The following is a 135,475-nucleotide window of genomic DNA, read 5'->3' as shown; positions in this document are numbered from 1 at the left end:
GAGGATTGATCAAGTAGTGATTATGGTAAGCTTAACTGCTGAGATCATTTGTTGTTTAATGCATTGCTCTATCAGTCTATCAATAATTTGTTCCAACCGTATCTAACACGATATTTCTAATTAATTGGGTACTCCATAAATGTAAAGTATTCCTTTAATTAGGTCTCAAGGTTCAGAAGAGATAGATTAAATTAAAAGTTGTTACATTCAAAGCAACAAAGGACAAGTTATCCTGACACTCTGAATCTCCAGTCTGGATCAGGTTCCTAATGAGATTTTGTTCATTACACATCAGCATGTGTGAAAGTTAGCCTTTCAGTCTGTGAAAATCTTCCTCCAGTGCCCAGGAATGGGTCTCTCAACACAGAGATATATCTATGTTTAATATTTTTGAGGTATGGCACATCTTAGGTAGCTACAGCATAACAAAAGGCCACAATTCAGTCACATAACTCATGTTTGTCCCTCCCATCACCCCTATCCAGTCAGATGCCTGCACTTCCTTGAGCCTGGTTCTGCTGAAGGTTTCCTCCCTTCAAAAGGGAGTTTTTCCTTCCCACTGTCACCAAGTGCTCACTCATAGGGAGTCATTTGATTGTTGGGGTTTTCTCTGTATTATTGTGGGGTCTTTATTCTACAGTATAAAGTGCCCTGGGGCGACTGCTGTTGTGATTTGGGCAGTGATAAGTAGATATCTCCCTGGAGTCTTACTGATGGATGTTGAGTTGATGGAGGGGTTGAAACAGCAGGAAGCGATGCAGAGCAGTGTGATGCATTGAAAGCAGTGCACTCAGTCTTGTAGACGTCCAGTATAGTTTTAGTTTTTAATTTTACTTGTTAACTTTAATAACCATGGGTACTCCGGCTTCCTCCCAAAGGTCCAAAGGGTTAGGTCAGTTGGTGATTCCAAACTGCCCATAGGTGTGAATGTGGTGCAAACTGTTGTCTGTCTCTCTGTGTTAGCCCTGCATCCAGCTGGCAACTTCTCCAGGGTGTACCCCACCTCCTGCCCTATGGTAGCTGGGATAGGCTCCAGCCCGCACCCCTGTGACCCTGACAAGGAAAAGCAGAAGAGAACAGATGGATGGATGGATGGATGGATGGATGGATGGATGGATGGATCCCATCCGTGTGAGGGATTCCACTGGAATCCTGAAAGGAAGTAAAGCATTTGTCGGTCTTGTTAGGGAGAAAAAGATGTAGGTAAGTTGTGTTACAATTGCATGATAATACTGCACATTTTAATTCAATTTTTATTTAATGTATATCACAACTGTGGGTGCTGTGGAGTGGGTGATGAAAAGACGCTTGCCATAAAGTTTGTGAGTGATTCTAAAAGTGTGCTGCTCAAGAAACTTGTATTCAGTGGATATCAATATTTCCACGGCTTGTAGCTCAAAAGTCAAAGCTAAAGTGCCTTCACAAGCGAGAAAATCAATGATAGCAAAAGAGGTCAGAACAGAAATCCATGGGCAATGATTACATAAAGTATTGTTGCACTTGTACAACAGCAGCTTGCTGAAGTTCAGGATCTTGTTTGGACCAACAAATTTTCAGTTTGTTGTTTTGAGTCAGAGACTAAGAGGAGCTAAGATGGAGTAATAATCAAGCCTACAGGCAAAACTGACCTAAGCTGCAGGCAGTAGAGTCCACGCTGGCATGTAGAGAGATGGAGCATGGCCCACAGGTGTGAGGCGGCAGCCTTTTTAGTGCTGACCACATCACAACAAACGGACCTTTTCTGTTCCCATACAAGCAGCCTGAAGGAGGATTTTTAAACAAACCATACAATGCAAGAGCTATATCCACATCCTCAGCACAGTCCACTATGTTTTCAGTGGATGGACAAGAGTCTTCATTTCATCTGACCATGACCTTCACCACAAACTGGTGCGGTCTCTACCTGAGTATGAAACCACCTGGACCAGGTTTGAAGCCATGGTTCTTAGCTTGATAACCAAACATGTTGCATGTTAACAACCGAAAGGACAGTGGACCCAAGATCAGGTCTAAGTTACATTTCACCTTTGCATCTAGATCTAGACCAAAAGAACGAAGTCACTTATAGTTCACTCCATAAAGTAGCTGGTCTCATCCTTGAAGAGGCTTCTTTGCACTGAAAGGTGTCAGCTGAGATGATTCAGGCAAACTTGGAGGTCTCAGAGGCATGCCAACTGAGAGGAGAACCGGAAGAGCTGGCTGGACAGCTCATCTTATCTGGCTTCTGAACTTATGATTAAATAAATAGATGCCTTCCAATTAGGAGAAAGCATTGGGCAAATATAGGAAAACAACATTTCTCCACTTCAAAAGGTTAAAGCTACTGTTTGATGTTTTGCTTAATTCAGTTCAATTCTATTTTATTTATATAAAATCGCCTCAAGATGCTTATTATTGTAAGGTAAAGACCCTACAATAATACAGAGAAACCCCAACAATCAGACGACCCCCAATGAGCAAACACTTCAATGACAGTGGGAAGGAAAAACTCCCTTTTAGCAGGAAGAAACCTCAGGGAGGGGCAGCCATGTGCCATAACTGGTTGAGGGTGGGGGGATTAATAAGACAATTCCTGCAAAAGACATGTTGGTTTGACCTCTACGGATATCAACAGCAATTTCTAACTTCGCTAATGGACAGAGGTGTGGGGTTGGAAGGGGTATTAAACAAAGAATTAGATCCTAGATACAAACTGCATAAATGAGCTTCTACTGAAAGATGCCTGCGTGCTGCCTAAAAGCTATAATGAGGAGCTCGATCACTTGGAAGGTGCTCAGGGTAGACATGCCACGCCTCTGCATTGAACAGAGCCAAAAGAGATCATTTGGGTGTTTGACATAGGTGCATGCTCTTAAGTTTTAAGCTGGAAGCTTAATTTTAGTTATGCTTCCCTTTGTATGTAATTCTGTCATCAGCTGGTAATACAAGTAGCTAGAAACATTATTTGAAAATCTTAGAATGCTACTGAGCTCAAAGCATGGATTAATTGTCAATGAATTTTCTTTCTACTGAAAAATAAAAGAAGCTGTTAGTTTACAGGAGCGAAAGATGTGACAGCCCCGTTACTCCATTTTCTCTGTCAACGTCCCAACAGACCTTTGGTCGTCTCACAGCAATGTTCATGGATTTACTTCCAGCCTCCAACTCACTTGGCTCACATCTCCAGTTCGCTGTGAACACTGCAGGCTGCATATCTGCTGACAGATTTCCGTCCGTTCTGGTCACCGGTGTCCTTTAACGGTGGCTTGTTTTTATCCAGTAGCCCCCTGGAGGTTTGTGCTCCGTCCTCACTGATGACCGCCGCAGCCAATATTGCAATAGACATTTTATCAAGTTTACGGATGAGGTGTCATATGGCTTTCTTTGCTCGAGGGAGGAAATGGACGCAGTGATGTAGTGGATGGCTACGTCCCGGGCTATGATGAATTTATTTATTTATTTGGATGAAGAATTTTGTAAGAAAACAGGGCAAACCATTTTTAGAAGTTTATGTTTGTGTGTGTTAATGCTAACAGCTGTTAAAGACGCTGAGGTCGGACTCTGCAGATTACTCTATTTTCTGGACTTTAGAGTACTTTAGGAAGTTTCTCCAGTAAACTGTTTTATTGTGCTTTCCAGTAATTGTGTCAGGTTTTTGTGTAGCATCCAGCTTGAGTTGAACTGATATGATTTAATCTGCTAAGAGCGCTGATGTGACAGATAAAACTTAGCCAGGCTAGTGGTACTTGCACTAGTACTAAAAGACCTTTTGAAAAATGCTCATTTTGACAGTGCTAACCTGGCTGTAGTGTGTAAAATTGTAATCACTTTTAATTAATATTAAAAGTAAAGTGACCTGACTAATGAGTTAGATTGCAATAGAGTGTTTCTTCTTCACCAATCTGGATTTAATCATTAATTATAATTAAACCTGGCTCTCTAAAAGAGCATCTTTGGTGCTGTCTACCTCCCCTCCCCCCCAACCACGTGCAGCAGATTGCCGCACCTCCCTGAGCCTGGTTCTGCTGAAGGTTTTTTCCTGTTAAAATTGTGTTTTTCCTTCCCACTGTTGCCAAGTGCTTGCTCATAGAGGTAATCTGACTGTAGAAATTTCTCTGTACCATTGTAGCATCATTACCTTATAAAATAAAGCACCTTGAGGCGACTGTTGTTGTAATTTGGTGTTATATAAGTACAACTAAATTGAGTTGAAGTGGTTGGAACTGATCACAGCACCAGATGAAAGGGGGTCGGGATTACTGATTACAACTGCAGTGCATACATGGGTGTGTTTGTGTTTCTAACAAATACTGTGCCAATCTACCACACACTTGACAAGATTCAAGTCTGAATCCATGTAATGAACCAGCCAACAGACATTGCCATCACTAGATCCACACTGCTGTAAGGCAAAAACAACAGCAGCAAAACATGACTTGACAGCATATATTACGAGCGGAAAATATTCATTCTCAAGAGCTCATTAAACAGGAAACTTGTTCTAAATGAAAAGGAAACTGCTTCTTTAACAAAGTGCTCTGATATCGATTCCAACATCAAACATAACGACACCGGCAGCGATGACGAGAGAGCATACAGGTGTCCTTTGAAGACCCATACCTGTATCTGGAGCGTCCTCAGTGTTCTGAGTCGCTGCATAACAAACTGTACTGCATGGGGAAAATAGTTCAACTTGAATTTAAATCAGACAACAAAGCTTCACGGGCTGTGATGAACGATGTTTGCATCAACTGTCTATTCTCATGTTTTTATAAATATTAATAAGATTCATTCACACGTACACCTTTAACAGCATTATAAATAAAGACAGTGGTGCTGGTAAATAAAGAAGGGCAGCATGCCTCCATTTCATAACACAGCCTGCAGTGAGATGACTGCACCCTCCTCTCCAAAAAATATGTACAGTAAAAAAAAGGACTTGCATTTTATTAGCATGCCCTTTAAAAAGTAAAATATCCACCGTTGCAGTTCTTTAAAGTTCATAGTTTTCAGCCTTTGCTGCCATTGCTCAATCTGTGGTAATAAGAAGAGGGTATGGAGGCGAAGCTACCCTGGGCTGCATGACTCTTGACCTACAGCTGAGCTCAAGGACAGCGGGATGTGTACAAATGAGACATTACTGTCTGAGGAGTTCTGCAATTCTCTTGCCAGCCGGCACGATGAACTGCTGTGTCATGCTGTTGTCTATGGCCTTAGGTCAGTACGAAGAAGGGAGTGAAAAGACTGCTGCTGAAGTGTGTCCAGTCTGTGATAATCAGGCAAAAAGATCATTGTGGAACTTAGCATGAATCACATTTTCAAGGGTAATCATTTACTAGCTGGATAACTGATAAAACGTGTACTTAAAAACGAACGATTTGTCGTTAAACAGCCTTTAAGCTAATGCAAAAGTGCTCTCTGTAATATAAATAATTAAGACTCTGTGTCAAAAAGGTGGGAATACATGTAGGAAGGATTAGTTCCCATTTCAGCGCCGCCTTTGAATGAGTGCGGATCAGATATACAATGAGAGCAAAGTCCTGACATTCAAACCTCTGAGAAATTATCTGTCAGTCTAACTCACGGGGATGAGGAGCTCCGCTCATGAATTTCATTTGTCATCACACTATTCTGTGATTTTAAAAGAGGTCACTGGCTTTATTTACTTTGTTATTAATGCTTTTCATCTATTTTCATGTTTCTGTCGATAAATGTCTTAACAGCTTGTCAAACATAAAGCAGTCTGGTATCAAAACGATGAAAGGATGATAGAAGTGATACTGTCGAGTATGAAGCCCACTGAATTGTGTTGGAAATGTTTTATTTAAATATACCTCAGACATATGCTATGAAAAATGGCTGAACCTTTTTGTGTTGACTGTCACATCTATTTTATTTGTAGCCTACCTATAGCACATTTAAACAACAGACAGTGACTTAGAGACAGGCACATTTACATTCCAGGTCTCCAAAAAACAGTTTCAAAATACACGAAAAGCTGAAATGTGTATTCTTTCATTTTAACTAAATATTGTGGGACGTAATGATTCATCTCATTAATCACGACCCGCTGCTCTCCCCTACATACGCTGCTTTTATAGGTTAAAAATATCAGTATCTGTATCAGCAATACTGGCTGTGTATTCACTTGATATTGGATTTATACCCAAATTTGTAGTATTGTATTGCATAAGCACTGCGTTGAACCTCAACAGGTCATTTTTGCAGTCTTTAATAATGCATTAAGTTGCTGCAATGTGATCGTATATATACACCCACAGAGCTACATTCAGCAGACCTCTTGTGATAAGGGTAGTTCAGCAGTTTTTAATACCAGTAGCCCTCCCTGACACAACCCAAAAGGAGAGTTGTGTTCTGGAATTGAACCAGCGACCATTTATTTGTTAGGTCACTATGTAATCCTCTACACTGCACACTTCCAGAGGCTGACATTTTTAATGTTTTTCTGTACTCATCCCGCACAAATAAAATAAATCCACACCACTAAATTAAAAAAAAGAATTAAGGGAACAATTATAGGGAACAGTATAACTCAAAGTCAATTAAAATTCAGGGACATCGATTCGTCCACTTAAGAATCATAAACCAGTTTTCATTTCCCCTGCTTTGGTGACAGTGAAATGTTTAAATGAAATGTTGTGTGCCCGACAGGTATTAAGACAAGACGCCCTGGGCGATGACTGGGTGTTCCCTTTTTTTTTTTTTATTATTATTATTATTTAGGCAGTGTTTTAATATATAATAAATTGGTCACCTTAACTTTATGATTAACTTTAAAACCCTGTTAGTGTTTGGATGATACTATGTCACCATCCCATTCCCTGATGAATATGTTACTGACTTCATGCTCCAATCATCTATACAAACTATACAATGTATACATTACACTCCATATGTTTTCCCCATTTACAAACCAAACTGCTGATAATACTACAGAAAAGTCCTTTTTAAAAATAACATGCTACACTATATCAACAGCACAGACATTAAATATTGAGAAAAAAAATCTTTATTTAAAGAAGAGAGAAAAAAAAAAAAGAGTTTTCTTCTCCTGTTAGGTTTGTAAAACTTGATAAATATTGTGGATTATTTCTTAAAGAGTGCATCATAGTCTTGAATGGTCCATCAGCCTGATTTGGATATGAAATCAGAGAGAAAGAAAAGCATATCTGAAAACTAAATGGCGAACTTGTTCCGGATGATTTCGCCACCTTCCACTTCCATCTGCTCGTAAAGCCACTTCCTGTCACAGCGGCACTCAATGCCACACCTGCGAGATCCACATTCAGGGCACGGGTAGAAGCAGCCCATGCAGTCCACATCCAAACAGTCACACAAGTCCTTGCCATTGGAGAGCAGTCGCCCTTTGTTGTCGTACACTTTGTTTTTGGCTCCAACATTCTGCCTGCGTGATTCAAACAGACAATGTCTTATAGAACAGTTGCATCTGGTTTTCTTTAAAGCTTTTCTCTTCTGATAGTTTTGATCATTTTTTTTAAATTTCATTCTGAAACTGTCACGTAAGAAGGTCATAACTGAATGTAAACCACCTCTTTATGAACCCAATTTAATGCTTATGTCTGACAATGTTAATAATACTTAAAAATAGGGCTGTTCGATATAACGATATATATCAGATGACGATATAAAAACGTCTATCGTTTCATTTTACGCTATCGTTTGTTTTGTGCTGTCGCAAAATAAACTGTTTATGGCAATATTTTTTCATCGTTCTGATGGTCACTGTAGTGGCTCATCAATACACACTCTGGCAAATGAGAACGGAAATCTGAGGAATGTCACCAGCAGATGGTCTTAATTTAAGTTTTTGTTGGGGTTTTTTTTTGTTAATGTGTTTCTTCTCCAACAGTCTGCATAAGGGCACAATCACTTAAGCCAGAAAAGGAGAATGTTATCCACGCAGGCATAATTTATGTTCACATCTAATTAGCAAACTAAGTGCAAGACAGTAAAAAAAGGATTCATGACAAAAAGAACTTAGTGTTAAGCACAAACAAATGCTTCTACCAACAAAGTCAGTGGAGATACTGTATGCCTGCATCCACACAGGGAACATTTTTATTTTAAAACTAAAACTGATCCCTGTCCAGGCTTGACTTTTAGCCCAATTTTAATAATATTATTCACCAAGAGAAGCCACAACAATGGGAAGAAGAACCATGACAAAAAACAAACAAAGAAAACAGGATGTGAGCCTAGCTGTGATGTTTCGCCTTGCAAACATGCAAACACACAAGAGCATTAGCAGCAACACCAAACTGGATCAGCAAGCATTTCCAAAACGTGTGTGGTAGTGGTAGGTGTAAGCACAATAAAGGTTTCATGCTTTAGAATGCATTTTTGTGGATGTACAGCAAGCATCTCTCACCTGTCTGACAGCTGTTTCGCTCCACGGCCACCTCGTCCACCCTGCAACAATAACAATAACAAAGAAATATAGCTCATGCAGAGATAAATTAGGCCTAAAATAAATAATACACTTTATATTACACATAGAGACAACTGGGGAAAGAGATTCGTGGTTTAATGACAACAAAGAAACTGCTTTATTTCAAATGATCCAGTCAATGGCTTCTGGTTAATATTCTAATACCTCTGATGTTATATCAAAACATCATGGCTTTGTTGCATTTATGCAACAGTCATGACACTTTATTATTATTTTTGCATTTTAGACTTTTAAAAATAATTCTTGAGGGGTAAAAAAGTGAGCACACATTACCCTCCCACAGTATACACAATAGTAAAAGAGACACTCACCCTCATTCCTCCTCTTTTGTCTCTGCGAAGAGCAGCTTCTTTTGCTCTGTCTCTGTCCGCTTGTGTCGTCATCTGATTTGCGACATTTGTCTCCTTCAGGATTACTCCTCTTTTACGCAGTTCAATCTGTGGAATTTACAGCGTTATCACCTCAAACAAAGAAAGCAGAGTCACCTGTTTAGAATAAGCATGATCCTGGTGTGAGACCGCACCTTTGAGGAATCCTGTCCTTGGGTGAATATGGTGGGCACCGCATCCTCTCGGAGAAACTGTTTGCCATTGTAGTCTCTGAAGCAGTCTGGCCTAAAGTGCTCCGAACAGAGGCAAGTGTTGGCAGTTGGGATGAAGTTCTTCATCCCAAGGCTGTGCACCCATTTGCTGGCGAGTTGAGGCTTGCTAAGAGGAAACCTGACACACAAGAAAGAGAAGAGATGCTCCAAACCCTGGATGCTCCAGTCTGCATGCCCTAGTATTCCTAAGCAAGATACTGAACCCTGAGTTGCTCTCAAAGTGTGAATGTTAATCCAACACATCCTGGCTTAAAATGAATATTTGGTGATTAACCAAAGATGTAAAGAAATTATGGTTCAGCAAAGGTAATTTGGTAGTCTGGGGATGCCAGACAAGCACATTTGTCTAAGTGCTTTTTTTAACTAACATTCACACACATTCATACTCCGATGGATGCATCGGAGAGCAATTTGGGGTTAGTATCTTGCCCAAGGATATTTGGCATGCAGACTATGGGAAGCCAGGAATCGAACCACCAACCTTCCGATCAGTAGGTAACCTGCTCTACCACCTGAGTTACAGCCACCCAACAGCACAAACAAACTCTTGTTTGTGCCATTGTTGGTCTGTCAGCCACGGAGAGGAGTGGAAGTTCTAACATACAAAGAGCTGAACTGAAAACGAATGTTAGAAACAATGAGCCCTAAGTCTCCACTGCAGTCACTGGCTGAGCTTTTCATGCTGTATATTTTGGATCTTTCAAGTTTTGTGGGGGTACTTTTGCTAATCTTTCCAGCCCGCCTGTCAACCAATCGTTCATTTCCAGCTACGTGCAGTTACAATCTAGGAGGACTGCAAGAAACGTGCACGCAGAGGGACGCATTTGCAGGACCATGAATTACACTTAAGCATGTACCAGTCCTACTTAACAGAACCTCCTACAGTTTCCTCTCATCTTTTGCCAACTGAATAAATTAAATGATAAGATAACTTTCCTTTGGTGAACGGCCAAAACCTCAAAACTCTGGTCTACATGGACTTGTTTTACATGCAAGGAAATTCCAGATTATGTTTTACAAATCTGTAAACTATATCTTTGCTTAAAAGCAGATACTGACCGAGGCGTCAACGAGTGACTACATTTATTACAGTAACATTTTATCAAGCTACCAAATTATTGTCAACTTACCTTCTATTCACTTCTGAAAGCCTTATGTGCAACCGGAATTTGTTAAATAGGTTTATTGGTGGGCTGCATTAACATATCAACACCGTGTACATGTACATAAGCCGTAACCATAAGCAACTAGCTTTAAGTAGATACTCTTCCTTCAAGAAAACGAAGCTTGAAAAATCAGGAAAGCGGTGAAGTAACTTGCCCAGAAAAAGCCATTACGTTGTACCTGTGTGGCGTCGTGGTGCGGTGTATAATGTCAGCACCCTCACGTTTAACGTTAGCTAGCTCTGTGGAGCTAATGCTAAGCTAAATCACGGCAGCTTTTCTTGAAGCTAATGTCCAAACCTTTTAATGTTGCATTCAATCTTGAGGCCATCTTAAAGCGACTGAAAACACACACCAACGCTGTGCAACAATACCGTTGCAAGCTAAAGAGAAACTTTAGCTCCTCCGCTGCACAGAAAGCTTACCTGTAAAATCTTATTTCCGACCCTTTGACAAACTTATTGTTGCATCCTGTTGCCGCACATATAACGGGCATAGTGACTCTCTTTTTTCTTCTTTTTGTCTAAACTATATGACAATACGAATGAAAAAACAAAACAACAGCAGTTTACAAACTTCCTTTCGCCGTCTTCTTCGGCCAAACTACTGTATTTCTGCTTAAGCTTCCTGTTTCCCATTGGAAGAGTCTGCCCTCTGGCGGCGGTTCGTGATATTCACATACATGTAAAACACTGGAAAACAGTCATGAACATTATTGATTTATGCACAATATGAATGAAATGGGAAACAAACTTTGACAGGCAGTCATTCGGCTCAAGTTACGTTGATATTCTAAATAAAATAAAATACAATAAAAATAGAAAACACACATGCATATATCACTGAGAAAAATATAGTCACAGCTTGAAAAGTGCAAAATTATCTGTCTTAGATTGCAGACACAACGCAGGAGACTAACGGGACAAACATCAAAAACATTTTCTGTAGGTGCAGAAGTGAATCAATGAATTCACCACACACACTAGAACTGTTGACAGCGAGTGCAGAATATCCTTAACAACACATTTCCATTTGTTTTGCAATTTTTAATAACAGCCGTGCTTACAGACTAGCGGAACAAGCTGATGAATGACCTCTTATTCCAAAAGTCTGACCCATCCACTATGTGTCCTCCTCAGCCATGTTGGTTACCATGTTAACCAAAAAATTGAAATGACTTTGCCCTGCAATGACTTACGAGTTATATGGGTGTTTTTGATTACCAAATTGAACAAATAAGTGTTACTTATAAGTCAAAGTATAACAGTGGAATTGAGCTGAGCAGGCGCAGTGACTTTATTGGGCATGTTGTAACTCTGAACACTGTCTACATACGCTGTATACACTGTGCATACAGAAGGGCGACAATAAAGGGAAACTAGAATACAGGGCTATTTAAGTAGGGTTACAAAGCAAAAATCCCCCAAAGATGGGTGCTCATTTAAAAGTTCAGTGGACCAGAAATAAAGCCTGGTGTACTGAGATGGATGCTGAATACTTGATCACTTCAGCTAGGGGACTTGTGGGTTATTTTACTGGTGTGATATGACCTTCACAGTCCCAGCAGGTGGGGCCCATAGGCAATCACAAATAAAATGAGTATAGAAAACTGGTATAGAAAACATCGGGCATGGCTTTCACGCTCGTGTTCAGCCTTGTGTCCTATTACAGATTTATTATGGGAAAAATGGAGGGTCATGAGACTTTGTGTTGGATTATGGAAAAGAAAGTGTAATAAGAAAGGGAAAATAGAAGTATGTATAAAGTCTGTGATCCATTCAATTTCTGTAAAATGTACAGGAATAGACCCCATATTTTCTCAGAGTCTTACACATGTATAAGCAGGTACATACGGTATAAAGATGGACTATAAATTACAGCAGCAACCAATACAAACACCAGGTTCCCTCTACAAATTCATCTTCTTCTCTACCCTTCAGCTGCTCCCTTTAGAGGTCATCTGCCTCCATCTCACCCTCTATCTATCCTCCTCTGTCACACCAACTTTCTGATGTCCTCTTTCACTAAATCCATGAATCTTCATTGTGGTTTCTTCTTTCAATTCTGCCCGGTAGCTTCATATTCAGCATCCTTTGTCCAACATTTCCACCATACCTCCTCTGATATATCAAAACCATCTCAGCCTTGCCTCTCTAACTTTCTCTCCAAACTGCTCAACCTGAGCTGTCCCTCTCATTTCTAATCTCATCCATTCTGGTCACTCCCAGTGAAAATCTGAACACCTTCAGCTCGGCCTCCTGTCTTTTTGTGAGCACTACCATCTCCAAACCATACGTCATATCAGAGCTTATTACCATGTTATAAACCTCCCCGTTCACACTTGCTGCAGTCCTTCTGTTATTAGGTTCCCTGTAAATTTCTCACAGTTTGCAGCATCATCAACCAAGGCGCATCTTACATTATTACAATAATTTATCGGTGTCATATAGAGGGTCCAAATTCAACAATTTCATTTCATTTTAGTTGATTATGAAATCATGAATAAATTCCTAAAGCACAAAAAAAATGAAAAAGGAAAAAGGGGAGACTGAATATTATTTAAGTATAATTTAAACGACTTTTTTTTCTGTATGTAAATAAATAAATAGGGCCTCAATTAAATGTATATATATTTTAAAAAGTCTGTGTTCTAAAAGGCTATAATTCTAAACAAGTGGGCCCTGTGGCCGATAAATGTGCTGCGGCTTTCCGCTCCTGCAAGACCAAATCCGGAATAGAGAAGCCCCCGGCCCCGGCCCCCTCTGCCTGATGAAACCTGCTTCCTGCTGCGACAGCCGCAGCCGGAGCTCCCCGGGGCCGCTGGATCACATGATAGAACGACGCTGGCTAGCGAGCTAACATGTTAGCGTATGTTGTTAAAGCCCTTGCCAGGAATCGCACACGGACGCAGTAGCCCAACTAACAAGCAGCCCCAAAGTCCTTAAGTCCTCGGTGAGTCTAAAAACGCAGCTCTGTGTCATTTCTGAACGTTTTTATTGACCCAGAGACGTTAACTTAGCCAAGCTAGCTAAGTTAAACTTGTTTATAGGAAGTTCGTTTGGTGTGCGGGGCTTCTCGGCTAACGTTAACGATACTGGCCTTGTGCGGCTCGACCAAGAAGCTAATCTCACCTAAACACCTGGTTGTTTTGCTTGAATAGCAGTGTTGATGGCATGTTTACCGTTTAACGTATGTCGATGTAAGCTGGCTGATGTTTACAAGCCAAACTTGAGGCTAGCTGTGTGCGTTTGTTTGTTACTACTTAAGTGGCATTAAGCTTAGTTAACTAACTAACTAACTAAGCTAATGTTAGCAGCAAATCTGCGGTCAAAACGGCCACATCACAGTATACCGGTACTGTCAAAACAATACTTGTCATACGTGTTAAGAGTTTTCACTTGCGCTTTCAAGTGCTCCTACTATGGTTGCAAAGGGCGAAAAAACAAAAAACTAATGGTACTACTACTAAAGCTACTTTAGCTTGACAAGCCAGGCAGGCTGTTTACTCCCTCATATGTGCTTGTTTTCAGTGTGAAAACCCTTTGATGCACCTGCCCCACCCGTAGAGGTGGTTTCACTTGTTTTTCCTGACAAGTGCTGTGTGCAGAGGTGACATCTGTTGCACCTGCTATCTCAGCGGGGTGGATCATATCTTTATCATATCTTTATCATATCTTTATCATATCTTTATCATATCTTTATCATATCTTTATCATATCTTTATCATATCTTTTAGTTCGGTGACCTGACTTAATTCCCAACACGGCTCCACCAAAGATTACTCAGAAGAGAAGTATGGAGGCTAAAGAAGTGAAAACATCTGGGTGGATCTGCAAGTGAATACACTTCTTCTATTCTCCTTCCACCACATTGTGTGCGTGTGTTTGTCTGGGAACATTGATTGGTTGTGGAATCTGTGATCCCTGAAAGCACTGACTCTTTCCTTTCACACCAAGATGTTGCTGAGTGCAGTAATCCATTTCTGCTTCACCGTAGAGAGTTGCATCCGTTGTTACTCTGAGAAAGCGATGTTTCCCAGTTGTAGTCATGCTGTCTTCGGACACTGGATTCGCACCTTCTCACGCCGTGTTTTCTCACATTCAGTCTTCCCCGCCACTCTGGCTGCTGACACGCGCAGTAATTTGAATCTTTCTCAGCAGCTTTGTTTGCATATTACTTACCAGTTCACAATCACTGAAGACTCAGAAAGCCCATAATGAACACGGACATTTTTATTAGGGGTTTTAAACTTAAATATGACCAAATGAACAATTTATTTTCTAAATTTCTACTATTTAGTTATCTGACTGGCACATGCAAAAATACTAGTTGCTAAATAATCTCACAAGTTTTTTATAAAAGCCTAATTTTGACGCCCATCGATTTTATTTGGCCTCAAATTGTTTATTAAAGAGCAGACTGATGTTTGACTTGCTGGAGTGTAAATGTAGAACAGGTCCTTTCTCTTTTTTTTTCTCTGTATTTTATAATACTGACTCTAGATTGATCATCAACTATAAAAGATTATGATGACCAAACCAGGTACAAATCATTATAAGAACTGCATTTAAGTTATTATTGATGGGCGATTTTAGATTTGCATCAATTCTTTCTTTCTTTTGTGTTTGTTTGTTGGTGCTCTCATTTAATTTCCAACAGTCTGTGAAAACATGGTCAAAGGTGACTGACTGATAAGTTGCAGGGGACATTGGACTTTATCTGCGAGACGAGAGCAGGGATGACTTAAGGTCACATGCAGATAGGAATTGTTACAGCAAAAGACTGTTAATTCATGCAGGAGACCACGATGCCCTCGATCATCGTACATTTTAACTAGTAAATCAACTAAGCTTAGACTTGTATGACCAGAATAACACATCATAATCAACATATTCTGAATATCATTCGTTTCAAACCTCAAACCCCCAGGTTAGGCTTTTTTGTCCTTAATGAAATGATCCTGAATTGGATAAGTGGAAGAAAATATATGGATGAGTGATAATTCACTGTTATATGTTAGAAAAAAATTTTTTCTAATAAGCTGTGTGGCATTTTTGTGAGGAAGGTTTAGAGTGGTGACAGAGAGGACAAGTAGATGCTATGTTTTGACAGAACTGGAGAAAAATGGAGTAAGAACCTTGTAAAGATTGAAAATGGGTGGCTCTAATACTTGGAGAAAAAGAATCGAACACCACAACCCTGTGTGGATTTAAGAGCTGTGCAAATGACCAATAGTAACCTATGGTGTTCCCTCTTTCACCTCCCTCCCTCCTCCCCGTCTCTCTGTGTGTTTTCCCTCCTGTCTCCCATAGGGCATTGTAGAAAGGGACTTGTCTTCTTTCGTACTTGCCCTCTTCGAGATATCAAGTCATTAAACTTCTGCCCAACAAGTCACAGGGGTTTTGGCATCCTTTTAAGGATCATCAGGCGAGCTAGTCCTTAGCATCACCGCAGAGATATCAGCAGGCTGAGGTTGTGGACTCTAATGGGAAAGATGGATAGGCGATAAATAAGACACCAGATTCTGAGGTAAGGTCATTCCACCGCTGTGCCTGTCACAGTCGGTCTCGCAGTTCAATTCTAGCTGATAAGAGCTTTGAGTCAAAGTGTCGTTGACCTTGTTTTTCTTTATCATCAAACCAAAGCTGCATTTTCAGTGAGGAAACTGTTAAGTTCCAAAAAGTAAATGTTAGAAATTGCCAGCATGCTTTGAAAGGCAAACTTGATATTATTCATACATAGCCTCAGTTTAGTGCCATTAGCCAACATGGTGTAACAATCACAAATGCTATCATGGAAATGTTACCAAAGCCTCTTTATGCCAACAGAAGTTTTGTGTTCATTATCGTTTAGCTTAACTGTTAGGAACAATAAGATTTTACTGGTTTCATTGGGTATGTAAAAGCTTATCAGTGAGACTAGGAACATTACTGCCATAGTAGCTGTGTTCTTTGTTTCATTTTATTACCGGCTTTCCCTTTAATTTTTGAACTGGCATAACCCCAGCAGAGTTATGTAATTTCAGTCACATATATTCACAGTTTCATTCTCTTTTCTCTGTCTTTCTTTATCTTGTTGGAAACATGGGGAACTTTAAAATGCACAGAAAGGCTTTATGATACTTGTGTGGAAAAGTACTACTGTTACACTGATAAGTACGGATGTTACTACATAGTTATACCAACTAGAACACCTACCTGTATGTGGGTTTTTTTTATGTTATGAAATCTTGCAGGAGTGGTTGCCGAGTCCTTATCACCATTTATGAAGCAGGTGCTTTGCAGAGTAACCAGTTTTTGAGGTTGCAATGCCACAGAAAGGACCTGCACCAATTGGCATACCATGAGTTTCCATAAATTTGATGCCTATGTCTTTTATGCTCATCACTTTCTGGCTATAGTAGACCTTTACAGTCTTTATTCCAGTCACTGAGCATATTACATCAAATAAAGTAGTTTAAGTTGTCGAGTAATTCATTGTTTACTAATTGGTTAGTTTATGCACTACATTTGTGTTGGGGGGGTAGACTAAATATCAGAAGCATCCCTAAATGTAAGGCAGTAAAGTTCAAATTGTCATCAGCTACAGCCTCTGAAGTGAACCAAGAGTGACCGTAGTTGCTTTAAAAACATTTCCAAAAAAGGATTATAATAATTTTTTTAATTGTAGGTTTGAATAATGAACTGCATTAGATGTGCAGACAGAATACAGTTCTCTATCATGCCGTGTGACAAAGATGTCAGAAAGTTTGAACATTATCGTTTTTATTTGTCACAAAAATAACTCGGCCCTCATTTCCAAACTTGCTTGTTTCTTGTAGGCTGGTTAAGAACGGCCAAATAGCCTCCTGCTGATTCAGTTTCCTGAAATGTATCCATATGTGGCACATGACATGCTTTCATTTCTGCTTTTACATCCAGTTGGCTTTGCTGTATGCACATCTTTATAGCCAGGCTCCGAGTGGCCAGAACTACAAGCCTTGATCTATTTTAATTCTTTCTAAGAACTGTGTTATGCTGCGTAACAGCATAATAATCCACTTGTCATCGATATCTTCAAACCACATCCTTATTTTCTTAATTACACACCCAACCAAGAGGTTTCAAGAGAACTAAGTGTGTTTCTCACACTTGACTGTTTTGTAACTCTGTGGCATAGCTCTACCAGAGTCACCCACACTTGAGTATGTCTCAGGTGGTGGCTAACATGTTGTCTGTGAAACTCTCTTTTTAGAAATGCTTTGTAGCCACAACAGCTGACTACATGGGTTGTGCAGACTGTATATTTAAAGAAGACAATACATTTCCTGAAATTAAAGTCTGTCATCAGAACAGACTAAACTGTCTTTTTTTTGCTTTTAACCTGCATTGAGACCCTTAAGCTGTCTTTGTCAGTCCAAGGGGGATCTTACCCATATTTACGGGTAGGATCCAAGGAAAAACTTTGCTTCAGAGGATTTTGTAGTGATAGTAACTTTTAGCATAATGTCCTGTTGTTTTCATTTCGCAGGTACGTGTTGATTTCGTAATGACAAGCTGCTGTGCAGAAGATGTCCACGCTGTCTGTGACTGATATCCCAGATGTTGGTCATGGTAAGAGGAACGATCTCTGTCAGTCCAGAGTGAGAGGTTTACCTGAGCAGGAGCCAATTCTTCCAATACGTGTCATTGTTAGATTATGCCATGAAGTATATGAAGTACTTGCTCTACATTCCAAGAGTGGGTATAAAAGATGTTTTTTATATTGTATTATCTTTTTATTTTAGTGGGGAGAGAGCCCTAAAAGAAATATCCTACTTTATAATAAATGCAGTTTGTGCATTTCTCAACAAATAATACTAAAATAATTTAGTGAAATAATAAGTAATTTATCTATTTATGTGGCTTATCTTTTATTTTAACTACCGGTAGTCTTATTTAAGCTTACTATGGAAGTTTTTGCTGCATACCTCAACCATTTACAGTTGTAATAGTCTCTCCTTTCCCTGCTCTCACCTCATACACATGTGTGTCACATATGGAGATGAGCTGCCAAAAGACAGGTGATGTGTAATTAAGTTATTTTAATTGCAATAAAAACGTCCAAGCTAGTGTTAGATCAAAAATAACTTGAGTGACAGCGAGAAAGGGGCAGAGACACATTGATTTCAGAACTTTTTAGTTGTGACATCTCAGACACACCCAGAGTTTGCAGTTCAAGTGAAAAGCTTTTGGCTTAGGAAGTGCTGTTAGCTTCCTTTATCCTCTCCCGTAGCAAATGGTCCAACATGCCCTTTTAAACCCAGCACAGAATACATTGGCCCTTTCTCACCAGCTCATAATTTACCGTTGAATCTGTGATTGCTGCATCATGTTGTATATGTTTTTGTGAACATGGCTGTTTATGTCAGACAACTGTCAAAATAAAGATAAAGACGAGTGGAACGGCCTTGGACGATGATTATTGTTTTCGCTGTGTTTGTCTCGTCTCTCTCAGATGAGAGTAAGGTGTTTGATGGGGCCTCTGAGCTGCAGCTGGACTGCATGGTTGAGGAAAGCAGTGGAAGTACCACAATGAAGCATGATGGCCTGCTGTCACTGACTGACCTCTCCCACCCAGACGATTTCCCCGTCCCCCCTCATAATGGCCCCTCGCTGGCTGAGATGAGCAGCCCTCTGCCAGTAGAACCAAATGACATTAAGCTGGATCCAGCTGCAGGTGACACATCTGCAAGCACAGGTGCATGTTTTAAAAGTCTGTTTCAGCAAACCTGCATTAAATACATTGTTTTTAAATGAAAACAATGCTCTTCTGTGAGTTGGTTACTAAGAATTGGAGGGTAGGAAAACAGTGTCTTTGTATTTGTCACTATTGTAAATAGTTGAGTGGAAAACAGGACCTAGTTGTTAAATACAAAAATTAGAAAAAGGCATGACTAAACTTGCCCATCTCAGTTATGGCTGTTTGTACTGCAAGTGGAGTGACAACTTCCACAGACCAGTATAACCAGTATTATTTCCTTCTGATCTCTTGATGTTAGACATGCTTATTCTATAGTTTGACCTTTATGATGAGTCAGTAACGTTGAGTGTGTTTATTCTGTTCTATTTTGGTTTAGATACAAGACCTAGAAGTAACCATTGTTTCTTGAAAGGAGCATATATAACAGACTGCTTCTGAGAAACTATCTTAACTAAACCCAGATCATTTTCTTGAGTTCACATTGGTGTCATATCTCTTTCATTTGTGTGTAGATGGTCAGCCAGTGAAAAGAAAGAAGGGGCCTGCTCCAAAGATGCTGGGCAACGAGGTGTGCAGTGTCTGTGGCGACAAGGCCTCTGGTTTCCACTACAACGTGTTGAGCTGTGAGGGCTGCAAGGGCTTCTTTCGGCGCAGCGTCATTAAAAGTGCCCAGTACTCCTGCAAAAACAATGGTCGTTGCGAAATGGACATGTATATGCGCCGCAAGTGCCAGCAGTGCCGCCTGCGCAAGTGTCGGGAGGCGGGGATGCTGGAGCAGTGTGAGTGTCTGTACGCCAAATGAATCAGAGATGAAGAAAACTTGCAAACCCACATGCAATGTTGGCATGTGGGTTTCTAGCCAGAGTGCGAGTCGTGACAATGAAAAGAAACTCTTTAATTAGCTTGAGCTTTAGGATGTGCATCCTCTTTTGACCTGTAGGTGTGCTTTCTGAGGAGCAAATTAGACTGAAAAAGCTGAAGAAGCAGCAGGAGGAGGAAACGGCCCGCACGTCCACGGTGGTCACACCCACCCCTCCTCAGGAAGCAGCCACACTGGATCCACAGCAGCAGGAGATGATTCAGAAGCTGGTGGCTATGCAGAAGCAATGCAACAAGAGGTCTTTCCTTGACCGACCAAAAGTGACGGTAAGTGCTTCAGAGGGGAGTTGGAGCTGAAATGGCAGCAGCTATAGAGACAGTGTCTCAAATGCTGAGGCGGGTTTGTCTCAGAGTCAGATTTATCTCACTACTGTATATTTACTGTTAATGTATTCCAGCCTTGGCCACAGAGTCAGGATTTGCAGAATCGAGAAGTGCGGCAGCAGCGGTTCGCTCACTTCACTGAGCTGGCAATCATGTCAGTCCAAGAGATTGTGGATTTTGCTAAGCAGCTTCCTGGTTTCCTTGAGCTCACAAGAGAAGACCAGATTGCTCTACTGAAGACATCTACTATTGAGGTCTGTTGCTAGAAATGTGACTTTTGTTAAATTGTACCCATTACACTAACTAGAGGGGGGGGGAATGGTTTCTATCTTTTACTGGCCCTTTTATGAAAAGATTTAAGATGCCTCATTATGAGCCCATTTTCTTTGGATTGGCTGTCCATTGCTTGATTTTTAACTCGGCCCCTCTAAGAATAGCTACCTTGTTGTCTTGCCTCTGTGAATAATCCACAACCAAACTCTAAACATACTAAAAATACTTTAGCATTTTCATTTCATTTTGGCAAGTACTCTGTGATTCAGAGGTGGGAGTAAACACAAGTGCAAGTCTCAAATCTTAACTGTTAAGTATCAAGCAAGCAAACTCCAAGTTACTCCAGTGAGAATCAAACACGTCAGAAAAAAAATTCTGCTGATCTTTCGGTTCAGCTGTTTTCAGTGTTATTAGAAATTGTTGCAGCCGACAGTCTTATAAGCCTTCTGATCTAGTATTTGTTTTTCTGTGGCAGTAACAAACCCTCAACAGAGCCCAGTGCTCGGAAATAGTAATATGATCAGTATATTTCTGAAAGGAAAGCTCTGTAGTGAAAACAATTAATAGTATCCAAGGATGACTACAGTATACTTTAACATTGCTTATGATGAGAAAACCCAAAATACTTAACAAAGGAAATTTAGTTTAAAAAGAAGAGCAAATAATGACTCATAAGATACATATTCTGAGCAAATTTGCTTCTGCTTTTGATTAATAACTGTGAATCTGTAGTGTACAAACTGACTATTACATTTTCATTGTAACAAATAGTTTGTGTTCCCTTTTGAGTAAGTACAAAAGTTAAAGGCTGGTGTAGTTGAAAGACAAAAAAATATGGGTTTTTTTGTCTTTCTCAGATTATGCTGCTTGAGACGTCTCGGCGATACAATCCTGCCATTGACAGCATTACATTTCTGAAGGACTTCAGTTACAATAAGGAGGATTTCGCCAAAGCAGGTTCATTTGTTCATTTCTACCTACCAAATAATTGTTTTTATTACTTAACCACAGTGTGTGCATTTCATCTGTCAGAATGAAAATGTTTTTATGATGACAAAAATTTAAGTGCAGTACTTATAGTGTTAAAAAGGAGAAATAATATATACAAAATTCAGCACATGTACGCCAGTCCCTGCATTCACCTTATTGCACCAGTCCCATCAGTAATGATTAAAAACTCTGCTTTAATTGCATCTAATGCTTTAATGGTTGTATCGTGTGCCTTCTAGCAGAAAGTCAAAGATTACAGAGATGTATAGAAAATATGTTTTCATATGTTCCCTTACTGTGAAAATGCTCAAATCCACAGCGTGCAGCTGCAGTGCGTTTCTATTTGTAACATGACATTTCATTTCCTCCCTCCTCTCTCCACTCTTACCTCCTCAGGGCTTCAGTTTGAGTTCATCAACCCCATCTTTGAGTTTTCAAAAGGAATGAATGACCTGCACCTGGACGAGGCCGAATATGCTCTGCTCATTGCTATCAACATCTTTTCTGCGGGTCAGAATTTATAAGCTACACACCCTTCTCATAGTGAAAATGCTTTGAGAACTAATCCTTCCCTTTTTAGTTCTTTGGGAGAAATGAACTGGTTGCATTTGCAGATTGAGCATTTTTCCCCTCAGAAGGCTTTCTTTGCATTTTACCAAAATAGATCTTCTTTTTTTTCCTCCATAAACAAACAGGAGAGATTAATGTGTGTGTGTGTGTGTGTATATTTGCTTTCAGATCGGCCAAATGTGCAAGATCATGATCTGGTGGAGCGGCTGCAACAGCCCTATGTGGATGCACTGCGCTCTTATATCATGATTAAGAGACCAAATGTAAGCACCAGATATATCTGTAGCTTTTTCTTTTGTTACAGACTGAACATCAGTATAATCAGGCTGTCATCATCACAACAAGCACATTAGGTCATGACTAAGGTCATATTGTATTGTTGAGACTTGTAGGGGGTTTGAACTGTTAGAAGAGCAGTTGTGTGCTAGATAAAGCTGAGTGGTGAAAGGAATCAAATGTAGACCACATATTGTTATCTAAAAACAGCAACAATTATACATTATCAGCTGAGTTGATAATAGGTATTTGTGTGTTTTCACACACATATTGTGAAGTGATTGTGTTTGAAAGGCGCTTTGGAAACTATTCATTTATTTTTAAATGAACTTCCTTAGGATCACTTGATGTTCCCCCGCATGCTGATGAAGCTGGTGAGCCTTCGTACACTAAGCAGCGTCCACTCGGAGCAGGTTTTTGCCCTTCGCCTCCAGGACAAGAAGCTTCCCCCACTACTATCTGAAATCTGGGACGTCAATGAGTGACTGCAAACCTGATGTCACACTCCGTGGCTTTGTTAAGCCTGAGACAGACATTGCATCCAGCAAGATCACTGACTCCTTTCTGACGATCTTGTCAAGGACTGGTTGTTTTCTTTTTCATGGGGAAGGGAGAGCAACGCTGCCCTTTGCTCTCAGACTGCTATATGGCTTTGTGTTCCTAAGAGGAACATGAACGCCTACTTTTCTTTGAACCTTGCTTCTTCTTTTTTTTTTTTTTTCTTTTCTTCCATGTAGATACTGACGTGATTGTGGTTAAATACCAGCATTCGGCTCTTTAGCCAGTTATCTCTGATTTAATATTTGTTGAACGTTTTGTCAATCTCTAGTGCGGTTTTTATCCTTTTCCTCTAACAATAATAATCAACAGGAACTGAGCAGGTCTTGGCTGTGGCTGTTTCAAACGTCAGGATTACAGTCACACATTCAGTTAAAATGGTGATATTTGCATTTGTGCAATAGAACGGGGAAAAGATGGGCATAATCAGACCCACGACAGCTTTTCACTTTATTGACATTAAGGTTAAAATATAGGCCATTTGGTTGATACGTAATATGCATTTTAATATGGCAGCAAATAGATTTTTGTTCCCTTTGGAGTAAGTACAAAAGTTAAAGGCTGGTGTAGTTGCTCAGGTAATGTGAAGTAGACCTCTGAGAACTGGAGGCTTCTTTAATATCTATTAGTTTAATAGATTTACTTTAGTTTTTCCAGATGAATAAGGGACCTTTTTGGTCGTTTGTAGAAGCCCATTACAGTTAGTGTAAATTGTATATTTGTTTACATTAAAAATAAAAAATGCAAAGCTTATCCTCAAGATTGTACAATCACATGCTAACGCACAAGAAAGTACAACTCTGCAGGTGAGTAGTAGGCTGGGCCCTTCACAGGAAATGGTGTGTTTTGTTTTGTTTTATCACTCAGTGCAATGGTACCCTGAAATACAGGCGGTATTGTCTTTAAGATGTAAGGAAAGATGAAATTTCAGTTTGGCAAAGTCAATCTACCATGTCTCTGAGCCTTTTTTTGTTTTCCCCAGTGAGAAAGCCCCTTTTCTGTCAAAGTTGCATTCACAAATAAATGAAAAGTATTGGCTTGATTAACACCATCTTTGTAACTGTGTAAGTGAAATGTACTTTTGTGATTTCGCTCTAGCATTTAAAAGTGTGTCAAATGTTTGAGCAGAAAAGGAGACGTTTTGTGACATTTTATTTTTGATAACCTACTATGTAACTAATACGGAGGACAATAAATGTCAAGCTGAATTTCTAGTTAGAAAGCTAACTTGATCTAAAGGTCTGTAATAGTGTGAGTATCTTCCTTGAATGGGTACTCAACATCAACAGCTTTAACCGGTCAGATTTTGGGAAACCTCACTAAAAACATGTACCAAAATCTTTATTAACAGGGAGCAGGAATCAACAGGAAAGAACTACTTTACTAGAGATATATATATGTTTTTCTTATTGCTGTGTTTTCCATGCCTTGTCCTGTGCGGTGTAACACTGAAATGCTGCATAATGGATGATAAAGGACTGCCAATAATTGTGAAGTCTGTTTTCTCTTCCTATGTTGAGTGAAGACGGCTGAAAATTGGGACAGTTTAATGGCTTTGCAGTCTGTTTTACAGTAATTTAATTACCTCTGTAGCCATTACAAGATGTCAAGGTTGGATTTCTCAATAACTGTAGATGTAAAATGCAGTTTGCTCTGCCCTAACAAACAACTTCTATTATTTCAGCTGGGAGGTCGTCCAGAATCATGTTTTTGGGGACCTTTTAGCTAATAAATTCCATCAGACGGCTAACGTGCTGGTTAAATGGGACATTATCTACACCTGCTACACAAATGTCACACAGGCACAAGTAGACTCTTCAAAATTCACTTTATTGCACATTAGATTTTTGTCCAAAAGCACTTGCTGGTGGACTTGATGTTTAATTATTTGAATTTTTGGTTGTTAAGCTTGGATTGTGTAACCAAACTGACCCCTTTTTTTTTTTTTTTTTTTTTAACTTTATCGCCATATTGACCAACATGTCTGTATTGTATAATATTAGCTTAAACTGATTATCTCTCCCATGTTCAGCTCATGCTTTTAATAAAATTGGCTTTGTTTATTAAAGTGTTCCTGTGAACCACCATGCACAGCATCGGGAACCCCGAAACTGACAATATTATTTTCCACTTTATTTTTAATTTAATTTTTTTTTGCTTTCCTGCCTGTGACATGTAAGGATGTCTTGTGTGAAAATGATATATTGATATACTAAATTAATGACAACTCTAGTGGTTTAAAAAAAAATTAGTGATGACAATAATTAATTGGTGAATTAACTCCCTAGTTTGTATTTGCCTTTGACATCGTCTATGACGTGTCCTCTATGACAACTTGACTTTTATGTTTCACCATGCGGATTAAATGATCTAATGATACAATCCTTTAGCCTGGTTCATGCATCTTTGACCAAGCTGGATGAAAACTGATTTTAAAATGTCTCACACAGCCTAACATTAAGAAAATGTGTAAAATGATAAAAACAGTAAACGTTACTTAATGGTTGGCTGAATAAATGCAAATGCTTGTCCAGCCACATTCCTTACAGTGGGGTGCTCTTAAGATGTTAGAATAGCTGTGGAAAACCTAGTGACCGGATTTTCTTACTTAGTAGTTGCTTGTGGGAAACGTCTAACAAAAGACCATCCATAAGGGTTTGTTCCTGCCAGAAGAAGAATGGAACAGCAGCTAACATCAGGAAACAAACTTTAGCTATGACAATTTTTTTTTCATTCTGTAGGCACAGAAAAGATGGTGGTGTCCTGGCATTTTTGACCATGTACTATGTCAATCCTTAAAATTTGGTTATAGATTTGGATTTTGTTGATATCCATATAATCAATCTCTGATATAGTGTTTTATTTATTAAAAAAATAATGAGCAGGTTAAGACAAGAACGGATGCAGGAGCGTGTAACCAAACCGGTGAAATGCTTATGCAAAACTTTCCTTTAGGTCCCTTTTTAACAAAATGTGAATTTTTGTATTTTGGGTTTTGGTTTGATGCTTGCAGGACCTAAAAATAGCTTCTGTAATATTACTATTAATATCCCTTGGTTGTATACCATTTCGGTTCACAGAGGGAATATGATTACCTTTATTATTATTTTCTAGTGTGCGTACTGTAATCAAAGAGCAATAGTTATTTTTGTGTATATGTATATTGTGGTAATGCTGCCGATATCTCAGGTTCTTAGCTCATCCACACATTTGCTGTTTTACAAGGAATAAATTGTAATGGATTGAGAGGTTGATGAGACTCGTTCAGTGCAGTTCTGGTTTGTCTTCAGCAGATCTTCAAGCCTTTTTATGTTGCTGACCTCATAGCTTTTTTCTCTCTGAATGTACCCAGCCATTAATTTGGTTAATGCTATCTTTGATAGAGATGTTCAACATGTACCGTTTCATTTTCATTCTCAGCAACACATGCTGAGTGTTCAAAGCGAGAGCTTTGAAATGCAAATTCCACTTTTTGAATGATCTGGAGACATTTTAATTGCCCCGGGTTACTGACAGATTATTCAACACTACTGCTCTAGAGTCAGCATGAAGTACTCTGTCATCAGGTTGGCTGATTGAAGAAACTTTTGGGGATATGTGGCACATATTTCACTTAAAAAAACTAAATTTCTTTATCATTGCGTTAAACCAAGTAGCCTACTAAAATTCATACAGTTAAAATTTATTTGGATTATTTTTAGTCACTTTTTGTTAGCTTTTTGGTCCTTTTAACTTTAGTTAATTATAAATAATGTAAGGGTGGTAGGCTTATCAAAAATAAATACGGGGACCCAAATGGCTCCCGGCGTTCCTGCTGCGCGATAAAACGCAGGAAAATGGTACAAATAGATTTTTAGAGTGAACCAATGGTGACGATCCCCAGTTGGGAGCATTAGGTGGGTTTTGTCGCTTCCGTTAGGTCGGCCTCTCAGTATGCGGAACTCCCTGCAGGCTTCTAGTGCTGCTGCTGATGATGATGGGGAGGAGGAGGAGGATGTTGTGAAGGCAGGTTGTAACTGACCGAGCCACACGTTTCACTGAGCAGGCAGGCGGACACATATTTCGCATAATTTATTATGTTCCGGGACACTCAAACGGAGTGGCTAACCTTTTCAGCGGTTGTCCGCGCTCGATGTTTTCAATGATAAAAGAAGGACTGAATTCTGACAAACATCGCTGCCTCTCCGCCGTGACCGAGGAGAGCGCCCACCATCCAGGCCGTCATCGGCAGCTGGCTGGCTTGGCAGCGAGCATTAGCGGCTAACCGGCTAACGTAGGTAAGGTTATTCCCATTAACGCCTGTCCTCTGTGAACGCATTCAGCGCATATGTGTCGTGTGTTCTCAACTGTGTCATTGCGTTTGTTACGTTTGACAGGTGTAATGTGTATGAGACTAACGTACTGGTGGTAGCTAGGCAGCTCGCTAGCTAGCTTGCTAGCTAATCCACTCGTGACGTAGGAAAGCATACGGCTAGCAGAGGAGGGGTGAGAAGATGCTTCCTTGGCGTTAATGTTTAGGACGAATCAAAGCCAGACAGCCTGTTTGAAATATTTATCCATATATATAATATAAAAAAATGACAGCACTACCACCGTGCACCAAGGACGGTTGTATCTGAGCTGGGAGGCGCTGACATTGCCTTATCACATTTCTTCTAAGTGCTGTTTGTTAATGTTACCTTCCTCTTGGCATACGTCCTCACCATGGCTAATCTCAACTTGTTCCAGTAAAATTTAGACTACACACCCAGACAGGCTAGTCATGCGGGATTTGTGCTCTGCAATCGCAACCCGTGACGGTTTTCTGTTGAAATAGTGTGCCATTGTGAAGTCCGTCATCACGCCAGAAGCATTGCTTAACAGTTGGATAATTTGACACAATGTTCACATTAGCTTGCGACATAAACGTTGGGCACTAACGTTAACGTGTGAAAACATTAGCACGGTTTCGTCATCGAAGAAAGAGAAAGTATTTTTTTTTTCATGTGGATACTTAGTATGTTAATATGTACAGAAATTTAAGATATACGTCAACATATTTTAATAAAGATGATTTGAGGGTGACTGGAACATAATGTTCAATGGATAACTATACACGGTCTTTTTTATTTGCTGTCATGCATGTCTTTATTGATATGACGACATTTAGGTGAATGAGATAATAAACCCAGGCTTTATGTAGATTTCACCGTTAAAATAGCTATCATATTAAACCAAAATTTTAAGGACACGTGATTATTTTGTGCTTTTGCAATACAGTCAGTGAACGTGTGTTAATATGATGTTTCTGGTTATGTCAACATTTCAGCGTTTGGGCGAATGACTGTGGTAAAAGGCATTGCAAATGAAGGACATTGATTGATTGTGGTCCCACAGGCAGGCCAGTATTTCTTGCTGGTGACAGGTATGGATTGGCTCAGGGAATCAGGCACCTTCCGTCTGTCTTTGAGGTGCTGAGGTGAACAGCAAAAAGATCCCCGAAGTCTCCTGTCAGCATTGGGCATATTTGTTTTGGGTGGATTTCTAAACCTTCAGGAATAAACTTTTAACATAACTGAATAGCTAGCCTTCATTCTTAATAATGACTAGATTATTTGCATGTGAAATTGTGTTAAAGTGTGAGTTAAACAGTGCAATCAATGTCCATACACTAGATCCAATCAATAAGTGGTTGTCTTTTCCATTTACCAGAACTTTATCAGAGAAAGGAGTGTGTCCCAGTCACATGTAATTCACCCAATGCATTACAGACTAGCTACAGATCTTTGACTATATCCTCTTGATTGATGATGGGGTAAAATTTGATTTGAATCTCAAAGCCTCTGGGGAGAAATGTAAAAATAGGCCAATCACAAATGGTTTCTGAGGACAAATATAATTTATTATACACTGGAGCTTTTAGGCTGGGGGGTTATCTGGGTGATAACGAAATTAAGCTTTATAAGATATTGTGAAACAAACATATTGGTATGTAACTTGTTGTTAAATCAAAACAAGGCATGAGTGTCCTTGTTTTTTTGTTTTTTTTTTTGATTTAATCAGAATCAGAATCAGAATACTTTATTGATCCCTGGGGGAAATTATTTTTTGTTACAGTGCTCCATTTTAAACCATGCACATTGAACTCAGCTTTGCCATTTTATCAAAAAAAAAAAGGTACCTGGAACCTGATTCAAATGAAGCCAGTCTTCGTCACACCTTGCAATGCAAATTATTAGCACATAGTTAGTTTTCTACAGTCAAACAGATAACTGAACACCATAAACGTGTTGGTTATTTCATTTTGTGACCACAATTTCAAGATGTAGAAACATGGCCAGTCACCAAGCATATATTACGAACTTCTATAAATCATTTTAAAGTTGCAGCACTCGTTCCTTGTAGGTTATGAGCGGCAGGGGACCAAAATATATCAATACTGGTCCAGTTGTTAAACACTGTACCATTGGTTCAATAAAATGATAATTTAAAAGTGATAACTCATTGAATAATAATAATAATGGATTGGATTTATATAGCGTTTTTCAAGGCACCCAAAGCGCTTTACAATGCCACTATTGTACTCTCGCATTCACACACTGGTGGAAGCAGCTATGGTTGTAGCCACAGCTGCCCTGGGGCAGACTGACAGAAGCGAGGCTGCCATATCGCGCCATCGGCCCCTCTGGCCAACACCAGTAGGCGGTAGGGTAAAGTGCCTTGCCCAAGGACACAACGACCAGGACAGAGAGCCCAGGGATCGAACCGGCGACCTTCCGGTTACAGATGCGCCTCCTAAGAATAATACTTTCTTAATCTACACATTATCCCTTACTTGTTTATGCGGCCTTGCTGACCTGATCGATTTCAGTAGCATTCTCTGTTTGTACTTACTGCTGTTTACTGTGACTGGCAGTAAATGTTAACCATGTTGGAGGCCCATGAATCATATCTGTCTCCTCTCCATGCTTACATAACAAGTGACTGCTTGCCTGCAGACCACTCTGAAGAGATTCATCTGTTGTGTTAATGTACATCATTATTTAGCCTTTGAAGATTGTTGTAATGTTGTGACAATTCTTTATTCCCGGTTTTTAGAGATAGGAAAAGGGGATCAGTACCACACTCGGTAATTAAAGACAATCAGTGAAGTGGCACAGTCCTGCCATCCTTATCTAAAAATAATGTTGTGAGCCAGTATCTCTGTGCTGGATGAGTCTGCCTGCAGCGCTACTGCTTCATAAAACAGCCATTTTGGCTTGGTACCAGGAAGCTTTCAGGCTGCCAGACCTGTGTATAGGTTCATTTTCCTGATGGTTTCATGAGATAATTGTTACATTGTATTCTCTATAGGCCTGTTGAATTGTCCATTTTGTAGTTTTTCTTTGCTGTGACAAGGTTTATGCTGTTGCCGCTATCCAACCTTGTAGAAGTTGTTCCATGTATTTTATTTATCTTTTAAAGCTTGAGCTGAAAAGATTATTTTTTTTTATTTTAAACCGCCGTTTCAGAGCTCATTTACCCATTAATGTTAAGTGACAGTTTACTTTTCCTTCTTGTACATCAGTGTGCAAAAGTCAGTAAAAAGCTGCCAGGCTTTTAGGGTATTTGAATAACTTTACCAAGTGTGATGAGTGTGAACATTAAGCTGACTTCCTAAGATGTGTCATCCCACTTGGCAGGCCTGTTTGAACTGCATCTTTGTGTGGCTCCTCACATCAGATACTCTTGGATTTAACAGTGTGGTGAAAGTTCACATTAAACACTGTCAAGCTTCCCAAAACCATAAGAAGGTATTATGTATCTGTGGTAGCTTAAGAATCAGTGTTTTAATACTGCAGTTTCAGTGAAATGTGTTAAACATTCACTCAATTCCAAATTGACGTAAAATAAAAATAAAAACATTAGAACATTTTAGCATGCATCAAGAATACTTTAATTCTAATGGTTCATGTCCCTCTGTGAGCAGCTTCTCTGCTCAGAAGTGGAGCTATTAGACATAATTACACCTATAATGTGTTTGAAGCCTTCTGTAATAATGTCCGCTGGACACAGCTGTGTCACGCACTGGTAGTTCTGTGGCTGAGGGGGTTAATGACCACCTTTGTCAGAATGTGTGACTATCGTGTCCCACTCATGATTTACATGCAGTCCATTTGTCTGCCCTGTTATCGTTGTGTGTCTGTTCTGTTTCTACCACACAAGCGCACATATCGAAACACGATATTCATATCAGGATTTATTTATATTTGGTGCAGATTCATTTTAAGCATTCTGTGTGGTGTCACTTCACTGAAGGTCGCTGCAATTTTAATGTTCATAGAGCGAAACCTTTTTTTCTAGTGTAATAGATGTAGTTTCTGACAGCTCTTTCTAATATTGTGTTGAGCATGAAAACAGAACTGGAAGTGTAAATGAGTCTTTAGGGGGACTGCGGGCTTCCTGTTTGAAGAAAGAGTCAAATTAGGTCAGAAGTGTTTTCTACAGTTAAAGCTACTGAGTCTATAACATAGGGCTGCTCGATTATGGCAAAAATGATAATCACGATTATTTTCACTGAAATTGAGATCACGATTATTTGACGATATTTATTTAACCCTTTAAGACCTACTATAGAACCAAGTCCACCAGAGCTTATATTATTTTTTTTACATGCTGTAGTGCCATTTGTGGGAGCATTTCAAGTTGCTATACATCAATACAACTGTTATAGCCCATATTTTAATAATATGTATGCATTAAGTCCATAGTAATTACATAAATTGCAAAAAAGTGCAATAAACTACAAAAAAAAATTGAAAATCGCTTTTGTTTTGTTTACATATATTTCTACTTGGAGAAATTTAAGAGGTTTATCCCTCAAAACTTTAAATACAATAAAGTTGCAAAAAAATAGTTTCCCACCACAGGAAATTTATTTTGAGTGTCTTCATAGTTTTATTTTGGAGATACAGCAATTTTTATATATTGCAGGAAAAACAAAAAACAATCCTATGATGCAAATTTGCAAAGAAAACAGCATGTGCATCATTTCACTGTGGGAAGTGTTACGAACAGCTGATAGGAACGGCAAAGCCTGTTTCTGGAATATTATGTTTTTGTTCCTGCAAGCGCTTTTTATGCAATTTTTGCAAAGCTATATGTGGAACGAAACCATGACCGAGGACAAGCTGATGGCATCAGATGTAAGTACAACTCCTCCGGTTTCATATGCAAAACAAATTATTGCGCTAGCTTACACGGTTCAGGTTCTACAGGGATTGAAAAATAGTTACGCAAAACGGAGCGTGCTGCTCTGACCGGCTTTAAAGGGTTAACAATGACTTTAAAAAATAATATAAAATAGTGTGCAACACCACTGAAGTTTTTTTTTTAAAACTCTCTTTTCAACCAACGGCAGTCACTCTCCAAATAACTTCTGCTTAGCTTTCCGAGCTTCCCTCGGGTCCTCTTAATCAGCGGTCTCCAACCTTTTTTGCGCCACGGACCGGTTTATGCCCGACAATATTTTCACGGACCGGCCTTTAAGGTGTCGCGGATAAATTAGGGAGGGGCTAATAATCGGCTCAGTCATTTTTAATGATCGTTGAAAGCCCAGATCGTAATCGTGATTAAAATTCGATTAATTGAGCAGCCCTACTATAACATGTAACTAGTCCAAACGACATGGGAAAAGAACAAAGCAACACGGGTTCTGTCAGACATAGGATATACTGCTTCTCATATGTCTGTGTGATGGAGTAGATGCGGTCATGTTGTTTAATTCAAAAGCAACTCCTGGAACTGCAATGAAATTGGCATATTTTCATAGATGTGCACAAGTTTTGCTGTTTGTTAGACTTCAGTAATTCATCCTTCAGTCCTTATGAATCAGGTCTTTTTTTTTTTTTTTATTAATGTGAAGTTTGAATCTTTTTTGCAGTAATTGCACTGATAGAGGTGTGGTCATTGTAAGATTATCTTAAGCTTTTAGAAAAGAATCCTGGTCTTAGCTTTTCAGTGGGAATGCATCAATGATGCAGTATGAACCACTGACTAAATTAAAGCTCCTTCAGCTGGATAACAGCCTTTAAGTGACAGTGAGAAACTGCTCTGGGTCCTGAGTGTTTGTGTTTCAGGGTGGGGTTTCAGTAGCATGGCCTCCTGTAGTATTTGTTAGTTTTAGAGTAAACGCTGTTTGGCATCGCATGATAGCTCAAGTAGATCACGTTACTGTGGTTTTGTTTTGTGCAATTAGCTGATGTGAACATTAGCAGTTATGGTGTTTTCCTCTGAGGTGTTTTAAGCTTCAGATTTTGCTGCTTATTCCAGAAAAACAAAAAGCAGAGCAGTAATTCTGTAATGTTTGATGGTTTTGGGAGGAAAGAGAGATACTTCAGACTGTAGTTTTACTGCAGCCACATTATAGTCTTTGAATTGAATGTCAGCATGTTGGTTTTGCTCTGATTATATTCACACTGAAAAGTTACAAGTCGAAAAGTTGAGCATGGGACTGAAATTGTCAATTTGTGTCTTGTGGTTTTAAGGGGATCTCACTGCTGTTCTTTTCTTTCTTGTGGGCTTCCAGTTCATTGGTTACACCTGCAAGTGCTTCCCATGAGGGTTGTCCTGATTGTGTCATAACTACTAACATGTTTGGCAGTGCTGTTATTTGTTTAACTAGTACATGCCCATGCTACAGTATAGTTTGACCAGTTTGTGGTGTTGGTTGTAAAATTCAAATGATTGTAAAATGATGGTTATAACAAGTTAGACAAATATGTGTTCATTGCTTGGTGGTTGCAAGGCAACATGATGGCGTTATACTGTATGATGCATAAGCGAAGTGAATATAAATTAATGTTACTGTTGTGAAACACAAATGATTCAGTGCTTTTGCAAGGCATTTTAAAAAAGGTTATCTGAGCTTGTCGTTAGGTGATTGCAAGGCGATGTGATGACATCATCATGATAACTATTGATAAGAGCTGTCAGGGGCCTGAGATGTAGCTGTGTGCCAAGGCTGGTTGCTGAACTCCTGATCCTAATGTAGGAGGATTTGTGAGACAAAGAAATAAATACACAGATTTTGTAAGTTATAGAACATGAGTGAGTTCCTCTAAAAAGCAGATCATATAGCTGCATAAATTATTGCTGAAAATAGCATGAAATGCCATGGCTGTGGGGATGTTAAATTGTTTTTCAGAAAAGTCTTAAGAGTTGAGCTTAACATAATCCTGGCCCAGACTTGTTTTTTTTTTGTATTTAGTGGCAAGTGCTTTGTCATTACTTTACAAGAGGAGATCCAGAGCTTGTGCACCTGTTTGTAAAGCTGCTCATGTTAAATTTATTCTCACAAAAGCAACTCAACTAATATTTTGAGATGGTGTTGTTATTGTGTCAGGGAATGCCCGCTAAACTGTAGTCATGCACTGTATGTTGCCTTAATATGAATGTTAAGTTGTCTGTTGTTACGATAAGGGAACTAGACTGGAGCTACAAGTGGCTTCCTGGTGTTTAATAGCCATCTGTAGAGGTGCTGGTTTAGTTTGCTGGACAAAGTCCAAGCTGTGAAGTGTGCTCATTCCACCAAGGCCCCTAAGCTGCTTACTTACCTCTCCTTACCCTCCAACAAAAACAACCAGGCAACGCATTATTGTCAACTCTAAAGTGCAGCAAGTAATATTTTGTAATATGTTTAGAGTGATTCTTTAGTTATGTCTATGTAAATGTAACCCAAAATTATAAGTTTTAATCTCCAACAATTCTGTTTATAGGTTTTTGTGGTTCTTCTTCCTATGTCGTCTTAATGTCCAACATATACCCTATAAACACATCCACACACCTTTTTTTGCATTTTGTTTCTTTGTTTATAGTAGTATGATGTCTTGTGAAATTTGGTAATATCAGAAAGCATTTCTGATATTATAAGTTTAATTTTATAACAAATTATAATTTGTTATTTGTTCGAATACCACAAGGACAGAACAATACAGTTCTTTGTCTGCTCTTTAGCTGAAAAGGCTCCAAATGCTTTATTCCATCTTAAAACCACCTCCATGTGAAACTTCTGCTGTTGTGTGGGGTTAAAAGCCTTGTGAAGAGTTGGTGTTGTGGACAAAGGTAGTATATATATTGTACATAGAGGAAAAGTGGAGAATGCTGCAGAGCTGAGTGGATTTATACTTTATTATAGTTTGACATTTACTGAAAAGTCACAACTATACATCATAAAACCCAATCTGACCCCATTTTGTTACTCTGAAAAATTACGCTGCTGTTTGGTGATATCCAGTGTGTGCACCAGGTGCTTTCATTGTGCAGACACAAGCTTATTATATTGTGGTCATAAAAACATACAATAATATATATTTTCTTCTTCTTTGTGTGTTACAGATTGGACCCAGTCTTCTTCTTCTTTTATGGGTTTTTTTTTTTTTTTTTTTGGAATCATCATAATGATAGTAAAGGAGCTGCATTTCAAGTATACACCTGAGCTTTCTCACTTGTGATGGAGAGGTACCCTTAACTCAAGAGGCGACGTATATCCTGGATGCTGTGACATACAGGACATGGTCAGTCCAACATGGAGAAAAAGAAAATGTGCCCCCGCCTTCTCGACTACTTGGTAGTGGTTGGAGCAAGGTAAGCCCTTAGGCAGACATGGCACCCACTACCCTTTAACCTTAATACTTTTTTCTTTAGTGTCTTGACATATAATAGGCATACAAAGTAGACCTCTTGGTTTTTATATCATCTTCTATTTTTACTCTGTTGAAAATTCTCAGCACTTTTGAATGCATCCTTGCAAGTGTTTGAAGGTTTTTGGAAAACTGCAACCTTGAAATCTGATGATTTCACAGCTTATGTTTTTGCTTTGGTGTTTATACAACAGCTCAACCCTTATGAAAAATGAAGAAAAGTAGTATATTGTTTCAAACATAGTGACTGAGCCAAAAAAAAAGTATTGACATAATACAGTGAAATCAGAGGGGACTCTCAGTCACTGTGTCTGTTTATTTGAGCGGTTGGTGATTTAAGTGTTTAAGAACAATTTCAGATTTGTTATTGGATGGAATGGTTGTTGCCTCATACTTCCTCTGCACAGATTTCCAAACAGTTCAAACACTTCAGTTTGAAATGCTAAATTGGTTACACATTTGCTTCTGTAACCACAGAAATACTATCGAGGCTTTGTTCAATGTTTTTGTTTGAACTCTGTGGTTTCCATTTCTTCCTTTATGAAATTTGTCTTTCCTTTTATGTCTTTCATATTAAAGGGAACCTGTTACACCTCAGATACTCTGCTAGATTAGCTTTGGTTATTTCACAATTTAAAAATAATCTTAATGTATCTTGTAGTGGGCGTTGGTGCAGCCCCTCAGTTCCTCCACTGTCTGAAACAAGCTGTTTTAGCATATTTCCCTCTTCCCCTTAAGCCAGCTTTATTCAAATTGGCTGTCGTTTAAAAAAAGAAAAAAAGAAAAAAGAAAAGAAACAGGGTCTGAACAGAAAGCAGGTAACAGTGAGAGCACAGAAGTCTGTCTTTTACATTCTTTTCTCATATTTGCTGTCGCTCACATTTGACACATAAATACACTAATGTCTTGATTTGATATTTTGATGTTTCATGTAAGGGATTTGAAGCTCCCCTCTTAACATGTGATAGGAACTCAGTTGCAGTTGCATCAGGAATTAGTTGTAATGTGCTCAAAGAACACATTAAGAAATAATTCTGGGCACTGCTGACAAATGTTTGCCATTTAACCTCCAGGCAACCTACTAGTGACAGTGTGGCCCAGACCCCTCAGCTTCTCCGACGCTACCCACTAGAGGACCACCAAGACTTTCCACTCCCACCAGACGTGGTTTTCTTCTGCCAACCGGAGGGCTGCCTGAGTATACGCCAGCGCAGGGTCAGCCTTCGCGATGACTCCTCTTTTGTTTTCACCCTGACTGACAAGGACTCAGGAATTACTCGCTACGGAATCTGTGTCAACTTCTACCGCTCCTTTCAGCGAGGACATCATCGTACTCGAGGAGAGAAGAGCAGTCACGCTGAGACAGCAGAACGGGCAACAGAGACCACAAGCGAAGGGTCTGATAGTGGTGGAGGTGGAGTTCCACACCGTGTGGTTTCTCCACCCAAGAATGCAGAGTCAGTACCTCCACCTGCTTCTGGAGAAGAGGGTGGACAGCAAAGTGCTGAGCAAAATGCCGGCAAGTCCCCACAGCACAAACGGAGTGCTGCTAAGGTGGCGGCCAGGAACCGCAACAGCACACTGACCTCTCTGTGCATACTCAGCCATTACCCCTTCTTCTCCACCTTTAGGGAATGCCTATATATTCTCAAGAGGTTAGTGGACTGCTGCAGTCAAAGGCTAACACAACGGGCGGGGCTTCCTCGTGCCACCCAGAGGTGAGGTTTCAGATTTCATGCACTAATGCTTCTTCACTCACAAACAGGTTTTATAGTCTTAATCTTTCTTTAAAAGCTTTGTTAGCCAAATAAATAACACACAGATTATTTTGAAGTAGGTCTTTGCCAAGAACCCATCCTGTCAAAATAAGTTGTGTAGTATAGAAACACCAGAATCCACTTGTTGATTGCTGTGTAATTGCTAAGCACATGAAACCATTAAACACCCACTAAACACTTATTTTTGTATGAGCATTCTCGTTGTGCCAGCCTTAGGGGCAAATACCAAGTTAGATGACAAGATCTCATAAGCAGAGACCAGATTGGATTCATTTTAAAGGATTTTAGCATCCATATTAATCAGTACATTGTTTATTCCCTTCAAAGTTTTCTTTTGTTGACTGTAACATACTTCAGTCTCCAGAGACAGCAGTTGGCAGATGATACATCTGTTCATACCCACCTGTAGTTTATGTAAAAAGAGCAATTAGCGCTCTTTTAAAGCACAGTTTCAGTTGAATTCAACTCACTTGAATTTCTTGTGCAAGCTTTTAAATAATGTCTGTGCATTTGATGCACATTAATAACCATTCACACAGCTTATTATTTCACATTCAATTCTAAAGGCTAGAAAAGTTGGAGAAAACTTGTTTTGTCAGTGTTCCTGCTGATGTTTTCTGCAGTGCCCACTCCTTTGTTTCTACTCCCGTCTGCTTCTTCCGTTGTCCACCTGTTAGCTGTATGTTTGTGTTTCACAATTATACAGGAGCCTTTGTCTGTGATGCCGCACAGTTTTGCAGGCCATCTGTGGCGTGTGTCTTGTTCTCACAGTATGCTTTATGCTTTCAAGCTCCACCTCAATGACAAATAATGCCAAAGAAAATGTCCACAGTGCATTTAAATCAACTTTGTTTTGAGTGGTTTGTTTTACATTAAATATTATTTCAGGAAGAATAACAATTGTTACATAATTCTAATGAATCATTTTGTGTGTACACCCAAGCTTGACAGATAGTGGGTTTTTGGGAAAATGAAGGGTCGCTGTTTTCACAAACTACTAAGCAATTTATTGTTAGGACACCACTTCATCACCATCTGCTCCAGTGTGACATGCACTCTTCCTCATGTCCTGCAGACAATGCTGAGAGGAAGGTAAACAATTGAGTTTGAGTGCACTATACTGAACAAATAATATGACACTGCCCACTTGGCTAAATTACTATAATAAACTGTATAAAAAAAGTTTTCAGAGCAGCAAATATTTCACAAAGTCTATCTGTTGTATAAAAGGAGAAAATAGGGCTGTACAGACTTCATGGTCTTTTGCTTCCCACAGTTAAATGAACATAATCAGGCAATATTAAACACCAAGTGAAAGCAAATGAAGTGACCCCTTAATCAGCTCTTGACCCCCTGGCTGCATGTGCCAACCACAGCTCTTCCCTACACTGTGTAGCTTGAAGTTTCCTGGACTAGTCAGGACAAGTAACACTGCATATTAAGACAGATATGCAATAAAAATCAAGAACAAGAAGGTGAAGACCTTTTTCCCTTTAGGCAGATCATCAGCTGTTGTTTGGAAATACATGTCAACCAAAAATACATATGCAAAGAGTGCTCTATAGTTGGGTCTGCACTACACCTTGATCAGTATATTGGCCGGCCAGTATTATTGGCCATTGTTAAGCCAATAAATGAAAATTTCAAAATGTAGCTTGTGTTTTTTTTTCCTGCATTATCAAGTTATGTTAGTAAGGACTCTATACATAAGAAATGCTAGGGAAATCTGTTTATTTCCTGTGCCTGAAGGACAAGAGGTATTGACTCATGTATTGGAATTTTACACCAAATATTGTTATTGGTACCTGTTCTGTCCTAAATCCTGTTCTAGTCTAGATAGCAAAGAAACAACTAACTCATTCAGCTGCCTGAAAACACACCTCTAAATGCAGTATAATTAATGAATGGACGGCAAGAAAAACAATGCAGTGGTTGTTAACATGAACTGTCCATGATCAACTCAGCAATCACATTCCATGTGGCCAAAAAAACACAAGTGAGTAACAAAAACTCCAGCAGAAGGGTGAACATAGTGGAAACACAATTATTCTTCCAAAGTAGTGATATCAGGGGAATGTAGGGGGATCTCACAGCTCACAAGATATTTTAATTATTAATAATACAGCACAGAGTAAAAGGGAAAACAGTACTTTATTCATTTAATTTGTGTTAAGTTTTGGTACAGGTTTTTTATTTATATTTGTTGATTTTTCTTCAGAGGCGCTGAATTTAGGCAGATATGGAAGACCAGTTTCATTTTGATGCAGACTTTAGTAGAATAGCATGAATGTTGCACATAGATGTGGAAGGAGTGTAATGTAATTGTCATCTCAATAATGATCAAAATAATTATGGGAATCATTTTGGCCACAATCATCCATGCCAAGGTGAAAATATAACCCAGAGAGTGAAAAGAAAAAAAGGTCTCAATTGGATACCCCCAATATATCCAATAATATGATAAAAGGGGATTTATCGTTCTGTTCTGCCTATTAGACTTAACACAAATTGCTGATCATGTTTCGATTTTCTTAATTAAGCTTGAAGGCTAATTAATTCATTTTTAATTTAAGCTGCAGAGTACTCACAGCTGTACCCTGTATTTGATGCGGTGGCGTGATGTGGCAGTATTTTTCGGTGCTCTTTGGGTTTTTCTGTTGCCATGGGTGAGTTAATAGATTGCAAATTTTGATTGACAAAGTGCTAATTAGGCTGTCACTTCACAAGAGCTTATTCATCGAATGATTGTTATTTATAGCTGTTAAACTAGCGCAGCTTTTCCCGTCTTCTTTAAAAGGCACTGTTGGAACGTCTAGCACCCAGTTAAGCTCATACCTTGGCCTTTTTTTCTTTGATAAAATGTCGCTCTGACTCCACTTATCAGTAATATAGAACTATGGCTTCTCTGACAAGCTTAAAAAGCCGAAGGCTGAACAGACCTGAGAATCTCTCTTTTCCCCCTTTGACATGGTTGATTGAAATGTGGTGTTGCAGTGACAAAGAAGTAGAGTCATCACATAATGACTGCGAGCATTTTCTGCTATGGCGGCTCTGACAGATTGAGGTCTCTGCCTGCCCGTGGGTAACAGCTGCAGTTGGTGGGAGAGATCCAAACGGCTAATGATTTACCTCCCTCACTCTTTACCACACACACACACACACATATAAGTATGCACTTTAGAAAGGGTAGTAGCACTGCGTGCATAGAGTAGTGGGTTTTCACATTACTATAGCGCCAACTACTTAAGAGCCTCTTGTGCATTTGTCTCATTTGCTCATCACATTAGGGATTTCACTGGTTATTTGTTCAGGTTTCTTTGTGGCTGTCTGCAGTAATAAAATGACCTGATGATTTCATCAACTGTTTTTTTATTTTTATTTTTTTTTATTTATTTATTTATTTTTGGATCAAGGTCTTTTTATTGAACAAAGAATTGCTTCCAACAACAATTACGGCAATATTAACAAACAGTCGTGCCCCACCCACCCATCCAGAACAGTGTAACTAAAACCCAGCCAGAGGGAAGAAGAGATAAAAGAAAAGAAAATTACAGATACAAAGTAAATAATAAAATAAATGAACAACAAAAATAAAAAACCCATCAACTCTGTTTTTAACTTTAAAATTGCCCTGGACATCTATCAATATATGTATTAGCTAGGGGTGCAACGATACACAAAATTCACGGTTCGGTTCGGTACTTTGGTGTCACGGTTCGAAATTTTTTCGATACAAAAAAAAATGTTCATGCCTTTTTAATTTGTCATTTATTAAAATTATAAATATATATATTTTAACTCAAAAGTACAGTTTTTAAATTTAATGTTGCTGAAACAAAAGTAATTAAAAAAATAAATATATCTCAGGGCTCTCAAAATTTCAAAATCCCTGGTAGCCCTTCGGGCAGGGACTCTTCAGTTTTTGGTAGCCCAAAATAAATGTAAGTAGCCCGAATAAAAAAGAGAGCAATTTTTTGATTGATGTTTTGTTTCCTGTTTTGTTTCCTTTACAATATCATACATTAAAGTATAATATTGTAAAGGAAACAAAACATTAATCAAAAAATTGTTGAAAAACAAATTACAACATTGTATAAAAATTACAATCATCAACTCAAATACTTGGTTCTAATTGAGCAGAAATTTCTATGAACTTGTAAGAACTGTGTATAAAAAGCACTGTTTTTGTCCGCTAGAGTGGGATTTTCACGGCACATTCCGCACCACATCTCTGTGCGTTCATCATTTGTTTGAAGCCAGCTCACCTGACATTTCTTTGGAGGTAGAGCAACACCAAAGTAATTGCTTAAAGGAGCTTCTTCGACATCTTTAAGAGTTTTAAACAAATGTCTGTCCTCCTCCAGAAAATCTTATGTTTGCAAACACGCGTTGCAACTTCATATCTTGTGCGCGTTTTTTTTTTTTTTTTTTTTTTTTTTTTTTTTTTGACAGCGAATGCGCACCTGCGGACCACTTATGTGCAGCCCCGGTCCATGAAACCATAAAGCTGCACTTTCTTTTTGCCTTATAGTCTGATTTGTCCTAACTTTTCCGTTTTGTGGTAAGCTTTTCTTTGGCTGTCACATCTTCACCCTGACCTGTCTTATTTGGCTCAGCAGAACTAAAATATATATCCTGCTGCTTTTACACACACACACACACACACACACACAACGGTCAGCGATTCTCTGCGCGATCAACCTCTCATATGTTTAAGCTTGCTGCGGGAGATTTCACTTGTCATATTTGCATAGTAAGCTAACGATTGATAAGTCGATGTCAGGGGAATTGGTGCACAAATTATCATCACTCACCAATCAGTACTGTCGCTCTCTATACACAGTTCGCGCGATTGCAAAGTGAAAGCAAAAAACAAGCGCAAATTCAAACGCGATTTCAATATGTCACATATTGACAGTGGCTCACCGATGCCAATGACATAATTACCCAGCGACATTTCCGAAAGAATGCAAAAGCATTGACATATATTTTTCCTTCCTACAATAGCCCGATGGGCAGGGCAGAGATAGATTTTGGTAGCCCGACCGCTAGCCCCGGGACGTCGGGCTAGCGATTTTGCAAGCCCTGTGTTACAGGCATGGCCCTTTAAGGATGAAGCCTGATGGGAAATGTATTCTGTGTGTGTGTGTGTGTGTGTGTGTGTGTGTGTGTGTGTGTGTGTGTGTGTGTGTGTGTGTGTGTGTGTGTGTGTGTGTGTGAAGAGAGAGAGCGGAGAAGGGGAAAAAGTAACGGTTAGCTACAGAAGAGACGAAAATAAAATAAAAGGAATATAATAACTCCCTCGACAGCCAGAGTTGTGTCGGCGATGCTCGCTGTGAGTAAACTGTTTCAGCCCACTGTACGCGGTGTTCGTGCCTTAGAGAAGAAATAAAGTTCGGTGAAGCAGTTTCCTACGCCTCCTTCGATCTTTTTGCTAGCGGAGTTGACCTGTATAGTAAGCTGTTGCCGGCTACGAGTCAGTTACGGAACCTTCAAATAACTGCCAGAGGTTTCCTTACTACGGTTCGGGGCTGCGGATCTGGCGCGGTAACACCTGTATCTGATTGAGGAATCACTCATCTTTGGAAAAGAGTTTATTACAGAGAAATGGCTCTTTCCAAAATAAAAGCTATACTATACGCTTCTTCTGGGCTATATTCTCAACAGCATATTGTAGCGGGTCAGGGCTGTTCGGGGTTCTGGTTGTACAGTTATGTTTTGTTTATGTTGCCATAGTGACGGGTGACACCCTCTCGCTGCGACGGTGTGTCCTTCCGGGGTCAGAGGGCGCCCTGTGTGTTGTTGTTGTTGCTGTGCGGTTGCCACGCTGAGCAGTTAGCTAGCGGCAGTGTTCTTCTGCAGATGTCAATAAACGGCTGTGCTCCCTGGCTAGCTCACGGGAAGCAAGACCAAACGACACCTCCGTCTCCTCGTTGTCTGAGGTCGCCACATTGGTGTCAGAAGTGGGATGATGGTGGCACCCCATGTTCTGACCCGAGTGACTTTTCCCCCGCCGGACTTGACCGGCCGGTGCGCCAAAAGAAGGCACCTAGACATTTGCAGGACTTTGTGTGGGGCAATGGGGTCGTCGGGGACGATTGACCCCTTAAGTAGGGGGCTATGTAGCGGGTCAGGGCTGTTCGGAGTTCTGTTTGTACAGTTCTGTTTTGTTTATGTTGCCATAGTGACGGGTGACGCCCTCTCGCTGCGACGGTGTGTCCTTCCGGGGTCAGAGGGCGCTCTGTGTGTTGTTGTTGTTGTTGCTGTGCGGTTGCCGCGCTGAGCAGTTAGCTAGCTGCAGTGTTCTTCTGCAGATGTCAATAAACGGCTGTGCTCCCTGGCTAGCTCACGGGAAGCAAGACCAAACGACACCTCCGTCTCCTCCTTGTCTGAGCTCGCCACAATATTAAACATATCAGGTCCCCATAAGGAGAATCATGTGCTAACGGCTGTCTAAATGACTCGGGTAAAGTTTGTAGCATGCATGCTTGTTGTTTTTGTCTGCTTCCACTTGTCTTTGCACTAGGATGATGTCGGCGTAAATGTGCAGTCATATTCGTTGTGTTCCCACTAGTGCTGTCAGCGTTAATCTCGTTGAAATGACGTTAACGCCACAACACGGCAAATCTCCGTTAACGAGCTAACTGCGCTAACACACTAGTTCCTACCCATGTAATTGAGCATTGCGTGGCACATCCAACATACTGTTTTACTTTAGTCCATGACCCGCTTACCTTCAGGGTCATACGTCACATGAAAACCAAAATAGTTCCAAATGCCAGATCTGAATGAGGGTGGGGGAGGTTCAATTTGCCATGTTGCAAGGAGAGCTTAACTTCCATCTTGCTAGCTTGCCCTGCGCTCTTCCTTCTGATGATGCTGTCTGTGTTGAACGCTCAGTGGATCAGTGCAGCCTAGTCGGAGTAGTCGAACGCAGATTCACTGAGCGCTCAACACCGACAGCATCGTCAGAAGGAAAGTTGATAAAATAAATTACAAATTTTGTATTGTTCGATACGTATGCGTACCGAACCGAAAGCACTGCATCGAACGGTTCAATATCGATACGAGTAACGTTGCACCCCTAGTATTAGCGTTATCTGCTTGTCACAGAAATTTGTTAAGCTTTTCAGTAAGTATACACACTGTCACGTAATATGTCGTTTTGAACAAAACTATATTATTATTTTTCCTTACTGCCCAAACAGATTGTTTTTCCTCCCCTGAAAAGTGAAATACCATCAGTTCATGCATTTTAATGTTTGTCTCAGTCTTTTTCTTGAATGTTGTGTCACAACGCACACTTCATTGAAAAATCTAAAAACCTTTAAATGTACATTAATGTCCTTCCCAGGGACACCATGTGGCGTGTGTTTACCGGTGCGTTGTCGGTGGAAGAGAAAGGCAGCCAGCTGCTGGCCGACCTGCGGGAGATCGAATCCTGGGTGTACCGGTTGCTGCGTTCACCAGTGCCAGTGGCGGGTCAGAGACGTGTGGATGTGGAAGTGCTGCCCCATGAGCTCAAAAGGCCACTCACCTTTGCCCTACCTGATAGCTCTCGCTTCTCCATGGTCGATTTCCCGCTGCACCTGCCCCTAGAGCTGTTGGGTGTGGATGCCTGTCTTCAGGTCCTCAGCTGTGTCCTGCTGGAGCACAAAGTAAGGACAGGCACAGGTGTTCTTCCTCTTGGTCCAGTCTCTTTATATTCTTTTGTGTTTTGTGCATATATACTAAAAGACAAGAAGAAGGATGTGGATTTTTCTTTTCCGTATTTTTCTTTTCTTTTTTCTTTCTTTTTTTTTTTTTTTTTTTTTTAAGCTGCGGTCAAATTACCCTTGGGATTTTATTAAAGATCATGCCGATTTTAGAAGTGAAAGGTACAAGCAAGGCTATATTTAGTCTGATTGTTCAGTGGTTTCCTCTGGAGTGCAGCTGCATGTCTACGAGTTTTGTCTTTTTTGTTTTTTCTTTCCCAATGACATTTCAGGACATTGTTAGAAATGTCCTGAAATGTCCACATTTTCTGCTGTTAGCTCACTGAAGCCGTGTGGACAGAGCACAGTGGGTAAAAAGAAGAGTGTTAATAGTTTATGATAGAGAGGAAAGACTCTGTCATCTTGTATTTTTAACACTAGAGTCATTAGTGTAGATGTAATAGGATTCTTTGTTTAATTGATTTTGATGTAGTGTTACTCTGTGCATACGTTGACACTGATACATGGGCTCATTTGCAACCAAATCAAACATACGCTTCTCAGATTGAGTCATACTGTTTAAAGACCATTATGTTGGACTTTTTTCTCTACTTTTCTGTCACCCTGTGTCTAGCAGATATGGGGTTCTTAAGGTATTCTATTTTGATATGTATTCTGCCACAAAGAGATTTCTTGCCGCTCTTGCTGAGATTTTATTGCTGTTAAATATCCATATGTATATAACGAAAATGATTTTTTATGGCTTTAAATTATGAACAAAGAATGGAACATGGCTTCAAAATCAGAGTCAAATCATACATCAAAAACCGTCAAGTGGTGGAAACGTATCAGGGTGGTGAGAACCAACTAAATACAAAATTTGTTGCATTGTAACGCTCACTTTATTAATCTTCTGCATGTTGTATGTTTTTGTTTTGTTTTTGTGTTTTTCCCAGGTCATTCTTCAGTCCCGAGATTATAATGCTTTGTCTATGAGCGTCATGGCCTTTGTGGCCATGATTTACCCACTGGAGTACATGTTCCCAGTCATTCCCTTACTGCCAACATGTATGGCCTCTGCTGAACAGGTGAAACTTAGTGTTTGTAACAGATACACGTTAAATAAATAAGTCATTTCTCTGTGTATGTGTACATTAAAAAAAAAAAAAGGTGTCTTTTCATTTAATAACAGCTTTGCTTAAATGAACATTTTTCTTCCTTTGGCAGCTCCTTCTTGCTCCTACTCCCTACATTATAGGTGTACCAGCCAGCTTCTTCCTCTACAAATCAGACTTCAAAATGCCAGACGATATTTGGCTTGTTGACCTTGACAGCAGCAAGGTCTGTATAACAAGAGCTCCTTCTCATCTTGGATTTTCTATTTTATTATATTGTGGTTCATTTACCTAATGTTTATTGACTTGCACAAAAAATTTGTTTTTAAAAAGCTCAAATACATTGCAAAAATTAAGACTGCTATGTTTGCCTTCAGGTTATAGCACCTACCAATGCAGAGCTTCTACCACCTCTTCCAGAGCCTGAAGCAGGCGAGCTTAAGAAACATCTAAAACAGGTAATGTATGCGATTTGTTTTGATTCCTCTTAAATTGTTATGACTATAAATTTGTCTGATTCTGCTCAACTGTGGCAGCCATATATTTGCCCCAAATACAGTGAGACTAGCATACACATGAGCATTTCACAGAGAAATTTCTGGAACCCGGGTACTTCTCTGGACCGTTAAAGTTTAATCCCATGATTGCTAGTTAATCCCATTGAATGTAAAACTTGTCTTTCAGCAATGTGAAGAGTAGGGGCTTCCTTCTTCATCAAAGTTGTATGTACTGTAGATGAATGTGGGGGCATTTGAAACTGGTTTTGTAGTGCACTAACATAAACAAATTTTTCTTTTTCCCTCTGTTTTCTGTGCATGCTCTAGCTTTTGGAGGTAAAATCAGATGCTAGGTCGCTGCTACCCAAAATAAATACTTAGTATTACTGGTAGCAACTAACTTGGCCTCTAACCTGATTATCTAACATCAGAATCTGGTTCTGATTCATGGAAATACAGCACATGTCACAAAATCCGCTCACGTCTTTAATGTAATTAAATATATTTATTTAAAATAATTAAAAATATTTAAGCTACCAATATGTGTTTACTTAGTGTGCTCATTAGCCAGGAAATGTTTGCTATGGCTAATTCTTAGATGGCATTAGCTGCTGATATTCAGAATACCATGCATCCTTATTTTCTAATTTATGTTATTACATTTTGACTTTACTTTTTTATCTCTCCTAGTTGAACAGCTACACTATTAATATTCCAAAAGATATTTATTTACAAAAGATACTGACTACCTATTATTCACTTTGTAATCATATGTTTAATATGAGGTATGAACAGCAATAGTTGTTTTGTAGGAAATATCAGATCATAATCAGTAAAGTCATTGAAAATGTAACCAAAACTAATCATAATAATGATAATAATCATAATATTTTTGCAAAAATAACCTTTTTTAAAATTTAAATTAATAAATTTGAGTCTGTAGGCAATCTGCAGTCTGTAATCTGATGTTGATATTTCATTTTAAATATGATGGTGTTCATCAGAACTGTTGTGCCACCCTTGCATTCATGAAGCAAACACAGACCACAGCTTTTTCAAAGATCCAGTTAAAGTCTTTGCACATTCATTTAGTTCATTCTACCTTGAATCAGAGCCAGTCTGTTAGCTGTGTGTGGTTAGCATCCCTTTCCCTGTGTGCGGGCGTGTGACCGAGCTGCTTGTGTGTACTTGTAGGAGTGTGCAAGGCTCAGTATAGCTGTTGTATATCCGGAAACAAGTTCACAGTGTTAATATGAGCAGTGGAGAAAATGTCACTGAATATGGTTGGAGTGATTATCTGAAGACTTTGATGCCATAGCAGAGTGCTACTGATGCTACAGTCTCTGAAAATACTTGCACTTGACCGTTGAGTTACTGAGATAAACTGGTTATAACAGCCAATAATTTTTTGTGTACTTTTGCAAGGCTGGTTGTATTATTACAACTTACCTGACTTTTCTTAAGGACTAGAAGTTTATATACTGCTTACATTTTGCTACAGGTGCTTTATTGTGCAAGTATTTTATTTATTTGTGAAAAGATCTGCAGTTTTCTGTGTGTCATTACCACTCCATTGTAACCACTGGTTTGTCCCAGCTGGTCACCATGGATGTCCTTCATGTATCTTGTAGTGGCTGGATTTTGTAGGTGAACTCTATTATTTGGTCATGTTATTGTTTTTCCTCTGTTTTTGTTTTTCTGTTTGTCTTTCACATCAAACATAAAAGCATTTCCATTTTTCATCTTTCTCTGTCTCTCTTGCTCTGACTTTGTCACATGTCACTGTCACTCAGTCTTACTCTCCAGGCTGTTCATCACTTTTTCAAAGCGTGCACAAATGTATATTTTCTTATCTCCTTTCTTCAGTAAAAAGTAGAATTGAAAATGGAAATGATAAAAAAGCAAAGCCTGTCTGATGTTGCACAAAAAAAATCAAGAGGAACCTTTTCCCTCGTGATTTTTAGATCTGTTTAAATTACAAATATTTTTATTTCCTGTCAGCAAAAAAAATCTAATAAATAGGGAACTGCTGTTGAAAGGAGACAAAGAAAAGAAAAGGGCTACGGTGGTGACCCTTCCGTCATGTGCTGTTCCAGTGTCAGTCACAAAGTTGTCATCCCAGGCCTTCATGTGATTCTCCTCGCATCTCTCTTATCCCCTTCCTAGTGTCTGGTTAGGTTGACCGTGATCACCCAAAAGCAGATCTTCTCCTCTGAGAATAAGGTTACTTATTTCTCCTCCTGTGGAATGTGCCATGCCCCCTGCACGGATATCTTCTCTGTCTCACATTATTTTGCTTGTCACTTCTACTTGTTTCCTATTTTCAAGACCAAAAATGCATAACAGCGTCACAGAATGTTGCAAACCAGTGTTTTGATACACTGCTTAGCTCTGGCTTGAGCATGACTGAATGTGCGTGCATCTAATCTTGGCATCAGTGAGTATTCTCGTAATGAAAACACGATCCTGTATGATGAAGCTGATCACTTTGACAAAGTTAACATTCATCCAGACGCAGCAACTAAATGTTCCATTATGCTAAGCTAAACATTGACTCTTGAGTCTGCAGCAGTCCCCTCAAAGCAAACTTACTCCCTCCTCTGCTCCTCCTACTCCAAAGTGACACACCCACTGCAGGCATCAACATATGGAAACCTCATCCTTTAGCTACTTGAAGTAATGTAATGGCGTGGGACTCTGGTAAATAATCTAATATTAGCACAATGCTAAGCAGCAGAATTGCTACCTATAAGAGCCATTGGCTCAACAATCAAATCCCCTTTTATTTCAATTCTGCCTGCCAGTCTGTCCAATTTAAGTAAAGAAATTTATATTCCAACTAAATGTTGATGCCAAATGTGGGTGTGGTCTATCACAATGCAGTGTTTTTGTATTCAGAGCCACTGCTGTGTTTGTAATTAATGTCACCGGTACCTGTTCTAGGCTTTGACCAGCATGAGTTTGAACACCCAACCAATTCTCAACCTGGAGAAGTTTCAGGAAGGTCAGGAGATGCCCCTGCTCCCACCTGGACGAGATAAAGCTTCGCCGTCATCCACCGAATTCAACCCTCTAATTTATGGCAATGATGTCGATTCTGTGGATGTAGCTACCAGGCAAGAATTGAACTGTCAGGGTTTATCAGCATCTGTCTGAGCTTCCGTTAACACGGAAGTCACACTGATCTTAATAAATAAAATTAAATAAAAAAAATTAATTAAAACTTCTTTGTCTTGCAGGGTGGCCATGGTACGGTTTTTCAACTCTCCAAATGTTCTTCAGGGGTTCCAGATGCACACTCGCACTCTGCGCCTCTTCCCGCGGCCAGTGGTTGCTTTTCAGTCGACGTCTTTTCTTGCATCTCGGCCAAGACGCTCTACCTTTGCAGACAAGCTTTCTCACACCCAGGCCGTAGAGTTCTATGGAGAGTGGGCTCTCAATCCCACAAACCTTGCCTTTCAGAGAATCCATAACAGTAAGACTCATTAAAGATCATAATAGGTTGTCTTTTATGTGAGTATGCATTACAGAATTTGTGTTGAACTCGTTTGAATATCTCTCTTTAGATGTGTTTGACCCCTCCTTAATTGGAGACAAGCCCAAGTGGTATGCACATCAGCTGCAGCCAGTGGTCTACAGAGTATATGATGGAAGCTCCCAACTGGTTGAGGCTATGGCTGGCCCGCTGGAGGATGAAGGCAATGAGTCTGACCCCACAGACAGGTAGGATTAAACCAAGGTCTTTCTGTTTAATCCAGTTCAGTCTACTATCTGGGTTTTTGTTTAATTCTGCCATATACTAGCATATTTTCACTTTGATTGCTGTCGGTTGTGATAAATTCAATATGTTGCAGCGGCAGTGACAGTGAGGCTTACGACGACTCCAGCTCATCCTATTCCTCACTTGGAGACCTAGTGAGTGAGATGATTCAAGGTGACATCCAGGGAGACACACCAAGTATGTGGTTATTTTGCCCAATGATCCACTTTGACCACATTCATAGCATTTCCTCTGTTGTAAAATTTAACTTTATTGTCTCAGGCTTGGACCCGCCTACCCATGCAGCACTGGGAGATGCTAGTGAGGTTGAGTTTCAAGACTACCATGACTTCAGGGAAGGGCATGGCCCTGAAGGCCCACCCAGTGGGGACGGACCTGCTGAGCCTTCTGATGGACAGCCTCTTCGCTCAAGCTCTAGCACAACTGCAAGCTCAAGCCCCAGCACAATCATCCAGGGGGTCAACCATGTATGTGATCTTTCTAATTCATTTCAAGATTAAATAGACTTGTGTAGATTGGTCCTCTTTAACCTTCTCTTCTTTTCTTTATTTTTTGATGAACTAAATCTCCTTTTGTTTATGATAAGTGTGTACAAACTGTCTTTATCTGTTGAGTGTGCATCTTTTTCAGCATGATAGTTGTGCACATTGAGGAACATTTACAAAATTCCCTTCTTATGTGTTTTCATGTGTTTTTTAGGAGCAAGGGGAAGTACCTGAAATTGAGGCATCAGCAAGCGCTGCTTTACAGAACCCCGTGCCGGGATTGGCCAATCAGCCGTTCCTCAGACCTGCAGCTGATGCTGGTCTGGTGGAGCAAGCCAACAAAAAGCAAGAGTATGACAACCCATACTTTGAGCCTCAGTATGGCTTCCCCTCAGAGGATGACCCTGATGCAGAAGAGCAAGTGGAATCATACACCCCTCGATTCAACCAGAACCTCAATGGCAACAAGTGTGTTAAGCTTGTTCATCGCTTGAATGAATGCATTATCTTCATTCAAATGGGCTCTCTGACCATGCAATGATCTCTTTCCAAACCTAGCATGTCAGAATACTCTCTTCATTCATGGTCTTGAATCTTTGGTGGTGTTATGTTATACAGTGTGAATGCTGGAGGGTTACCAGTGGTGTATGTATATTTTCCCGTGTCGACGATGCACTGTAATGTCTTTTCACCATTTTATTTCCGTAGGGCACAGCGTCCTTTACGCCCCAGTAGCCTTAGGCTCCCAGGAGAGTCCGATGGGGAGGGAGACTCACGTAACAGTTCACCAAACTCCACCATTTCCAACAACAGCAACGATGGATTTGGAGGACTCATGTCCTTCGCCAGTAAGAACATTTAAATATTATTGTATTGTCGGCTAACCTGAGGCAATATAATGTGATTGATCTGAATATGGAGAAAAAGCAACTGTATGCTAAGATGAAGAACATGTTGCCAGCAGTGCCAGAAAGACCAGATAAGGTTGATGAGATGAGTTAAATTAGGAGATTTTGTTTCTATATGAAATCTGTTATTATGTGACATACTTTATTTACATATTTGCTTTTGGTTTTACTTTTTAAGTTCAAGTTTCCTCGTTTTACCAAAGGCTTGTTTTGAGAGTAAACATGTTTTACCAAACTTAATGATAAGAGTCAGCGATGTTAAACAGAGTTTTTGCAATATAGTCTCAAAATTAAATCATTACATTTCAAGGACATTTTTGATGTTTATGTCAATAAACGGGAAAAAACCTTCTATTAGCAGCAGCATTATAGTGCAATAATAGTGACAGCATTATATACAGCAGAAGTCAAATGTAAGCACAAAAGTAGCGTTTGCACCATTTTCCCTGGACCGAAAAATAAAACCGCTTGTCCATCACAACCAACACACTGCTTGTGTTGTTGTTGTGCTCAGTAGGGAATGTAAACATATGGTGTCGCTATAGTATTGATATTGAGATATGGCATTTATATATGTCATAAAAAGTTATACCAACATTTTGAAGAAGGCAGGGTATGTCACAGCCTTTGGTGATGAAATGCTATGGAGGCTTAAAAACAAGATGAAATGATGATGTAATAGCAAAGACAGTATATTTAATGTGTGTACTGTATATGCATATGATATGGGTCTGCATAAACACAGATATAAACATTAGGGGTGCAACGATACTCGTACAGTGCTTTCGGTTCGGTACGCATATGTATCGAACAATTCAAAATTTTTAATTTATTTTATCAACTTTCCTTCTGATGATGCTGTCTGTGTTGAGCACTCAGTGGATCTGCGCTCAACAGTGCAGCCTAGGCGGAGTAGTCGAACGCAGATTCACTGAGCGCAGGGCAAGCTAGCGAGACAGAAGTTAAGCTCTCCTTGCAACATGGCAAATTGAACCTCCCCCACCCTCATTTAGATCTGGCGTTTGGAACTATTTTGGTTTTCATGTGACGTATGACCCTGAAGGTAAGCGCGTCGTGGACTAAAGTAAAACAGTATGTTGGATGTGCCATGCAATGCTCAATTACATTGGTGGGAACTAGTGTGCTAGCGCAGTTAGCTCGTTAACGTGTTGGCCGTCCAGCCCTATGCACGGGGCGATCCGCGGTAGCTCGTTAACGGAGATTTGCCGTGTTGTGGCTTTAATGTCATTTCAACGAGATTAACGCTGACAGCACTAGTGGGAACACAACGAATATGACTGCACATTTACTCCGACATCATCCTAGTGCAAGTGGAAGTAGACAAAAACAACAAGCACGCATGCTACAAACTTTACCCGAGTCATTTAGACAGCCGTTATATCAGGTCCCCATAAGGAGGATCATGTGCTGTTTAATATGCTGCCGAGAGTATAGCCCAGAAGAAGCGTATAGTATAGCTTTTATTTTGGAAAGAGCCATTCCTCTGTAATAAACTCTTTTCCAAAGATGAGTGATTTCTCAATCAGATTTATTTATTTTTATTACTTTGTTGTTTCAGCAACATTAAATTTAAAAACTGTACTTTTGAGTTAAAATATATATTTATAATTTTAATAAATGACAAATTAAAAAGGCATGAACATTTTTTTTGTATCGAAAAAATATCGAACCGTGACACCAAAGTATCGAACCGAACCGTGAATTTTGTGTATCGTTGCACCCCTAATAAACATGTTGGAGGAGGAATTCAAACACAAAGCAGTATTTGATTTTTCTCATCACTCCTTTTACAGGCAATCTCTACAAGAACCACGGCACAAGTTTCAGCTTGTCCAATCTTGCCCTTCCTAATAAGGCAGCAAGGGAGAAATCAACACCGTTCCCCAGTCTAAAGGGTAGGTGGCTTATGTGAACACTTAGTTGTTCAGTATACTTATCTGTTCAGCGTGGTTTCAGCGGTGATTAAAAAAAATTGTAATATATTTTGTGGGGATATGAAAAGACCTAAAAATAGGAATCGTGGGGGGAAAAAAATGATTTTGATACATTTTTTTGTTCATCACTGGCTTCATTTACTCAATTATACAATTTTGGATGCTTTAAATTACATGCTATTCTAATTCAATTTAAGTTTTTTATTTTTTTTATTTTTTTATTTTTATTTTTTATGTTATTGACTGATTAATTTACTTTCCTTCTCTGCCTTTCTTTTCTTTTTCTAATTCGTTTTGGGGTAAAAAGAATATTTTAATTTTGATATTGAGGAGGAAGTGGAGCAAGCAGGTTTGTAGAATTTGCTTTTTTTTTGTAGCCTGACTTTCCTCCTTTTGGATTGGCAAACATATATGGCACTATTTAAAGGAGAATATTGAGGATGTATGAAATAAATAAATTTCTCTCGAGTCAGAAAATCCACTCAGAAAAAGAGTTCACATTATTTTCATGGTCTTGTGCAGGTTGTTTTTGCAGAGATGAGCAAATTGAAATTCTATAATGAATTCTGTTTAGGCTGGATTTTCACTTTAGCTGAGAGAAAAACAAAATAATATAAAAAAAACCCAAAAAAGGTAAAGCATGATAAACTAACTCAATAGCTCCACACCATGTGGAATAGCTGCCATAGAAAATGTTCTGTTCCTTTGATTTTGATGTGTTTTGTCTTTGTCCAGATTCCCCTGAAAGCCCGGGTATGTTATGTCTGGTGTGATAGTTTGTAACCTCTTGAATAGGCATTTCTTTAACCTTGAAGTGACCTCTGCTTATCTTTATACCTCTTTTTCTTAGACTAAGACACACTTATAACACCACAGATCTAAACCCCTACCTTCCCCTTTGTTTCTTTGCCATCCCTCTTTGTGTGCCTGTTGGGAGTCTTCTTGATGCACTGTGACGCACACATTTACAGTCAAAAGATTTTTGACTATAATCTGTAATTGGTGTGGCATCTGCTCATCATTACCGCTAGAGGGAAAAATGTCAAGTCCTTATATATATATATAATGGAGTAACATTTAAGTCTTTGAATGATCTGTTTATCTCCCACTGGCCGCTTGTCTCTTAAACTTTTGTGTTGTTTGCTTGTTTGGTGGCGTTTTCTTTTTGATTTAATGAACTATTTAACAAATATGATTTTAGATTTGAGTATTTTACTGCTTTCTATTTTGGTTTGTTTTTAATTCTTGAAACAAGATAATCACTTAGTGATAAATTCCTTCATGCACATGTTCAAAAAGAAGGGACTCAGTCCATTGCACTAGATTTACACTGTCTATGTTGAACTGTTCAGCATTATTCATGTGGTTCAGGCTACTGATGTGTGCACAACAAAGTATGAGCTATACTCTGCTCTTACTTGGGTTGTAAATGTTGAACATCTTGCTGGCATTGTTCATTTTATCCAACATTTTCAGGGTCAACACCATCATCAGTACATACTGTGTATTTCTCTTTTCTGTCTACCCTTTTTTTTTTTTTTTCCTTCAATATTTTTTTTTCTATTGTTTGACGCCATGTTGAGTGTGCATGTGTGTTGTAGTATGGGTTGATGTTCAGACTGGTTGTGTCTGGGCCGGTGTCCCTCTCTCTGTCCACCTTTTCGCGGCACTAATTCTGGGTTTTGTGTGCAGTATTTGGGCTAAATTCTCTAATGGAGATAATTACAGAGGCCGGCCCGGGGAGCGGAGAAGGTGGGTTCTGCCCTTTTATCGCGTGAGCTGCATGCTTCTCCAAGCCAGTCAATTACATCTCCCAGCATTCCTCGTGTCTCTCTCCATTTCAGTCACTGTGTTTGTCATTAAAGGTCCAGTGTTGTCTTATCGCACTGCCATTCATAGTGACTGTTCTTTCTCAGACTAACTGTTCATGCCACAGTATGTTTAACCTCATCTATTTCACTAGCAATATCACAAAATGTTAAAACAAATGAGGATATTTTCAGCAATCGCAGGGAAATGAGAGCAATATGTTATAAAACTATTAAGCCCAGAGAAGCAAATGAAACACAAGACGGATAAAAGGATGTAAGAAATACATCACATGTGTAGGTTGTTTTACACCTCAGCTGCAGCACGCTTCCTGAATAGAGCTACTGGAACTTTGACCATAGCTCTGGGAACACCAGTAGTATTATACAAGAGCACATTACAGGACTTGAGACTGTTGCATGCAAATGTCCATAGTCACATTAGTCTCCTACCTCATATTTGGGTCAGTTTTAGGGGCCACGTTCTCAAATAGCTCTGCTTTGAAAGCAGCGGCCTGGAGGAAACATTGTTTTTGCCATGCTGGTGGCCTGGGACAATTTCTTAATTTTTTAAAATTGATCTGGTGGTTTCTGTTACTACATTGGGCCAAGGTATAGTCGGCCCGGATGGAACTCCATCATCTGTTGGCATGCTGGCTGTGGGCAGGTAAAGTGGAATTTATTGTCCAGCAGGGTTAGCATGTTTGCAGTCTGCTGGCTCTCAAAGGATGGCCCGTCTGCCTACAGAGATCTCATCAGAGGGAGGCCACTTTTGCCTCCCTCTGATGAGTGCAGGCAAAGTGCAGAGCATATGGTACAAATGGTCTGTGGCCACTCTGTCAGACAGACCAACAACAGAACAAATCAAAGTACAGTACTGACAAAAAGGACAGCATGTGTTAGCTGGCATACTAAACTGTACAAAGAAACTACCTTACTGCATAGCTAAATGGTGGGATGTCCCAGCCTATGGTGAAGACTCATGTTCAGGGTGAGGTGAAGCAAAAAGGCAGTTAGTGCCTGGTGATGGAGAAGTTGGCTAAGCACACCTGCCTATGGATGGATGAGCTGGCTACCCTATAAAACATATCGAAACAAGAAGAGGTGTTTGAATAATGACTGTGCAGTAGAGCTATATGCAGGCTGTACTTTGCAGTCACCAGCCAATCAGAATATGTGTAATGAGAAAAGCTTCCCAGGAATAGACAGGGAGGTGCATCGCAGGGGGAGACATTGAAACTAATGCTAGGAATGAGAACCCACTGATTCCTTTGATAATGGTGGGGCAACCAACTCTGTCACCTGATCCACAAATAATATCTTAACTATAAATCATATCTTAAAATTATGCCTGTTATATTTTTACAGATTTATTTCATTTGTATCATGATGAATCAGTGTTTCTGATTTATTGACAGAATTTGTTATTCCACCTGGCTCAGTCAGTGCAAAAATCTGACCAATCATTGTACCCTGACCTGCTTTTACAGTTGTATATTATTTCCAGGCTTCAGACTGGTATGCAGATTGATCTCACTTCCAGTTTATTTTTCAACTCAGGTCTTCCGAGCATTTTACCCCTGTTTTCTAGCTTCTTTAAGAAGCCACAAACAAAAAATTATGAAAGTTGAGTCTCCGGATAGAGAAGCTGAGTTTCCAACAAGCTTCTTTTCATTTGGCCTCAGACTTATCTGTTCATATTCATAGTGGACAGAGTCCATACAGTCTCCACCCTCTTCCTGCTGCAACATTCATCATACTTGAAAATTCCCCGTGTTTCAAGTGCTGCTTCAGTTGCCATCCCTTCCACAATAAATCATAAGGAAAACCGAAAGAACAGCTATGAGTTATTGGTTTTCAGACTAAAGCATGCTGAAAAATTCTTCTTGTGCAGTCGCAGCATTGATCTCCAATAAAACTTCGACAACAGAAATAAACAATAGATCTCCACTGCCATATAAAAGTGGAAGTAAACAAGCTTGTGATGAAAGGAAAAAGAAAGATTTCCATCCCCTTCTTTTTGGGGGATGCTCCTCACCCAGCCCAGTCTTAAAAACTGCTGAAGCTTGATGCGCTCCCGCGTGTTATGTTTGTATGTGTGGTTATAATGGACAGCATCCTTTCATATTGTTGGTTATTGCTGCTACAGCATGACTGGCCATTTTAGTTGCAGATGAGTCAAAGCAGAGTTTCTGTGTCGGAACCAGCATGCTCTGTCAGCAAATGAAAGGAACCTTTGACCAATTTTAGAACTGGGCCACCAGACTGAACACAATGTCAGGCTTCCTCCACTTATGCCTATTTCTTGTTATTTCTATGTTACATTTATAGTGAAAAAGCTCCATTTAATGCTTTTTTTTTTTTTTTTTTTTGGTCAGTGTTGTGTTTGAATAATTTTTACTGGAAAATTTTTACTGGAATTGTTAACTGACATAACCGAACAGGTGTGCCGCACATTAGTATTTAGCATGAACGCCGGCACATACAGGGTGAGTCGTAGAAGGAGCGGGTTCTATTAGGAAAGGCTCTTTGAAATGTGTAGTTTGAGTCAACACGGTGTAGCTGGAATAGAAAAACAATAATAAAATATCAGATCAGTGGAAGTTATTTTGTCTGAAATGGCTGAATGTGTAACAGCGTTTAGGTTTCTTACACACAGTTAGGTAAAGGTTTAAAATGGATGGAAATTGCAATACTTGGACTTGAATCATTTTTTGATCATTTTATACTACAATGATGAAATGATTTCCACAGTCCTAACATCTACTGCATTGTGGTATCCATCCACTCACGTCTTTATTTTCCTTCATGCATGTTATCACTGATGTAGTTTTGCTACACACTGTCCTCCCACTGACCTCAAATCACTATTCTGCTAATGTGTGATGCCACCACCAAGAGCACCATTAGGACTCCTGTGTGTGTTTGTGTGTAGAGAGCAAGAGAAGAAGAGTGTCTGCACCATGTCCCTGTTTGATTTGTCCTTCACTTCTCCTGTTGTAATAATAGACTCTAGCAACGCCAGTAATTTGTGTGTTCAGCAGTAGATAACCTTCAGTGTTTGTCCTCTTCACAAAGTGATGTAAACTGCTTTCTTTCCTATCTGATGTTGAATCTTATAAAAATCTGATTTGAAAGCCCCCCCCGGATTACAATTCCTGGTTAGCAAGTGCCTCTGTGTGAGTCTAATCCAGTGCTCCTCTGTGTAGCGAGCTAGTAGTTTGTAGTTTATGTGTGTTATTATTTTGTGATGTATTAGAAACATAATTATCGTGGTTGTTCTTCCAGGCGCACGCGCACCTCGAGCACTTGTTGACCAGAAGTCTTCAGTGATCAAACACAGTCCGACTGTGAAAAGAGAATCGCCCTCTCCTCAGGGCCGGGTAAACAACACAAGGTAGTAAACGATTTTAGATTAAAAGTATTTCTTAATTCTTTTGTATTTGTTAAGCTAAAGGCTTTAGATTGGATGCATTTTAATTGTTGTGTAATTGCTGTTTAGTGTGACTGAACCTGTGTTATGTCCATTCAGTGAGAACCAGCAGTTCCTTAAGGAAGTAGTGCAGAGTGTTCTGGATGGTCAGGGAGTGGGCTGGCTCAATATGAAAAAGGTGCGCCGCCTGTTGGAGAACGAGCAGCTTCGTGTGTTTGTGCTGAGTAAGCTGAACAGAGCCGTCCAGTCGGAGGAAGACGCCAGGCAGGAGATCATTCGGGATGTGGTGAGATCTTTGTTCTTATTCATTATTCCATGACAGCGCTTGCCTGTACCAGGAGTATTTTTAAACCTGGGCTATATTTTCTCATTTTGTTTAGTCTAAATGATTAATCTGGACAAAAACATTTGGAATTGGTCCAGTATTGAGCCAGAACAATATAGAAGGAAGTTCTGAAACAGTATTCTAAGGCTCTGCTGTGTTTGATATCAACCTGCCAGGCTTTTGCATATACAGATGCAACAAAATAAAGCTAACCACAGTTCCACCACTCTGCAGCATGTTAAAGCACTTATCTGTTAAAAGTGCTTGGCTGTAGGTTTTCTTCTCCTTTTTCACTAGCGGTCGTTATTTCGTTTGAAACATAATCACTGCAAAAAGTGACAAAAGAACAGCTTTTCAATAAGAGTCCTAGCCCCCCATAATGTATACACACATTAATGTATAACATTATGGTATCCTTTCTGCCCTCTCCACCCATCCCTGGTTGGTACTCTTTGAGTTTGAGTGATGGTCCCACCGTTGGCTTCCTGCAGCTGCTTCCATCACACAAGATTTTCGAGAGCAACTTATCCTGCATGTTTTTCTGGTGTATAAACACTTAGAAGAACAGTGAACTTCGAGGATTTTTTTAATTTTCAGAATATAACTATTGGAATAATAATTCCATGAGATTATATATTATATATGAAGTGTTTCAATCTGGGACTTGTTCAAAGTATTGTTTGCCTTTAATAACTGAGACTTGTTTAAGGTTTTGAAATGATAGTCTTTGACGATGGAAGCTTGTAGTGTTATTTGTATTTTTCTATTCAGTTTTTCAGTAGAAACCATGTTACTGTGTTTTGTTTCCAGGAGGTGAACAGGAAGGTGTACAAAGGCATGTTGGACATCTTGAAGTGCACCGTTTCCAGTCTGGAGCACTCCTACACTAATGCAGGCCTCGGGGGAATGGCCAGTGTATTCAGCCTGCTGGAAATAGCACGTACACATTATCAAACCAAAGGTATGCCTCATGCTTTTAACACGGAGGAGTGGAAATGAGTGAGTTAGAGGATTTATTTATTTACTTTTACTTTTCTCAGCTTGTTTAAGATTCTTTGTGCTGAGGAGTGTAACGGCAGCGAGCCTGTGCTACTAACACTTGTCCGTCTTTGCACTGTTTATATTAAGCTTTGTGTTGCATGTTAGACTTCGAAGCACTAAAAGTGTGATTTTTCTTACTTTTAATTGATTCCCAGTTTAACCCACCGCCTCTTTTGTTTTTGTGTATTTTTGATGACCTCTGTTTTTGGCCCCTTAATTTCCGTAACTCGGTAGACCCAGAAAAGCGCAAGCGAAGCCCCACAGACAGTGCTGGCAGCCCAGGGAGTAAAGAGAGTCCTTCTGGTCGTATGGAGACTGCCAGACCTCAGGGCCTTCTGAATATTCCCCACCTGCAGCTGCCACACCACACAACGGGCAAAGGAGCCCGCCATTTTGATACCCGGAGTCTGAATGAGGAGAACTTTATTGCCTCGATTGGTGTGTACACCACTCCAGCCCGGTTGCATGTGCACTGTAAAAATCCCCTCCCCCTACAAGCTCATCACCCTTAATACCAGTCTCCCTCCCCTCCTCCAGCCGTCTCAAAGAAAGATCCCCTCACTTGTTCCAGACTCAGATTCTTGCAGGGTAATAATATTCCACACATTTTGACTAAAAATAATCGCAAGAGTGGGCAGCCAAACTAAAAAACCAAAACAACAATAATAACAATAATGTTCTGCTTAGATGATTTTCGAAATTCAAATTCAGAATGAGGCCTTGGTTGCAGACATGATGAAAGCCTTGCAAAGTGTCTGGAATATATCCCTGTCTTTCAGCCTGGACTGCGTGTGCTTGTCTCCCTTCCCTTAAACATCTGTGCCCCTGTTTGCCTCCTTCCCAGAGTTCTGTCGTTAGCCTCTCGGCACCTTGAATGCATGTCATTGTTTTGGTCTTCCAATACGTAAATCTGCAGTAGTGGATGAGGGAAACCAGAGGTATGCGCATCAGTAGTCGAGACTACCCTCACTGCAGGTTTTCTGCAAGGCGTGCTGTAGAAAATAGCAGCTCCCTTTGCTCTCAGCATGGTGGGTGGAAGAATCACTCCCCAGTAAACAGTCCCAGTAAGAATGCAAATGTCACCTAAGAAGCTTTTCTATTGGTCCAGATGGAAGTAAGTGGAAAAATCTTTAATAATCTCTTCAGGATTTCAATTTCCAAAAGTTATTCTGGGTCTGTATACAGGGGACTTTCTCAGCTAAACCACCCTGACGCCTCTCCTACCCATACCCCCTTCTTTTCTTGTTAGAAGCTGCACCTTCAATTCTACAGAAAGCTGTGAGACTTGCATCCTGGCTTCTGCAACTGCTCCATTTCACATGCTGGCTAATCGGCCTCTCAACCTCATCCCATGCTCTTTTCCAAATCATCCATCTCTCTCCCTCTCTCGCTCTCTTTCTATCTCCTGATCTCTCTCTCTTGCTGTCTTACTTGTGCTCTGGAGAGCCAGACAAATGCAATAAATGCAAATCAGTGGCCTGTAATTAGAGCAAAAGCTCATTCTGACGTCACTGTGTGGCTCTCCAGGACTTTGTGCCAGGAACTACGGGTGTGTTGTAATGTTCCCTTAGTAGCTGTTACACATGATGGATTCAATGTAAAAAAAAAAAAAAAGTTCTTTTTCTATTTTTTAAAATGTTCCAGATTAAAGCAGAGCTACATGCAAACATTACAAAATACCTTCCGTCAATATTGACAGATTCTCAATGCTTACTTTGTTTTGCTTTTGATTTTGATGCTCATCCACCATACATGCCTTTTCAACCAGCTCTCTGACTCTCTCTCTGTCTTTCTCTCCTTGCTTGCAATGCATCTTGGGTAGAATTGTGGAGCAAGCACCAGGATAAGCAAAAAGCTATGGAAAAACAACAGAGTAAGAGACTTTTCACACACCCAAAAAAACCCAACAAAAAAGGATTAGGGTGTTCAGCTGCTGACCTTTTTTTCCTGCTGCCTTCTGTCTACCTTTTCAAACTTACCAGGATCTTTTATACATGAATAAATAAAAAAGAAATGAAGGAGAATAACCCAAGAAATATAGTTACACAGGTCTTGATTTTACTCTTACAAATAAAATGTGTATCAGGCTGTTTTTTCTATAAAATAATTAAGGCTAAAGCATTTTACACAAATACAATACTTTTAGGGAAAAGAAAGCATTTTATTTTCAAAAATGCCATGCTGTGTTTAATAGAGACTGTTTCCAAAATCTTGTGGAACTTAATTGACATTTTTTTTTAAAAAAAAGGGGGAATTTCAATATGTCATTTTGTTTTACCAGTGTGTTTCTTTTTCCTTGCAAACATGCATTATGATGAACAGAGATGAATACCTGCTGCCCTGTCCTCCTCTTTTAACTGTATTCTTTCCAGTTTCAAGTGGCTTGCTGTAAACTGTGTGTTTGCAGCCAATATTTCACAGGTACACTTAAAAGCCTTATGAAATGTTAGAAAAGTTAAACGTCACAAAATCACGGGGGGGGGGGGGAATGAAAAAGGAACAAGGAAGGGTCAGGATGTACTCGTCACCATCTGCACCTGCGGAGGTGATGGAACAAATTGCAAATCACACTTGAAACAGAAAATGTCTCCTTTACCGTCCATCAGTTTGTCTGCATGCCTAACTGCCTGTGTCTGTTTTTGGTGTAACTTGGGCCACATTTGCAGCATTGACTGAGACTTAATGTCACACGCTCTGGCAGTTTTGTTTTCATTTGTAACTTTTTCCCAATTTTACTGCACTCTGCTTGCCCCTTCTGTCTTTTCTCTGTCTGGTCTTGAACAACTTAAGCTGTTTTTTTGTTTGTTTTTTTTTCATTATAACACCAGTATTTTATATGGAAAGATAAAAATAAAATAATTAGAACTTTTTTTTTTTTTTTAAAGATGCAGGAATTATTAATTTTTCTTCTTACAGTATTTTTCAGCTAGAATGAGGTTAAGGCACCAAGTCTTTGATACCAAACTTTGATAAGCTAGTGTTATACTGTATGCTTTGCTGTGCACAAGTGCAATGCAATGTTTAAATTGAGGCTTTGGCACTTCAGATGGATGTAGCGTCAGTGTCGCTGTGCTGTGCTGGTTTTGAGTGAGGCGGCTCTGAATAAGGTAAGAAGGCAGCGTAGTTGTCTTCATGAAAATGTGCTTATAATCATGCCTATTTTGCAGGGTCAGAAGGAGCAAAGCAGCAGCGCCCCCAGGTGACAGATGCAGAGGAGAAGAAGTCCCAAATCAGTGCTGATAGTGGCCTGAGTGTAACATCTGGATCTCAGGTTTGTATATGCAGCACTGTGCGAAAACATGTGTGAAGCATAGAGAAGATTAAACTAGGTTTAAAATATAAAAGCTTAATAGTTCAATCTAATTCCCCAGTCTTTGTATATGTTTTTGCCAGAGCCTGTAATTCTTGTAGTATTCAAGTTTTGATGTTGTTTCCCTTGAAAATACCATTACATATAAAAATACCAATGTATTGTTTTTTGTTTTTTTTTCTTTTGGGTTACAGAAGAGTGACACTGAATCTGTAGCAAGCTCAGAGCCACCAATCCTGACAAGGAGCACCAGCCAGGACTCAGAGGCCAGCACAGTGGTAGGGCATGGCCAACTCAGATATTAGTCACTAAATTTCGGTTTATTCCACCTACAAAGTAATTAAAAAAAAAAAAAAGAAGCAAGAAATGTGGGTGGTATGTGTTAGCATATTGTTAGCTGTAATAAAACAAACCAGTCCTCTGAGAGCTATGACGTTGCTGTTGCTAGGTTATAGATTTAGTGAAGACTGAAAATGCCAAATGTCCTTAGATGATGAGTTTTCAGCCTCTCCATGAACAAAAGTAATTATATAAAAATGATGCAGATGTCATTCTCAAAGAGTGCAACCATTTAAAAACATGTAGTCATCATACAGTGATGTTAAGAAGAATGAAAATGGGCACCTCACAGTCACTGAATATCATGGAGTCAAATCTGAGGCTATTGGTTCTCCAGCTAAAGCTTGTAGGGCAGTAGGACAATGATCCCAAGCACAGCAGTGAATCTACAGCAGAGCAGCTGAAAAAGAAAAGAATTAAGATGTTGCAATGGACCAGTTGAAGCCCAGACCTCACTATGATTGAAATGATGTGGTTGGTCTTTATCAGAGCTGTGCATAGAAGAAATGCACATAAACCTCAATGAACAGAAACAGCAGTATCAGAGTAAAGAAGTGTGTTGTGGCCAAACTTCTTCCACAATGTGAGAGGTTGATAAAAGTACACAGGAAAAAAAAACATAATTTCAAGGTATATCTGATTAAGGTGGTTTTTTAAAACTGGTGTAGTGCTGGGTTAAGATGAGGAATATGTTGCATAACTGTTTAAGTTATTTTGCGTGATTGTGCTTTTTTCTTTTTTTTCTTTTTTTAATGTTTTTTAGTAACTAAATACTCCCAAGAATAAACCTTCCCCACTTCTGTATTGTTCTTACACCTTGGTTCTTACTTTGTAGATAAGCAATAGCTCTGGAGAAACTCTCGGAGCTGACAGTGATCTGAGCAGCACAGCAGGCGATGGCCTTGGCGGGAGAACCGCCCCTCATTTAACTCAGTCCAGGGGGACTCTTTCTGACAGCGAGATTGAAACCAACCCAGCCACCAGCTCAGTGTTTGTAAGTAAAGGACTCACTGCTTTGTTTATGACTTCACAAGTTAAAATAAGTGAAAGCTTCACAAAAGGTACTGGGCCTTGGTGGGATTTCAAGGTTCAGTTGAAGTTCAGTCACAACCAGTAGAGGTTAAAACTTGAAAAAGTTGAAGTGGAAAATAGTTTTTGTTTCTTTAACTAAGATTAAACTAAGGAAACCTACATCTTCCAGCAATTCAGTGTTCGTGTTGCGTTAAAACCCAAGTGGTGTCAACGTATTTAAATGAATTTAAGCTAGTTTTCTATATTTGCACATTTGCGAACATATTTGGGGTTATTGTAATAACTTCTGATTCACTTTGTCTTTTTTCCAAAGGGGAAGACCCATACTCTGAAACCTGGTGTAAAAGATCATTTACCTGCCTTGGCAAAGGGGCTGCCTGCACAGCCCATCGAGGACACCAGTATGAGGATTTACCTTTTCGAAGGCCTGCTGGGTAGGCTCCTGCTCTCTTGTTCTAAGGCTTTCTCTTACAGTTTGCTCCAACAGCTGATGCTTGGTAAAAACTTGCTTTCTGTTCTTTGTTGCTGTACTAACAACTTAAAATTGGTCCTTCCACTAAAGTAAAGACTGAAGCACTTTCAGTTACCCCTTACTTACTTTAACTTACGCAACTTCCTAATTTGGTTTGCCAGTTAATGTAATCACAGTGAACTTTCACTAATTTGGGAGTTGCTTATAATAGAGCAAAGCAGAAGTCAGACATGTGATGATTTAGGATTATGTAATGTTAAATGCTACAAACCAGTAAACTACAGCTAAAGGTTAAAAGCTGTTTTGTTTTGTCTAAAAAAATAAAATAAACTGTAAAGATAATTGTAATAATAGTAGTAGCCCACTACATGCCAGTATAACAGTTTCAGTGTTCTCCATTGATTCTTCAAGTGTCTGGAACGCCACTGAAGGCTCAGACATCACTCCTCCAAAAAACATTCCCTCATTTGATGCTTTCATCATGGTGGTTCAGAGTGCTGTTGACTTTGGACTCAATGGAGTCCAACATCTCCATAGATATACATTTGGTTAAAATTTTTGGTGACTTTATATAAAAGCGTATACAGATATTTCTAATTGTGAAGCCCCTCCCACAAAGCCTTATAGCTGGAACAATTGTCATCTTTGATCACTCCCATTATTAAGATAGAAATGCTTTATTCTCTGCCAGGTTTTTCCTTTAATTTGTCACTCCTTCCTAACCTGTGCAAATGACTAATTTTCTTTGCTGAAGGTGGCACTTGTCTGTGACTTTTTCTGAATGACTGTAATTTAGAACACCAGAAAAAATGGTATCTAACTGTGACTCTGTGTAACAAAACAGAATGTCAAACTAAAGTAAGAACGTAAGATAGTGGCTCATCTCCTTGAGTGCTGTTATAAAATAACAAGCCAGCCAAGTTCTAGATCTGTGAATATCTGGGCTTGCTTTGTCCATTTCTCCTTGTTTTTGTTCGTCTCGTGTGGGTTTCGACCCGCTCCGCTTTTGTTGTTGCCATTAAACCTACTCACCTCTTCGCCTAACCCCCTCCTGCTTTTGCTGCTTTTTTTCCCTCCTGCTGCTCCTCATGGGGAATTCTTCCAGGCCGTGATAAGAGCTCCGTTTGGGATCAACTAGAGGATGCTGCCATGGAAACCTTTTCACTAAGTAGGGCTGATCTCTTGCCTTTGCCCTTTAATTCCTTTGTGTTTGTGGAGCGTATCCACGGTTCACCCCAGCTAGCTCTGTGTTTAATCTCTGTGGGGTTTTCTTTTTTCCTTGCACATCTGTGTTAAACATACAGAGGGGTAGAGCATGTAAGCAATAGGAAGATGTCTCACAGGAAGATCACAGTTAAACTAGGAGCTTTTAGTTAATGTTTCTTTGATTTTTCTGTTCACAAACATTTTCCCTCTAACTTTTATTTTAACCTAACAGCCTAACATTTCATGGGTTTGCACACTGAATGAGTGTTACCTTTAAGTGCTGGTAGAGATGTAATTACCAGCTGAACACACTCAAGCAACCAGCTGATGAGTGATACTGTTAAATGTCAAGATTCCTAGTGACCAATTACCACATTGTAATAGGGGTGAGAAAAAATGATGTAATGGAAAGTGAAAGCAACTAATTTGAGGCTAAAGGGGGAAAAAAGCTCCACTAACTTGTTATTTTGGAAAGGTTACAAAAACCGCACTCAAAAGCTGCAGCAGACAACACTGTACCTGCTGTGTGTGTGTGTGTGTGTGTGTGTGTGTGTGTGTGTGCGCGTGTGTGTGCGCGTGTGTGCGTGCGCGTGTGTGTGCGCGTGCGCGTGTGTGTGCGTGTGCGTGTGTGTGTGTGTGTGCGTGCCAAACCATTTTGGTTTAGTTTTCATTTGACCTGTTTTGATGTGCGCTTAATTATGCTCATCCAAATGTTCCAGTAAACCTTATTGTGTGTAAGATGTGTTAACGACCAGCATGTATCAGACCCCGATACACGCATATTTTCTCCTGTTATAGAAATGTATGCAAATCTTTGAAAGAGCTTGGTGGCTGCATGTGGTGTAGTTTGTGTTAATATGTTACCAGCCAAGGTGCAGACAGAAGCTTTTCAAATTTTGGGGAGCTTCATCTGTCTTCTTGATGTTTCTAGGTAAGGAGCGCTCCACACTTTGGGACCAGGTGCAGTTCTGGGAGGATGCCTTCTTAGATGCTGTTATGTTGGAGCGTGAGGGCATGGGCATGGACCAAGGACCTCAGGAGATGATTGAAAGGTTCCACTTGGCCATTGTTTTAGTTCAGCCAGTGTGATTTATGTTAATTTTCATATGCTTTTTTTTTTTTCTCTTGGTCTTGGTTTTTTCACTATGTTGCATCACCGTTTTCATATCTACTCCATGGAACTCATTGTGGACTGTGAATAAGTTCTTCTGTGTTGCATGTCGACACAGATACCTGTCACTGGGAGAACATGACCGCAAGCGCCTGGAGGATGATGAAGACAGACTTTTGGCCACCCTGCTGCACAACATGATTGCATACATGCTAATGATGAAAGTATGGAGTGCTTTTTGTCAGTTCATTCAAAGCACAGTAAAACTGTTTGTTAATATACACAAATTTTTGTTTCCCTGTGAATATGTCAGCCTTTGAGGTTTGTGTTTGTTTGTTTTCATGTAGGTGAGCAAAAATGACATCAGGAAGAAAGTGAGGCGCCTGATGGGCAAGTCCCACATCGGCCTCACGTATAGCCAAGAGATCAACGAGATACTTGACAAACTGGCTCAAATGGTAAAAATTTGTATTCGTTTTATTTCACCCAGTTAAACTTCAGTTCATTGTTTTGATGAAATATGTGCTGAACTACATTTGCAGAACGGCCGAGAGCTGTCCATCAGGCCCAGCGGAAGCCGTCACATCAAGAAACAAACATTTGTTGTTCATGCTGGCACTGATACTACAGGAGACATCTTTTTCATGGAGGTATGCAAAGTCTGCATTTTATGTGTACTGTCTCCCTAATGACTTGGTCACATTAGAGTAAAAATAAGAGGGCATTCTGCTTGTGACTAGGAAGAATTTGTGGTTTGTCAGATTGATTACTAGTTACAACTTTTTGCTCACAGGTTGAGCACGTAACCGCCGTCAACCTCCGGATAATTGCACAGGTTGCCTGTTGGGAACAACCGATCTCCAAACAATCATTTTCTGACTTGGTCTGATTGTAACAAACTCAAACAGATTGTGTATCTCGTTGCAGCAGGGGACTCAACTGTTACTGGTCCTAGATAAAAGCAAGTTTGCAGAGTGCTTATATTATTTTGCAGTTAAATTGGTGTAATGCAGCAACTGTGTCACTATTTGTGAAGTAATTTCAGATGGTTGAGGTTCTGGCTAGACTCTAAATGTAAGTAGATGATGTGCATTTCTGTGTATGCAAATGGCAACAGATTTGTAAATTTCACATTATCATAAATGGAGTTTGTTTAACTGCCGACTTGACCTCCAACCAATAGCAGATTGAGACCATTTCACTGCCAAATTGGCGCACTAAAGTTGCAACCATTGTTGGTTGCAGACTTAGTCCCTGTCTTTGACGTAACCATTTCATAGATGTGATTGGAAGCTCCGCAGTAATGCGGACGCTGCACCGGTCCGTTGTGGTGAAGAGGGAGCTGAGTGTAAAAGCGAAGCTCTCAATTTACCGGTCGATCTACGTCCCTACCCTCACCTATGGCCACGAGCTGTGGGTAGTGACCGAAAGAACGAGATCGCGGATACAAGCGGCAGAAATGAGCTTCCTCCGAAGGGTGGCTGGCCTCTCCCTTAGAGATAGGGTGAGAAGTTCGGCCATCCGGGAGGGGCTCAGAGTAGAGCAGTTGCTGCTCCACATCGAAAGGAGCCAGCTGAGGTGGTTCGGGCATCTGACAAGGATGCCCCCTGGGCGCCTCCTGGGTGAGGTGTTCCAGGCATGTCCCACCGGGAGGAGGCCCCGGGGCAGACCCAGGACACGCTGGAGAGATTATATCTCTCGGCTGGCCTGTGAACGCCTTGGTATTCCCCCGGATAAGCTGGAGGAGGTGGCTGGGGAGAGGGAGGTCTGGGCCTCTTTGCTTAGGCTGCTGCCCCTGCGACCCGGCCCCGGACAAAGCGGATGAGGATGGATGGATGGAGATTGGAAGCTCATTACACAGTCGCAGTAATTTTAGGTCATGTTGTGGTCTTAAACCACTGTTTTCACCAGTGTGCCTGTAGCATAACGCAAAGGTTGTAGCAAAGGATATTTTTCTAAAATATCAAATGGTCTCAGAGTGTCTGAAACTTTCCTGAACATAGAAATAGTGTGCTTATTTTACTTGTGCTTTATTGTTCCAGGTTTGCGATGATTGCATAGTCCTGCGCAGCAACATCGGTACCGTTTATGAACGCTGGTGGTACGAGAAACTCATCAACATGACCTACTGCCCCAAGACCAAGGTGCTGTGTCTCTGGAGACGCAACGGCCAAGAGACGCAGCTGAATAAGTTCTATACCAAAAAGGTCAGAGGCTTCTTGTGTCTGCATCTCTTGTGTTAAATGATGCAGACACATCATCTTCTTAAGAGATGTGTCTGCATCTCTTAAGAAGATTCTAAAATCGAATAACTTTCTGATTGCTTTCCAGTGTCGTGAACTCTACTACTGTGTTAAAGACAGTATGGAAAGGGCTGCAGCAAGACAGCAAAGCATTAAACCAGGTATGGAGTGAGTTAGAGCAACCACAGGCTCCTTTTTGCATCTTATTTCATTCATTATTCTCTTTAACATGGACATTGTTTCTTTTGACAGTTTGATTGTTGAGTAGTACAAAATAGTATTTTATTTTGATTAATTAAATATTTTAGAGCAGTCAGTATTGCATAGATATAGATATGTTGATAATAACACAAAACATGGACAGACCTAAAGTTTAATAAAGCACTGCTGCAGTTTTGAAATTTCCAAGTACTTCCAGGTTGTTTAAGGTAAGAAGAACATGTGACAAGCTTTCAGACATTCCTGTTCCTGTGTCCATCCTTCAGGTCCCGAACTGGGCGGCGAGTTCCCCGTCCAGGACATGAAGACTGGTGAAGGTGGACTACTGCAGGTCACACTGGAGGGAATCAACCTTAAATTCATGCACAGCCAGGTAAGAGACCAGTTCTACTGCAAAGAAACTGCGTCTCATCTCACAGAAGGGCATGACAATGTAGAATCACTCATGATGGTTCAGACTTCATCGTCCTTCTGTCCACCCTCTCCGCTCGTCTCTCGTGTTTGCCTCTGAATCATTTCCTTTCATCGTGTGACGTCTTCCTCTATCACTAAGAAAATCCTTACAACACATTTGATTGGCATCTACTCATACCTGTTTTTCCCATAGAGGAAGAATTCCTGTTTGTGCTTTTGCTTTTTTTGGATTTGGCCCCCCCCCCCCCCCCCCCCCCCCCCCCCCCGTTTCTGTGTGTGTGTGTGAGAGAGAGAGAGAGATTGTGTGCATGTCTTTGCCAAAAAATGAACCCATCCTTCCACACAAGTTTCTTTCGACATCTGTGGTGCTCGGATTTCATGTTGAGTTACTGTGTGGGAGGAGATGTTAATCTGTTCGTGTGTGTGTAAGAGTGACGTTCCACAGTGGTAAGACGGATGACCTTGAGAAAAGACTTTTCATTAATAATTGGCTATTTTATAGCAACCTTTGATTTTAAGTTTGGACCCCTTGAACATCTTCATGTGTTGTCTTCATGTCTGAGCAGTAGTGATAGTTGGGTGCTTTGTTTCCACAGGTTCATTTAAAATGTGTAGCTCTGATTGAACTATGCTGAATAATACAAATTAGGGGTAGAAGTGTTCATTGTTAGATACCCACTATCTTTAAACTGGCATCAGTTCACCCGAGGTCCTACGTTTTTTTGTTTTTGTTTTTGTTTTTTCCTTTTAGAAAATTCTGCAGCAGTGGTGTTCTGGGTAATTTGGACGGTCCATCACACTGCAGAGACGTGTCATTGGACCCACTTTCCACCCCCCAAAAACTGAAATATAATTTTTCTGTTACCGCATAAATTTCTCCCATTTTAATTACATGCACTGCAGTATTATGCAAAAGACTTAATTGTACCTTGTTATATTTTGGATGTTGTGATTAATTAGAAGCAAAATGCCCAAACCCAAGTTTTTGGGATAGTACTGTATCCGGTTGTTCAGTGATGACGCGACGAATCCTACTTCCGGGTCTAAAGTAGCCTGCGTTTAATATGGCTTTTGTGTTGTTAACATGTTTAATGTTATGTATTTTCTTCTATTTGATCTCAAAAAGCTCCTAAAACAGTCAGTGATCCCTGTTGACCTCCCTCGGCTTTTATTACCGCTAATCATTTATTTAAGCTCAGTTTTTAAAACCTTAGGATGTAACTACAGCCCAGCCCATGCAGCAGTATATGAATGACTAACCTCGTATTGTGGATGGATTGTTCTCCTGGCTGAAGTTTGGTCCTTTTACAGCATCCTGCCATGCGATTACATTTGTTCCTGACCACCGAGAACACTCACGTTAACTTTTATAGAGTGGAAAAAAAGTTAGCTTGTTTATATTATGCTAACATAGCTGTGTCGCTAGTGGTCACGTAGCACATCATTATATACCAGCTAGCCAAACTTCAGTAACCCTACAAACGTCACTGCTGTTTAGTTTTCTGTCTTCATTTATGCTGGAAGTGATAGCAGAGCTGTACGTTTTAATTTGTTTCCAAAACCCCACAGTCAGGACATGCTATATTGTATTTAGATAGAAGCTAGCGAGCTAACTCCCTGCTAACTTCTAACTCCGTTAAATGTCATAAATTCCGTTTTCATGGATGCCTGGATGTTAAACTCAATTGTTACACCTGGTAGAGCAGAACGCTGATCATTTTATTAAAGATGAAAGACTTTAGACAGTTTTTCAACTCTCAGTAATGCCATAGTGATCGTTTGATATATGGACCTGCAGCGGAGTTTAGACCCAGACACGGCTAGTGATGTCAGACTTAACGACCGGATATCAGTACTCAAAATGAGGAACTTTGTTCTATTTAGTTTTAATTCATGATGGTGCCCAATACAATACCAGTCAAAATTTTGGGCATAGTGAGGGCATGCATATTTCTCATGAACTGAATTTAATAAAAATCTGATGCAAAATTACACAAAATTAAACTCTTTGAAACTCCCAAGTGTTTTGGAAAATGTAAATGTCTTAAAATTCAGTCTAAACAAGAAAAAATATTATAATTTAGTTTTTCTCTCAGTGAGCTACTATTGATTTATCTTAAACAATTATGTAGTAGAAAAGTAAGGTATACCCAAGATACACATATTTGGTGGACAGCGCAGTACTACAGCAAAACGAGCTCAACTTACTGTTGGTCAGTGAATAACTCTACAGTAACTATTCACAAATCACAGTAGAGATAAAATGTGGATAATAACCAAAAATAAAGAAACAACCTAGTGTATGCAAACTATTGACTGTAGATATATACATGTGTGTAAATGTTTGGCTGGTCAGCAATCATAGACTGTATATTAAAGACGGATATAGCCACGGTGATATTGTAGACCCTGTTTATGAAGTGTCGACTTGAACATTTTGGCCCTTGTCATCTTGATTTCTTTGAAACCAGACATGACAAGTAGATCCAACCAAGGAACTGACAGGCACCTTAAATAATAGCCTGCTTTAATACTTTATGGGACACTAATTGGCAAAATGCTTTTAATTTTGTGTTAAATAAGAACTGAAACGAACAATTGAGACAATAAAGTAATCAGAAAATATATAAGATCATAGATCAAGTGAGAAATGGGACTGTTTTCCACTTAACTTTTACATATTCAGTTGGTTTTGCAGCCAGAGGAAACAACCCCTGGTGGCCATTAGAAAGACTGCAGGTTTAAAACTAGAACCTAGTTAACCACCTCCATCGTCCACACTGCTCCACATCGGTCTGCCACCCTTCACCCCCCCAACTCTCCTTCTCAGGCCTGAAACCCTTTCAATAACCTGTTCTCCACACTCTGCACAGTCGTACACTACCCCGCTCTGACTTGCAGCACCTCTGCTCAACATCCCATCAACGACCCGTTCAGTCCTGCAGTAATTATTCATCTTCTTCAGTGTGTATGTGTTTAGAAGGATTTTTATCTATCAATCACATCTAGCTAGCTTTGGCTCATGGTGTAGCAGCTTTCACATCAAAATGTGTGTAAACTTTGTTTTGCTACACAGCCAGGTGTGCTAATATTGAGCTGTGGGGTTCAAAATTACTCAGATTCTAGGTATAAGTGGTAGTTTTTAATATATATATACTGCCCTCATATGATTCAGTACATTGTGGAAAAAAAATTCCCTATATGCTGAGTAACTCCATTTTTGGAAAACTTGTGGAATATCAGATGATAGTTTTGAAGTTTTTTTTGTTTTTGTTTTTAGACAGAGCCACATGATTTTTGAAATGCCAGGAAATCAAAATGACCATCTTGGTATTTTAAAGCCTAAAGGCTTCTTCCATCTTTTAAATACAGTCCATTGTCAAAACTAACAATCATGTCTACTTTCATAGTTTGTTTTTTTCCCCACCTAATGTGACAAATAATATCAAACTAGTAATATATAATTCCAGTAGCTCTGTCATATTTCAACAGACCACTATTACTAATCCCAAATACAACATGATGAATTAAAAATTTCCATGCACAGTATTTGCATCAGCTCAATAAACGTCCTCATAGATCATGTTGGGGTCAAGAAGACTAACTGAAAACTAAGCAGTGTAGTGAGCGTCCGCCTTGTTGGGTCCCTCTGCAGTGAGATGTATCAGAGGAGGCATCCTGCACATAGTGGGATTTATTGTCCATCAGTAACTACCCTCATTTATTTGTTCTGCTGTGTGAGCAAGTGGCGTTGGTGCCAGCCCTTGTTGCTGGAGGAGGAGGCATGGAGGGCTCTGGGGGGGAACTGAGATGTTTAAAGTCCAGGAAAACAGAGGTGAATCCAGTTCTTAATACCCTAGTCAAACCTCTAGTCTTCTCTTTTTTTTTCTTTTCTTTTTTTTTGTTGTCTTCTTTTTTTTCTTTCCTATTTCCTAGTAGTTTTTTGTGGGCTGAGTCCTCTGGTGATGGATTTTTTTTTTCCTTCAAATCATATTGGCTCTTGTAACCACTTAGCTGGATTTTTGATTTGAATCTGTACGAGGCTCCTGTGGACAGTGCCCTCTCAGAGTGTCGTCGAGTGTTTGTGCTCTTCTGTCCGATAATAATCCAAACCATTTCTCTCCCATGCTCTCTCCCCCTGCAAGGAGCGGAAGGTACACAACCTCTGCTGTGTTTGCTTATTAGCAGTTACATCTTATTCGGTTCCTTTTGTTTTCTCTACCTCTTTTCTTTCCTGTTGTAGCTGTATGGCAACTCTAATTTTGTGTCCTTGTCTACATTTTATATGGAACTTCCATGTATGCATCATATGGGCCATATTGCATCTTTGAGCATAAAGAAAAGATTTTTTTTTTAAAAGTATCTATGCTGTTTACACCAAACATGACAAAACTGTCCCAGTTCTGATTCATTTCATTGATGAGCCACGTTGAATCAGCGTTGAGCTTCTCCTCATTGCCCATGTATGCGTTTGATCATGGAAAATTTCTCATAGTGTGCTTTTTCTTTTCCTTTCTTAGCCGTTCAAAGCTTGCATTCCATGTGTAGCCTTTTATTTTGACCTTTCACACTGAATAAAACAAGTTTAAACATGGCTAATTCTTTAAATATGACGTGTTCACCATCCAGTGTTGTTGAGTTAATAATGTTCTGTCTTGTTTTGTTTTGTTTTTTGTTTGTTTTTAGGTTTTCATAGAGCTGAGTCACATTAAAAAGTGCAATACAGTGAAGGGAGTCTTTGTCCTGGAGGAATTTGGTAATTACACCATCTATTGATTCTAGGCCTGTACTCGGCACGGCAGTAACTCAGCTTCACGGCAAATGTATTGATGAAAGCTAATAAGGGTTCACTAAATTGGATAGCCGCCCTCCTCTGGAGCATTGAGACACTGACGTCTGCAGGCGATTAAGTGCGTCATGCATTATTTCGAGGGTGTGGTTTGCGCTTAGTCATATACAAGTGTTGAGGTTTAGAGCAAGGTAATAAAAAGCCAAAGTTTGTGAGAAATGGTGTGCGCAGTGTAGAGAAGGAAGGCTGAAACGTGTATCATAAATAGCTATGCCAGTTTGTGTAGATGTGTGAATTAAAGGGGACCTGTTCTGCTTGTTTCCAATTCAATTTTTATGTTGGAGTAATTAGTAATCCTCATTGATCTTATACTAGATTATGGTGCAAGCAGTTTAGTCTCATTTTTGCACTCTTCCTATTTAACTTTAAGCCAGCTTTCTGTGATTCGCTGCTACCCACCAACAGCAGCTTTGGACAGCGTGGCAGTAGAGTGGCTCTGCTCACAGTATAAAGATATTTGCTCTCAAACTAGTCTGAATGCTCTGATTTTGGTTCTATATATTTAAAATATTGCACATTTTTCAAATGAGAATCCACCACTGTAGTATTAACATGTAGACACACACAAACTCAGCAGAAAATAAGGACAGGGTCCCCTTTAAAGGTGCCATACAAATATTAGAAATAAAAGCATCATATTAACTGATTTTCCAGAAACGACATAATCAAAGCTTATAATGCTTGGAAATATGTAAGCATTAAGGGCATTTTGCTCATATTATGGTTTTCATTTGTTGACAAAAGCCATAAATAGATCTAAATCTCTCAAGTAACACTAGTCCCCTCGTAGCTAAATGGCAGCCTGTCCTCCATGACAGCAGTGATGTGTTCTAGCCCTGAGTTAGATAAGTTACTAGAATTTGAGCTGCCACCTTTTCAATAAGACTGTAACCTTTTTTAGATCTTAAACCATGTATTTTTTTGGCCTGGTTTAAACTGTTCCATGTTGAGTCAGCCTGAGGGAAGAGAGCAGCAGAGTCTGAATGTCTTTAAAAGCGGTCGATACTGCATCGTGCCTGATACATGAAGAGGAAGACATTTAGTCTCATTAGTAGGATGGTGTAGTGGCTAACACATTTGCCTACGGAGGAGACACAGACCCAGCCTCAGGGGGTCACAAGCTAGGTACTCGTAGTGCCAGATGAATGGGAGGGTTGCGTCACGAAGGGCATCTGGTCTAAAATCTGTGCCAAATCAGTCACACTGATCCATCCGCTGTGCGACCCCCTACTTCAGGGAGCAGCTGAAAGTACAGCTCAAGTATGAGGATTCTGTCCGACCTGAGATGCGTCACACAGTTAGTGGGTTCCTGTTAAGTTTCATGGAAAATGCAAATGTCTGACTGAATGGTGAGCAGTAGCTGTAACTCTTAAACTTGCTCAGACGTCGAGCGCCTGGCTGGGTTACTGTTGTGTCTCTGTGCTGCTTTTGTAATGTTGCCCTCATCTTTGCCACTATGAAAACCTTCATTCTCCAGCAGGTAAAGTGTCGTCACCTTTCTCCTTTCTTATTGAAACTAAACCTGTGCAGAATATTTCCTCACTCCGTCCTTTTCATAGATTTTTTTTTTTTTCTTCCCCCCTTCCTCTTTCCCCTTTTCTGTACTGCTAATTTTTCCTCTGCTTCTTCCATCACTTGCTTCGGATTCATTTCGGAGATCACCCCAGACTCCATCACTCACGTGGTCATCACTCTCTGACCATCTGTATCTCAGCAAGCGGAGATCTTAGGTGGGACAGTTAGTTTGTGGGGGTTGAGGATTTCTCAGCCCTTTCACCTGTCCAGATCTCAGCCTTTCCATCTCTGCTATGGGTTCAGTTACTAATGAAAAGTCAGCCTGACCCGTGGACAGCGACGTGGTCCCGGGTCGAAGGATTTTGGCCTCTTGTATCGACTCTTCTGTGATGTTTAACTTTGAGTTCACTGGCTGGAATGGCTTGGGGAGGTCGTCCTTTTTATTGTTTGTTTTTTCATATATTAACTTTGCGGCCTTCTTGGTCGCAAACTCTCTTGTTATGACATTTGTGCTCGTATTTGTTCATCATGTGGGCCATGAACGTCTCACCAACCAATCCAAGCTGAAATTTAACATTTTGCTTTCTTATTTGAAGACAAAGAGAACATTTGATCAGTTCATTAGTCACAATAAGGAAACGCAACATGAGCAGGATTTCACAATTGAATTTTATCTAAGCTAAAAGTAGACAGCCCCTTCTGCCCCTCAATCTGATCTTTAATTGACCTTTATGGTGAACTTTTCTTGGCCCACATCTCATTTTACACCTTGTTGAAAGTCCAACCCTATAACCACACCCCCGCCCCCTCCCAAAAGCTCTCAAATATGAACTCATTGAGGTTTCTGCTGCCTTTGAATTCTCTGTTTTGTCTCTTGCACCGGCGTAGTTCCTGAAACTAAAGAAGTGGTGATCCACAAGTACAAGACCCCGATGGTGAGTCCTCTCTTCCTTTGTCTGAAATCATGAATACATACAGCTATGTGACTGCTGAATGCCAGTGACAAGATGGACACAGCAGAAATGTTCCTTAAATAAAAGCGCTTAACTTAAGGTGCTTTCAGACCAGAGTTCATTTCATAGTTCTTTGAACTCTTGGAGTCAAAGAACTGACTTTTTTCTGTGCGTCTGCACCACATGAAGCAGGAACTCTCAAAGTTTATAGAAGATTTTTTGTGGGCTGGAGAATATCCGTGTGCGCTCTGGTGGTGCAAATGCAAACAGGAAAAAGCCCCGAAGGTAAACGTAGTTCTCGGGGCGAGCTCCCCAGTGGGCACTGGGCGTCTGTAGAGCTCTGGTCTGAAAATGCCTTTGGTTTTCATTTCATTTCGACAGTATGCTGACACAAGTGAAAGACCTGACCTGACCTCTGTGTTGATTGGATTTTTTCTTAATTTTATAGTATTAGACAGGTTCTTTTAACACAAGAAAATTGCATTTTAACCACTGTTCAAGAGGTAAACAGCAGAGTGACATCACCTGAGGTTATATAACGTTTAAAGATGCCCGCTTCCATGTATCTGTGGCTCAACGCTGCTTCTTGCCAAACCACCACACTGCAGTGCTGTAGCTTCTTTTTTGCTCAGAAAATGAGGACATTTTAGCAGTTGTAAAACCCCACGATGACATTTCTCAATAATGTGTCAAAAAGTGACACATTTCCCAACTCAAGTAAGACCATAGGATGATGAGCCTTCAGGTTAAAGGTCAAATAGTGCTTCCTATTAAAGAAGTGCAGGGACATTTAAAGATTTGTGATTTTGTACTTCTCTTTTTTTAAACTGCTCATTAAGTTGCTACGCTGATTAGTGGTTTCCAGCCAGTGGCAGGAACGTGTGTCATGATGCCAGCTCCCGTAGCGCAAATAAAACTGAAGCATTTGTAAAAAGCGCATCATACCATCATTAGTGGCAAATGATTGACAGAGTGCCTTGAAATACCCCACAGTATATAGACCGAGAGGAGCCTCTTATCCAGCTTTGTTCATTGTATTATTAATAACTGCACGCAGGTGGTTCCCTCTCACTTCCTCGTGTTTGTTCCTCCTCTGCAGGCACATCAGATCTGTTACTCGGTCCTCTGCCTTTTCTCGTACGTGGCGGCAGTCAAGGGGAAGGAGGCGGAAGGAAAACCCAAGATGCTGTCACCGAGACCCCTTCCTAGCTAGTCTACACCCCACACTCTCCTCCCCTTCCCTCTCTCCCTCATCCCTGGCGTGCCTCTCTCTACTTGAAAATGGCATCTCGGCTCCTAAAACCAGACTCGACAATCCCCAACTTCACTCTAAGCACACAACTCCCGCGCTCCCCTCCTGTGTATATACAAACCCGAGACCCTTTTTAGATCCAATTGTGTAGACATGTTTGGTCTGTGATGTCATGTAAATACTTCCAGCTCTTCACCGCTGTTGCCCAGATGTTCTTCCCAAACTAGCTAAATGTTTGCCCGCTTCATTACTCTGGAAAAGTTGCTCCCCCCAGAGCTCCTCTGCTCCCGGTGAATGTTTTGCTCCTTGTTCCTGCTAGCAGGACCCAACAGTTTTTACTCGTATGTGATGTGAGGGCTCCACTACCCCATCACCCCCCAAACCCCGAGGCACTGAGTGCTTGCAGGTCCCGCGCACAGCCTCGACGTACAGCGTAGCTTCCTGCCCTCTCCTGCCCGTCTCCATATGACTGTATGACGTATTCTGTGATATGTGGTTACTGTAAAGGTCCAGTCTGTCCCAGTTGGTCCAACAACCAGAGACTGTCGTGTAGTGCGGGATGTTCCATGCTGAAAATGCTACTGTATACTGCACCAGAGCACCGCATGTAAATGCTTCGTTATGGTGTTTGAACCCTAAAATACTGTGAGTGTTCTCAGATGTGTACTCTAGCCCGGCCCACCCGGCTCAATTACTGTTCTAGTTCTACTGTAAAATTTCTCGTCTGTGGTCTGCTGTTATCAATTGCATGTTACTATAAGGATGACAAATAAATATTATATATATATTTCTATATATAGTATTTATTTAATATATACATATATTGACTGTACATTTCTGGAAAACAAAATGTTACAACTGTTAATTTGCTAGATGTGCAATACTTAAAAAGTAGTTAGCCATTGCCAGAGCCAGGTTTTCTCGAGTGAACTGGCTTTCACAGGGTGACGAATGTAAGAACGAGTTTGTTTTCTATAGTACACATCGATCGATTGAATATTACGACTTCAGTGTGACACGAGCATTTAGTTTTAAAAGGTGATCACAGGTCAATTGGTGCAAAGGACTGCTGCTGTGTCGCTCTCTGTGGGTGCTAACAAACCCCACCCCAATCAGCGATGTCACAGCAGGCGGCGGGGATGCCGGGGTAAATGTCACCGTCTTCTTACAGCTTTTAATTGTAGGCAAAGGCTGCATGGATAATGAGCTACTAAAGGCAGTGCAAAATGTCTTTGATGGTACACATGTGAGCTGTTTGTGTGCCCACTTTGAACAACGGATGTTTCAAAACTTTTTTCTTTCACTTGACCATAAATACAAGTATGTAAGTCATTAAAACATTCAGTGGTGGGTGATAATCTAGAGACATAATTGTAGATATTTCCATATCTGTGGTACAAACACTGGAGTTACACGCTGGTACTTAATGAAACCCCAATAAAAAGTAGTGGGGAAAAGAAGGCATTTTTAGTAACAGTGTAACATCCGTGCTGGAATTATTCCTGCGCAACTGAAAACACAAATATTCACTAGAGAAGCCGAAACCAGTGTAGGAGCTGCATAATCGACTGATGGGGTGTGGAGAAATGAGAAATAAGCCACCAAACCCACAGCAGCAGTTCTTCCTCCTGTGACTGACCCTTCAGACGCGCTGAAGATGCCATCTGTGGTCACCTGATCTCCAAGGAGACGATTGAGTCTTTGTCGTGTCTGGTCCCATCGCTGGCTCGTTTACTTTCACAGTGAGAGTGCGTGGGGTTTTTTTGGGGTTTTTTGTGGTTCGCGTGTGTGAATGTGGTGAACACTTTTCTCTAGATCAGCAATATATCAGTACAGCTGTAAGGCTGGAAGATGTTATTTTGATCCTGACATGCTTGTATTTTTAAGGAATTTAACTGTGCAAAAGGAAATCTGAATGTGGAGAAGATGCTGTTAATAAATGACAGAACTTGATCTGAAGCATCTGCAAAACTGATCTGAGAATTTTCTGCTTGAGTTAACTTTTTTTTTTTTAACTGGATTATTACAACTCATCTCTGTTGCTGTGAAATCTGATAGCTGTAAAGAGAAGGAAAAATGACATGAGATGGATGGTGTAAGTATTCCAGTATTCAAAAAGTATTTATAAAATATGTACAGCTTTGGCAATATAATAAAGATGTCCCAAACGAAGCTCTGTGTGCTCGTCATCCTGCAAACAAGGGAAGTGGCAACAGGTGGTGCTAGTTGCTGAAAAGTTTTCTTAAAAAAATAAGTTCACACTGTTTTACGGAAGCAAATGAAGACCTTAGGCTTTCATCAAAAGAAGTGTTTCCATCCATATCTTGATCATGATTGATTTTTCTTCTACGTTGTGCGTGTGATGGGTCCACCATAGCTGCAAACAGTGGCTGAGTAACAAAGATGCAAACGCCACATAAATGCCAGCATGAAGTCTGCAGGAGAATGCAAAACATTTTAAGCACCCATCTTTGCTGCCAGAGAACGAGCCATCACCTGTACGCATGTCTCATCACAGTACAGATCTGTTTCCACTAACAGCAGTGGGTGAGCGGGGCAGCTACTGAATAAAGCTCAAACTGCTTATGGGGACTCGATCGGTTTATAGCCATCACAAAAAGAACTAAAGAGCTGCTGCTCAAAGTAACCTAATCAGAGTGGTGGTTGCCATGACAGCTGTGGCTCAGGAGGTAAAGTGGGTCCACCAATTTGGAGGGTTAGTGGTTTGACCTTCAGCTCCTAAAGGCTGTATCAAAAGGTGCTTAGTCAAGACACTGAACCCCATAGTGCTCCTGATACATCCACTGGAGCGTGTGGGATAGAAGGTGCTCAAAGACAGGAACCAAAGCTCTGTGTTTGTGAATAAAGGAGAAAAGCAAGAGTATACTCACTGGACAATTTGCTAGGTACAGCTTACTACTACAGGGCTGAACCCCCCCTTATGTCTTCAGAGCTGCTTTCATTCTTCACAGAATCAACAAGGTGCTGGAAACGCTCATTAGAGATTCTGGTTCATGTTGACCTGATGGCATCACTCAGTTGCTGCAGATTTGTCAGCTTCTCATCAATGTTGAATATTGCAACTCTTTCCCAGTCTTCAAGTGGTGCCAGTTTCCTGTCAGCTGACAGAATTGGTACCTGGTGTGGTCTTCAGTGCTGTTTTATGCATTCTTTGGTTATAAAGTGTGCTTGAACAAGCACACTTTTCTTCTGTCATCAACAAGACATTTTCATCCAGAGAACTGCTGCTTACTGGATATTTTCTGTTTTTACAACCATCCTCTGTAAACCCTAGAAATGGCTGCTCTGACCAACAACAACCATGCCACATTCAAAGTCACTTAAATCACCTTTTTCCTATCATTCTCATGCTCAGTTTGAACTGCAACAGGTCATCTTGACCATGTCTGCACACCTACATGCACTGAGTATGTGACTGGCTGATTAGCTATTTGCACTAACAAGTAGCTGAATAGGTGTACCTGATGAAGTCTGGTTAATGTAAGTGACATTCCATTTACTGATGCTGGGCATCTCAATGATGTCTCGCTGAAATTTCACACAGTCAACAGAAAAAAAAAAGCAACATGATTTTCGATGAGTTTTAAAGTTTATTTACCATCAGAAGCAGAAAAATTAATTTTCAAGTCACCAGATGTAGAAATAACCCTGGACAGCGGCAGAAGTATAACTGAGCTGCTGCTGGTATTTCATAAGGCCACAGCTAGCACAGCCGCTGTGCTGTAGCATAAGGCAATTCAGAAACTGCAACTCTACAGAAATGAAAGCAAAGTGAAGGACAGCACATCCTTCACACCGGCACAGGATCAAACAGTAGAGGTAGAAAGATACTGTTGCAGGTAGTGAAAAACTGAAAAGGGGAAGAAAAGAAACTTGGATTCAAACAGGTTCCACCTGAAACTACTCCCTGTTCCTTGTACACAATAATATAATGAACAATAAGTTTGATTTCAGACTCGTGAATCGTCGTCTTCAGACAGAACAAGTGAGAGATTTCAGAAACGGGGCTTGCTGAGCCAAATATTTCCACCAGAGAATGGGCAATGGTAAATTAGTGTAGAAAATGTATAAATTAAGAAGTACCAGGACAGAAAATAAAATCTCATAGTTAAGCATGTAAAAACTCATTTATAAAAACCTTTGTCAGCTTTAAAGCACCTTTAAATTTAGGAGTAAGGTGTTTCTCTTAATTCTTGCATTGTTGCGTTGCACAGTGCGACACATCTGCAGCTCCAGTCATCCTGTAACCTTTGCAGATTTTTGTAAATCACTAATACATATATATATATATATATATATATATATATATATATGTATGTATATATATATATATATATATATATGTATGTATATATATATATATATATATGTATGTATATATATATATATATATATATGTATATATATATATATATATATATATGTATGTATATATATATATATATATATATATATGTATGTATATATATATATATATATGTATGTATATATATATATATATATATATATATATATATATATATATATATATATATATATATGTATGTATATATATATATATATATATATATATATATGTATGTGTATATATATATATATATATATATATATATGTATGTATATATATATATATATATATATATATATATATGTATGTATATATATATATATATATATATATATATATATATATATGTATGTATATATATATATATATATATATATATATATATATATGTATATATATATATATATATATATATATATGTGTATATATATATATATATATATATATATATATACATGTATGTATATATATATATATATATATATATATGTATATATATGTATATATATATATATACATACATATGTATGTATAACATAAACATTTATAGTTTAACAGTTTGATTACAGAGGCAGCAATTCAGCTCTTGACCTGTTGCCTGGTAGGTCAACACGTTTGCACTCTGCCCTCTCAGCATTTTTAAAACATACGTTCAGCTTGACTTCTTCTCCAAAGGATCTAAAGCTACTTATTTCAACATGGCCGTACGTCTGGAGCTCACAAGTCCTCGTGGACCGCCTTGCGGAGAATCCGGAGACGGGACATGACTTCGTCCCAGTCCAGGTAACAACCCTCGAGGTGCCGGAGCCTCTCCAGCCTGCTGATGTAGCTCTTTCGGCCGTGAAGCAGACGCCAGTTATCAAAGGTTACGATGTCACCTGAAATAGAACCACCACCAGAGATCAGATGTGAAGCTGTGGGGCACGTCATTGATCCTAGATTTACTTCAGCACAGACTTTCATTTTCTTATTTGCCCCACCTCGTTCAGAGAGGTCAGAGTTGGCTGCAGAACAGCTTATAATAGCTCACAGGCGTCATTATGCTTCAAATAAAATCTGAAACCTCTGACATCGCAGTCTCGGAAACCGCTGGACGACAGTCCTAACTTCCCAAAGCTGGCACTACCACATCAAACAGCATGAGCCAAAGTCTCATTGTGCTGTGGGCAAAATTCAGCACAAGACAAAAGCAGCTTTAAAGTCAGGTCATCAGGATGGAAGCCTGAGGAATGCTGTCAAAAAACTGCCTCTCTGCTAACACCACTGTGCCTTCGAGCCCCACTCTGAAGTCCTTTAAATAAGTTCATCTCCGCTACCTGATGCTGCAGACTCTTAGCACACTGTTTTTTCAGAGGGTGTTGCATTACACTCTGGTCGTTTGCTTTTCTCTGCAGCAGCGGCACTGACACGTCACATGTCATCGCGACCCTGACGAGGACAAAGCTGTTGTTGCCCATCGCCGTCACAGTTCGTTTTCTGTTTAACACAAGCATTATCCTGCAGACTGCGCCCACCTCCCTCTCTGCATCCATTTTATTTGCACTCTCTTTCCTCGCACCTCTCACTTATTTTCATTTCGTTCTTCCACTAACACACACTGTTTGGTATACAGGAGCATGGATGGGGGCCTTTTACACACACATTTTCCTATTCTTCTCATTTTTAATGGAAAGAGGTGCACGCTGACCTGGCTCCATCCTATAGGTGACCACGTTCTCCGGTCGGTTCATGATGTCCACGTAGGCCTTCAGTGCTCTGTAGAAGGGTTGGACCTGATGTACGGGCAGGTCCAGCACCGAGTCTCGGGTGGCGTTATTGTAGTTGATCTTCACGACTTGCCCGTCTGCGTCGACGCTGCACCGAGAGGACAAAGCTCAAAGTCAAACTAAAGTGAATCGGGACTTTTAGAGATGAGACAACCAGTCCATTAGATGCTCCACAAGAATGAATTAGAAAGCATTTCATGATTAGGCATTTTAGTCATGTATTAAGGAAGCATGCAACTCACTACCAATTCACTGAGTCTAACAGCACAACTAAATTGAATTAGTCAGTTTAATATCTTAGATGTAACTCCAGCAACTGATTATGAAATTCACTGCAGATCATTTTTCTACTCATTCATCTTTGCTCTCTACTCCCACCTTATCATTGTGACAGTAGTTACCGCACATTGACTAATTTGACATAAATCCAGCTTTTTTCAGTTACACTTGAACAGACACATGTGACTGAACATCTAATTAGCATACAATTAATACGAAGCTACGCTCTTATGATCTGCACAGCTCATGTGTGAACATAATCACTGTGAACAGCAGATGGCAGTGTCCCATTTCAAATGACAAAAATACACACCTAAGCGTATATAAGTGTACAGAAATGTCACTGTGTAGTTTCTCTAAAAGTCTGAATCTCTGCTTTATATAAAATGAGTAAATGTGTGTGTGTGCCGGGGAAAAAACCTCAAAGAAAGCACAAACTGATGATCTGCCTGATCATCTCCACTTACTCAATGATGCAGTTCTTGGACTGCAGCATGAAGTCGCAGTAATCTGTCCCGGTGTCGGTGAAGTCCACGCGCAGCGAGGTGAGCGTCTGGAAGGCCTCTGGGTCTTCTCTCTGCAGCTGCTCAGCCATGTGGAAGCCGTCCACCACTTCGCTCTCCCCTCCTTCCTTAGCCTGGTTGATGCAATGTAGAAACTGCACCTACGCCAGCCCGACACAGACACACACACATGCTCCACAAATGCTCGTTTTACAACTCTGACAACGTAAAAGCCGAACGCAGCCATAACTCAGGAGCGATACCATATCTGTCTGCTGTTATTTCATCTTCCAAACAGAGCGTACAAGTAAGATTTTACTCACTCCAGGTGCAAAGTGTAACGCCGGGTAGTCTGTATGCAGACTGAGCTTTCCTGAAGTGTAGGCTACATTGTTTGCCATGGGTTTGTCCTGGACCTGCCATGTGTGCCTGAGGACAAAGATAACATTCATTAATATACTCCACTTTAATTATTTAACTTTAGCTTTAGAAGATCAGCGGCGACAATTAGGCCGCGTGGAGGAAAAAGGACGAGATCAGATGAAGTTCGGAGGGTTCCCTGAGGGGGGAAAGCAGGCAGCTTCACAGGAATGCTCAGCCTGTAGCCTCTTAAGCAGGCACTTCATTGAGATGCAGCAAGAGTCGAGCACTAATGAGGTAAAGTTATCTTCCATGTTCTGTTTGCATGTCTCGTTCGGATGATGCGGGGGTCGTAAAACTGTCTCGTTTCTGTGATGGCAGGCCTTCAGCTTTAGTCTGCAGACTCTTTTACTTCCAGTGGCATGAGCTCATCCGCTGGCAGAGGCAAAGCTTTACGCTCCAAACCTCTGTTCTGACTGAGTGCACCAGGTAATTCCTCTGGCTTTAAAAAAAAAAAAAAAAAAGCTGGAATGCTTTTAGGTTGTTTTCCCCGTCTCTGTCCTCAAGTAATCAGCACAGCAATAAGTCAAAATGATGAACTCTGGTGTGGTGAAAGGGGCCCCGACGGCCGTTCGCTAAGCTCCTCCATGAAACCGAAATGAATCAAAGCTATGGATTATTCACTATTGGACATATTTCGTTTTTTTGCCTGTCCCATTTGGTTCTTTAGCCATCAGAATTGTTGTCTGAAGACCAACAAGGATACCCAATGGATTTACTTTGCCAAATGGATCATCGTGGCATTGCTGTATTGGTCCATTTGATCGACCTTTGTTTTTATTATTTATTTTATTTTATTTTCAGATGTTACAGACGGGACAGACATGAGTGAGGGATAGGAAAGGGAGAAAGAAAGAGGAAGGAAAAGAAAAACAGAAGGGGAGAGGGACAGTGAGAAAGGGAAAAAAATCTCCTGGATCACCTGTTGAGAGAGAAAGATAGAAAACAAGCAAAAAAAAAACCAAAGCAACATACTAAACACAACACCATCGCATTAATCTAGCTAAGTGTAAACAGCAGTAAATACTAAATATTCAATGTTGTTGTGCAGCACGCAGGACAGACAGCGCACAATGTGCTTTGAAGTAGCAGCAAAGAAAGGTGTAATTTAAGTCTACGAACAGTGAACACACCCGTGTGTGCACACCTGTGTGGATCAGCACGCTTGTATTCAAATGGTTTCCACATGTAATGGTCTGCAAGAGGATGTAGAGAGCCATAACCCCGTCCCCCAGGGCATGAAGCAGGCATGGAGGAGATCCAGGCCCCAGACATATTTCGTTAATGTACCAAAGTCAGAATCTGAGCCCTTCTTTCAGCACAATATCGAGCTCTTTCTGATTCACTGGAAAAAGACATGCATTTTTTTAAGGGTCTTTTGTATTTAAATTCTTACTAATAACACTCCGGGGCTCTGCTCCAGCTAATATATGATCGGTGGAAAATTCAACAGCTCGGGATTTAGAGGGGAGTCAGATTATTAAACAATGGCTTGGCTGAGGATCACTGGAGCAAAAATGGAGGAAGATCACAGAGTCTTACCCGTAAAATGTCAGCCTGAGATAGCCAATCCTCTCAGCCAGTCTGGCCACTTGGCCCTGCTCTGCAGGAGCCCCCTTCAGGTAGACCATGCCAACACGACGCAGGGCCAGGAGCCAAGTGAGCGCGGCCTTATCGTCACGGAGGACTTCGTCAAAGTCTGCTGAGGGAATGCGCAGTGTCGAGTCCCAATAATAACGCCCTGAAACGAGGAAGCGGACACGGCAGAAAGTTCACTTCTTATGTACGTGTTTATTTCTGGTTTCTGTCTGTCAAGAATTAAAGCTGGTTGTGCGACACAGGAACACAAAGCATTCTAAAGCAACAGCCTCTGTGCCATAACAGCTCCGTTACACAAACAAATGCTGTACAGCGAGGGCAGGAGTGCTCTGCAGCAAAGCATTTTATCAGATGTTACACTCTTGTTTTGTCCTTCTTTGTCAGCGTGCTGGTATAAACCCGAGTTGGCTTCTAGCTGACTGAGAGACTGCAGGTTGCACAGACAGTTTTATATAACCTGTAGATATTTGGAGATCTTTGCACTCTCTGAAGGAGGTCAAGCCAATAAACTGGGTGGCAAGGGCCCACACCACAAAACGTTCCGAGCTGCGTGCCCCCCAAGGTGGATCCTCAGGTGGTTGAACCAGTCCCTGCAAGTCATCTCACTTCTTTCCTCCGAGCTCTTCTCCTCCGCCGCCGCCCTCCTCCAATAAAAGGCGTAAAAATTCAAAGAATTAATCTGAGCCTGTTGACTTCAGCTGCAATCAGATATAGGGCACGTCTGCTCTCTCAGACTTTCCATCAGCACACATTTGACCTTCCAACCCCCCCCCCCCATCCTCTTCTCATCCTGGTATGCTGCAGGTGAATGAAATCAAGTCAACATGGAAATATGACCACAAACACTTTTTATTATCAAATGAAACACAATGAGTAGTTGGATTTCCTTTGTTTAAAAAACAACAACAATATTACGTAGCAGCTAACAGTATGACTGATGTGATGTTTGTTTTATTGCAAAAAAGGAAACAATTCATTTAAAGTCCATTACTGCCCCCTGCTTATTAGTTCCAATTAAATCTAGAAACGCTGCAGATCTCCACTGCATGCCATCGTGTGTGCGCTTGAAGAAGAATAGCTTGCTGAGAAAAATCAGCACGTCTCCATCAGACAGACAGAAGTGTGGAGAAAACCCCCCCAAAATCCTCCCACTGCTCTCCACCCAACTGGCTCGACTTCTTTTTCCGTGGAGCCTCCCTCCAGTGACTTCCAACGAAACAGCTGCTAAGTGCATTTGTGGGGGGAGGAGGAAGAGGAAGGTTTAAACTGAGGAGATTTTGTACCTGTCTGATGTTTGTGGCTCCTTTTCGTGTCTTTTTTTCCTTTGTCCACCGACTTCCAAACAACTTTCCAAATGGCTGCATCATAAGCAGATTACAAGGCTAAGGCTTGCAGGAGATGGACACACAGGGCGAGCGCGCTGAACCTAATGCATAATTTATCATCATCTAAAGTGTTTCAAACCGCAAAACAAAATGCGACTGTTTGCTCTGAAGGCCACAAAGATTTAGAGGTATGACAAAAAGACTTTAACTGGTGATGCGGAGTTTCAGAGCCGCTGAGGCAGAGATGCAGCATCAGTCAGAAACACAGCGATCGTGACTTGCAGACCTCCCTCCAGGCTGTTGTCACAAACAATCAGTTTCTGGCTGCACAATTCAAAGGGTCAGGAACCTGCTGCTTGTTAAAACTTGTCAAGAGGGCGGTGGGCAACAGAGATGGGGAACGAGAAACTGGGGCAAAGGTTACAATTACTCTTGTGAAACTGGAACTGTCTTGTACAGGCATTGCGGCGTTTCAGCTCTGCAGTTTAGGGTGTCACTCGTGACAAAGGGGCTACAGCGTTAGCTGCAGTGTGCGTATACATCAGCTGAGCAGTCCTGGCTCTAGTTCAGCTCCGATCTCATTGTGGAAACGCATCACGTTCGCCGCTATCAGGGGAATTCACAGCGTGGCTGCTGGGTTGAACAAAAGACGAGAACTTTGCAGAGTATCTGCTTTCTAATCAAGTAATCAGCACCTAACATTAGCTTGTTTTTAACCGGCAAGGCTAATCACAAATCTTGCATGGGAGGAATCATAAAGGAGGATCTTCCCCCGTCACACTGATCACACATTATGAAACAAAATAAGTTTTTTTTTCACCCGAACAGCTTTTGCTAACCTGTTTCTCTGCAGCTGCTGTTACACTCACAGTGCAGTTCTATTCAAAAGATATTCTTTGATTTAAAGCTGCTTCTCTGCATCAACAATGGATTAAAAGCAGCATGTGAATATGAACGATGTCAGACAATTTTCAGTCGTCAGCTTGCCTCAGCTTATTGGAGCCTCTCCTTTTCACTGCTCTCGTAGCTTGTTTTCCCAAGCAGCTGGAAGTGGGTTTTTGGCAATAAAGCACCAAGTTTTTTTCTACCTGCTCTGCACTTAACAGTTAAAAAACACAGCTGCCAAGATGCTGGTGAACACTGAGGAGTGCTGGTAGCTAAAGAGACAGATTTGTAGGAGGTGGGGGTGACCAAAATCAAATCTTAGTGAAGTCAATGCTGTAGTTCTATTAATGAAGTGAACACAAGCTCAGTGTCCTGCAGCAGTAAACCTGGGCAGATCAAGTCCAGTACACAATATTCTTGTCCTGTAAGTACAAACCACTCAAAGCTCTTAATCACCAATTTTTTTTTGGAGTATTCTTTTGGAAAAGCATCCACACAGGCAATAAGAACCATCACTCTCTTTTGCATAGTTTCCAGCTGTGGTTACCGGTGGTCCGGTGTCAGAATTAGCATGTGTGTGTTTTTTTAAATATCAGTATGCAAAAGAAAAAAATAATAAAACAGAGCAGAGCAGTGTCAAACTGAGGCAGCCTCGAGTCTGCACTGTGTTCATTTGTGTAAAATCACTGTGGGTTTCACACACAGGACTGTGCTGCCATGTGCTTGAAGGGACACCCTCCGACAGCCTGACAAGATATGTGCATAATCCCCTCCAGTGTGCCCCCACCCCCCCAGTCCTGGTCTGCTACAGTGGCTTTTCCAGATGAGGAAACCTGAAGCCGTGGTTCCCGTGGTTGTCAGGCAGCTCATGGCAGTTTGGCTCTGCTCTCACTGGGCTGTGTGATTTAAGCTCGCAGGCCCAGGGTCGCTCTCCTCTGCAACTGGGAGCGCCTTCAAAGCTCTACTTGAATCACTGCAGTTATCCAGAGCTTTTGTTTTGACTTGGTTAAGTTTTATCACAGAGCTCAGATCAGCTCACTTCAATGGTCCGTCTGTGGAATGCACAGTGGAGGGTGCACGGCCAGATGGGCATACACAATCTATTTTTTTTAAGGAAGAGCAGTCTTTAGGAAATTCAATTCAAACTGCTGTTTATACTGAAAGCAGATTTTAGAAGTTTTACTGAATATATGCAATCTCCTTTGTTTTTGTTTTTTTTTAAAGTGGAAAAATGACCCCGCTATCTGTACTTTTTATTTGATTTTAGTGGTGCATCAATATAAACTATGGTGGGATCCTTTGTACTCTTATTGGTTAAAGATCTACAATCAGTCAAATCAGTTTTGTTTTAGTTTTTTTGTCCCAATAGATTTTGCTTTGTCTCTCTACGAAGGACTAAAAGAAGCTTTTCATGTAAAGAAGAAAGAGCAGAAACGGTCACTACTGGCTTTTATCAATGTTTTAAACTATTTAATGTTCCAATATAATCCTTTTCTAAGAAGACACCTGGAAAGAAATGTGCAGTCATATTCTACTCAACAATTACCAAGCACATTTGCATTTTCCTAGCATATGTACCGGAGTGTGCGTTTATCAATGGCACTGCAAGACCATCACGCCACCTTTCCACTAGTGCAACAAACACACCTTTATTAATGAAACAGACGCGGATTACGGAGCAGCCAACTTGTGCATTACCACTTTGGAAGACACAGTGTGAGCAGTGTTTTCTCACCGAGGAGCAGCAGTCCCCTCCGCACGCTAATCCAAACTTTCTCCATCTGCAAATTTAGTTTCCCGAAACTCAACTGAACACTGTGCTAGTTTGTCAAAATCATGTCTTTTTTTGGAAACTTATACGCAACTCTTTCAGCATTATTTCAAGTGCCAAGCGGGACGTCCGCCTTGCCAAAGAAATGAAAAATCCAATCATTATAGTCATTAAGCTTCCCGTGGAGTCTGATGCAAAGGTGTTGAAATTTCAAATGAGATGACAAAGAAAAGGGATTTAACCCAAATATAACTGATCCGTGAGGAATTATAGGAATACACCGTGAGAAATAAACTGTGTTGCGGGTGAAAAATGGTGAAATCTGTTGAAAGGGGGCCAATTTTGAGGTCGCTTGAAAGAGACACCTGATATATGAAAGGCTTGGTGAACCAATCGTATTTCTGACAAGTCTGAAGTGCTAAACCCCTCAAGACTCCATTATTGCAGAGTACACAGTAAATAAATAAAAGCCATTTATGACAAATTAAAGTATACACCAGTTTCTCATGTGAGGTTGGTAATACAGCCTGTGAGAGCGCATGTGTTTGGAAAGTTGGTTGTGCTGAAACTGTAAACGGCGCGTGAAGTGATGATCCAGTTTGGAAGAACGTACGTGTTTTTCCGCTGTTGGACTTCCACGGCTGTTTCCAGGGAAGCCGCTCGGTCGACTGATGATTGGTGACACAGAAGGCTAAACTCAGACCAGATGGCAAAGGGGAAAAACATCATTGAAACTGGGAACTGACAAATCAGCTGCTATGAAATCCATCAGCAGACTTAATGAAGAAAAATCCACCAGTCAGTCAGTACGTTTACGATATATGTCCAATTCAAATGGAATGCTAATTGATTTATAATGTAAGTATTAAAAGCAGGAAATTAGGGCAAAAAATACATTTTTAATGCTACGGAGAGCAAAGAAAACTGACACATTTTCTCTTTAGAAGGGAAAAGGATAACTGAAAAAGGCAACCAGGTTGATCGAAACAACAAAACAAAACATGTATCTGTGTACAGGACATGGGTGCCAACACATGTGCAAACTGCATATATTTAGACATTTTTATCAATGTATCTCCCAGAAAGAGAAACTGAACCTGAACTTCTGGACTTTATGGCTGCACTGATGCGAAAATGATCATTTCCCTGATACCTTTGGACAGTTTCATTTTAGCCTGGAATTCTCTAGTTAGTGGAATCGGTACAAAATTGAGCAGCAACGGATTTCAATTTGACAAGACGACATTACAGGTTTTCAAGTCTGTTAGGGAGTATCTCTGTGGATGTTTTTAAAATGTATTAGCAAGTACTATGAAAGAGTCAGTCTGGTGCAGTACGTACTGTAGGGAAATATTTCCCCCTTTTTCTGTTTAGGTCAGCTTTTGTCAGACTTTTGACAGCAGAAATACTTTTTTGGCTGTGATAAGTTACTAGGACGTTTTTTTGGCAGGCCAGAGAAAGGACAGCTGTAAAAGCGAAAAGAAACCTTTTTCAAAATTAAAAAAAAGTCCAGTATACTACTTCATGTATTGCTTCAGATTTTAAACACACTTTGTGTTTCATTTTTATCTAAACTGATCAACAGCAGGAGTATTGAGTGATGCATGTGTTGAAGGAGCTATGACTATGGAAAGAAAACGCTGTGCAACTGAAGAAAAATTGCAAAATGATTGTAAAATAAACCCTGCTCTTTTATGAAATATGATTAACAATAAACCAGGGGACCAACGATTACTGTAAACACAGGCATAAATCTTTTGTTGTGACTTTGCCATCTATCAGTGAAGCACTGTTTTGATATTCAAAATCACTCTGAATGTGAATGGATGTGCTTCAAAGAAGAAAGTGCGCTTTTACTAATAAAACCTGATCCTGATATTCTGCGAAATCGCATTTAAAGACTCAACTTGTTACAAGAGTAATGACATGCCATTATGCCCCAGTTGAGGATGAACAGTTGGCTAAATTAGAGAATACTCATAACTGCAATTTAGAAAAAGAAGAGACTACATATGTGAAGTGGTGGATAAGTGTGAGGAAAAAAGCTCAAAGCCACGTATTCAGGCTTATTTTTACTTTTTTAAAAACCCCACTTAACCTGTTTCATTTCTGCCTTTTAAATACCAGTGACATAAAATTAGTCATGAAATCAACCCCGGCTAAATAAACATGACAAGCTCCAAGTGGGAGGCCCGAGATGATTACATGGCTCAAATACTGAAAGCATCTGGCAGGCTTTAAGTAAATCACTGACAGATTTATTATGAAAGGAAGACTCATTGCAGATAAGGATGTGAGTGACATATGCTTTTAGTGTTCCCGAGAGCACTGCGACATCGTCACTCTCCTTTAAACGATGTAAAGGGTTCATAGTGCCAGCAAGATAATGGCATGAGTGTATTCCAAAGGTCCCGAACATATCTACAAAGGAGATGTAAATACTCGATCCACACAGAATAGCTAAGTCTATTAAATGCGTCATTCCGTGCCGACTGTGCGTTGAGCTCAGTGTCTGCGCATGCCAACACATCTGCTGTAATATTTTCTAATATGTATGAGCAGGAATGATTTCACAGCTATGTTTATTTACAGCAGCATTTCTAACGCAACAGACTTGAACTAACAACACTCATTTAAACTTGTAATGCTGCAATAAAGCATAAAATCTCAAATCCAGTTGGTACTTCCTGTCCAGGCTTTGCTCGAGGAATAATCCTGATTGGGAAAGCAGTGGATCGAACAACAAGAAAGCACTGACGTTCATAGATCCACGTCACACATCAAAGCTTTTTTAACTCGCGGTGGACCCTTGGTCATTATATCAGATCTCAATTTTAGATAAGTTCTTTTTAAATATCAAGTAATCAAACAATTTCTGCACAAATGCAGTAAAACATGAAAGCATATAAGGCAGTAAGAACCACAACAGTTTAAAATAAAAAGGTACAGTGGAGTTTATAAGAAATCCCCACTCGCAGAAACCGAGCAGCGTGAGTTTAAATCTGTGGTCGCACGTTATCTGCAGGCTCAGGGATTCGTTTGTTCTGAAAGGAAGGAAATACAACGGTGAGCTTGTATTTGCTAAGAACATGCTGCTGTGTTCTTGACCCTCAGTCTGAATTCATTTTCCATATGGTACAGACAGACAGGGGTCTGCGTGAGACTCGGTTACACTGACGTCAGCTTTTTTTTTTCCTCTTAAACACCACACATTTTTGGAACTGACACAATCTTTGTTATTTTATTTTTTCCAGGTAAAGTTATGAAGAATACGGGCTTAACGTGCAGACTCACCTGGACTTCCACAACAAAAACAGCACTGGTAGATGATCACAGAGTCATTTCCATCGTAAAGATAAAATTTTATCGAAATCAGCCAAGGAATTCTGTTTAAAACCAAAAGTCAGCCCAGCTCTGGAACAGCATTCTTTGGACAGATGAGACAGATCAGTCTGTACCAGAACAAGGAGAAGGGAAAAGTACGGAGGAGGCTTGGAAAGGCTCACGATCCGATGCATACAACATTCCCTGTGAAATATGGCGGATGCAGTGCGGCACATGGTTAAGCACTTTGTCCCTGCTGTAGACAAAACAAAAGGCAAAAAAGGCATTTATCAGTGATACTCATCTGTATCACTGAATAACTGTCCCCGATTGATGTCTAATAGCATTTCACCAATAGCTTTCTGGTGAGCTACACACTTGTGATTTGAAAGGCACAAATAGTAAAAGAAAGCAAGAAAAAAGCCCTACTTTAGACAAAAAGTGAAGTTTTAAAACATGATGAATAAAAACCCCAAAGCTCAAATTATCACATTGACCTCACTGCGTCTCAAGTGTGCTACACTTTCGCTTTCACAAGCCCACTTGGGCCTGTAAAATCGAGGAGCGCTGCATGAAAAAGCACACAGAAATTCAAACGGTGGGCTTCACTTTAGCCACAAACAAGTAAGTGAGTGAGAATACGAGAAAAAACCTCAGAGGTGAACGCTGTGCATCATCCATCTTTTGAGAATGTAGACCTTTCCGGTATTTTTCAGTTCGAGGAATTTCATGCTGGCGCTCAGGAGGAAATAATTAAACCCAGTGAGTGCGTGTGTGTGTGTGTGTGTGTGTGTACGTCATCTTTTATTGTGTTTTGATGCATGATCTTAGCAGCGCCTTCCAGGAGCGCTCCTGGCTCTGAGCTGAGCGCTTCTGAAAAAAAACAAAACCCTAAACAACAAAATGACTGTCTGTAAATTGCTATGAGGGCGATCTACTTACACCTCCACATGAATAGAGGAGTTCTGCAACACAAGACACACACGTACAGACCCTTAATCAGTCTGGAACAGAGCAGGAGCCGCTCAGCCCTGTGGATCCTTCAGGACCACGTGTGTGTACACAAACCAACTACAGTCCATCCCCCGCTCCACTGAAGTGCTGCTACCTTGTTCCACAGCTGAACTTTCTCCTCTGCTTGTCTGGCAGACTGTAAAGCGTCCTGGGCCATTGTAAATGTACTGTAAAATGAGTTTTCTTCTAGTCTTTAAAAAAAAAGTATTGTAATGTTACAAAGCGAAAAAAAAAAAAACCAATGTTTGCAAAGACGAGTTTAAATCGGGGGCATCTTTTTGTTCCCTGGGAAAAGCTCGGAATTTACACGAATTTTCATTTTAGCAGCTACACAGTCAAGCGGCGCTCACAGTGACTGTATTCACGTCGCATGCCAAGTGCTATTACATTTTCTACTACACATTCATTCATATATTTCCCTGCAGATAAACCCGTCTAGTTCAGACACACTATTGTCAGATACAACTGATTGGAAAACACTTTAAACTAAAAAGCGACGATGGAACAAAAACAACAACTACATGAAGTATGAAATACCAGTCTGCAATTGTTCTAACTCTACAGTAATCCCAGCAAGAAATTTATTTCAACTGAGCAACCTTGACAGTCTCATTAACAGACTACAGGGATACGCACAAACAGCTTCCGAATATAATTGTGACACAGTGGAATAGGCCTACAGAAATTACTCCGTTTATGTCCAACAGCGCTAAAGCAGAAAATGTTTCATTTACACCGTCCACACAGGAGGATACATAATTACCCACTTCCAACGTGCCTGCGTTGAAAGACGAAAATTAAATCATCTTGTATTTTGCAGTAAATTACTGTGAATGCATTACTCAGAGTTTGATACGAACTCATCGCTGACTGAACTTTTCTGTGTTGGACAAAAAAAAGAAAAAAAAGAAGTCAAATGAATCACCGTGTGCTGAAATAAAACCGGCTGCACTTAACTTCTATTCTTCCCGTTCGGACTGTGAGTCGCATCTAATGTGAAATATGAGGTTCTGTGGTCACGGTATGGAAAATGTGATCCGTGACGAGCTTCGTTGGACTTGCTGCTTTACCGTTTACGTGCAAGCTGGTAACACCTGCTGCTCGGCAAGCTGATAAATTGCCGTTTTCAGATACTGCTTTGAAAATGCAGTTATTCATGACAGTGTTTGTTCATCCTGTTAATTTTGAGACAGCTGCGGCGTGATTTATGGCCCCCTTTAAAGATAATCTATTTTACCATTACATCAACAATAATTAGAAAGTAATCACTGGTTTAAGACTACAGCAGCCCCAATAACGGCAGCCCTTTTTGTCACCAATTTAATGGTTTCATTTTGTGGCCTTCTCAGTTAAACTCCACATAAGTAAATACAATACAGTAGAAGATCAAAAATAAGAGTAAATTCTACTTTACAAGAACATCACAAACTAAAGCAGAGATATTAAATGAAACTCCCCAAATGTACATAAAACATTCTCTTGGTGGAAAGATTTTTGGCACACACTGTTGCAATCTGATAATACCTTCTACCTTCTTTCAGGTGACAAAGCTTAGCCCATGATGAAACGCATGCAATTCAAAAGATCACAGCACAGCTCGGCACAGGAAATCCTGGATAGAGGGCGAGGCCGCTGCTCCTATCAAGTACATGACATCCTAAAAGTACAGACTTTAAATTGAGTGAAAATTATGAAAGCTGGACTCACTATTGAGGAAAAGCTCTTCCTGCATTGCCTGTCGGGCAGCAGGAGAGAAGCAGCGTTTCTTCAGCCACTCTGCATCAAAGACACTGATGTGCTGGTCGGGCCATACGATGGAGACCTGTGGAGAGATGAAAGCTTATTGAACTGGTTTGTCAAAGTGCTCTTTTTCTTTTTAAGTGTTCACCTAATATTTTGTAGTGATTGCTAATCAACTGAAGTAAAGTTTGTGTCAAATGAACAATCCATGTTTATTTAGAGGGTATTGTCTTGTTAGTAACACATGACTAGGATAAAAAAAAAGATGGGTTTGAACACTGATCTTTGAAGGCGTTGGTTTTTTTTTTTTTGCTTCATAAGGTTAAAAAAACAAAAAAACAAAACTTACTCCCTTCTTTCCAAATACCTGTGGAGGCTTTTAGCCAATCCAACCACGTCCTCAAACCTTTTGGTATTTTTAAAGACGCGTGTTTGCTATAATGCATAATGGCTATCCAGTATATCTTGGCACAGGAAACAGGATGCACACGGTAGCTTGGCAGTGCTGTCACGTCAAAGGAATCTGTTTATAGCCGTGTCCTACTTCAGGGCCTGGATCCTCTGAAGGACACAGTTCACTGGGGAGATTTCTTTGGAGGACTTAAAGGTCAGGCTGAATGCGCCAAAATTAGACTGTCTGACCTCATCGACCTCCTCAGTTCATCACCAGGCAGTTTCTCAGTAACAATAAGCAAAGTGTAAATGTCATTCCCGAACTGGAACAAGTTTCATGACAACCAAGTATAATGAGATGCATTTAAAATTTTAAACACGACAACGACACAAGCGCACCCAAACAAACTGCTTAAAGCAGAGCAACGAGAATAGAGTTGTGGAGATGTCATGTTTGAATCTTTGTAAAACATTTGAAATATCAGTTCTTCTGCTGAATTCATGTTTACTTATTTGTTTGGCCTGAAAACATCAGATAAAAGCAAGTAATCACTATATATTTTCCAGGGCCTAAGGTGACACCACTTTTTCCCCTAAAGAACAGTCAAAATTAGAATCCCTGCCTAGTGCCTGTACGCCCAGCAAACTAGCCAAGGTGCAGCTTTCATGCACATCTGTGCTGACTCATGATGTATGCAGTAAAGGCTAAAGGAACTTAACATTTTAAGTATCACACCAACCTGAAATCTAATCACATCTCCTCCTTCTGTTTCCGAGTTAATGTTCTGAATAATGGGCAAGAACGTGCAGAACATTATAATATCAGTTAAGTTGACCTTTTATCCTGTTTGATATTTGGTGAAAAGATCTTACGCTATGGCCAAAAAATAAAGAAAGAAAGAAATTGTGAGATAACACCAGTGACCTTTGACCACCAAAATCTAATCAGTTCATCCTTGAGTTTAAGTGAGCTTTTGGATATTATTTTGGATACTGATTAACTTAAAAGAGGACCAACTCATCTGCTGTTGATCTTACAGGTGAAAGTTATAAGGAGCGCAAAAGAAGTGGTATTTCAAAATAATGTGCAAGTACAACTACATGACTGGAGAGAAATTACTGTTGAACCAGAGAGTAGCTCTGGAAATCCACTCGCAGCCAACTTGAGTCATAATTTTAACTTTCATCCTTTTCTCTAAACATAAAACATCCATCTTGTGTGTCTGTGTGGAACTCTGAAAACCACAAGCCAAGTTTGGCAGCAGCCCACCTTGTTGTCATTGGTGACCTCCACAACATCTACTCCTGTGTGAATATCGAGATCGGCCAGCAAGAGCGTTCGGGCTTGAGCAGATTGCAGGGTACACAGTGGACACTGGCAGTTGTCTCTCAGCCAGGTGAATGGGTACAGACTGTGGCCTCCATCCTCCCACTCCACCTCCATCTGCCTGTCATCGTCCAGAGCTCGGACATGCCTCACTAGGTGGCGAGAGGAAGGAAGGGAGGCTGACTCCAGTGTGTGCCGCCCACGAAGATGTAATGAAATCAGGCAAGGAGGTAGAGGAGCAGCGGTTGGCCCCAGCCTACGACAAGCCCTCAGAGCCTGGCGGGTCAGAGAGGTGCTCCTCTGCAGAGCAGGCAGGGCCGAACGTGCAACAGTGCTCATCCACATTTCTGAAGGGTTTTGCCCCCGGCAGCTTTATCGCCAGATTGGAAAGGGCTAACACTCTGCAGAGAAAAAGTTAGTGACTTTAGACAATATTAAAAAGCAAGATTTTTTTTTCTCGTTTCCATGCAGCTTTTGGAAATGTGGTTTGTTGCTATGCTACACTCTGCTGACTGTGTTGATAAGACAAAGCTGCAGTTTAGAAACCACACAATTTTTCTTTTGACCGAAATGCTGAACAGTTTGCATGCACAAGACACATTAGCAATCTGAAATTGAATATGATGATGATATTCACATATTAACCTTCACCGTTTCATCGGTGGTGTGCCGATACAATACAGATACCGTTAAGCTATAAAGCCAGTTTATGTAGGGGAGAGCAGCTCGTTATGATTTATGAGATAAACAATCATTAATTTTGAAATTCTTTTAAGATTTCATTGACCAGTAAATAACTGTTATTTGTATTTTCCACAGTAATGAGTTAATACAACAAAACACAGCTTTCAGCTTTTCATGTATTTTAAATTTGGGTTTAGACTGTCTTTAAAGCACTCTGGGTCAGCTTCTGTTGTTTAAACGTGTTATAGGCTATAAACAAAACAGACAACATGGTTTAGACATTTTTCATTTAAAAAATGATTTAGACAATGACAATTCAGTGGGTTACATGCTGAACTTGGATGGAAACAAAGTATCAATCCTATTGTGTTAGTATCAATCTGATACCAATACCAGCTTTGGTATCGATACAATCGATATTTGGCCTGATCCGCCCACCTCTAATGTCTGACCACCAACCACAAAAAACCGACTGGAGACAGCAAACTCACAGTTAGGAACTTATAAGTGTGAAATGTTCGGAATGCGCTTTAAAAAATAAAAGACAGCTGGGTAATTTTGCCACCCAACTAACTAATGCATCATTCCACTTTCACAGATTCAAACAATAGCTGTAAAACATTTCGGGGGTGTAATTGTCTGTGCTGAACAGGGTTAGGTTTAGCCCTTTGATTCGTACCCCCCTCATTTGACAGCTGTGGGTGCTTGTTTTGTTACAGTTTATTTATATATAACTCAGTGCGAGATTAGCTTCTATTTCTTTAATACTGCTGACTTCAAGCTTCCCGATTCTACTGTTGTTGATCAGGGCTGTGGCACTGACAGCTGGTTTTGACAAGCATACAACATACATTGACTGAATCAGAAATGAGTTGGTGAACAGCTACTGACAGAGTGACTTATCCTCGGTCTAACTCCGTAAGGTCTAAAATGACAGCATTTAGCCGGTAGCCGCTGTGTTTGAAGAACGAGCTAACCCTCGACTGTTAGCAGGCTAGTTTCTGTCAACGCACTCGTTCATCCGGTACAACGACATCCTGAATTCAGCTTCAAAGCTAATAGCGAGACTAAACAGTGGAGCCGCTTACCCAGCAGGACTCCTGTGTCAAGTTTGTGTATTAAAGTGGCAGGAAGAAGAAAAAAAAGTCCGCCTTTTCGCCATCAACAGAATTTACCTGGATCAATTAGATGACGGTCGGTGTGTTGTTCCCACGAGCACTGCGGACGTCACAACACAACCGCCGGGTGTCAGCGTGCCAGAGAAAGTAGGTGAAAGGTTGATCGGCGGCAGTATTGAACAGGAAGACACAATCACTACACGCGCGTCAACTTTGCTCTACTTTCTTATCCCAGCCATAATACAGCCACGATACAATCTGATAAGGACAGGGTGGATGTGTTTTTAGAAACAGTAGTGGGAAAGTACAGCAGACACACGCTACACAGCTACCAGTTAATCTAACACCGTTATTTTAATTCTAATAGTAGGTGGGTCACAGTTTCAGTGTGATAAGCGCCTTTGGGTGGTTAGGGGCAAACATGTGCGCGTTTTGGAGGTCCACTAGGTTATCGTTGCACGTTATCCGCAGGTGTAATTACGAAAATGAATTACAGTCCTATTTGTTTTGTGTACCGCATTCAATCCAGTTAGCTAACATACAAAGAGCCGTAATAAAAGTTATTAATTATATCTGTGTTTACCCTGCAGTCAAATATTAAAAGATAAAGACCCTATAATAACACAGAAAAAACTCCAACAGTCAGGCAACTCCGTATGAACGAACACTTTGGCAACATTGGGAAGGAAAAACTCCCTTTTAATAGGAAGAAACCTCCACAGAACCAGGCTCAGGGAGGGGAAGACATCTGGTATGACCGACTGAGGGTGAGGGAAGAAAGACAGGACAAAAGACATGCCGTGGAAGAGATGCCTGGGTATAATAACAACTGATGATTAAATGTAGAGTGGTGTATAAACACACAGTCAATGAAAAAGGTGAGTAAAGAAGAAACACTCAGTGCACTTCAAGCTCTGCCTCCCATTCTGCTATTATGTATCCTAGGTACCCACAAGTAAACCAGAACTCTGGAAGCGAAGTGCTCTATTGAGGTGATATGATAAAACGGGGCCTTGTATGTGATAAGAGTTCAAATTTGATTCTGGATTTAATAGGAAGCCAATATGTGCGAAATATGCCCTCTCTGCCTAAAGCTCATTGGTTTGAGACAAATGCTGGGAACAGCGTTGTTTGTTTAACTTGGGAACGAAACTTAAAGGAGCACTTGAAGAAAAATGGCCAGTGCCACAATCCCCCATTTTAAAGTAAATGAGGCAGATCTGCACCAGCATTTAGACCTTTCACTTTCAGCTTTTCATGTATTTTAAAACGGGTTTTTTTTGGAGACCTGGAATGAGAATGTGCCTGTCTTTAAAGCACTGTGGGTCAGCTTCTGCTATTTAAATGTGGTATTGGTTATAATTGAAATAGACGTGACAGTCAACACAATAAGGTTCAGACATTTTTCATGGTGCCTCACTGAGGTATATTTTTTCATTTCCCAAAAAAATTAAATAAAATAAATAACACAATTCAGTGGGCTTCATACAGAACCTTAACGGTTATAAACAAAGTGTTGATTATATTGCGCTACTATTAGGCAGATACCAGGCCTGCACTTTACAGTATGAAGGACCCTAAAAATGACTGCTGTAAATCAAATTCTGCTGAAAAATTACAACACATTTCCTTTCAGAAATCTCATCTGCTTCTACTGCTTGTCAACAAATTTCAGTCTGAACCATGTTAGCTTGATGGCAGCACATAAGAAAAAAGTCCTGTAATCCCCAAAGTCTCCTGAGGAGTAAAAAAATGAGTACAAAAGTTGATGGGAAGCCATCCAATATCTGTTATGTATTTATACTTCAGTCTAGAGAAAAGTGAATGGATGACAGCCAATCCCCAGAGCCTATAAATGTCCATAGAAATTACATAAATTCTAAGTTTATATGTCTCTGTGCTTTTGAGGATGCCAGTGGAGGCACTAGATCAAATATTTATCATTCTGATATCAATAAATCTTTTACATTTATCTGGAATGAAGGTCCGAATATAAACTGTTTCTTTCAGCTTTGAAAGTGTGTCCACTTGCTACTTTTTTCTTTTAGACCAATGGTGGGGAAGTAATCAAAAAAACAAACAAACAAAAACGCATATTGAAAACTGTAAAAGTGATAAAGACATGAGTGGATAACGCACAGAACTTTTGTGTCCATTCATACCTTTTCCCCTCAGTTTTGATGCCTTCTTTGTAGGTTTCAGATGAGGATGACCAGCACACAGCAGAGGAGGAGTGTAAGTTTTAATCCAAGTGGCACCTGCTAATGCCAGAGTTTTATTTTGAAAAGCATCATTTTGAAATGATTAACCCAGGAAGAGACACATTGTCAGACACATGGTCACCTAGTTTACAGTTTAATAGATGTGCGTTTCAAAGGGTAAGAGATAATTTCTACTCAGTCACCCAAAGGCACTGGACTTTGTGCAACTGGTTCAAGTATACTCTCTGTGTTACATATGCTGTTAAATCTGTCTCACAATGTTTCTGAAATGATTGAACCAAATGGACAAAGTGCCCAGCCACAGCTGAACACTGTTCATTATGTAACACTGCAATTCATATAAAACCAAAGGTGAAATGATGACTTACCAGTAAGAATGGTAGTTAAAGCAGCTCTGCTATCACTCACTAGCCACTTTGTTAGGTACACCTGTTCATTTACTCATTAAAGGAACATGTAGTCAGCCAATTACGTGGCATCAACACTACATGCTAAAGTTCAAACCGAGCCTCAGCATGCGAAAGAAAGGTGATTTAAATTACTTTGAATGTGATGTGGTTGATAGTGCCAGACTGGCTAGTCTAAATATTTCAGAAACTGCTGATCTGCTGGGATTTTGCTGTGCAACCATTTCTATGGTTTACAGAAAATGGCCTGGAACAGAAAAAATATCCAGAATGCACCAATTGCTGGTGAAGAAATGCCTTGTTAGTACCAGAGATCAGAGGAGAATGACCAGCTTGCTTTGAGCTAATAGGGAGGGAGCAGTAACTCAAATAACCACTTGTTAAAAACAGAACAGAAGCAGAAGAGCATCTTTAATACAAAACCCTGAAGCAAATGGGTTACAGCACCAGAAGACCACACTGCGTGCCACTCCTTTAGACGACTGGAAAAGCATTACTTGGTCTGATGAGGCTTGATTTCTGTTGTGATTTGGATGAGGGGTCAGGATTTGCTGTAAAACACCATGAAAGCCTGGATCTATTCTAACTTGTATTATGGTTCAGGATGCTGCTGCTGCTGTAATGGCGTAGGGGATATTTCTTGGCACACAGCATTTGCTGACCATGTTCATTCCTTTATGGGCTCGGTGTATCGATCTTCTGATGGCTGCTTCCAGCAGGATAATGCACCATGTCACAAAGCCCAGATCAAACTGGTTTCTTGAACATGACAGTGAGTTCAGTGTGCTCAAATGGCCTCTACAGTCACAAGATCTTGGTCTAATAAAGCACCTTTTGGATGTGGTGCAACAGGACATTTGTATTGTTGATGTAAGCTGTAACTGTGTGAGGGTGTCATTTGAATAAGAACCAGAATCTCAGAGGAACGATTACAGCACATTTGTGAATCTGTTACACGAAGAATTTAAACAGTTCTGAAGGCAAAAGGGGTCCAATCTGGTACTAACAAAGTGTACCTACTAACTTGGCCACTGAGTGATTCCTAGCCTTTTTGGTGTGCATACTCACACATGCCTGTCAGATGAGCTTCACTTCCCTGTTTATTGATAAAACTCTTCGTGGTTTAGTGTGTTAATTTGATTGAACTACTACAATAGAGAAGATTCATGGATGTAGTGCAGGAGGACTTGCAGATGGTTGCTGTGACAGAAGAAGATGCTAGCGACAAGGTGAGATGGAGGCAGATGATTCACTGTGGCAACCCCTAAAAGTGCAACTGAAAGAAGAAAATCCTTTCCATACATTTGAGCAGCCTGTGTTTGGCTCATTTGAGTAAACCTGGTATTCATATATAACATTTGGAAACAGAACACTGGTTAGACATAACTTAATGTCCTTATTAATTTTGCATCAACAATGTGGATTCTTAATTCATTGATATTTAAAGTTAACTATTTGGTTAAAATAAATTTGGCTAGAAATGTTTTATTATTTTCCTAACTAACAATTTATCTGATATTCAGCAGCATATTTTCCATCATTTATCCATTAATTTTAGCTATCGATTTGGTACTTTTAGATAGTGATTTAATTCACAACATTCAGCTGAGCTATCTTTTTAGCTACCTAATTTTAAGCTAACAAATACTTCTGGTAGCTTGCTTCCCAGGTTTCATGAATCACTGCAGATATTTACTTTTATAATTGGAATTTAAAAGTTTGGCTTTTTCAATCTATTTTGCATGTACACATTGGGGAAAGCAGGAAAACCTGCTGGAAACCCTGACGTAGCCTGTCAATGGTTGGGGTCAGTGGCTTTAGAGAACAAGGATTCAGTGTCAGTGTCTTTTTTTGCTCTGCATGCTGCTAATAATCATTTTACTTTAGCTAAAAAAACCCAAAGTTTTTACCCTCTTGTGGAAACACAGTGTAAGCTATAGTGTTCCCAGCTTTTATGTTTGCTGCTGGGCCTATACTGTGTCTTCTTTTTAATGTTGGCTTCATCCTAATCGGTCGACTCAAAGTATCTGCAAGTAAAGCTGTACTTTCCAGTGTTACATAATGCGCACAAGCTGGCACTTTTAAATATGGTTTTGAATCAATATTATTGACTCATGATTTCTCAGTTTCTCCAACTCAAAGCCTCACCCTCTTTATTCAACCTTATGTGTGGTCTTAAAGGGCCAAAGGGAAAAAAAGATTTTCAGCTTACTGAAATAGAACTCAGGAACAAACAAAGTTGTCTGTAAGGTCCACCACACTGCTTAAAACACCAGCTACACAACATCCTTACATGTCTGTTTCTTGTAAATGCCAGCAAGCAGCTTCTTCCTTCAAAGCATCCATAATTAGGGGGCATTGCCTGTGTGTATAATTCACAGCAGACTTCAAAACCTTGTAAAGCAAACATGGAAGGCGACTTTGTTTTGAAGCACGTGGCAATATATTGTGCATTCCCCCATTGTTATACTGCTACAGCAACATTGTGGGGTGTGCTAAACACCACAAACTCTCAGGACCTCCTGGATGGGGATCCATGGGGATCCCCTGCGACATAATGAATGGTGTAAGCTCACTTTCATGTCAGTAACTACTAGAAGAAAACAACAACAATGGGAGGGACCCAGTGCTCAAAGGACCAGCTGTTGCAGCAACACTGTACTTCAAACACAACTTCTTTATTTAAGAAGACTCGACGCAATCCATTAAGTATGTTGTTTTACAGATTAGTATTTGACACAGAAGTCTACTAGTGCTGCCTGCAGTCTTATCCATCAAAGTATTACATCTGGCCACATATCTTAAAGATATACAAGAATAGATTTTTTTTTGCTGCTCTATTTATATAAACAATGAATACATAATAGATGTTCAGTAATAAAGATATTGGCACTCACAGTATTTACTTACCTCTAAAAACACTGTACATTTTCAAAGACTACAGGAGGCTTTGCATTTTTAACCATGTCACAACCTTTAGCATCGCGACAGCAAAGAATTGTGCAAAGTCTGCTAGCCTATAAACAAAAACATACATCAGATACATATGTAAACATTATTTTTGGTTTTGCCAGAAACACTCGTCTGAAGCACAAACTAAGAGCGACATAAACACATAACCTTGTAATGTTGCTGCTAATCTATTTAAATTTTGGTGTCAAAGTCAAACCAAATAGATGGCATTGAGCGCAGGGTAAGGATTCTGCTCCAAAACTCACTCTGAGAGAGAACCGAACGAGTGTTGGAAAACTCAAACTAAGACCTGTGTTTTGAAAAAGGATTTTTCCTTTTGTCACTCTTGTGATTGGCTGACTCCTATACAAAGCCATTGTTTCACACGCATAACCCCACACATACACACATGCAGAAAGCCGTGACAGGTAAACGCAGATCACTAACCAATAAAAAGACAAAAAGAGACATTTCTGGTACACTCACTTGCAGAGAGACAGTATTGGAGTAACATTAAGGCGATGTATTATCTACTGTAAAACATTACTTCATATTGAATCATTTTAGATATTCTACTAACATTTTGTATTGTAAGGATAGAGTATACAAAGTTATCAAAGTACAACAGTGCACACAGAATTGTCACCATGCTGTTTATCCTATTAATATCTGGATGCTTTAACTAAACCTGGATTGTGTTACTGGAATTTTTTTACATCATGTTTTTACATCAGTTGGATGAAACACTTTGATTTGTTTGGTATTTGGATGATTCTGAGAGAAATAGACCAAATTTAGGAATGTCTTAACTGTCCCCCCGCCCCCAGAAATGGTATCACAGTATTGTTGGATTATGTTGCATAAGATGAAAAAGATTGTTCCTTTTTTCATAAGAATATTTAAAGATTGTTTCCTACTCATATTTCTTGTTTATTTTAACAAAAGCTTTACTATGCCAGAGACAGTCCAAAAGACTTTTTCTAAAATAATAATAATAAGAAGAACAGATTAACTCTATCTGTACCTTACAAATGGAGATAGCTACATTTTAGGTTAGGGTAGGTTCTTTTTTTTATATTCCTTCAAAAAGAAATTCTACCATTACTGCAGTGTATGCAGTGCCAAGTTAATGTCCCCCATACTGCGTTTTTAGTTTCGAACCGACTTAATTGGAATATGAAGCCAACATTTTAAAAAAAACAGAAAAAGAAAAAAAAAAAAAGAGTCAAAGTTCCCCCCTAAAACACATTTGTTTCCTCCCTGAGATTTTGCAATGCCAATTATGATATTGCACTTTTTAAATTTTTTTTATTTATTAATTTTTTGGCTTGAAATCTTTAGAGATATGTTAAAAATACAAATACAAATAAACGGGGCACACGCACCCAAAATTATCTTCATCTACAGAACATTTTAGTGAGGAAAATATTTGTTAGTTCAGGAGAACTGATCCTTTATGCTCTGGCTTTATGCCCCTGGTATGTAATTTTCTCTCTGCCTCTGTCTCTTGGTCAAGCGCAACTATTATAATAATAATAACAACAATAATAATAATAAAAGAAAAATGTGGTGCTGCATTCATGAGATGATTAGGGACTATTTTCACTCAGAACTTGAGGTACTCGTTCTTCAGTCTGCTCAGTCTCGTGCCGTGGCTGCGGATGATCAAAGACAGGAGCTCGTGCTTGTCCTTCAGGCCCAGAGAAATGTCCAACGTCTCCTTCAGGACGTCCCGCGTGTGCACTATCATGTTAAGAAAGTCGTCATTGAGCCGGTGCTCCTCCTTCAGCTCACTCTCCTGGCTCTGTTTGAATTTCACCTCGAGCTCCAGCAGAGATTTCTCCGAGTTTGTAAACGCCTCGTTTATCTGGGTTGTCTCCCTCCGCAAATACTTCCCGTAGCTGTCCTCTCCGTCCAGGTCGTACGAGATGCTTTTCCCGATCCCCTCCAGCACCCTGGCAGAGTCCTCGATCTGCCTCTTGATGATAGTGAAATCGTCCCGTATGACGGCGTCCTGGTCCTCGCCGAGGCTGCACTTTCGCTCGTCTTTCATTTTAAAAAGCATCTGGCACTTCTCCGGGTCGTCGTTGTCCTCGTAGTCGCCGTCCGGCACGAAATAATGATGGAAAGTACCATTAGACATCTCCGGATGTAAAGGTCCCTGGTAAAAGCCTCCATACACCGACAGTGATAACCCGGCAAAGAGGAGCAAGTGAAAAACAGCCATGATGCCCACTTGTCCCAAATATACTCACAAATAGGAAATAAATAAGTTTAAAAATGATGTATTCGAAAAAATATGAGCCCGGTTGTCTATTAAATCCCAAACCGGCAGAAAACCACAAACATTTCAGTTAGTTTTAAAGTCCAAAGTGCGCAGTTGGTTGAAACTTTCTCGCAACCCTCTCTGATATTCTTCTGGGTCCGAGCAGATGAAGTGGCGTAAGTTGTTTTCAACCTCTCGTCCTTTAACGGAGCCTGCCAACTCCCATCACTGTCGGCGAGCACGAAGGCGATGTATGAAAGTTTGTTTCAGCAGTTGTACTCCCGGCTTTAGTCTGGTGCCTCAAACGCAACATCTGGAAGTCTCAAGTGCCGCGCTTCGGTTTTTGGCTAATAATACCTCTGTGCTACTCTCAAATTACAGCCCCTCCGTCACTTAAAAGGCTGCATTCAGTCTGCACCAGGCTGCTACCAGCAAGGCCAAAGCTGTTAAAGCCCCATCGAAACCAAGAAAGACCAAGTTTGTGTGAATTCACATAACCGTGACCAGCTGGCAGAAAAGGTTCAACAAGTTATTACCCTACCGAGAAATATAGGCTACACAAGACCACATGTAAACATGAAATGCAATCGGCCCTATAATTATAGTGAATATAACCAGGTAGTGGCCTGGTTTTATAAAATCTGTTTTTTAATACCTGACGTGAAGTGTGGCAGACATATAATTTCTGTGGTAGTATTGCATAATATAAAGATGACGTGGACACAAACAGCATTACGTATGTATGTAGAACAGGAAAAACGTATCTGATTTCATTACAGTTTGCAGGATTGTTTTCTTACACCTTACATCCAAGTCACTGCATTTCATGGCAGAATAGTGCATTGGCTCAAGTCTATGTGGAGACGCTGGTATAGCTTTTTTCAGTTTTTAATCTCGTTTTTTGTGTTGTCTGATGTTTTATTTCTCTGGACTGTGAGACTGGAATAAATAGAGACTGATATGCTGCCTATGAACAGTCATAGTAATTCGTGTAGCTTAATTTTTAAAGTTACTGTACATACAGTAATCGATACATTTGCCTTTAAGCCATGGTTACTAGTTACTTTTTTATATGCAAAACATTAAATATTCTCATAAATTATGTCATAAACTGTTATAGACCCAATGCTATCCAAGGTTCCTGCAATTTGTTCCCCATAAATACGCTACATTAAAACGGTCCTTAAGGGTTTAGGCATCATTATTGATTTGCTAGGGTTAATGGTGAGATAATGGTCTGCTGCTGTGGACTTTTACTCAAGTTCTGCAGTTTGCAAACAATAGTGGAAATGCCATTTTAAAGTTAGAAGTTAAGAAAATTGATAGATGACTTAAGTTTTTTTTCTTTTTATAGTATGCTATTTCCATTTCCCAAACAACAGCATTTCAGAAAATCTGGGATGGTATGTAAAATGTAAGTCAAACACTTCCATAAGTCTTTGTCTTTGTTCGTCCTACTATCCACTAAAGCAAATTAAGCTAAATGTAAATATGTTGCTGTCTTCTCTGGGCCAAAGCTCATTTAAAAAGGACTGACATTGTCCTGGTGTCAGACAAATTTGAAAGTGTTTTTGGGAAAACAGATACTGTAGCTCCTGAACTAAAGAGGAGAGGGACCAACTAGCTTGCTATCAGCACTCAGTTCAAAAACCTGCATGTGTTCATATCTTCTTCTTGCACATCTGGAAATGCACCATCAGTGAAAGACCAGTTTTAGATTTAGAATTTTACATATGCTCCCATCCAGATGTCTTTTTCAGAGAAAGCACATTTCAGCAAGACAGTGATACATCTACTACAACACCATGACTTTGTCTGAGGAGTGTCCAGGTGCTGAAATGGGTTGCCTATTGTCCACACCTTTCACCGATTGAAAAAAACAAACAAACAATGCCACATCATAAAACACAAAATACAATAATGAAGGCCTTTGACTTCCTCCCAAACTGTTGTTAAAAGTAGATGGGATGCTACCGAGTGGTAAGCACTGCCCTGTCCCAACCTTTTTGAGATGTGCTCCTGCCATCAAATTCAAATATTAGTTCATTATTTTCTTAAAATGGCACATTTTCTCAGTTCAAACATTTGATGTGTTTTCTGTGTTCTACAATGAATAAAACACAGTTTTATAAGATTTGCAATCAGTTTGTATTTACATTTTGCACGGCGTGAACTTTTTTGGACTTGGGTTGTGCTTCTTCCACCAACCTGATAATGTAGAATCTTCATTTTAAAAGAAAACCATTTTAACCTTCACTTTGCTTCTGCCAAATATTGCATTATTTGTTTAATATAGTAGGGTGGTTTGATCCTTGACTCTTTGAACCAAAATGTGGCCTCGGGTAAGATACTGAACCCCCACAATATGCCGCTGATCCATCAGCCAGTGTGTGTGATAGGATTGCTGCTCTATAAAAAGAGACTTGTGTGACCGGGTTAAATGTGGCTTGTAGTTTAAAGCCCTCTAAGAGGATGATAAGACTAGAAATGTACTGTATTTGGCTAATGCAGTCCACATTAATGTAAAAAACTCAGATCTGTAGCGCTGGCGGGACATAGAGAAGTCGAATCCAAGGAGTGTAAAAACATGTTTGCTAAGCAGGCTTTAACACAGTAGCCACCTGTCTTTGGGTCACTTACTGGTGTCAAATGACAGGCCGAGTCTAGTTCAAGCTAAGGGAGTGAAAATGCACGAGATAGTGAATGAGGAAAGAAAACTTTGTTTAGCTTTGACATGTAATTTGTTTTGATTTTTACAATTCTCATGCTCGTAACTACTGATTGTGAATTAAACCACAGCTGTGAAATATGTTCCCGTATTAAAACACTCTGCCAGGGCTGGAAATCCAAGAGTTGCTATTAAATTGAAAATGTAGTGATTTGTAAGCGGCTTTAGTCACAAAAGCAACGCACCAAGGGAAGGATAATTTTGTTTTTATATGTAATTCTATATCTCAAAGAGCAACATCTCAAGAGTGATCTAATTTGTCAAACCCACAATTCCGCTCAGCATGTGGATATCTTTCCTGTTGAAACAGTGAACGTTACACCGTCACCAACCTCAGAGGAATTTTGTTCTTCGCCACATGAGTGATTATTCGGGGTTGGGACCTGCATGAATTTAGCTCGAGAATGACACGTTTTGTTCGGTAAACACAATGTTAAAATGTTTATTTCTTTTTCGGTTGGTTGAATAAAAACATTGTGAGAAATATATTTATAAAAAAGGAAAGTCAATGGCTTTGTTACATAAGCCTTACATAAACCAAGGTCTGCAATGTGAATCAGTCAGATTTATGATGTGGACAAATACCTCACTCCTCATCCTGTCTGGATCTACCCTCGCTGACACGAGGAACTGAGAAAAGAGAGAATTTGATGTTTTCTCCCACCCAGTTCTTGCTTCCAGGTTTTCCATTATAAATTGTATCCCCCCACACCAGCATGAATAAGACACTGTGACAGCTTCTGACTGTCAATGCTCCCACTAACGTCCTGTATTTTTATTTTTTTTTAGCTAACAGTGGGCTCAGCTGTTTATGGGTGTTTGGGCATTCTGTGTTACTCTCCAGCAATCATCATTTAGCCTCCACCCTACTCAGAATACCCTATTTTAACAATACAGTGCCCGCTTACTTACAGATTTGCCTCTACTGCTTTTGTTTTAGGTTTGAATGTGTTAGTGCAAAGCTATTTCCATCCTCTCTGCTGCTCATTGCATCTGGGTCGTGACAGCAGTAAGTGCAACCTTCACTTTTATGAGAAAACCTGCAGTGTCAACTCAATGTGCTGTCAAAGACCAGACAGGCCTTGAGACGCTTAACAGCGCCCATCCTGTGACATCATTCTGCAGAAGGGCTTTCTCTATGGTGTCAGGAAGAAAAGAAATGGAAAATGAAGTCACATTATGGGCTCAGGGTGTGATGCTGTTTTGGTTCAAAGCCTTTTGTGGCATGCATCTACATTAAATCATTTTCAAGAGGTGAAAAAGCCACCTACTCACATAGGACAATCTAATAAAAAAAAGTGGGGAAAAAAACAGTGAGGAGGTTTTAGTGACCTCCCTCTTTCAGCACCACAGCTGCGACACAAAACACAAGCCAGATATTTCTGTCCTCCCAGTTCTCTGCAGCATGAGCTGCTGCAGTCTGTTTTTCTCCACTTTATTGTGGATATTGAATGAAAATTGAATTTAACAATACATAACAGCATTTAACAACCTTGTTTGTGATAAAGTGCCTCCAACTTTAAGTTAAATTGACCGAACTGGGATTAGATCCCAGCTTGGCAAGCTGCTTCCCAAACTGAGCTTGACTCGGGGTGATTCAGCAATCAGGCTCGGAGTGTTTCCTATGATTGCAAATAAGGCTTATTTTAAAGAAAATGGCACCGGGTTATTGGAGACCATGTTATGGGTGGTTATTGGATTGACTTCTTTCTTACCTAAGTTCCTGTAGGTAAAAATGAATATCATCAAGAGCAGAGCAAATTAAATTATGGGCGTTTGATCATGGTTCAGAAGAAAGGAAAAAGTGCAAAAAGGAGCTGGATGGCAGATGTGACACAGCAGGCAGAACAGGAGCAGATGGCTCAAAGACAAAAGCGACACTGAGCAATTTGGCAAAGACCTCGGGTTTGTGGGTAGGTATGTGTAATATAAAGTATATGTCTGATAAGGGAAAATAGGTAGACGAGTTAGACAATGACTGAATTGTTTTAACTTCCCTTTTTGCAAGCTCTCTGCTAAAAAGGAACAGCTTGCTTGCTTGCTGCACAGTTAAAGTCTATACAAATCTCCATTGATTAAACTAATCTAACTAATCAGGTTGGTTGGCAATCTTTTGTCCACTCCTTTTTTTATTATAAAAGTATATATTTACTAAGTTACAATATTGTGAAAAAAGCACTGAGGTATCATATTAGAAATTTGTTGAAACTTTGCAAACATAAATGGAAATTTTATGAGGCAAAAACAGAGTTTGTAGAATTCTAAAAATCTTTGAAATCAGTATTTGGTTCAATTTATAAAATCATTATTTAGATAGCAACAACTCACAACCAAAGTTGCCTCCAGGTGCTTTATTTGGTACCAACTTTATTCTTTAACACAGCCAGAACTCTCTTAGGCAAATAGTTTCTTTATGTAGTCTTCAGGAATAGTTCTCCGGGATTCTTGAAGGTCATTCAAAGCTCTTCTTTGGATGTTTCTGCCTTTTGTTCTGTTTTTTGTCAAGACGATTCCACAATGCTTCAATAATGTTGAAATCCATTCTGTATTTTTCTATCCAGGTATACTTTTAGTGCATTGGCAGTGTGTTTGGGATTTTTGCCATGCTGAAAACAAAGCAGTGACAATCAGATGCTTTCCAGATGGCACCTTAGCTTTCTCTCCCTGTTTTACTTTCTTAAGAATGGCTTCTGGACAGCCACCGTTCCACTGAGACCACTTCTGATGACACTTCAGTAAAAAGCAGATGGATCCACTGAAGGGCCAGAAGCATCTCTCAGGTCCTGTGTCAGGTTTTCTTTGGAGTTTTTTCCCTGTCTCTTAAGGACATGACTTTGAGTTAATGTTCATCTGCTATGGATATTTTTTTTCAGGCCAGCTTCTTCTCAGATTTTTCGGGGGACACATTGCATAGCATGCATGCAATGTGTCAAAAATTGGCTATTTAGGAATCAGCTTTTTGGAAAAAGTACTATTTTAGGTCTGTCAAACTGAGTTAAATCTATTAAAAATGCCAACGATAACAAACTACAAATTGGAAGAACGTATGTGTTTTTGCTACAGGCTTCTAGTAACAAAGTGCCTAAAGATTAACTTTTTTTCTTTGCTAACTTGCTTGAATGATTCATAGGTCAGGTACAAGGTCTGGACTAGGAATGAGTGAAAAACCAGCCAGTGTCCAAAGAAAGACTTTGAACAATCTTCAGAAAACCTGAAACAAAGGGTGGCTCAAGACTTTTGCTCAACATTTTTTATTTCATATCTTATGCTTTAATTAACCTATCCCCACTAACTGCATGTTTTTGGACGGTGGGAGGAAGCCGGAGTACCCGGAGGGAACCCACGCAAACACGGGGAGAACATGCAAACTCCACACAGAAAGACCCCGGCCTGATGTTGGAATTGAACTCAGGACCATCTTGCTGTGCGGCAACAGTGCTAACCACCGTGCCACCATTAATGGGGACAGGTTAATTAATTAATTAACTGGATAATCCAAATTGTCACTAGGTATGAATGTGAGCGCAAATGGTTGTCTGTCCCTGTGTGTTGGCCCTGCGACAGACTGGCGACCTGTCCAGGGTGTACCCCGCCTCTCGCCCTATGACAGCTGGGATAGGCTCCAGCGCCCCCCGCGACCCTGAAAAGGATAAGCGGAAGCGAATGGATGGATGGATGGATGGATCTTATGCTTTATATCATGAAGACAAGTCAATGTGATAATTGAGGCAGAAATAAACTTAAAATGCCTCACATCATATATCAAACGCATCCTCCGCAATTTGTGGTTTATTTAATCTACAAAATTTCTCTTCTTTCTCTCTGACCTGTCAGTGCTGCTTCTGTCCTGCATCTTTGCCTGACGTTTTAACCCAGGATCCACATGACGGTTAAGGAGGTTATCTGCTTTTTAGCCCCTCCAGACTCTTAGTTTCTCTTTATAACCTGTTTGTGGTGAATGTGGAGCCTAGAAGCCAAATCTAACTCTATTCTCATGCTAAAATAAATCCTTTCAAATGTGGGTCATCTGACTGATCTTCCTTTGACCACAAATGGATGCTATGATATCTTTAGGTAGGTATTTGAATCTTGTAAAAAGACAAATAAAATACATGTACATAAAATTGCAGGTAAAATGCAGGAAATGCAGCCTGGCGAATTTGTGGTAATTCTGATATCAGACATCTGAACAATTTAAACATCTGGCAAAAGGTCTTGTCTTAAACTGTGGCACATTTTTCCAGCATTTGATCTGAGCACAACACACATTTGGACCATTCATGCAGCTCCTGACCTAAACCTTTTCACACAGTAGCTCACTTGTTTAAAAATTGTGTATAATGCTGCAACGAAATTCTGCCATACTTAGTCTCCTCCAATTAGACACAACTGAAAGTCTCCCATGAAATTGTTCTTGGCTGCACTTGTTACAACCTTGCTTACTTTGAGCCCTTATGCCATAGTTTGTTTCAAATTATATCCAGAAACGGAACCCCGTGGCATTCTTCTGTCTTTGGCTTGTATATCCACGAGCCAGAGAAATAATGACCCAACATATCCAGTGACTACAGGATGGTGGCACTCATATCATACATTATGGGGCCTTTAAAAGGTCTGTTTGTGCAGCAACTCAGTCTCTGTAAAACGTTCCACAAAGGGTAATTCCAATATTCATTCTTATCCTTTTTCATTATCAGCTGTTTCTGCTAGTCAGCAAATCTATTGTGTTTTCTGACAGATAGTGGGCCATGGAGGATTTAGATAGTACAGCAGGGAGACAGCTGAGCTTGAAGATGCATGGCCTTGTCTAAGAAGCCTCAAACTCAGTATCTGTAAAGCAAAAAGTCCCGAGTATCTGTAAAGTCGACAGTCCTATCACTTTGCGCTTTTTGGGCTCCCTCTGTTCTGGTGAGACGGAGCTAATGCACACGGTAAGTGTGATGTTACGTCACCGTACAGCTGTAAAACGTTTGCCAGCCCAGTCTTTTATATGGGTTTAATGGATTCTTTGGACTCTGTCCAACATGCACACCAGACACATGTTTTTACAATATGCAGAACATGTCATGATCTTTATTTCCATATGAACAGATGTGTTGGCAGAGAGATTCAGACAGAAGCAGTTAGACATTTCAGAAAGGCAACAACTGTAAATGCAGAGACTGTAAAATGCAACCAAACTGCTGTTTTTATGAACCCTCCACAGTTCGGTGGATTATCTTTCTGTCCAGCACATTGGTCTGGGATCTCTATGAAATTTTTAACAGCAACAGGTCGTAATGCCACTAATGTGGGGGAAAGATTCAAGGTTCCCAAACTTCACTAATAGATTGAAGCCCTGACTATTTTGTTTTTGGTAAAGTTGCAACTGGCAGAAATTGAGTAAAAAATTTAACAAGCCAGAATTTGAAAATAGACACACAACCTGCAGCTCTCCTGTCTCCAAGAGACTATATATGTAACTGATGGATCTATCTTCTGGATTGGAAAAGTGAATCCACTGCAGTAAAACTGCTTTGTGCCTAGTGGCTGGCAGGAGTGATTCCTTTGGTAATAAAAAAAAAAAGCAGTACAGTTATATATGGGGTGCATATAGGAAAATGACTATTTGGGGTCCTCTGATTTGTCTGATGTGATTATGGCTTGAATCACTAGTTTGAAGTCTTATTAAATACAACATGGTGTTTATTTTGTACATTCAAGCCCCCATTAAAGGCCAGAAAACCAATAACACAGAATATAATGTAGGTTTGGCCTGACAAGTTGCTGTATCATGACATGGCCTGAAAAGACTGGGAACACTCACCTGTTGCAGGCAGCGTTGGTCAAGTTACTTGAAAATAGTAATTAATTACTAATTACTGATTACTTCTCCAAGAAAGTTATCCAGTTACCTTACTGATGACTTATTTTCAAAATTAACTTTCAAAAGTAACTTTATTACTTTTTAAACATAGAGATACAACCTGTATACGTAATAAAGCAATAATAGACCTTCCAGCCCGATTCTATTTTTTTCTGCATATTTCATCAAGTCTCTTTTTACAAATTGCATATAAAATAAAAAGATCTTTTGTGTTTACACTCACTCTTTCAAATAACTGCAAGTAAAACACAGCAAAAAAAACCAAAACTATTTTCAGCTGTTTAGCAGGAGTGGGACCGGTGGAGGTTTGCCCAGTGTCGCAGCGGTCGTGTCAGTGGGGGGATCCAGTTGTTTCTCTGTGAATTTCACATTCCCATGCCGGGCGCTTGCTCAGATTTGAAGTTTAATTTTTTGCTGTAGAAAGAAGTTTTCTTCCCACACAGAGTGTACAGCGGACGCTAATGTTTTTGTCACATTTTACGGAATCAAACAAGTAATGCAAGTACTTCCAAGCTTTAAACGCTGCATGGTCGTACTCTCTCCCGCACTCCATACTATCCATTGATGTTTTCCATACGTCTGTTGCTGCGACAGACTTTGCACGCTCATACGTCACTGTCATGAGACACTCTCACAAACAAAATAAAGGTTTTGTAACACAGCGTGCTTACGCGAAAGCAACATTACTTTTTTGCAACATTAATCCCTTACTTTACTTGTTACTTGAAAAAAGTAATCAGATTACAGTAACACGTTGCCCATCCCTGGTTACAGACCACTTTTTTCTGAGGTCTAAGATCTGTAAACTGATCTTAGATTTAGAATCGGTGCAGGACGTAAGCTGAATGGTTGTTATGGATTTGTTTTATTCATTGGTTCCAAAAACACGTTCCCTCATCTCTAAGTCAACTTTGGTTTACGACTAAATACTTGTTGAGTATATAACTTGCCCATCAGTCCCATGTTTTCTTTTTGCCCATCCATCCATCTTCATAACCACTTGGTATATTAGGAGTAGAAGTGTGGAAGATGGGCCTTTCTCAGCTGTCACAGGGTAAAAGGACAGAACAGATCAGCAGTCTATCTAAGGACTAAAACATAGAGACAACCATTCACACTTGGGGTTTTCTGTAATTAGTAGTAAGCCAAAGATATATATGCATACTGTCTTTGCTCTTATTGAGTTGGACAGAGAATACATCAGCAATTCTCATTTGTTGGGTAACTTTTGCTGTTTTTGTAACTGCTGTTTGCATTAAGTTTATTCTCGCCTAATTTATTTCACTCCAATTTATTTGTTCTTCCTTTTTTCTTTCCTTTCCTCTCCCTTTTCCCCTTGTCACTTCCTGCTCCAGCAGCCTCGTTGCACCTTCCGTCTCCAACCCTAATGAAGTTATTTCTTCTCAGTCTGAGATAATGGCCCGAGAACAAATTTGTTTCTCTGCACACTCAGTGTCTGTGTCATTACAAAAGACGTCTCAAAATGGCTGGTAATTCAGTTTTTCTTTGCTAAATTCCATAATATATGTAATGCATTCTTTTTGCTGTGAATTGCGCTGTTTGTGTGCGAGAGAAAGGCTAACATGGATTTGCTTTTGATGCCATCCTCAGTGATGTTTTTAAGCTCTGTCCACACGAGCAAAGAGATGAGGCTGAACCCTACCCACGGGCAAAAAATGTACAGGCAGACAGGCAGACAGACAGACGGACAGAGGAAGATTACATTAATTAGTGTCTCTGAGGTATGTGCAGGATTAAAATAAGATGCTTCTCGGTATGTCATTTTGTTTTGGTGTTCATTAATTTTGAGCACAACATAATTAGTCCTAACACGATTTGTGATTGGTAATTGGATGTATCTGACATCTGTGAAGGTTCCTCTTGCATGATGTGGTGCCATTTCCATTTGTTGAATGTATTTTGATTTCTGTAATGTAACGTTGTCTTTAGCATTCTGATACCTGGACTCACTGAAATTCTTACCAACCTAAAATCAATGTGGAACTTCTGAAGCATTTTAAGATTCACAGGATGAAAAGTGTTTCTTCCTGCTTTTCACGGTCATTTTTCTTGATGTCAGATATTTGGATGTTTATTTGAAGTCTTAAAAAAATGATAGCCCACGAGTGCTTTTGCCTAAAAAGTTTCCAAGCTCTTGTCTGTTTCAAATCACGGTCTTCTTCCCTGCAGCCATTGGCAGGCTGCAGCTGTTGCTTTTCAGGCTGGCTCATATCCTTTGACTCACTATGTAAAACAAAGACAGTTGTGACTAATAGGCAGCAAAGCACAGACTTGTACTGGCACTATGTTCATGCACATGTGTGGCTTGATTGATCTTTTAGAAACAGGGAGTACTTAACCACACTGAACCTCGTGTGAACTGGTCTTTCACGCCAGAAAACAGCTGGATTTAGGACGCTGGGTGTTTCGTCATTATTTCTGTGGAGACTAATAAGAAATTAAATGCCTTCAGATTTCAGTATTTCCAGATAAACATGAAGGTTTCTGTTTGTGGTGATTTCTTTTCCAAGTGCCATATAACAGTCACTGGCAAACTATTTGATGCCAAAAATGATTCACTCCAAATAAAACGGGCAGTCAAACAGTCACTGGACTTCATGCTCCTTGGGATCATTGACCTCAGTCTGAGCACAAAGTAGCACAGTTTGTTTTTTAACACAAGTAAATAAAGATGTTTCTTTTCACTCGCAGTAGGTAGCTTAGTATTAAATCAAAACATTTTGGAAGTCTGGGTAAAATTGCTTTCTGGCAGTGACGTAGATAAGAAAATGAATCCCGTTCTCATGCTTGTAACAATGATGAAGCTCCACTGAGCAGCTGGTTAGCTTAGCATGTAGTTTGAAAGCAGGGGGACCAGCTTACATGGCTCTCTCGAATTGCACCAAAATCTGCTATAGTATATCCAGATAAATAAAAATGTAAAAATACCAATTCAATTATTTACTATTCCCTGTCTCTTGATTGCTCGCTAGGCAATCAGAGAAGTTGCTAGATACCAGCCAAGAAGGCTGACACAACCAGGCTCTATGTCAGCCAATGAGTTTTGGTGAGTTTCCACAATGTACTGTACATGTAAAATAGAAGTCACTGTGACATGTGGTCTAAAGCACAAACTGTTTCATTATCCTTTCTGTTGCTAATTTGGACCATAACTTTAAAAATTCCTATCACGGTGTATTCAGCAAGACAAAAAACTATTATGACCACGAACCAATCAGACTGAAACGACCTGTAAGGCCTTGAACGGGAGATTCACATCATGGATTTGCAGCAAGACAACCACAGCATATAATGCCAATATGGAACAAATTTTCAAAGGAATGTTTCAAACTATATCACGAAAAAGTAAGTAAGGCACTTCTGAAGGTGAAAGATCGTCAACCAAAAAGGTTGTAGTGATGGATTTGATTTTCTTTGATTTTGAGTAAAATGCAGCTGGAACATATATAAATATATATCCAAATAATTAATCATTAAAGACGACATCTTTGGAATAAACTAAATGTATGCCAATCAAGTACATTTCATCTATCTATCCATATAATCTATATATATAATGTCATGGTCCCTGTGCCCTGGTTTCCTGCCACAGTTAAAGGTCATGCAGTAATTAGGGTTAGGTCAATTGGTGCTTCTACAATACCTGTGAACATGAGTGCATATGGTCTCTCTGTGACAGACTGCCGACCTGTCCAGTACTCTGACTCCCACCCTATCACATCTGGGATAGGGCCCAGCCTCCCTGCTACCCTGGTAAAGATAAGAGGATGGATGGAGTGGAAGTTAATATAAATCCATTAACATTTTATGTTAACCAGACTCTAGACGTTGTTGAACACTCTTAAAAAACAACACTTTTTAAATGAACTTAAAATAATCATGGAAAGGATTTCCACATTATTAAATGGCTTTCTATTGCGATTACGCATTTTTGTCGCAATTAAATTAAGTTGGACTCTACTGTAGTAAAACAGTTGATTCATCATTAATTAATCACGTTAGTCCAAATCAAGTACATTAAGTAGTAATAACAGAATTGCATCATGCTAAAATAAAGCAATTTAATTATGTGGAAATTCTTTCCATGTGTTTTTTATGTTCATTCAAAGAGTTATCTTTTTTGAGTGTATGCTGTGAAACAGCATTCTTCTTCTTGTGTCAGTTTCAATGTCAAATTGAACAATCTGTAAATATTGAGGTATTAACATCGGTTTGGCAGTCAGCATCCCCCAAGCCTCCAATAAAAGACATTGTTCCATGACATTTTTTTTTTAGATATCAGTTTTCAGATGACATGTTTTATTTTTTTGTGCTATTCGTTTTGTTTTGCACCACTTACTAATTTTCCAAGTCCAGAAACAAAACCAATTTAAAGTCAATTACAAGACATAACACATAATTTGTACCTTATCTTCGGTTACATGACGAACAGTTATTACAAAAATAATTAATTTCATTTGCATTTTCATTACATCCCAATCCACACTTCAGCAGAGCAGCCTGCTTTATCTGCCGGGTGATGCTGGGTGGTTTTTCTTATGATGTATATACCAGAGAAACCCTGCTAAAAAAAAAGAAAATGAAACCAAGCAGCCAAATGAATGGAAAATGAATGCTTTTGATTTTTTTTTCCACCGTGCATAACAAACTCTAAATTGTACTCTAAATTTAATCAGACAAGTAAATTTCACCATAATTTCAAGATAAATCTGCTGAATTAACAGAGCCATGAAATAAATATCGGAGCATTTCAGAGCACAAACTCCACAACCCCCTTTGATTAAGAGATTTTGAATCTTGGCCGCTGTCAGAGGAATCCTGCGTCATGCCTTCCTCTGAGTGAACACAGCTTAATGCTCCTTGTACTCTTTCCAGCGGTGACTTGAGCTATTTCACCACACAGTTACTGCTATAAAAGATCCAAAAGTGACTGAATAGACCTTTGCAGAGACTTTGCATTAGAAAAAAACCCTTTCTAGGTAAATTCCCTTTGAGATAGTGTCATAATCATCATCCTCGCTTTAGCTATTAATTCTTATTATTCTAAAGGTAACATTTCTCCACATTTCTTTGAACAAATCTCTCACATATAGACAAATTTGCTCTATCAACAAACGAAACACAAACGTGTGTCCAATATGAATATATGCAAAGGTAGTAAAAATAGTTGAATAATCATAAAGACAACCTTTTATCAAAATATCCGTGAGACCTGAGATGTGACGTCTTTCTGTTTCATGCCCGCAGGCTGTAACGCGAGGAGAACTATGATCATAAAACGATAATACCTTGCATACGCAGTCAGGGGTGGCGTCATTTGGTGCACGTCTCATTCGATGGATAATGACTTCAGGGACTCTGTGGTATATGAACTTGGGAAGCATAAATAATGCACTGCTTGGTTCACAGCACAGGAAATTTGGAAACATAAACATAGAAGGAAGCCAGTAACTTCTGCTCATTTTTATGATGAAGCGCTGATGAAAACAGTTAGTGTTAAGAGCCGAAGTTCCTGGTAGCGGTTTTATGCTCACCGGCAGGACTGGCAAAGGTTTAATGTTGCAAAAGTTTCTAGGGCAGTTTCTCATTCGCTTTTGAAGCGTGTGTGCTCGAAACTGACGTCAGTTGTATAAGTGTTTGCAGTCGTTTTGTGGTGTGTGATGACTCTGCCTGTCACTGAGGGTTAAAAGTTATTGTTTATTAATAATCGTGTCAGACTTCTGCAGATATAGAGCCTTTATTCCACACTGCGGGTTAGCATCTGTGGAGTCAGCAGAGATTTTACTGTCAGTGTGCGGCTCCTCATTGAATTGAAGACGGGGATATACCGCAGTTTTTCAGGCACAACAAATATATCTAGAAGCTGTGAAATACATCCCCTGAAAATTCAATAGCATTAATCTTGCATTATATTCATTATGCCAGTGATGGTAGCAAACAAATGGCACTCACTATTCTGCGCTAAAGGTGGACAGGCAGGTGCTTTTATCAAGTATTAGGCAGCATTGATGATGACTGGACTGCTGCTTTTGTTGTAAAAGTACTGGCTCTATATATTATTTATTTGTTTGTGTGTGTAGCCTTCTGCCAGGTGAAAGAGGCTGCACAATAAAAGCTCACACTGGCTTATCTTTTTGTACAGCTGAGCACAACATATTTGTAGTTTTTTATTTTTTTTTTATTATAAATTATTGGCAATCTTTTCAAGGTACTGGAACACACATTTAAAAGAGAATTGCAAACTTTTTCAGCAAAGTCTGAAACTGTTTCCCATCTTAAATATATAAAGTGGGGAAATATGTATTTGGGCCACAATCAAAAAAAGGAAACATTTACAAAAGTCTAAGTAACAAAATAAAATAATTTCATGTTTCTATGGTGAACGTAATTAAATCGTGTAGAATCTGTATTAAATTCAACAACTTAATTTGTTCTTGTTGAGATGAGCTGATACAATCTAGTAAGAGTGGTTAGTTGCTGGACTCACAAAATTCACAAGATCACACGAGATTTCAAACCGCAGGAAAATCACTGGAGTCAGAAGAGGCAGACAACTGCATACACACCACGTGTATGCTATAGCTATTTATTGTGGTTTAACCCATCAAGGACAAAAACGTACAGAAAATTCTACATCAAGCCTTGTAATCATAACTTTCCTACTTTTGTTCAGCCTGGATTGATAGCTCGTGGTGTGGTGGTTAGTGCTGTTCCTTGGTTCAAATCCACAATCTGGCTAGTTTGCAGTGGGTTCTGGGTATTCTGGTTTCCTCCCACAATCAAAAATCATGCAGGTATTAGAGTTAGGTTAACTGGTGATTCTAAATTAAACCCTTTAGGTTTCTTGGCTGTTGCCTGGCAACTTAAATGTCGGCTCTGCCCACAGATTTTCTATAAGATCGAGGTCTAAAGACTGGCTAGGCTACTCCATGACCTTAATGTGCTTCTTCTTTAACCACTCCCTTTGTTTCCTTGGCAGTATATTTGAGGTCACTGACATGTCAGAAGACCCATCTGACTCATCTAAAGTGTTCTGACTCATGTAAGGACGTTCTCATCCAAGATGTTATAGTACTATACATGGACCTTTCCAACGCAGTGAACTTGTTCTGTACTGTTGGCATAAAAACAGCCCTAAACCGTAATGTTTTCACCTCCATGCCTAAGTGTGGGGATGGTGTCTGCTTAGATGTTAATTAGCACACTTACGATGGTCTTGTGCATGTGCCTTTTTGAGATGTAGGACCTTAAGAACACTGCAAAACTTTAATCTGTTGTGTTGTGTTACCAGTGTTGTTCCTGGTGACTGGTCCCAGCTGTCTTCAGATGATTAACAACTCCTTCTATGTAGTTTTGCGCAGACCCTCCACCTTTCTCATGATAATCCTCACCCTGTGAGATAAGAGCTTGCACAGAGCTCCAGACCAAATGCTGACTGATGGTCATTTTATATTTTTTCCCATTTCCAATCGATTGCACCAGCAGTTGTTACCTTCTCACCAGAATTCTTGCTGATGGTCTTGTAACCCATTCCAGCTTCGTGCATGTCTAAGTCTTGTCCCTGACGTCCTTTGACAGCTCTTTGGTCTTGCCTATAGTGGTGGGGAGGTTGGATCTGTGGACAGGTGTGCTTTACAAACATAAAGAGTTGAGATCAGGAATATTTGTATTTGACTGATTATTTGTTATCTGTGTGGCACTTGGGCACAGTCTGTGTGAGCCAGAATTCTGCCTGTTACATGGTTACAGGGGATCAAATACTTATTTCACTCAATGACTTACAAATCAATTAACAAAAAACACTCCACTGACAAATACAATACACAACCTTATGCTGCCTTTGTTCTTTATTTCCTTGTGAGAGTGTAAGAACATATGAAGGACAGCAGCATATTCAGCAGCATGTCCCCAAACTGCCTTGAGTTTAAAATGTCAGCTGGAGTGAAAAGACAAATCCTTGAGGCCTGAATCTTTGCGTGAGTGAATGTGCTTTAAAAACTATAATTTCAGCACTCTCCACTAGCTGCTGGCAGAACAGCACTAGGTTTATAGCATAGTGTGTCATCATCATTTCCCAAAGAAGTCTTCTGTGTTTAACCTGAGAACATTTCAGTTAACATCTGCAGTGCTTCCTCCCACTCAAAATGTGATGGCCTCTGCCTGATGGAGAACATCAAGATAGACACTCTATTCTTTGTTCTTTGAACCTCTTTTTTTTAAAGAATGGAAATACACACCCTGTTAAATACACTTTAGAATTCAGTGATCAAACAGTGTCAGGACCGTCTCCAATCCCTTAGAGTTTAGACTCTTTGATCTTATCGCGTCATTGTATTATAAACCATCTATCAGACCTTAGCAGCTACACTCTGCCTCCCTTTTAGTCATTTGTGGTATAAAATGCAGTTGCTTTGAAATTATTTGGGTTGACTTGCCTTCTCTGATACCCTATGCTCACTGTACAGAAAGTGAGTAAACATGCCAGAGCAGCAAACTTTGTAACAGGACTTAGAGTAATTTCTTCAACCTGCCCTGAGAGGTTAGGAAATGAAAGTAAAATCATTTCTTTTAGTCATGTGTTTTTTCCAGGCTCAGCCAAGGTCACATTACTTGGTTAACTGCCCCCAGGATTCAGACGCCGGGGGATCTCAAAGGTGCTAGGTAGGTCAGCTGGTTTGTGATGAATTGCAAATTTGATTATCACTAAAATTATAAGGGGGTTGAAGTCCCTCGAATGTTGGCCATCTTTTCTAGAGTGACCTTGTGTCAAAACTCCATTGACCAAATGACCTTCTCGTTGATATTAAATCATAGCAGTCTTAAAAAAGCCAAGTGATTCATACGATTTCTTCTCTGTATTGCTCCCCAAATTTCCAAGCAACTGATAAAAAAACAAAAAAAAATTAAAAAGAAAGACAAACTGTTACAGTTGCAGTAAGCCAACTGAATATAACTGTTGGGATACCAACTTTTCCACCGGGCTCACTGTAGGAGGTAGCAGTAGGGAAGACCGCAGTGCTCGGGGAACTGGCTGTTCCAATTTGGGAGAAATCTGGGTAGAAATGCAGAAAAACCAAAAGTCATCTTTTAAACAATGGCCAAGCATGCATGTATGTTTGCATGAGTTATGGAATACACAGCGGTGATGACAAACAAACCCATTTTGCTGTAAAAAAAACCCCAAACCCAAATGAAACTCTACTGTATGTGCTTACAGTAAGAGGAAAGACGAGAAATGAAAGAGAAACTGAGCGATGCTTCAGAATGAAATCAGTCCCATTGTCACACTGAATTTGATCCGTACACTCATGCAGATTAGTATAAAGCACTGATTGGAAGTGACTGATTTTGAACACCAGTCACCCATCTTTGCAAACAATAGGATTAATCCAGCTTGCTGGGCAGATGGACATTTTTCATGATGCATTAGGCGAAAATGAAGAGATGAGTCAGAATCTAAACAAAAGCACAGTTTGAAATTTTTGCAGATTCGAATAAGAATTGGTTTAAATGAGACGTGATTCATTCAGCCGCAGTGAATCAGCCTGGCTGTGTGTTAGGAGAGTTGATACGAACCATATAATTGCTCGGACACTAACGGAAATGACTCACGCAATATTGCATAGCAGACTGGCTGTAAATCTGAGGCTGTGATGGGGAAAGGCATTAAGAGCTCCACATCTACAGTACGGCTATCAAAAAAAAAAAAAAATATATATATATATAAAAAAATTACATACACCGGTGACAATTTTCTTGGGTTTTGAATACAAACCATGTTTGTAGATGAGTAAAAAGTCCACTTTTTAGATCAATAAAGAGGTGTGTCACTCTTTGGCTTGAGATTAAGAAGCTAGCTGCAACTGTAGCATAAGAAACTGCTACAGAGCAGCTTTCTGTAGTGCAGAAGGAAGCATCTGCATTCCACATCTAGCCTGCAGCTCTTTTACAGTTTTTTTTTTATTTAAGCACATACTGTAAAAATGCACACACTCAAGCTGTTAGCACAGCAGCTGCTGTAGATATAGGTTAATGATGCCTGAACCAACAAAATGGACTCGGTCACTTGGAAATAACTGGAAGTTGTGAAGGTTAGATTTGATCTCTGTAAAATGAAATTCACTTGCCATTTGACCTACTGCTATAAGACCCATTAACTAGTAACACAGATCAAAGGTGGGCCAACTGAAGATTTCTTCATTCATTCTTCATTTTTCAGAAAAAGAGTTTTTCTTTTTCTTTTTTATGCTATAATTATCATTATTTAAGACCTGCCATGTGCATACAAAATTAAATAAAAGCTTCAACATGTTTGTGCTTTATCTCATGCTATTATTTATTTACTGAGACAAGCATTGAAAGGGAATGGAAACGGGGCCCCTTCCATGAGAAATCCAGTTTCATAAGACATACAACATAAACATTTACTGTTTGAGGTAATGGGAAATTCCCTCTTGATAGTTTTTTTTTCAATTTCTTCTCCATATGTGCAGTTGAACTTTATTGTCTTTGCATTAGCTATGGAGCTGATGACTTTAGGCACGGAGACAAAGTGTTCCTGAATGGGCATAAGAGAATATTTGGATCCTAAAGTGACAAAGCGTCCAATAAAAATGCACCTGGTTATTAATACTGTTCTTCTGCTTGGCATCAGTGTGGCTGGAGTTTATCCCAGCTGTCAAAGAGGGCGAGAGGCGGGTTACACCCTCGACAGCTCATCAGTCTGTTGCACGGCTTACACGTTAAGACAGACAGCTATTCATGCTCAAACTCACAGCTAATTTAGAACCACAACTTAACCTAATATGCATGTTGTTGGACTGTGGGAGGAAGTGTCAGGAGAGAACACCACTCAGGCACAGAGGGAACATGTAAACTCCACCCAGCCGGCTGGGGTTTCCCATCAATACCTGCATTGGAGTGTCTCAACATAGCTGTTCACATCGTGAGTGGACAGGGTTTGCAGGACAGCTGAACAACGTCTGGTTGGTATTTTTCAACCTCCTGAACCGTGCATGTTCCTCTCACCTCGGGGAGGTTATTTTCCATGTTTGCTTGATACTTGATCCTGCTCTGCTCTGACAGGGATTGTACCAGACTGTGTCCTTCCGATTTCAGGCAGTGACCTCACGAAGCAGCGCTGTAGTTTAGATTTTATGAGCTTTGTACAGCCATGCTGCAGGGTCAAGGTGCCAACAGGTGCTGAACTGTAAGCCTGGCCTCTGGACTTTGCTATTGTTCTTACAGAGACATGAATTGTTATTCTTCACCATGGTAACAATGACAGATTTAAAAGCAGTCTTCTTATTTATTACCTCTCCAGAGCTTTAACAGCACTCGGTTTTAGTTACAATCCAGTCCACCGCCAACTATAACACTAATGTTAGGAAAAAGGATGTTTTTTAAAGATTCATTCTGCCTGAGTTTATGGTTTCAGTTTTTTGAAAAATTCTTTTATTGTAATACATACATTTACCTTTAGTTTAGTTATGATGTAAAATTGTTCCATTTCATTTTATGATATTTTTCTCCTTATCTTATTGGATCTGTCTTTAAGCTGTTTTTATTACTTCGTTATTCTGTGTTCTGTCTTATTATCAGCTTGTCTGTCATCTTTGGAGCACTTTGAACTGCACCAACCTGTATGAAAGGTGCTGCATAAATAAAGCCTGCCTTATAGATTGATTGCACACTGACTAAATGATAACAAATACACATGCTGGTGAGAAATGACATAAACCCCTTAAAAAATAAAATAATTAAGTAAATAATACATTTATGTATTAAACAGAATTTCTTTGCAGAGAGCCATGGCAAAAATGACGGGTAGTCTCCCACACAGGTGTCAAAAAGCACACCCCTGGATATATTCAAAGGAATTATTGTTTGGTCAGTTTTAGAAAAAAGGAGGTAAAAGTGAAGTTAGCGTTGAAAAATCTAATAGAAACCATGAGTGCGCCTTAATGAAGCTTATGCCTTTACTGCCACGGTGCAAGGTTTCACGGCATGTAATTACACAAGAAGACTTATTAGCCTCAGGAAAAGGTCACAGATGGTGGGAGTCTGCGTGAAGAGCTTAAACTTAGCTTTTGTACCTCTGACTATTTAACTCGAAGGAGTGCGTTTGCAGTTTGTGGTGCTAATTGTTATAAATCCTGAAAATTACAGTCAAAGAATCATTAGGCGTGATTGGAAAGATTAAGAGAAGATACCTTTATAAATTACCTCCGCATATTCCCCTCTAGATTTCTTTTGTGGTTAACAAAAAAGTGCTTCTGTAAAGGTCAGAGGACATTTAGAAAGGGCCCGGATCTTTTTAAGATGCACTTCAGCAGGTGTGAGTGGGGATCATTGCTGAGCTGCTGATAAAACGCTGCTGCTGATTAGAGCTGCTTGTGCTGTGAGCAGACTTTTAAAACTTTCACCGCACAAAGGAGTTGTTGAGTCCCCCTTGAAACTCATGCCCCATGGACCCCTACTTTAGTGTGGGTGCATGCTTTCCACATGCTGTAAGCAGTTTGTGTGGTAGTTGGCAAGACAGCTGAGCCAGTGCGGTAATCTTTGGATCGTGCTGCTACATGAATGGTGGCTGGGGCTCTGTGAGTATCCTGACTGTCTGCCTGAGCGCCAGGCCACAGGAATGAATCCATTTGCGCCACTGTCTGCCTGTGAATGACACTATTAATGCTCACAGTGTACTTTTTCCCTTTAGAATATAAATTAAGCTTTGGAAGACGTGCTTCAAATGACAGCCCTAAAATGAGTACAGGAGGTGTTTTCTGATATTCCATTGCCATTTGAGACGTTATTAATATTAGGCCAGTTACTTTAGCCCGCACTCCTTAATTACTTTACATGCATGTTAAACCAACTTATCTATTTACCTTCAAAATTCTTTTCCATCCATTTTTCAACAGTATGCATATTTAATCTCAGCAGATGGCAAAAACAGGAACTGCATTCCTTGCCTCCAGTCTGACTGCCTGTACTAGTCATTAGGAGATTTCATCAGCTATTGAGCAACTAATTAAGCCATTACTTTGCTGAATTAGTTAGCTGATGATAAAGACGTTATTTATTGTATAGGGCTAGTTTGTCCAATAAAAACAGTTGCAGGAAAAAGGTTTGTGAACCTTTTTCTCCTGCCATATTCCAGCCTGAATATGCCCTAAAAAAACCCTTAAGATGACTAAAAGTAGATAAAGAGAACTCAGTTAATGATCCAGTGAGGGAAAATATAAGTCTCTAGGGTTAGCAAAAAGTATGAAGGTAAAAACAGATTTGGGTTTTTATCCCACCAACAATGAGATGTGTTTTTTATTTAAAAACAAGTATGATCTTCACAACCCATGATTTAGAAAGTGTATCACAATATGTACTCTCTTTATCTGTTAGGACTTTGACAAAAACAAAAGAGTTGCTGATCCTCATCAGGCTGACAGAGTTTAGACAACAATCTTTTCTTTGGACTTTGCCAATCCACAGTCAGGAAAACTGTGTACAAATGGAAGAAACTCAAGAAAATTGTTTCTCTCCCCAAGGACAGATCACCCAATAAATATTGCTTCAAGATCAACAAATGTAATAATCTGTGAGGTCACAAAGGCGCTGTGAAACCTCTGGACAACTAAAGGCTCGTTCACATTGGCAAATGTAATTTTCATCGTTGCAACCCATTGCTCTGCTCTCCAAAAACAACTGTGCTGCAGTTTGCCAAAGATCATGTGGACAAGCTTCTGAACAAACGATTGATGAAAAAAAAATAAACAATGTTATCTTTGTTAAAAGAGAAGCATGATGTGGAGAGAAAAGAGGAAGCTGCATTTAAGCATATGAATCTGATCCTATTTGCAAAACACGGTGGTGGTTATGTCATGGCTTGGGGCAGTTTTTCTGCATCCGGGTTAGAATGTTTGCTATTACTAAAAATATCAATGAATTTTCAATTAAACCAGCAAATTCTGGAGGAAAAAAAACAATCAGAGAAAAGTCCATCAACAAAAGAATGGTGGGAGAAATAAGGATCTTAATGGCAAAGTCAAAATTCTGAGCTTAATTCAGTAGAAATGTCGTGTAAGGAAATGCACCAACATATTGGAACTGAAGCTTTTCTGTGAGCTGAAAGTCTATTAGAACAAAAAAAACAAGCCAAATGATCAGGTTCCATCGTAGGTAATGGCTATTACTCTCAGCACTAAGCTACAGCTTATACATGAGTTATTACATCCTAAGTGCTGACTATTGTTTAATCTAGTTACATAAGATTGGTATGGGATGAAAAAAAACCTACCTCATACATTAATATTATTTCCTATATTTTAGTTCCACCTGGGCTTTTGGCCATTTAGTGTTAAACTCTGACTTTAACATCTGTGTTGCAGCTCCCCAGAGTTTTGTCAGAACGTTCACACTGTGCCCACAGCTTAATGAAGCAAGTTATATGGAACGGTCATTCGAGCAATCTTATTTTTTTTATTTTATCGGTTCTTTTATATACTTTGGAAGTTACCATTTTATATAGTATGTTTTACTTTATTGATATTGTGGTTTCTGACTTTGGTCATGGATTTAGTTCTTTTTCCTATGTCTGTTTTGCCAGAGGTGGTTATTTCTATGATATTGAAAAAATAAATATATAAAAGAAAAACACCTTTTTAACCTTGATATATTTTGGTGACACACAGCAGAGACCATAGTTTCCAATGCAAGAATAAAAAGGAGCGTATGAGGTAAGTATGCGTGTGGTTTTGGTGTCATGAAACAAAGCTTTTCCAGTTCTGTTCTACCACAATGAAGAGGTGCCGCATATGCAACTCTTTCCATTTGTCACCGTAAGTCAGAGTGACTCCAGATTCTCAAATGAAACTGAGCCGCTGAGACATTTCCTAGGCACATTAGGTTATAACCTGGCCAGTCAAAAGAACATTTATGGAGAATGAGCTAATCAGTGTGCAAATATCCCTTGACATGAACACTGAGGTTTTGTAGAAGAAGATCAAAGACTGCAAGGAGGTTAGCCAGTGGCCTTTTTTGTTCCACATCACTGTAAATCTCCAAAAAACTGGCAAAAGAGTTAATCCTCTCTGGCTTATAACACTTATTAACATGCTGATGTAGGTTTAAAAAAAAAAAAATCATGAACATCTCTAATGCTGCTGGGAGGCAAGTAGAAGATTTTCCCATTACCCAGAGAAGTCAATTTTAATGTGGGCAAACATCCTGAACCACAGAATGCTTTAACAGTCTGGTTAAATATTAAAGTGTTTTTATTTTATTTTAAAAACACATTAAACTGATTATTACATTTAAAAAAAGAGCTAAAACTAGATTCTTTTTAGCTGTCACACACTATATGTATTTTATCCATTTTCCTTCAAGGTCTACTTTGGGTTGCATGTATATTTTTTGGATTAAAATTTTCATTAAAAACAGGTCGTGCCAGCTTCATCTGCATTTGGCCGAATCCTGACGTTGCTAGATATTACTGATTTCACTGCTCGTAGCATTTTCATAATGTTAGGTTTCATATGTAACTTTGTTTCACCACAAATGAATTCAACTGTGATTCGTTGTTTCCACCTGCGTAAGTGCTTTTATACCTCTTACGTTTTAAGTTGGTGCAGTGTTTTTCAACTGGTGACAAGCTCGTTTCTTCTTATTAGTAGGAAACGTGCTTTGGTCCACACAGACACTCTAATAGAGATCGCATTTGGCACTTTTCTCTGCGTCGCATGTGCTGAAATCAAAGGGCACTTGGAGAGCGCTTCCTCTGCCATGGGCCAGCGCCAAGGTAGTTTAAACGAATGCGATCCAGCAGCACCATCTCAACATTTAATGGCTTCCTGTGTGTTGCCCATGTATGCCGCACATCTAAGCCAAGTGTAGTGAAATTCAGAGCGCGAGTTTTGGCCTATAATCCTGTTGAGAGACAAGAAGGCGAACAAACAAACAGCAATTATCACATACCTGATGTGTTGCAATATAACGTTGCATCAGAGTTTTCCCTTTTTGTGAGCCAAACAAATGTGAGAATAAAGAAGTCAGGCTTTCCAAGGAGTTGTGTAGCCAAGACAAACAGTCTCATCTCATAGAAAACAGTGCACACATACTGACCACAAAAAAGAAGAAGAAAAAGCAGGAGTTCTTAAGACGATAAAAGCAAAAGAAAAAAGTCACAATAATGGATTGCAAGTTGTTTATACTTATTTGACACCTACAGGGAAGAAAAATGGTTTATTCTGCTTGACTTTAAATGCTTTATTGCACAGAGAAGAACAGACAGTGACGTGTGTGAAAAGAGTGAAAAATCTCACGGATTACATCAAGGACGTCATCCAAGTAAACCATTTCCAGCACAGATTGGACACACTGAACGTCCACAAAATGTCAAAGGAACAATGGAATTCAGCCGAATGAATTTTTCTTAGTGCGTCTTTCAAGATATTTTCTCATAGGTCAAAAGGAGCTCGCCTGTGATGTATTATCCCATTTTCTGTGCCTGCTTCCCCTATCTGTCTCACTGTCTCTGCGAGTCTGGATTTTAGGGCGGCAGATGTTTTAGCTCATGACTGGATGGTGATGTCATTGCTGGTGAAGAACTTAATTCTTCTGTTTTGGTCCGAGGAGGACTGAGCAGCAACACTGAAGATGCCAGATGTATTTTAAGTTGTAGTTAATCTTCCATTTAAGCAACACAGTGATGCTTTATTCCTAATTTGTCAGTGAAACATTGTAAAAGCATATGAAATGGATCTGATGGATGCAAGATGTAGCATTAAAATGATTAACATTTGAAAAAAAATGACAAGATATACCATAAGAGCTATTTTGAGGTATAAATAACCGGAGAACAGTCAGCTTGAAAATAGATTATAAGAGTTTAAGAACCTTCAAAACCGATTTAGATCAGTTTTAGCTGCAGAAACACACAAAGCAGTGATATTTCAAAACCTCACGCTGCAGGCATCCCGTCCCACCTTACAGTATGTCAAATGTGTTTTATTAAATGGGGAAGTGGGACTTTGCAGGTCATTGGGGTAAAATGAACACATTGTAATTTTCTTGGAGTCATTCATGGAATTTCTACACTGAGCTCTGTTGTCTCCAACCCCAACAAACAGAGCCTTTCTTATCACACAGCAGTGGGATTGTTGACCGTAGACGTTATTTGATATACTTATGAAGCGGCTGCAGAAATATTTGATTATAAATGTATTTCAATGTGTTTGAAGCAAACATTTTAACAATGCTACAGTTGTTGTATTTAAGCCTATTTAA

The 135,475-nt window shown here is 39.9% G+C and overlaps 5 protein-coding genes across 40 annotated transcripts; 2 read left to right on the top strand and 3 right to left on the bottom strand.

The window, feature by feature from the left end:
• Positions 1 to 5,783: 5,783 nt before the first annotated feature.
• On the bottom strand, positions 5,784 to 10,876 carry arl14ep (ADP-ribosylation factor-like 14 effector protein). The gene is made up of 5 exons (XM_026161999.1): positions 10,660 to 10,876; positions 8,994 to 9,189; positions 8,782 to 8,907; positions 8,390 to 8,430; positions 5,784 to 7,405 (listed from the first exon to the last, which is right to left on the bottom strand). The coding sequence occupies exons 1-5, from the start codon at positions 10,728 to 10,730 to the stop codon at positions 7,177 to 7,179; spliced, it is 663 nt and encodes a 220-aa protein (XP_026017784.1). The 5' UTR covers positions 10,731 to 10,876; the 3' UTR covers positions 5,784 to 7,176.
• Positions 10,877 to 12,921: 2,045 nt separating this feature from the next.
• nr1h3 (nuclear receptor subfamily 1, group H, member 3) lies at positions 12,922 to 24,575 on the top strand. Of its 6 annotated transcripts, XM_026161959.1 has the most exons (13): positions 12,923 to 13,186; positions 13,765 to 13,843; positions 13,971 to 14,070; positions 15,547 to 15,763; positions 17,744 to 17,826; positions 18,710 to 18,952; positions 19,468 to 19,734; positions 19,896 to 20,101; positions 20,233 to 20,412; positions 21,289 to 21,388; positions 21,818 to 21,931; positions 22,160 to 22,254; positions 22,606 to 24,575. In XM_026161959.1, exons 5-13 carry the CDS (start codon positions 17,784 to 17,786, stop codon positions 22,750 to 22,752), a joined length of 1,395 nt encoding a protein of 464 aa, XP_026017744.1. In that variant the 5' UTR covers positions 12,923 to 13,186; positions 13,765 to 13,843; positions 13,971 to 14,070; positions 15,547 to 15,763; positions 17,744 to 17,783; the 3' UTR covers positions 22,753 to 24,575. The 6 variants fall into 6 exon arrangements, with proteins under 6 accessions (XP_026017772.1, XP_026017744.1, XP_026017737.1 ...); XM_026161987.1 differs by lacking the exon at positions 13,765 to 13,843 and having other exon boundaries at positions 12,922 to 13,186; positions 18,710 to 18,931; XM_026161952.1 differs by lacking the exon at positions 13,765 to 13,843.
• A 2,091-nt stretch (positions 24,576 to 26,666) lies between these two features.
• Positions 26,667 to 81,391, top strand: madd (MAP-kinase activating death domain). 30 transcript variants are annotated; one of them, XM_026161680.1, is made up of 39 exons: positions 26,667 to 27,098; positions 35,180 to 35,428; positions 36,558 to 37,202; positions 44,617 to 44,920; positions 45,913 to 46,044; positions 46,184 to 46,297; positions 46,449 to 46,529; positions 48,735 to 48,791; positions 49,512 to 49,684; positions 49,808 to 50,043; positions 50,135 to 50,291; positions 50,423 to 50,526; positions 50,611 to 50,816; positions 51,049 to 51,302; positions 51,543 to 51,682; positions 53,557 to 53,658; positions 54,005 to 54,046; positions 55,390 to 55,449; positions 58,794 to 58,902; positions 59,038 to 59,224; positions 60,074 to 60,224; positions 60,539 to 60,742; positions 62,127 to 62,177; positions 63,472 to 63,575; positions 63,809 to 63,892; positions 64,789 to 64,947; positions 65,299 to 65,419; positions 66,563 to 66,625; positions 67,595 to 67,715; positions 67,893 to 67,998; positions 68,122 to 68,232; positions 68,317 to 68,424; positions 69,817 to 69,981; positions 70,106 to 70,178; positions 70,503 to 70,609; positions 74,796 to 74,804; positions 75,337 to 75,406; positions 77,903 to 77,949; positions 79,067 to 81,391. In XM_026161680.1, the coding sequence occupies exons 2-39, from the start codon at positions 35,370 to 35,372 to the stop codon at positions 79,178 to 79,180; spliced, it is 5,130 nt and encodes a 1,709-aa protein (XP_026017465.1). In that variant the 5' UTR covers positions 26,667 to 27,098; positions 35,180 to 35,369; the 3' UTR covers positions 79,181 to 81,391. The 30 variants fall into 30 exon arrangements, with proteins under 30 accessions (XP_026017465.1, XP_026017593.1, XP_026017474.1 ...); XM_026161808.1 differs by having other exon boundaries at positions 26,667 to 27,102; positions 51,049 to 51,185; XM_026161689.1 differs by having other exon boundaries at positions 26,667 to 27,102; positions 63,809 to 63,889.
• Positions 81,392 to 84,123: 2,732 nt separating this feature from the next.
• On the bottom strand, positions 84,124 to 101,975 carry bbox1 (butyrobetaine (gamma), 2-oxoglutarate dioxygenase (gamma-butyrobetaine hydroxylase) 1). Of its 2 annotated transcripts, none has more exons than XM_026161649.1 (8): positions 101,794 to 101,975; positions 99,878 to 100,335; positions 98,182 to 98,296; positions 88,099 to 88,297; positions 86,460 to 86,565; positions 86,101 to 86,297; positions 85,276 to 85,442; positions 84,124 to 84,466 (listed from the first exon to the last, which is right to left on the bottom strand). In XM_026161649.1, the coding sequence occupies exons 2-8, from the start codon at positions 100,277 to 100,279 to the stop codon at positions 84,306 to 84,308; spliced, it is 1,347 nt and encodes a 448-aa protein (XP_026017434.1). In that variant the 5' UTR covers positions 100,280 to 100,335; positions 101,794 to 101,975; the 3' UTR covers positions 84,124 to 84,305. The 2 variants fall into 2 exon arrangements, with proteins under 2 accessions (XP_026017434.1, XP_026017443.1); XM_026161658.1 differs by lacking the exon at positions 101,794 to 101,975 and adding an exon at positions 101,707 to 101,787.
• A 5,047-nt stretch (positions 101,976 to 107,022) lies between these two features.
• On the bottom strand, positions 107,023 to 110,051 carry fibinb (fin bud initiation factor b). The gene has a single exon (XM_026161639.1). The coding sequence runs from the start codon at positions 109,542 to 109,544 to the stop codon at positions 108,924 to 108,926; it is 621 nt and encodes a 206-aa protein (XP_026017424.1). The 5' UTR covers positions 109,545 to 110,051; the 3' UTR covers positions 107,023 to 108,923.
• Between the last annotated feature and the right edge of the window lie 25,424 nt (positions 110,052 to 135,475).

The sequence above is a fragment of the Astatotilapia calliptera genome, chromosome 1 (genome assembly GCF_900246225.1).
Source record: "Astatotilapia calliptera chromosome 1, fAstCal1.2, whole genome shotgun sequence".
Lineage (NCBI taxonomy): Eukaryota > Metazoa > Chordata > Actinopteri > Cichliformes > Cichlidae > Astatotilapia > Astatotilapia calliptera.
The sequence above is the reverse complement of the archived record's forward strand: the minus strand, read 5'-3'. Positions and strand labels throughout refer to the sequence as shown.

What these genes read in the sequence shown, in the direction of transcription:
- nr1h3 (XM_026161985.1), top strand. Translation starts at nt 17,784, where the DNA reads ATGTCCACGCTGTCTGTGACTGATATCCCAGATGTTGGTCATG. An exon ending in TGAAGACATCTACTATTGAG is followed by an intron (nt 20,413 to 21,288) that starts GTCTGTTGCTAG and finishes TGTCTTTCTCAG; the next exon opens with ATTATGCTGCTTGAGACGTC. An exon ending in TCATGATTAAGAGACCAAAT is followed by an intron (nt 22,255 to 22,605) that starts GTAAGCACCAGA and finishes GAACTTCCTTAG; the next exon opens with GATCACTTGATGTTCCCCCG.
- madd (XM_026161680.1), top strand. Translation starts at nt 35,370, where the DNA reads ATGGAGAAAAAGAAAATGTGCCCCCGCCTTCTCGACTACTTGGTAGTG. An exon ending in TCTTCTCCTCTGAGAATAAG is followed by an intron (nt 48,792 to 49,511) that starts GTTACTTATTTC and finishes TACCTGTTCTAG; the next exon opens with GCTTTGACCAGCATGAGTTT. An exon ending in AGCTATGGAAAAACAACAGA is followed by an intron (nt 62,178 to 63,471) that starts GTAAGAGACTTT and finishes CCTATTTTGCAG; the next exon opens with GGTCAGAAGGAGCAAAGCAG.
- arl14ep (XM_026161999.1), bottom strand. Translation starts at nt 10,730, where the DNA reads ATGCCCGTTATATGTGCGGCAACAGGATGCAACAATAAGTTTGTCAAA. An exon ending in ACAAAAGAGGAGGAATGAGG is followed by an intron (nt 8,431 to 8,781) that starts GTGAGTGTCTCT and finishes TTATTGTTGCAG; the next exon opens with GGTGGACGAGGTGGCCGTGG. An exon ending in GCGAAACAGCTGTCAGACAG is followed by an intron (nt 7,406 to 8,389) that starts GTGAGAGATGCT and finishes TGAATCACGCAG; the next exon opens with GCAGAATGTTGGAGCCAAAA.
- bbox1 (XM_026161649.1), bottom strand. Translation starts at nt 100,279, where the DNA reads ATGTGGATGAGCACTGTTGCACGTTCGGCCCTGCCTGCTCTGCAGAGG. An exon ending in CTCAGGCTGACATTTTACGG is followed by an intron (nt 86,566 to 88,098) that starts GTAAGACTCTGT and finishes CTTTGTCCTCAG; the next exon opens with GCACACATGGCAGGTCCAGG. An exon ending in CACCTATAGGATGGAGCCAG is followed by an intron (nt 84,467 to 85,275) that starts GTCAGCGTGCAC and finishes GTTCTATTTCAG; the next exon opens with GTGACATCGTAACCTTTGAT.
- fibinb (XM_026161639.1), bottom strand. Translation starts at nt 109,544, where the DNA reads ATGGCTGTTTTTCACTTGCTCCTCTTTGCCGGGTTATCACTGTCGGTG.